Consider the following 121,372-nt stretch of genomic DNA (forward strand, 5'->3'; position numbering starts at 1 on the left):
AATTCCAGAAAATTATGTCATGGCTTTAGAAGCTTCTGATAGGCTAATTGACATCATTTGAGTCAATTGGAGGTGTACCTGTGGATGTATTTCAAGGCCTTCAAACTAAGTGCCTCTTTGCTTGACATCATGGGAAAATGAAAATAAATCAGCCAAGACCTCAGAAAATAGAATTGTAGACATCCACAAGTCTGGTTCATCCTTGGGAGCAATTTCCAAATGCCTGAAGGTACCAAGTTCACCTGTACAAACAATAGTACGCAAGTATAAACACCATGGGTCCACGCAGCTGTCATACCTCTCAGGAAGGAGACGCGTTCTGTCTCCTAGAGATGAACGTACTTTGGTGCGAAAAGTGCAAATCAATCCCAGAACAACAGCTAAGGACCTTGTGAAGATGCTGGAGGAAACAGGTTAAAAAATATCTATATCCACAATAAAACGAGTACTATCTTGACATAACCTGAAAGGCCGCTCAGCAAGGAAGAAGCCACTGCTCCAAAACCGCCATGAAAAAGCCTGACTACGGTTTGCAACTGCACATGGGAACAAAGATTGTACTTTTTGGAGAAATGTCCTCTGGTCTGATGAAATAAAAATAGAACTGTTTGGCCATAATGACCATCGTTATGTTTGGAAGAAAAAAGGGGAGGCTTGCAAGCCAAAGAACACCATCCCAACCATGAAGCACGGGGGTGGCAGCATCATGTTGTAGGGGTGATTTGCTGCAGAAGGGACTGGTGCACTTCACAAAATAGATGGAATCATGAGGCATGGAAATTATGTGGATGTATTGAGCAACATCTCAAGACATCAGTTAAAGCTTGGTCACAAATGGGTCTTCCAAATGGACAATGACCCCAAACATACTTCCAAAGTTGTGGCAAAATGGCTTAAGGACAACAAAGTCTAGGTATCGGAGTGGTAAGCACAAAGCCCTGACCTCAATCCTACAGAAAATTTGTGGGCAAAACTGAAAAAGCATGTGCGAGCAAGGAGGCCTACAAACCTGACTCAGTTACACCAGCTATGTCAGGAGGAATGGGCCAAAATTCACCCACCTCATTCTGGAAAGCTTGTGGAAGGCTACCCGAAACGTTTGACCCAAGTTAAACAATTTAAAGGCAATGCTACCAAATACTAATTGAATGTATATAAACTTCTGACCCACTGGGAATGTGAATAAATAAATAAAAGCTTAACTAAACCATTCTCTCTACTATTATTCTGATATTTCACATTATTAAAATGAAGTGGTGATCCTAACTGACCTAAGACAGGGAATTTTTACTAGGATTAAATGTCAGGAATTGAGTTAAATGTATTTGGCTAAGGTGTATGTAAACTTCCGACTTCACCTGTATATACTATCTACTACTAACTACTATTTTAGTCCATGCCACTCCGACGTTGCTCATCCTAATATTTATATATATTTTTTAAATTCCATTATTTTACTTTTAGATGTGTGTATTGTTGTGAATTGTTAGATATTACTGCACTGTTGGAGCTAGGAACACAAGCATTTCTCTACACCCGGAATAACATCTGATAAATATGTGTAAGTGACCAATACAATTTGATTTGTATGTTAGATTCACTTCCATACTGCAGTGTTTGATCTAATGCATTCTGGGAAATGTATTTTTTCTGATATTTAAAAACATTAAGATAATTATGAATTATTACAGACAACCCACATTTACATTTAAGTCATTTAGCAGACGCTCTTATCCAGAGCGACAACATGATCTTAAGAGTATTTCGAGACCACTATAATTATATCAAATGTAGTTTTTATTTTATTTGTACACATAAAAATGTTTCAGCCTTATGCTACATATGATTGGTAACCATATGATGTCAAAATAAACATTACTATGGGGATGTGTAGAATAAATCATCCATTATAATTGTATTGAATTTCATTGAATTAAAATTCTACTTCCTTTATTTGAAATTAAATTCAACTGGGGTGAGGCCAATTGAAACCCGAACACAGATTGTGACCCTTGTAGGAATTAAACCCAGGGCCCATTTCCACAAAGCATCTCTGAGTAGGAGTGCTGATCTAGCATCTGTCCTTATAATATTTTTCGTTACGATTTAAAAAGATAAACTGATTCTAGATCAGCACTCATCTGAGATGCTTTGTGGATATGGGCTCTGGACTCTGCTCATACCAACTAAGCAACACAGGACCACTCCGTTTAGAACTCACCTGGACACTCCTGATGGGCCATGGCTGATCTTCTTGTGTAAAGAGTAGTTTTTTAAAACTTCCATTTGACATAGTAGTCAAACGATCAGTTAGTGATTTTTCATTTTGGATGGTTTTAATGATTTGGGTGAGAAGAGAGTTGTTCGATCCCAGTAACTCACTCTATCACCTTCTCTGTAGGGATATCTCTAAATGGCTGAGCAGTGGCGAGAGAAATAGAAGATCGGAGAGGAGAGAGAGAACCACACCTTATACTCAAGAACTTCCTTCTTTTGGAAAACATCTATTACTAATAGGATTAAGTCAAATACTTCTTTATTTTACCTTAGAAGGCTGTTGATTTTTATTTTATTTAATTTCACCTTTATTTAACCAGGTAGGCCAGTTGAGAACAAGTTCTCATTTAGAACTGCGACCTGGCCAAGGTAAAGCAAAGCAGTGCGACAAAAACAACAACACAGAATTACACATGGGATAAACAAACGTACAGTCAATAACACAATAGAACAAATCTGTATACAGCAAATCAAGTAAGGAGGTAAGACAATAAATACTGGCCAAGTAGTTACAATTTTGCAATTTACACTGGAGTGATATATGTGCAGACGAGGATGTGCAAGTAGAAATACTGGTGTGCAAAAAAAGAACAGAAAAACCAAAACAAATATGGGGATGAGGTGTGTACATACCCCAGCTGCACAGTACTGTCTTTTATCGATGGCGGTTATGATATCGTTTTGGACCTTGAGCATGGCTGAGGTGTACCCGTGACCAGCTCGGAAACCAGATTGCATAGCAGAGAAGGTACGGGGGGATTCGAAATGGTCGGTGATCTGTTTGTTCACTTGGCTTTCGGAGACTTTAGAAAGGCAGGGCAGGATGGATATAGGTCTGTAACCATTTGGGTCTAGAGTGTCTCCCCTTTGAATCTTCCAATCTTTAGGAATCTCAGACGATACGAAAGAGAGGTTGAACAGAGTAGTAATAGGAGTTGCAACAATGACGGTGAATAATTTTAGGAAGAGAGGGTCCAGATTGTCTAGCCCAGCTGATTTGTAGGGATCCAGATTTTGCAGCGCTTTCAAAACATCAGCCGTCTGGATTTGGGTGAAGGAGAAGTGACGATGAGAGAGGTTGATGCTAAAACATCTGCTGTTCCCCTCGCTGCAGGTGGTGGATTGGCACTTGGTTTCACAACACTGCTGGTGGGAACTGCTCCTACCAAAGAAAATGTATAATTATGCCTCCATATGACTATTTAAAAACAATCATATGACCATGGATAGAACTTCCATTAACAGTTGAAGAGTTGGGCTTGTATTCACAAAGTGTCTCAGAACAGGAGTGCTGATCTAGGATCTGCCCCCACCCTGTCAAAATAATCATATTAATTATGATTATTCTATTCTGAAAGGTAAAACTGATCCTAGAGGAGACTATTTGAAACGCTTTGTGAATATGGGCCCTGGTTTAAATTTAGTCAGTGTGGCAGGGACCTGTTGAACGTGATTTTTTGGGGCAGTGGTTTGGCCCACGAACCATGGAATGCTGACCTTTATCACCTCTGGTTGAGGATCACGATTAGAGGTCCCAAGAGGGTTGAAACCAGTCTGAAACAAGCAGTCACTTTTTAGCTTGCATATACCCCCACCCAGAGGTCAACTTTGGGTAACAACATCAAACTGCAAGTTCTCTGAAGCTAGCAAGCCGGTTGTATTTAAATGTATTTGGACAGACAAGAACACAGTTTAGAATAAAATGGCATTGTATAAATTGCATTATTTTATCAGCTACCTACAAGTTAACTAGCTAGGACTTAGTGGGAAAAAACAAATATTTGTATAACTAAAAATAGACCACAGCCTGTCGCTTCCAATGGGAACAAGCAAAGAGGTGGGCAGAGCAAAGCACAAGCTAGCGAGATCCTATTGGCGCGTTCTAATAAATATTTGCATATTTCAGTTAGGGAACGCCTGAAGTACGTGTGCAATAATTCAATTTGCCTTTGCACTCCTAAAGGGTAGAGTTAAAAAAAAAACGTTGTACAGTCTGTTCAGCACATATTCTAGTTTTGGGAACAGAACACTGTATTGAGATAAAATGTTTCATTAATGGAATATGTGCAGAATTTCGGCCAAAATCCATCTCGTTCCATCTTCTCCCACTGTCCGCCAATGGGCTTCGTCGTGTAAACGCCAAGCGGATGCTTCACATTTACACGTCCAGTGAAATATCTGTCTCATTGTTAAATCTGTGACACAAAAAGCATGGTGGCTAGTTAGCATGTTTAGCTAGCTACAGTTAGCTACTTAACTTACAGCTTGAGTAAAATGTATCACTCGATTCGAACATGGTCTATGAAGGTCTCCAAACATATTTTGGATAAATTAAATATAACTTCCTTGCTTGTTTGTTACTTACCAAATGTATTAGAGAAAAGTTAAAGCTGGCTAGCTAAATAACAGCTCTGTAATGTGTTACTTGAAATAAGTCCCCCTGGAACTAAATTCATGGTTCCTATTTACTTATTTTGCAGTCCTCAACAGTCCAACAATTTTACAGTGTAGTCCCAAAATAATATTATCTATTTAAAGCCATAAATGTTATATCATATATAACAAATAGTCAGAATGTGACATTGTGAGGCTCTCTCGGTTTGGTTCATATGTCCATCAAATATGTCTCTATTCTGTCCACAGAGCTCAGGTATCACTGAGCTCTTTGACTTTGATGGGAGGTTACCAAGAACTGGATGGTCACTCTGACAGAGCTCTAGAGTTTCTCTGTGGAGATTGGAGAACCTTCCAGAAGGACAACCATCTCTGCAGCACTTCACCAATCAGGCCTTTGTCTTAGAGTGGCCAGACGGAAGCTACTCCTCAGTAAAAGGCATATAACAGCCCACTTGGAGTTTGCCAAAAGGCACCTAAAGACTGTGGGGATGTTTTTCAGCGGCAGGGACTGGGAGACTGGTCCAGAATGAGGCATAGATGAATGGAGCAAAGTACAGAGATCCTTGATGCTCCAGAGCGCTCAGGACCTCAGACTGGCGCGAAGGTTCACCTTCCACCAGGACAACTACCCTAAGCACACAGCCAAGACAACGCAAGAGTGGCTTCGGGATGAGCCTCTGAATGTCCTTGAGTGGCATCTCTGGAGAGACCTGAAAATAGCTGTGCAGCAACGCTTCACTTCTCATCCTTCAGCTCATTTCCCTTTATCAATAGTAATGTTTCCCTCTCCTCTCCTGTCTCATTCCCTCGCCTCTTCCCTCTCCTCTCCCCTCTCTCATTACCCTCGCCTCTTCCCTCTCCTCTCCCCTCTCTCATTACCCTCGCCTCTTCCCTCTCCTCTCCTCTCCTGTCTCATTCCCTCTCCTCTCCTCTCCCCTCTCTCATTACCCTCGCCTCTTCCCTCTCCCTCATTCCCCTCTCCTCTCCTCTCCCCTCTCTCATTCCCTCTCCTCGCCTCTCCCCTCTCTCATTCCCTCTCCCCTCTCTCATTCCCTCGCCTCGCCTCTTCCCTCTCTCATTCCCTCGCCTCGCCTCTCCCCTCTGTCATTACCTCGCCTCGCCTCGCCTCTCCCCTCTCTCATTCCCTCGCCTCTCCCCTCTCCCATTCCCTCTCCTCTCCTCTCCCTCTCTCATTCCCTCTCCCCCTCTCTCATTCCCCCCTCTCTCATTTCCTTCTCCTCTTCCCTCTCATTACCTCGCCTCGCCTCTCCCCTCTCTCATTCCCTCTCCATTCCTCTATCATTCCCTCGCCTTGCCTCTCCCCTCTCTCATTCCCTCTCCTCTCCCCTCTCTCATTCCCTCCCCTCTCCCCTCTCTCATTCCTCTCCTCTCCCCTCTCTCATTCCCTTGCCTCGCCTCTCCCCTCTCCCCGCCTCTTCCCTCTCCCCGCCTCTTCCCTCTCCTCGCCTCTTCCCTCTCCTCGCCTCTTCCCTCTCATCTTCCCTCTCCCCGCCTCTTCCCTCTCCCTGCCTCTTCCCTCTCCCTCTTTCTTCCCTCTCCCCCTCTTTCATTCCCTCTCCTCTCCTCTCCCCTCTCTCATTACCCTCGCCTCTTCCCTCTCCCTCATTCCCTCCTCTCCTCTTCCCTCTGTCATTACCTCTCCTCTCCTCTCCTGTCTCATTCCCTCTCCTCTCCTCTCCCCTCTCTCATTACCCTCGCCTCTTCCCTCTCCTCTCTCCTCACTCATTCCCTTGCCTCGCCTCTTCCCTCTCCCTCATTCCCTCGCCTCTCCCCTCTCTCATTCACTCTCCTTGCCTCTCCCCTCTCTCATTTCCTCGCCTCGCCTCTCCCCTCTCTCATTCCCTCGCCTCGCCTCTCCCCTCTCTCATTTCCTCGCCTCTTCCCTCTCTCATTCCCTCGCCTCGCCTCTCCCCTCTGTCATTACCTCGCCTCGCCTCTCCCCTCTCTCATTCCCTCGCCTCTCCCCTCTCCCATTCCCTCTCCTCTCCTCTCCTCTCCCTCTCTCATTCCCTCTCCTCGCCTCTCCCCTCTCTCATTCCCTCTCCTCTCTCTCATTTCCTCGCCTCGCCTCTTCCCTCTGTCATTACCTCGCCTCGCCTCTCCCCTCTCTCATTCCCTCTCCATTCCTCTATCATTCCCTCGCCTTGCCTCTCCCCTCTCTCATTCCCTCTCCTCTCCCCTCTCTCATTCCCTCCCCTCTCCCCTCTCTCATTCCCTCTCCTCTCCCCTCTCTCATTCCCTCTCCTCTCCCCTCTCTCATTCCCTTGCCTCGCCCTCTCCCCTCCCCGCCTCTTCCCTCTCTCCCCCGCCTCCCCCTCTCCTCACCTCTTCCCTCTCCCCGCCTCTTCCCTCTCCCCGCCTCTTCCCTCTCCTCGCCTCTTCACTCTCTCTTCCCTCTCCTCTTCCCTCTCCCTGCCTCTTCCCTCTCCCTGCCTCTTCCCTCTCCCCTCTTTCATTTCCCTCTTCCCTCTTCCTCCTCTCCTCTCTCCCTCGCCTCTCCCCCTCCCCCTCTCTCATTTCCTCGCCTCTCATTCCCTCTTTCCTCTCCCATTCCCTCGCCTCTTCCCTCCCCTTTCGCCACTTCCCTCCCCCTCTCTTCCCCCTCTCTTTCCCCACTCTCTCTCCTCTCTTCCCCCCTCAATTCAATTCAAGGGGCTTTATTGGCATGGGAAACATATGTTAACATTAACAAGCAAGTGAGGTAGATAATATACAAAAGTTAAATAAACAATAAAAATGAACAGTAAACATTACACATACAGAAGTTTCAAAAGAATAAAGACATTACAAATGTTATATTATGTGTATATATACAGTGTTGTAACGATGTACAAATGGTTAAAGTACAAAAGGGAAAATAAATCATCATAAATATGGGTTGTATTTACAATGGTGTTTGTTCTTCACTGGTTGACCTTTTTTTGTGGCAACAGGTCACAAATCTTGCTGCTGTGATGGCATACTGTGGTATTTCACCCAGTAGATATGGGAGTTTTTCAAAATTGGGGTTGTTTTTGAATTCTTTGTGGATCTGTCACGTTCTGAACTTAGTTCTTTTGTTATGTCTTTGTTTTAGTATGGTCAGGGCGTGAGTTGGGTGGGTTGTCTATGGTCCTTTTTCTATGTTGTGTTTTGTGTTTGGCCTGGTATGGTTCTCAATCAGAGGCAGGTATCGTTAGTTGTCTCTGATTGAGAATCATACTTAGGTAGCCTTTTTCCACTTGTGTTTTATGGGTGATTATTTTCCCTTTCAGTGTTTGCACCATTCGGGACTGTTTCGGTTTTCATTTTGATTCTCTTGTTCTTTTGTATTTTGTATTCAGTCTCATTAAATTATACTATGGAAACATACCACGCTGCATTTTTGTTCCTACTACTCTTCCTCTACTCCTCCTCCTTGTCTCTAATATGGTCATACATTGGGCAGGAGGTTAGGAAGTGCAGCTCAGTTTCCACCTCATTTTGTGGGCAGTGAGCACATAGCCTGTCTTCTCTTGAGAGCCAGGTCTGCCTACGGCGACTTTTCTCAATAGCAAGGCTATGCTCACTGAGTCTGTACATAGTTAAAGCTTTCCTTAAGTTTGGGTCAGTCACAGTGGACAGGTATTCTGCTACAGTGGACAGGTATTCTGCCACTGTGTACTCTCTGTTTAGGGCCAAACAGCATTCTAGTTTGCTCTGTTTTTTTGTTAATTCTTTCCAATGTGTCAAGTAATAATCTTTTTGTTTTCTCATCATTAGCGGGTATCGGCCTAATTCTGCTCTGCATGGCATTATTTGGTGTTCTACGTTGTACACGGAGGATATTTTTACAGAATTCTGCAAAATTCTCTCTCTCTTCTCCTTCCCCCCTCTTTCTCCTCTTTCCCCCCTCTCTCCTCTCTTCCACCCCCCTCTCTCTTCTCCTTCCCCTCTCTTTCTCTCCTCTCTTCTCCCCCTCCCTCCTCTCTTGCACCCCTTCCTCTCTCGTGCCCCCTCCTCTCTCTTGCCTCCCCTCCTCTCTCGTGCCCCCCTCCTCTCTCTTGCTCTGATGTCCTTGTGCCAGGTTATGCGCTCTATCTTCCTCTAACCTCATCTTCCTCTCTTTTTTGTCAAGCTGTTCTCTTTGACTTTTATTCTGACATTGATTAGGCTTTCTCTCCTCTGCTCCCTCTCCGTCTCAGCCTTCTCTCATTTTCCTCTATTTTCACTTTCCTTGATCATCTGGTCCTCTGCTTCTCTCTAATGCTCCTTCTCTAATTCATCCTCCTGTTCTCACTTCCCCCTGAGCCTCCAGACTCCTCTCTTTCTTTGACCTGAAGTCCAAAACTGACTTCCTCTCACCTGATGGGTTGAATGATGGAATTGATTAAACCCCATATTTCTGTCCATGGCCTAAACCAGTAACATAATAGCAGTATACTGTAGGCTGTCTACAATTATTAGCTATCAATGTTTTCCTTTGTCTGTATACTGCAATTTTTAGCTGCAAATGTGTACAAGATGAAATAAAAGTAAATAAGTCTGCCTATAGGCCTACAAAAAAATATATAGAAAAAATATATATATATTAAGGTTCCAGTCACCTCTTCTGTTGCTCCTGCAACACAGCAGTCATTTTGAAGCCTGACTGAGTCCAGTAGCTTATAGATCTCTTCTCTCTGAGGTTGCTCCTGCAACACAGCAGCCATTTTGAAGCCTGACTGAGTCCAGTAGCTTATAGATCTCTTCTCTCTGAGGTTGCTCCCTGATAAGGAACTCCTGCCGCAGCTCACTGAAGCGGGCCTCAATGCAGGTCTGAATCAGTTTGTCCTACATCCTATGGAGCTGCTTAAGTATGAAAGCCATAGAGATCCAATTAAATTACTAGAGAAGCTATGTCATAAACCCTCAAAGTGCCATATTGGGGTGAAAATAGCAGCCATCTTGGTCAAGGAGAAATCCAGAAACGGTGTAATTGGAATGAATGACAGTAGAGCTTCTACTGATGCGGGAAAATAAAAGTCAAGTGCCATGTGATGTATCAGAAAGTGTGTAATGTAATTATAGTCAACCTATTGTCATATAATTCTAAATACAGTTTAAACAGCCCTTTTCACCAATTTTCTGTATAAATAGCCTCTAAAATATATGTAAACAGACCATAATTTTTATTTTTTGGGGGGATCTGTGAGGGCTATTATATGATGCAATATCAGTACCTGTGCATTCACAACTTGTCGTATCATCATCTGATTTCAGCCTCTGTATAACTGTCGATTGACTGCATCTTTTCCATCAAATCAATCAAATGTATTTATAAAGCCCTTCTTACATCAGCTGATGTCACAAAGTGCTGTACAGAAACCCAGCCTAAAACCCCAAACAGCAAGTAATACAGGTGTAGAAGCACGGTGGCTAGGAAAAACTCCCTAGAAAGGCCAAAAGTTAGGATGAAACCTAGAGAGGAACCAGGCTCTGAGGGGTGGCCAGTCCTCCTCTGGCTGTGCCGGGTGGAGAGGAACCAGGCTCTGAGGGGTGGCCAGTCCTCCTCTGGCTGTGCCGGGTGGAGAGGAACCAGGCTCTGAGGGGTGGCCAGTCCTCCTCTGGCTGTGCCGGGTGGAGAGGAACCAGGCTCTGAGGGGTGGCCAGTCCTCCTCTGGCTGTGCCGGGTGGAGAGGAACCAGGCTCTGAGGGGTGGCCAGTCCTCCTCTGGCTGTGCCGGGTGGAGAGGAACCAGGCTCTGAAGGGTGGCCAGTCCTCCTCTGGCTGTGCCGGGTGGAGAGGAACCAGGCTCTGAGGGGTGGCCAGTCCTCCTCTGGCTGTGCCGGGTGGAGAGGAACCAGGCTCTGAGGGGTGGCCAGTCCTCCTCTGGCTGTGCCGGGTGGAGAGGAACCAGGCTCTGAGGGGTGGCCAGTCCTCCTCTGGCTGTGCCGGGTGGAGAGGAACCAGGCTCTGAGGGGTGGCCAGTCCTCCTCTGGCTGTGCCGGGTGGAGAGGAACCAGGCTCTGAGGGTGGCCAGTCCTCCTCTGGCTGTGCCGGGCGGAGAGGAACCAGGCTCTGAGGGTGGCCAGTCCTCCTCTGGCTATGCCGGGCGGAGAGGAACCAGGCTCTGAGGGGTGGCCAGTCCTCCTCTGGCTGTGCCGGGTGGAGAGGAACCAGGCTCTGAGGGGTGGCCAGTCCTCCTCTGGCTGTGCCGGGTGGAGAGGAACCAGGCTCTGAGGGGTGGCCAGTCCTCCTCTGGCTGTGCCGGGTGGAGAGGAACCAGGCTCTGAGGGGTGGCCAGTCCTCCTCTGGCTGTGCCATCTTTTCAATGGATTGTTGGCAAATTCACAGTTCATTTGAAAAAGGAATGGAATCGTTCCTCTAAAACTGTCAGGCAAGCTAGCTAACACACACAGTGCAGATACATTCTTCACATTCCTTGTTTTAAAACAGTATCTCATCACAGCACTGGCAAGCCGTGGTTGACCAACTCCCTGACTAACATGGCTGATCTTAGGACCTTCGTAAGAAAGCTTGTGTTCATTCTAGTATTCAAATGACTAATTCTATGAAGAACACCCTGGGGCCTGTTGCACAAAAGTAGAATTAAGACATCCGGGATAAATGACTCAGCTGAGCTCAATGAAGCCAAAACATGTGCGTCCAGGCTTAATTGGTTGCACAAAGACCAAGCCAGGATGAGCAGACACGGATTCATTAAGCCAGGTGAAACCAATCCTGGATAGGTGCGCGCTCACGGCTCACTCAAATAGACCCCGCCACAGATCACAGATGAACTGATTTACCATGGCAACTAGAGCCGCGTACTTTTCCCCGTCGGAAGCACAAATCCTCATGGAGGCATACGAGGAGGTAAAAGATATAATTAAGAAGAAAGGCAACACCGCCACAGTGATAAAGCAAAGAGAAAAAGCGTGGCAAAGTATTGCAGACCGCCTGAATGCGTAAGTAGTGCACAATTACACACTCACCGCTCCGCTGAAACATCACAATTACAATTCAAATATTTAATTCACATCTCCAAAAATGCAGTTGTACTGTAATTATGAAACGGTTAAATTTTTAATTGAAATGCACTGCAGATATGAGTGAAATTGTGTAAAGTAACTCCATCACACTGTATAAAGCTATGATACATTTTTTGATATTTTTACTGAAAACAAGACAAAAATACCAAGTAATTTTTTGCAGTGTGACTCCATTAAATGTGTGTGTGTGTGTGTGTGTGTGTGTGTGTGTGTGTGTGTGTGTGTGTGTAGATTAAACATGAACGGGCCAAAACGGACATGGCAGCAGGTCAAAATCAAATACAAGAACATTCTGCAGAATGGTATGGTCCCTGACTAATATTTAACAAAGCACAAGCATATATTGTACCCAGAAGGTGCCTGCTCACACATTGTCTGTACTGTTTTAGCAGTGAAAAAGAATACCCACAGACAAGGCACGGGTGGTGGGTCACCAAAGGCTGACCTTACCCCAGCAGAGGACATGGCCTTGGAGCTAAATAAAGGCAGGCCCGTCTTAGAGGGGATCCCTGGGGGAAAGAGGCGAGCATAGGTTCCTCCCAAGATGCCACCCGCTTCATTCAAGGTATGTCCTTCCATCTCTACATGGGATACAACCACATTCATATTGAATCAATTTGGACTGTCTGACTTTGGTTTACCTATTGCCTTGCAGTGCCTGGCAGCACTGTGTTCCTGTTAGAGCCACCAGCACAAGCACCAGACGATGCTGATCCAGTGAGTACTCCATCAAAGGCATACTGTAGGCCTGGCATGTCTTGTCTACTAGCTTCAATATGAATCTGATTAAATGTGATAGGGTGAAGGCCCCAGTGCAGCAGCAACAGCACATGATGGAGACGATGATGAGGAGGAGACCATCTCTCTGGATTCAGAAGGCATGAGGTATCATGTTAAGACTGTGAAAGTACTATTTACTCTACAATGGTGAGGAGTCCTCATCAAAATCAAAAAATCTAATTTCTTTTACAGGACCCAGATGCTATACAGTGGGAAAACCAGCCTGGCAACATAGTGCGTATTAATAAAAGGACACCACATCCTGCCAAATTCCAGCTGCGCTAATTGTATTGTGTTCACAGAGCTCACAAGCTATCAGAAAGTTGTATGGCAACCACCTCCGGCGCCAAATAGAACTGGCAGACATAGACATTCAGTACAAGAAGAAAAAGATGGAAAATCTTGCACTGGAGTCTGAAATAAAAAGAGGACAATTAGGAAACTGGACCTTGAAATAAAAAAACTTGAGAGGGAGGTGAGATATGCCTTCAATGTACACTGTATGCTAACTGTAACACAAATGTATTAATCATTATTTTTCTTTCCTCCCCAGCTCCAAGAAGATGACACAGCTCAAAATAAAAATTAGGTATATTCTCGTAAAGTCAAGTGAGCCATGACATATGAGCTCTTATTGTGAGCACACAGGACGGTGGCATCTTTCTAAGGTTTTTTTATTTTCCCAGCAATCAGTACAACCAAGTCATCGTTATAAGGCATCGCCCTCTTTTTGCCCACCCCCAGCACCAGGTGTGGCCACTAGCCTATATGAAGGCCCAAAATTGTGTGTTCCTTTCTGCTCTGACAATGGCATGCCCATTCGTGCGAGATGTGGTGGATGAAGAAGCACTTGTGCTGAGGAGAGCCTTCAGGCGAGAAAGGGTCTTCAGGGACCGGTTGGACCCACTGGCCTTCCCTGATGACCATCTATATGAAAGATACAGGTTTTCTGCAGATGGCATCAGGTATCTATGCAGACTACTGGGTCCCAGGATTAAGCACCGCACTGCACGGAGCCATGCACTGAGTGTGGAGCAAATGGTTTGTGTGGCCTTGCGCTTTTTGCTAGTGGAGCCTTCCTGTACTCAGTGGGGGATGCTGAACAAGGCCACAATTTGCCGCACAATAAGGAGTGTGTGTCTGGCTATCAAAGCATTAGCAGATGTCTTCATCTCCTTCCCTGGCCACAGAAGACTCTGTGACATCAAAGAGGAGTTCTATAGGATTGCAGGTAAGAGGATCTACAAATTACAGGACAACTGTTAACACATAGTAGGATACTCATTACTTTGTGTGACAGGTTTCCCCAATGTCATTGGTGCAGTGGACTGCACACACATAAGGATAAAAGCCCCTCAGGTGCCCATGAGGCCGATTTTGTGAATAGGAAATCCTTTCACAGCATTAATGTTCAGGTGAACATAACTTTTTGATATTGTCCATTGACGAACACTCTGCATTGCCAGTGATGTGCATTGATTGGTGTAATATTCCTCATCTTATGATTTCAGATGGTCTGCAATGCTGACTGTGTGATCAGCAATGTTGTGGCAAAATGGCCTGGCTCAGTCCATGACTCCAGAATCTTTCGGGCCTCTGAAATCTATCAGTGCCTATCACAAGGTAAGCCACACAACCCCTATTTATAACCATCATGGCTGTGTCAAGAATATCACTGTGTTTATGAGGTAGTAATGATGAGATTTTGTGTTGACAGGTGAATTCTCTGGTGTGTTGCTGGGAGACAGGGGTATGGCTGCCAGCCTTTTCTCCTGACACCTTTCACAGACTCCCAGGAAGCACAGCAGGCCTACAACCATGCCCATGCCAGGACCAGGGCCAGAGTTGAAATGACCTTTGGCCTCCTGAAGGCACGCTTTCACTGCCTTCACAAATTAAGGGTCAGCCCTGTTAGGGCATGTGATATTACTGTGGCTTGTGCTGTCCTCCACAATGTGGCCTGCCTGAGGAAGGAGAGGGCCCCCAGAGTGCCACCAGCCATGGACTGGGACAATCCGGCAATCTTCCCTGATGACGACAGTGGTCGGCTGCTGAGGGACCAATATGTGTTGAATTATTTTAGTTAGTATGTGTGCTTTCAATTTTGGTTAAATATGTCCTGCGGTGGCAGAGGAATTTGGGTTTTTTTGGGTTCGTTTTTTGACGAATTTGGCCTCTTATGTTTGTGCGGTATACTGTGTGTAATACAAGGCTGCAGGGAGGCTACTGCATCCATTCATTTGTCTGTTCAGTTGATGTGTATGGATTTGTCCTGCATTTATTTTAGTGTGCAGACATGCAGGGTGTGTTATATACAGACCTTTGAATGTGTATGTATCATTTTGTATAATATGCTTGGATTCTGTGCTTTCCATCTTGTAGAGTCACTGTGACTTCAGTTTCAAAAGGAGCTGATAGTTTACCTGCTTTGTTTTGTCCTTATTCAATAAAGGAACATAATGTTACACATTGTGTTTTTATATTCATATGGAATGTGTATTTGTTTATATGACAGAGTACTAGGGCCACACTGAAGAAAAAGGATAAAGTCATAAATTTATGAGGCTGGTTCTTTCTGCAGAAAAGCTACATATTGTTTTTACAGTTTTGATACTTATGACAATGTGATACTTAATATTCTGGCACATCAGCATGTCTTTGTTTATGAAACCATACTGAAGTACAATTTCACGAAATGCCCCACATCTGTCATTTTAACAACTGTCCTCCTTTAAAACAACTGGTTACAATATTATGACTTGTGTTTTTTTCCCTCTGTGGCCCTAATATTCTATCATTTTATATATAGCCTTATAGTCTATGGGAAACTGTAAATTATCTAATGATAGCAACATCATCTAAAAATCATTTTTATCCAAAATCATTGAAATTAATGATCACAAACGTTTAAATAATAACAGTGGGTCTAGTTATATGTGATAACAATGTATAGTGAGCAGTGAAATAACTATTGGTTTCCATTTGTGGTGACTGCTGACTGACATTAGGGATGAGATTAAATAGATCCTGGAATTTAGCCTGGTCTGGAGCAGGCTAGCTCCACAGAATAAATCTCCATGGTAATTTATACCATAACATATCCTCCTGCCCCCTATCCATCTTTAGTGCAACCGGATTACGGATCAATTGAGCCAGGATCACCAAGATATCCTGGCTTAATCCCTTATCCTAGTTTTGTGCAACAGGCCCCTGTTCTACTCACTCATCCTTGGATGGAGTCAACACAGGAGAACATACAGCAAACATTTATTCTCCACTAGAGAAATGAACAGTAGAATCATACATACAGGATCTGCTTGGTAATCCACACCCTATCTTAGTTAGATTCCAAGTGTCATTGATAAAATCGCAGTTATATGAGCTTAAATGGGACAACTGAACATGTTATTTATCCGGGGTCGTGTTCAGCAGCATGTTATTTACCTGGGGTCGTGTTCAGCAGCATGTTATTTACCCGGGGTCGGGTTCAGCAGCATGTTATTTACCCGGGGTCGGGTTCAGCAGCATGTTATTTACCCGGGGTCGTGTTCAGCAGCATGTTATTTACCCGGGGTCGGGTTCAGCAGCATGTTATTTACCCGGGGTCGGGTTCAGCAGCATGTTATTTACCCGGGGTCGTGTTCAGCAGCATGTTATTTACCTGGGTCATGTTCAGCAGCATGTTATTTACCTGGGGTCGTGTTCAGCAGCATGTTATTTACCCGGGGTCGTGTTCAGCAGCATGTTATTTACCCGGGGTCGTGTTCAGCAGCATGTTATTTACCCGGGGTCGTGTTCAGCAGCATGTTATTTACCTGGGTCGTGTTCAGCAGCATGTTATTTACCTGGGGTCGTGTTCAGCAGCATGTTATTTACCCGGGGTCGTGTTCAGCAGCATGTTATTTACCCTGGGTCGTGTTCAGCAGCATGTTATTTACCCTGGGTCGTGTTCAGCAGCATGTTATTTACCCTGGGTCGTGTTCAGCAGCATGTTATTTACCTGGGGTTGTGTTCAGCAGCATGTTATTTACCTGGGGTCGTGTTCAGCAGCATGTTATTTACCTGGGGTTGTGTTCAGCAGCATGTTATTTACCTGGGGTCGTGTTCAGCAGGATAAAAATAAATGAAAATTAGTCTCTCTTGGACAAGTTCAGGTTGCACCTGTCTGTTGCACATGTTTTTCTTTTTTTATAACTGAGCATGACCCTGAATGGAAAAGGCTCAGACATTCCAGTGGACCATTAGATGTACATGTACGTTTAGGCGAGGGGCTAAAGTCATGGCTACTAGGGTTGGGTTGGGGCTTAACCTAGAACTACATTGTTTTGAATAAATATATAATTTATTTTCTCTATAGAGCTTTGAAATAAGTAAAGAAAAGCACTATAAACATATTATTATTATTGTTGTTCCCTCAGGAAACAGCCTTTATGACATCACATGCTATATGTTCCATTTAGAAAACTCAAATTGCCATGGTAGTCTGTCTCCATGTCATGGCCCCTCTGTGACATCACCCACTGTTAGCAGTAGGCCTATGTTTACAGATATTTTTATCTCCTATTTAACCAATGGCATTATCATTCCAACCTACTATAAAACACAGTGTAGGACAAATGTAGGCTACAATACATAGGCTATATATTATTGATCCTCACCCTGCCACCGAATCCTGCTTCTTCAAACTAAATGAGCTTTTACCAATTTTAGTAGCGTACCTAACATACTTGGAAAACCTACTTTGAAATGTCTTCTACCGCAGCGGCTGCTTTGAACTTGAAAAAAATCTAAATACAACATTTAAAGTGTTGGTCCCATGTTTCATGAGCTGAAATAAAAGATCCCAGAAATATTCTATCTGAACAAAAAGCATCGCTCAGATTTTGTGCACAAATTTGTTTAGATCCCTTTAGTGAGCATTTCTCCTTTGCCAAGATAACCCATCCACCTGACATGTGTGGCATATCCAGAAGCTGATTAAACAGCATGATCGTTACACAGGTGCACCTTGTGCTAGGGACAATAAAAGGTCACTAACATTTTCAGTTGTCACACAACACAATGCCACAGATGTCTTAAGTTGAGGGAGCACTCAATTGGCATGCTGACTGCAAGAATGTCTACCAGAGTGGTTGCCAGAGAATTTAATGTCAATTTCTCTACCATAAGCCACCTTCGTGACAAGATCCTGAGGCCCAACGAGTTTTTTTGGGGGGGAGTATCTGTGACCAACAGATGCATATCTGCATTGCCAGTCGTGTGAAATCCATAGATTAGGACCTAATGCAGTTATCAATTGAAGGATTTCCGCATAAGAAATCTTTGAAATTGTTGCATTAATATTTTTGTTCAGTAAAATAGGTGGAAAGCCATGTGGATGCTTTGAAATGTCTTTGATTAGACCTTCCAAGCTAAATCATTCAACCCAGTAAGATCTAGGTATTCCTCACACAACAAAACATTATCTCATATGTTAGTGGCAGGTGTTTCATTCAATGTGTCCCTTCTTTGACATTAAAAGTTATTTATAGCAAAAAGTTAAAACTCATCAGTTTTATTCAATTATTTTCATTTCCGTGTAAAGGTCTCAAATGAAACACAGTAAGAAGCAATAAAGTAAACTTTAAATATTCAGAGAACTAGCCACTTATCATTCGTCTTGACATAGTCTCTGGTCATTCCACATGCAGACAGCCGTTGACTAGTCTCTGGTCATTCCGCATGCAGACAGCCGTTGCCTAGTCTCTGGTCATTCCGCATGCAGACAGCCGTTGCCTAGTCTCTGGTCATTCCGCATGCAGACAGCCGTTGCCTAGTCTCTGGTCATTCCGCATGCAGACAGCCGTTGCATAGTCTCTGGTCATTCCGCATGCAGGCAGCCGTTGCCTAGTCTCTGGTCATTCCGCATGCAGGCAGCCGTTGCCTAGTCTCTGGTCATTCCGCATGCAGACAGCCGTTGCCTAGTCTCTGGTCATTCCGCATGCAGACAGCCGTTGCCTAGTCTCTGGTCATTCCACATGCAGACAGCTGTTGGGTGTTGTTCTTGGAACTCTATGACAATGGTGGATTACTGGTTGTGACATCATAAAGTGACATAAGAGTTTTGGCCCCAAAATCTTAGTAAAGATGGAGGCTGGGAAACACATTGGTTGTATCCCCACACAGTACACCGTTTCCTATAGTACACTACTTTTGAGTAGTGCACTAAGGGAACAGGGTGCCATTTGGAATTACTCTTAACACAAAGGAACACCGGAGAAAAGCATACGCCATGTTTTATAAACTTTTTTTCTTTTAACACACAAGGACTATAAACTTAGCATTTGAATCCCTTTTAAAACAGCATAGTACATGTTCATTAATAATATCCAGAGATCATACAAAAAGTTGGAGTGAAACTACAGAGCACATTAAAAAAATACTGTGCAAAGTTATAAATCATAGAAAAGTTCTGAATATTATACAGGTGCAAAGTAGCAGGAGTTCATGGCAATTCACTGCTCAACATCCCATATCATGTAAAACTGGGGGAGTTTCACACTGAAAACTCTTCTAAAAAAGGCACCACGGTTAAAGTCTGAACAAGGCATTACAGACCAAACCCCCATACAAACACAGTCAGAAAGAGTTGTGCTCGTTGTACAAAGACGCAATCTTGCACAATATAATACATACAATCTTTGGTATCTGCAATACAGTGTATGAGCTGTACGCCAACAGCATGTACAGTCAGCTTTTCAACTATTATTGTCACTAGTTCAGAGCTCCATACAAGGACTTCAATGTGCCAGAGTCCCTGTTGGACCAAAACCAACATGACCTGGATGAGAAAGAGAAAAGAATGTACTTTTGTTTCCCTCCATCAAATCCATAAAACAACCTTGGACAACTTAAAACTAGGAAACAAAACAAATCCACAAAAACAACCACACACAAAAAAGCCAACAACTCAGCTCAAGTCAAGACAAACGGAGGCTGGAGAGAGTTCCTTACATGGGCTAAGGTCTGAAACGTGTACAAGCCATCAATTGACTATCCGGGTTCTTGATTCCTCCCTCTGGAAGCTCATTGGAAGGGGTTCGAGGGGTGGGACCTTTTGAGCCTGTCCTCCAATGATCTTAGAGAGGTGTTAAGGAAATTAGGAATCAAGTACAGGAGGGATTAAGATTATCACTTGTACACTTTTCAGCCACAGCGTATAAACACAACTTCGTAAAGTGCCTGAAGATCTAGCTTGCTTTTACGTACATAAAAATATATTTGAGGTTCTTATCACCAATTGATTTTTGATACATAGAAAAATAACTATTCCCTGTGCTGAGAACAAAGACCTTTTCCTTTCATTTATTTTGTTCCTGCCACTGTGGCCAGTTACCACTTCATTCAGAGAGACTTGCTAAAGTTATATCAATATGGACTCCGTGACACACAAAAATAGTGAAAATTCAACAACATTATCTAATGCAGCGTTGCCCAACCCTCTAAATCAGGCTTCCCCAGACGTTTCTCATGGTTTTAACCCTAAAATGGCACACCTGACACCATTAGTCAACTAATGGAATCAGGTGTGCCAGTTTATGGCTAAAACTAAACAATGTGAAACGTTGACAGTCCAGGGTAGTTGAATGGAAGTTCTATGGTCAGCTTCTAGTCTCCATTCGTTGCTATGGAGTTGGTTTTACTCGCTCTTCAGCCTGTCACTCTTCCCGTTGCTCTGGTTGGCCAGTTCCCTCAGCTTCCTCCTCTTCAGGTATCCGGTGCGTTGGGCTCGGTTCATCCTGGCCCCGAAGTAGATGACCAAGTTAATAGGCACCAGGACAGTGGTAAGCCAGCCCTGAAGACAACAGAGGACCAGGTTAATAGCCACCAGGACAGTGGTCAGCCAGCCCAGTGGCAAGAGGTTAGTTAGCACTCAGTGTGGACATACTATACAAAACATTAAGAACACCTGCTCTTTCCATGACAGACTGACTAGGTGAATCCGGATGAAAGTTATGATCCCTTATTGATGTCACCTCTTAAATCTTCAAAAATCAGTGTAGATGAAGGGGAGGAGACAGATTGTTAAGTCTTGAGACGGATTGTGTATGTGTGCCATTCAGAGGGTGAATAGGAAAGACAAAAATATTTAAGTGTCTTTTTCCAAGGGGTATGGTAGTAGGTGCCAGGCACACCGGTTTGAGTCCAGAACTGCAACGCTGCTGGGTTTTTCACGCTCAGTTTCCCCGTGTGTATCAAGAATGGTCCACCACCCAAAGAACATCCAGCCAACTTGACAACTGTGAGAAGCAGTGGAGTCAACATGGACCAGCATCCCTGTGGAACGCTTTCGACACCTTGTAGAGTTCATGCCCCAATGAATTGAGACTGTTCGGAGGGCACAAGGTGGAGGTGCAACTCAGGTGTTTAATGTTTAGTACACTCCGTGCATTCGGAAAGTATTCAGACCCCTTGGCTTTTTCCACATTGTTAAGTTACAGCCTTATTCTAAAATGGATTAAATAGTCCCCCCCCGCCGCAATACCCCACAATGTCACAACTAAAAACGGGTTAGACAATTCTGTAAATGTATAATACAAATGATTTAAAAACACATTTACATAAGTATTCAGACCCTTTATTCAGTACTTTGTTGAAGCACCTTTGGCAGCAATTACAGCCTTGAGTCTTCTTGGGTAGGACACGACAAGCTTGGCACACCTGTATTTGGGGAGTTTCTCACATTCTTCTCTGCAGATCCTCTCAAGCTCTGTCAGGTTGGATGGGGAACGACACTGAACAGCTATTTTCACATCTCTCCAGAGATGTTTGATTGGGTTCAAGTCCGGGCTCTGGCTGGGCCACTGATGTTCAGATACTTGTCCCAAAGCCACTCCTGCGTCATCTTGGCTGTGTGCCATTGTCTTGTTGGAAGGTGACCCTTCATCCCAGTCTGAGGTCCTGAGCGGTCTGGAGCATCAAGGATCTCTGTACTTTTCTCCGGTCATCTTTGCCTCAATCCTGACTAGTCTCCCAGTCCCTGCCGCTGAAAAACATCCCCACAGCATAATGCTGCCACCCCCTTGCTTCACCTTAGGGATGGTGCCAGGTTTCCTCCAGATGTGGCACTTGCCATTCAGGCCAAAGAATTCAATCTTGGTTTCATTAGATAATCTTGTTTCTCATGGGCTGAGAGACCTTTGGTGCCTTTTGGCACACTCAAAAGGCCATGACAGCCTGCTTGATTGAAGAGTGGCTTCTGTCTGGCCACTCTACGACAAAGGCCTGATTGGTGAAGTGCTGCAGAGATTGTTGTCCTTCTGAAAGTTTCTCCCATCTCCACAGAGGAACTCTGGAGCACCGTCAGTGACCATTGGGTTCTTGGTCACCTCCCTGACCAAGGCCCTTTTCCCCCAATTGCTCAGTTTGTCTGGGCGGACAGCTCTAGGAAGAGTCTTGGTGGTTCCAAACTTCTTCCATTTAAGAATGGAGGCCACTGTGTTCTTGGGGACCTTCAATGCTGCAGATATATTTTGGTACCCTTCCTCAGATCTGTGCCTCGAAACAATCCTGTCTTGGAGCTCGATGGACAACTCCTTTTAACCTCAGCCTGGTTTTTGCTCTGACATGCACTGTCAACTGTGGGACCTTATATAAATCAAATCCAATTTTATTTGTCACATACACATGGTTAGCAGATGTTAATGCGAGTGTAGCGAAATGCTTGTGCTTCTAGTTCCGACAATGCAGTGATAACCAACAAGTAATCTAACTAACAATTCCAAAACTACTGTCTTATACACAGTGTAAGGGGATAAGGAATATGTACATAAGGATATATGAATGAGTGATGGTACAGAGCAGCATACAGTAGATGGTATCGAGTACAGTATATACATATGAGATGAGTATGTAGACAAAGTAAACAAAGTGGCATAGTTAAAGTGGCTAGTGACATAAGGATGCAGTCGATGATCTAGAGTACAGTATATACGTATGCATATGAGATGAATAATGTAGGGTAAGTAACATTATATAAGGTAGCATTGTTTAAAGTGGCTAGTGATATATTTACATCATTTCCCATCAATTCCCATTTTTAAAGTGGCTGGAGTTGGGTCAGTGTCAAGGTGTGCGCCTTTTCAAATCATGTCCAATCAATTGAATTTACCACAGGTGGACTCCAATCAAGTTGTAGAAACATCTCAAGGATGATCAATGAAAACAGGATGCACCTGAGCTCAATTTAAAGTCTCATAGCAAAGGATCGGAATACTTATGTAAATAAAGTATGGGTTTATTTTTTTAAATGTAAAAACAAAAACTCACTCGTTTTCACTTTGTCATTATGGGGTATTGTGTGTGGATGAGAATAAAACATTTAAATACATTTTAAAATAAGGCTACAACTTAACAAAATGTGGAAAAGTAAAGGGGTCTGAATACTTCACGAATGCACTGTACACAGAGGGTGCATTCATTATTCAGTGACGTACCATTACAGCGTGGGGGAAGTAGCCGTTGGTCTGGCCCTGCAGTCCGATGGTGTTCAGCTCCGCGGCCACATAGCGCTCAGGGGTGGGCTTGTCCAGGGTGGGCTTCTTGATACGGGTCATCTTGGTGGCCACAAAGAAGGGCAGTACACTCTAGAAAATAAAATATGCAAGAGAGAAAGTTTAGCTGAAAATTAAACAATGTTTATACAGCAACAGTATCCACGTTAAAGACACGACTTGAGACCTGTTGAGTTAGTGTTTCCCAATCTGGGACCTGGGAACCCAAAGGGGTACACAGTTAGAATAGTTGAATCAAGTGTATGAGTGCTAAGGCAAAAACAAAACAACCGTTGGGTCCTCAGGACCAGGATTCGATTGAGTTGTGGAACTGTAGAAGGTGCAGCCATAGCTAGCTTTGTAGATCTGTAAGGTGCAGCCATAGCTAGCTTTGTAGATCTGTAAGGTGCAGCCATAGCTAGCTTTGTAGATCTGTAAGGTGCAGCCATAGCTAGCTTTGTAGATCTGTAAGGTGCAGCCATAGCTAGCTTTGTGCAGATCTGTAGATCTGTGCAGCCATAGCTAGCTTTGTAGATCTGTAAGGTGCAGCCATAGCTAGCTTTGTAGATCTGTAAGGTGCAGCCATAGCTAGCTTTGTAAATCTGTAAGGTGCAGCCATAGCTAGCTTTGTAAATCTGTAAGGTGCAGCCATAGCTAGCTTTGTAGATCTGTAAGGTGCAGCCATAGCTAGCTTTGTAGATCTGTAAGGTGCAGCCATAGCTAGCTTTGTAGATCTGTAAGGTGCAGCCATAGCTAGCTTTGTAGATCTGTAAGGTGCAGCCATAGCTAGCTTTGTAGATCTGTAAGGTGCAGCCATAGCTAGCTTTGTAGATCTGTAAGGTGCAGCCATAGCTAGCTTTGTAGATCTGTAAGGTGCAGCCATAGCTAGCCTTGTAGATCTGTAAGGTGCAGCCATAGCTAGCTTTGTAGATCTGTAAGGTGCAGCCATAGCTAGCTTTGTAGATCTGTAAGGTGCAGCCAGAGCTAGCTTTGTAGATATGTAAGGTGCAGCCATAGCTAGTTTTGTAGATCTGTAAGGTGCAGCCATAGCTAGCTTTGTAGATCTGTAGCTAGCTTTGGTGTAAGGTGCAGCCATAGCTAGCTTTGTAGATCTGTAAGGTGCAGCCATAGCTAGCTTTGTAGATCTGTAAGGTGCAGCCATAGCTAGCTTTGTAGATCTGTAAGGTGCAGCCATAGCTAGCTTTGTAGATCTGTAAGGTGCAGCCATAGCTAGCTTTGTAGATCTGTAAGGTGCAGCCATAGCTAGCTTTGTAGAACTGTAAGGTGTAGCCTGTTGTGGAAATGTCCTCTATTTACCCAATCATGAGAGCAAACCACACACACAAGTCAGAGTTAGTTATCACAAAGTCCATCTTTAATTATATGAGCTCTATCACAACCCTGTAACTCTGATCAATTCAGTGTCTATCAATGAATTCTCTGAGAGTCCCTTACACATTGCAACTGAGATCCTTATAGCAAAGACACACATAGCCAGACAGCATAGGCATAATTTATCGTTCAGCTTTGTCTCCTAAACTATGTTATTTTCTCAAACTCAGAACCATAAACAAATCCTCCATATCAACAGCCATATATCAAATCCATCCTATCTTGACAAGACACAGAGACACACTGACTGGCACACAGACATTGTGGAGCCAAGAGATACACGCTTGACCTCTCCCCTCTCTCCGGCCCAAGCAACTTAGTCTTGACATAGAACAGATACTGCAACCCCGCCACAGTATTATACAAACACATTCTGATGAGAAGTAACTTACAAACATATGATGAATATAAAACATCTTACCTATGTTACCAACTAATTCTGATTATTCTCCAACAAGCCATAGCTAGCTTTGTGGAACTGTAAGGTGTAGCCATAGCTAGCTTTGTGGAACTGTAAGGTGTAGCCATAGCTAGCTTTGTGGAACTGTAAGGTGTAGCCATAGCTAGCTTTGTGGAACTGTACGGTGTAGCCATAGCTAGTTTTGTAGAACTGACGGAGAATAAGTCAGACGGAAATAAGTAGCGAACAGGGTCATGTTTTGTATGCAAACGTTGTCGATAGAAATTCCATAAATAGAGCTGAGGTGATCCCTTATCCTATTCTACCTGCTAGAGAGGCATGTTTGTTCTACATAACACTACCTGAACGTTGCCCAACGTGGTGTCCTGCTGAAAGTGGCCCAGGTAAACAGGGAGAGTTCCTACCTGGACAATGATTCCCTTGGCCTTGTACTCCTCCTGAAGTCCACGAGAGAAGAAGTCCACAAAAGCCTAAAGGTACCAAGAGATATCATCATCTACAGACCTTCTACGCCATCAAAAGGAACATGAAACATCCCAATTAGTATGTGACAAAATATATATTTTTTATTAAATACTTAAAATCAGTTAATGAACAGGTCCACTCCCCAACCAAGAATTCACAAAATGGGACAAACACCCAATTGAGACTCTACATGCAGAATTCTGCAAATATATACTTTGTGTACAATGGAAAACCCCAAACGATGCAGAGCAGAATTAGGCCAATACCCGCTAGTTATCTACATCCAGAAAAGAGCTGTTCAATTCTACATCCACCTAAAAGAAGGTGATACACATATTCCACCACAAAATCCTCACCTACAGAGAGATTAACCTAGAGAAGAGTCCCCTCAGCCAGCTGGTTCTGGGGCTCTGTTCACAAACAGACCCCACAGAGTACCAGGACAGAAACGAATTTAGACCAAACCAAATTTTGAGAAAGCAAAAATAACTATTTGACACGGGAAAGTATCAATAATAAAAAAAGAACAAATTGGAATGCTATCTGTCCCTAAACAGAGAGTACAGTGGCAGAATACCTGACCATAGACTGACCCCAAATTAAGAAAATCCTTGACTGTCTACAGACTGACCATAGCCTCGCTGTCTTCGAGAGCCACGTCTGCCTGTGTCCACTGCCCACAAAATGAGGTACAAACTGAGCTACACCTCCTAACCTGCCAAATGTATGACCACAATAGAGACACATATTTCCCCACAGAACACAAACCCATAAAGACCTTGAAAACAAATCAAAACATTGATAAAGTCCCATATCTGTTAGGCAAAATGCCAGTGTGACATCACAGTAGTAAGATGTGGCCCGTTGCCATGACAAAAGGCTAACCAGAGGAGCACAAACATTGTAAATACAACCAATATCTGTATTTATTTTCCCTTTCATACTTTAACACTGTACATGGCCAATAATATAGCATTTGAAATGTCTATATTATTTTAAAACTGAGTGTAAATGTTTACTGATTGTTTATAATTTGCTTTGTAAACATACGTTTCCTCATGCCAATAAATCCCTTTGAATATGAGAGAGAGCCCCCTACTGAACTACAGCTGGAGAACCAAAAGGTTTCACTATATGTAACAAATCCTACTATGGAACATTTTATAAACACGTGTTGTATCTGTCAGTCTGCGGGTGGTGCAGGTCTGTATATAGAGGTCTATGAGTGGCCCTTGCCTTGGAAGAGGAGTATACAGTGAGGAGTGGGACAGGGTACATGCCACTAGCAGAGGAGATGTTGAGGACCACACCTTTGGACCTGAAACACACAAAACAAAAGGGGATGAGAGGACTTCTTGTTCTGCTATGGCGCGCTGGAAGGTGCCGTGGTCTGTTTGTCAGAGTACAAGCAGACTAGTTCCACTGTAAACTGCCACACACAGTAATCAAAGTCACTGTGTGGGTTGCCATGGCAGTCGCTTGCTGACGTAGTTTGTGCCCCTGTTGCTGCAGTGATGTAGTGAAAATGGAGTTGGTTGGCCCCTCACCTTTCCATTGGCCCAGAGATCCCATGTGATTCGTCCGAGCCAATCCGAGGGCGCACTTTGTGTGAATTGAAAAACAGCTGGTCAGAATGGGGAACAAAGAAAGAGGGCTAGAAAGGAGGGGAGGCGCAGCTGGGTGGTGGGGGTGGTGGGGGAGCTGGGAGAAGGGGAAGGCACAGCCGCAGCTGGGAGGAGGAGCTGTGTATTAGTGTATCCTCTGGATAACACCCTTGGTCTCCTGTTCTAAACATATCAAGAGTACATTTAGGCTTTTCTGATGTAGGTTCCAGCATTGGAATAGTGCCACAGCCCGTTTCTGCCCTCTTGCAAACTCTTTATGGAATTAGAGTGACAAGGAGTGGAATGATTGCTCAGACTAGTACCCACACTAGCATTAGAGGGAGGTGGGTGAAAAAAAAAAAATCAACCACTCAGGTTGACAAAGGATTTTATTTAGAATTTATAGTTTTATGGTGAAGCACCGCATTGTCATGACAAGAATTTGACTGAGATGTAAAACTCCATAAAGAACTGCCTCAGACTACCTAGTTTGGCACTAAGGCAAATAAAAACTGAATGTACGTTTCTTTATGAAATGTGGCAACAGCACTTCTAAAAAAGGAAACCAACTCACCTCTGAACCATTCTGGGCAGGACAAGACGGGTCATCTGAAAAGGTAAAGGTCAAGTCCTGAGCAACAGGTCAACGATCTGACAGAACAGGTCAGGAATCAGTGGCTGCAGCATATACAGTACCATATCAATAAAACACGTGGGACACTACAGATCACACTTTATGCAAATATTCCATTTCCAGACAAAATTGATTGGACAAGAAAGTTGTCTCTAAAAAATACTGTCATTTAAAGTTATACAGGACCAGCGATGAACTTTAGATCCCACTACAGATTTACCCCAGCTGCATTATGGGAGATGTATGGCACACTGGTACATTTCAGTCACATGAGAGGCAGGGCAAGAGAGAGAGGAAGGGTAAGAAAGGGTAGTCTATGGGTGAACAATGACAGTTGTGTAGCTCACCGATGCTCTGGGAACCTGCAGGTAGCACAGCAGCAACAGCGAAGGAGGAGAGGAAAGAATGGGTGGGTGAAGAGGACGAGAGAAAGATGGACGCCCGTCTACATGCCGTCCGTGCCAGTGATACCAGCGTGTCGTCAATACGTCGTCTTACCACTGAAAACCCTGAACTTTGCCTCAGAGACAAAGTGCACAGAGTCACTGATAAAAAAAAGATATACTAGATGATAAATCTATGGTATACATATACACTCATAGAAACTGCTCCAGAAACAAGAACTCTTACCTGACAAACAGAGGTCATGTTGACATTGATCATGTTGGTGATGAACTAGAATGTAGAAGAAAAACTAATGTTTAAGGTTAAAAACTCCTCTCAAACTTGAATAATTTCAAACAGTTTTCAAAGTGGTTCTGAAGAGCCAAAACAGGTCCCAGTTGTGTACTACGTCATTAACTATGCGTTACCACTTTTGCAAATAGTGTGATATGTTACGAATTTGTTGTGCTTAAGATCCCAGATTGAATCTTTAAATCATTCCGAATGCAAACAGTCTTAGTTTATTTTCTACAGCTAAAGTAACACTAGGAACCTTCTGGAACTCAACTGGTTTCAAAAGATGTCAGTCCCCCTGAAGTAACTGATGGTGAGCCCATGCTTCTCACAATACTTTTTAAAATTATTATTTTTTATAAATACTCACGTTGTCCAGGTCAGGAATATGCAGGAAGTATTCAGGGTAGGGATAGGAGATTCCAACATTGTTCACTGTTGAATAATTGTTTTTATTTAAAAGCAGACGAGACCATAGTTATTGGCAATAAAGAAATTAAAAACTGCTGCTGTTACACTTGAAAGCCACCAGGGGGCAGCAGGACCTTATGAGAGCAAGGTGTTCATAAAAAGTGCACACAACCACACCTTAAACTGGAAGAGCAAGCCAAGCAGCACATGTACTTATGGGCTCTCACACAAAGAACAATGGTCTTGTCTGAAAGTGACAGTCACACAGCAAGAATGTGGACTGACGGAGAGTGACATCTGAAAACTAATCAACTCTGTAGGTACATCCTAGGGCATACTAGTAGGCGGTTCATTCTGAATGACCACACGGAGTGTAACATTTCTACTGTTTTAGATTTTTAGGGTCACAACTCCAGGACTGACTGAATGTTATTTTCTAAGGAGTCAAAGTACAGTCCATTCACAAGCGGCATGACCGGACAGTCAAATCAAATGTATTTGTCACATACACATGGTTAGCAGATGTTAATGCGAGGGTAGCGAAATGCTTGTGCTTCTAGATCCGACAAAGCAGTAATAACCAACGAGTAATCTAACCTAACAATTCCAAAACTACTACCTTATACACACACACACACACACAAGTGTAAAGGGATAAAGAATATGTACATAAAGATATATGATTGAGTGATGGTACAGAACAGCATAGGCAAGATGCAGTAGATGGTATCGAGTACAGTATATACATATGAGATGAGTAATGTAGGGTATGTAAACAAAGTGGCAGTTTAAAGTGGCTAGTGATATGTATTACAGAAAGATGCAGTAGATGATAGAGTACAGTGTATACATATATGAGATGAGTAATGTAAACATAATATGAAGTAGCCGACAGTCCAGGGACCAGCGGCACGACAGTCCAGGGACCAGCGGCACGACAGTCCAGGGACCAGCGGCACGACAGTCCAGGGACCAGCGGCACGACAGTCCAGGGACCAGCGGCACGTGTTGTTAAACAAGTGTAAACATGCATGCCACCATAGTGTCAGTATGTGCTGCTGGGAAATGTTTTTTATTTTAAACTGACACGTTTACCTCGGTACAACAAACAAAATGCACAATGTCAAAAGTGTGCGTGCGAGTCGTTTATGAGACCGATGTCAGTATGTGGTTTGTGAGGATGTTTTGTGAAACAGATGAGAACGTGGTGTGTTGAAGTTGTGGTACACAGAGCGAGGCTGACCAGGCAAAAGGAACACCTACCCAACACTCCGATCTCCAGGCGTGTTGAAGTTGTGGTACACAGAGCGAGGCTGACCAGGCAAAAGGAACACCTACCCAACACTCCGATCTCCAGGCGTGTTGAAGTTGTGGTACACAGAGCGAGGCTGACCAGGCAAAAGGAACACCTACCCAACACTCCGATCTCCAGGCGTGTTGAAGTTGTGGTACACAGAGCGAGGCTGACCAGGCAAAAGGAACACCTACCCAACACTCCGATCTCCAGGCGTGTTGAAGTTGTGGTACACAGAGCGAGGCTGACCAGACAAAAGGAACACCTACCCAACACTCCGATCTCCAGGCCTGCCAGTCCAGCTTCGATCTTGGGGTAGATGTCCGACAGACCAAAGTCCACAGCGATGGCCTTGGTCTCCACCTTGTATTGCTCCTCTGTAACCAGTAGGTAGACAGTTGATGTTAACGGTGGGACATGAATACAATATTACATTAATGATGAGCAGTACATATAGGAGGAGAGATTTATATGGTTGTCTGGCTGTTTCAATGCTTTCCTAATCAGCTATAGTTTTAGTGCAGACAGGAGGCAGCAAAGCTAACTTCACGTTCTAATGTTATGTAGAGATAACCTGAAAGAAAAAAAAAAAACACGCCCATCAAGTAGTCTCCACTTCCTATGGCCTACATACTCACACATTCATACGTTATCAGTCAGCCCATTCACTGACTGCAATAAACACGTTCCATGTCCCATCCAACAGTAGATCGATCCCTCTTTCAACAACAGAAATTCCATTGAAAAAAAATATTAAATCATCAGTATGAAAATATACAACTTTACCGACTCAAACAGGAGTGGGCGATGTATACAAACCAAAAAAAAACTCCTTTCCCTCTTCTCCTTTAACACTCTTGCCGCAATTAGAATGTAGAATACTCATGTGTCTGATGTGCGCCCCGGTAAGATACGAGAGAAAAATTCAGGGGGATGTGCCAGTCAGAGGGATATTTCTGAACACAGCCAGGAGTCACCACTGCTGGATAAGGGGTGACATTTTAGTACAAGCCTTGGACAGATACCCTACGTGTCCACATACTTTTGGCCATGTGCTCGTCGAACATCTCATTCAAAAATCATGGGCATTAATATGGAGTTGGTCTCTCCTTTGCTGCTGTAACAGCCTCCACTCTTCTGGGAAGGCGTTCCACTAGATGTTGGAATATTGCTGCGGGGACTCGTTTCCACTTCAGTCACAAGAGCATTAGTGAGGTCAGGAACTGATGTTGGGCGATTAGGCCTGGCTTGTAGGCGGCGTTCCAATTCATCCCAAAGGTGTTCGATGGGGTTGAGGTCAGAGCTCTGTGCAGGCCAGTCAAGTTCTTCCACACCAATCAACAAACCATTTCTGTATTATGGACCTCGCTTTGTGCACAGGGGCATTGTCATGATTGTAACAGGAAAGGGCTGTCTAGAATTTCATTGTATGCTGTAGCGTTAAGATTTCCCTTCATTGGAACTAAGGTGCCCGAACCATGGAAAAACAGCCGCAGACCATTGTTCCTCCTCCACCAAACTTTACAGTTGGCACTATGCAGTCGTGAAGGTAGTGTTCTCCTAGCATCCGCTAAACCCAGATTAGTCAGTCGGAATGCAAGATGGTGAAGCGTGATTCATCACTCCAGAGAACGCGTTTCCACTGCTCCAGAGTCCAACGGCGGCGAGCTTCACACCAATTCCGCTTGGCATTGCACATGGTGATCTTAGGCTTTTGTGTGGCTGCTCAGCCATGGAAATCCATTTCATGAATCACCTGACGAACAATTATTGTGCCGATGTTGCTGCGAGGCAGTTTGGACCTTGGTAGTGAGTGTTGTAACCGAGGAGACTATTTTGTTACGCGCTACAGCACTCACCGGTGACGTTTGGTGAGCTTGTTTGGTCTATCACTTAGCAGGCTGAGCTGTTGTATCTCCTAGACATTCTCACTTCACAATAACAGCACTTACAGTTGACCGGGGAAGCTCTAGCAGGGCATCCTGATGGTGCCATGTTGAAAGTCACTGAACTCTTCAGTACGGGCCATTCCACTGCCGATGTTTGTGTATGGTGATTACATGGCTGTGTGCTCGATTCTATACATCTGTCAGCGATGGGTGTGGCTGAAACAGCTGAATCCACTCATTTGAAAGGGTGTCCACATACTTTTGGACACAGTGTACAACGCAGGCATGCCCACACGGACATCTTCATCTTCCCACACACCGTGCCCTCAACCCGAAGGGATTCCAGGCTTCCACCCGAAGGGATTCCAGGCTTCCACCCGAAGGGATTCCAGGCTTCCACCCGAAGGGATTCCAGGCTTCCACCCGAAGGGATTCCAGGCTTCCATCCGAAGGGATTCCAGGCTTCCACCCGAAGGATTCCAGGCTTCCACAGACAGGAGTGTGTATCCCCATGTTATATACAGTTCCTGTAATGATGTACAGGCTAGCCTTTAGTAAAGGCTGGGGAATCTTTTTAAACTGGTCCCCCATCTTACATGTCAGCAGACCTGGTGCGCGCACACACACACACAATACTCCAAATCAAATTTTCTTGGTTACATACACATGGTTAGCAGATGTTAATGCAAGTATAGTGAAATGCTTGTGCTTCTAGTTCAGACAGTGCAGTAATATTTAACAATCACACACACCTAAAGGGATGGAATAAGAATATGTACATATAAATATATGGATGACCGAGCAGCATAGGCAAGATGCAGGAGATGGTAAAATACAGTATATACACATTACATATACACACATGAGATGAGTAATGCAAGATATGTAAACATTATTAAAGTGACGTTATTAAAGTGAATATAGTGATCCACCCATTAGCATTGGGACGACTGCCAGACAGTCAGAAAGAGGTGCACACACACACACACCTCATATCCCACACACACACACACCTCATATCCACAAACACACACACACCTCATATCCACAAACACACACACACCTCATATCCACACACACACACCTCATATCCACACACACACCTCATATCCACACACACACCTCATATCCACACACACACCTCATATCCACACACACACCTCATGATCACACATCACCTCATAACCCACCAGCAAGCTGCCTGGCGACGTCATCCAGCTTGTCCTGGGAGCGACTGATGAGCATCATGGCAAACCCTTTTCCAGCAAGCTGAGGGGCGAGAAGACGAGGTATACCTGAACACCACCACTCCAGTATACCTGACCACCACCACTCCAGTATACCTGAACACCACCACCACACCACTCCAGTATACCTGAACAGTCACTGAACACCACTCCAGTATACCTGACCACCACTCCAGTATACCTGACCACCACTCCAGTATACCTGACCACCACCACTCCAGTATACCTGAACACAGTCACTGACCACCACTCCAGTATACCTGACCACCACTCCAGTATACCTGACCACCACCACCACTCTAGTATACCTGAACACCACCACCACTCTAGTATACCTGAACACAGTCACTGAACACCACTCCAGTATACCTGAACACCACCACCACTCTAGTATACCTGAACACCACCACCACTCTAGTATACCTGAACACCACCACCACTCTAGTATACCTGAACACCACCACCAATCCAGTATACCTGAACACCACCACTCCAGTATACCTGAACACAGTCACTGAACACCACTCCAGTATACCTGACCACCACCACCACTCCAGTATACCTGACCACCACCACCACTCCAGTATACCTGACCACCACCACCACTCCAGTATACCTGACCACCACCACCACTCCAGTATACCTGAACACCACCACCACTCCAGTATACCTGAACACCACCACCACCACTCCAGTATACCTGAACACCACCACCACTCCAGTATACCTGAACACCACCACCAATCTAGTATACCTGAACACCACCACCAATCTAGTATACCTGAACACCACCACTCCAGTATACCTGACCACCACCACTCCAGTATACCTGAACACAGTCACACCAGTTACTGAAGACCATACTGAACTTGAATGGGAGACTCAATAGGAATCAAGCTGTCGCACGGGCCGGCCAACTACCACGGCTTGACTGGGAGAGAAAGAGCGGTTGCACGGGCCGGCCAACTACCACGGCTTGACTGGGAGAGAAAGAGCGGTTGCACGGGCCGGCCAACTACCACGGCTTGACTGGGAGAGAGAGAGCGGTTGCACGGGCCGGCCAACTACCACGGCTTGACTGGGAGAGAGCGGTTGCACGGGCGCCAACTACCACGGCTTGCTGGGAGAGAGAGCGGTTGCACGGGCCGGCCAACTACCACGGCTTGACTGGGAGAGAGAGGCGGTTGACACGGGCGGGCCGGCCAACTACCACGGCTTGACTGGGAGAGAGAGCGGTTGCACGGGCCGGCCAACTACCACGGCTTGACTGGGAGAGAGAGAGCGGTTGCACGGGCCGGCCAACTACCACGGCTTGACTGGGAGAGAGAGAGCGGTTGCACGGGCCGGCCAACTACCACGGCTTGACTGGGAGAGAGAGAGCGGTTGCACGGGCCGGCCAACTACCACGGCTTGACTGGGAGAGAGAGCGGTTGCACGGGCCGGCCAACTACCACGGCTTGACTGGGAGAGAGAGAGCGGTTGACTGGGACTACCACGGCTTGACTGGGAGAGAGAGAGCGGTTGCACGGGGCCAACTACCACGGCTTGACTGGGAGAGAGAGAGCGGTTGCACGGGGCCAACTACTACGTCTTGACTGGAGAGAGCTGTCGCACGGGCCGGCCAACTACTATGTCTGGGCTTTTACTACTACTCGAAAAAACATGGCCCAATGACAAGGGTTCTCCAACTCCACATGGAACTGCGTGTGTGTGTGTGAGGAACTGAGTAGAAGCCTGGGAACCACTGCTCTTATGTGTTTTTCTATGGAGGAAATGAAATAATGGGCCCATGCAGGAAACTCACCTTCTCTGCATAGACTTTCCCGATTCCGTCAGTGGCTCCAGTCACAACTGGAGATAAAAAAAGAGAAAATGGGGAGAAGTCAGTACAGAGAGGCCGGTAGAGGTTCTCATAACATTTCAGCCTGGTGCCAAATCACTATACACCACACTTCAAACTGTATGGACTGCTAACATATAGTGGGGAATATATGACATAACCAATATAACATACTAAACAAAAATCAACACCACATGCAACTATTGCTATGATTTTACTGACTTAAAGGTCATAATGATATCGGTCAAATGAACTGAATTAGTTAGGTCCTAATCTATGGATTTCACAAGAATGGGCAGGGGTGCAGCCATGGGTGGGCCTGGGAGGGCATAGGCCCACCCACTAGGGAGTCAGACCCAACCAGTCAGAGGTTTTCCCCACAAAAGGGCTTTATTACAGACGGAAATACGCCTCAGTTTCATCAGCCGTCCAGGTGGCTGGTCTCAGATGACCCCGTAGGTGAAGAAGCCGGATGTGGAGGTCCTGGGCTGCCATGGTTACATGTGGTCGTGAGGCTGGTTGGACATACTACCAAATTCTCAAATTGTGTTGGAGGCGGCTTATGGCAGAGAAATTAACATTCAATTCTCTGGCATCAGCTCTGGTGGACATTCCTGCAGTCAGCTTGCCACTTGAACGCTCCCTTAAAAAGTTGAGACGTCGGTGGCATTGTGTTGTGTGACAAAACTGCACATTAGTGGCCTTATTGTCTCCAGCACAAGGTGCACCTGGGTAATGATCATGCTGTTTAATCAGCTTCTTGATATGCCACACCTGTTAGGTGGATGGATTATCTTGGCAAAGGAGAAATACTCACTAACAGAGATGTAAGCAAATTTGTGCACAACATTTTAGAGAAATAAGCATATGGAAAATGTCTGAAATCTTTTATTTCAGCTCATGAAACATGTGACCAACATGTTATATTTTTGTTCAGTATACATTAACATGAAGTGTCCTCATGCAATTCGTGTCAAGGCTTTCAAAAGAAACTCATTGCAGAGAAAATTCCTTTATCTTAGCTAAATTGGGACGCCATAATTTCTGGTCGGACTGCTTTTCGGATGATCAAAACAGCAACAGTGGAGCAACAGAGTTTCCACAGCACTGGAGCCTTCACGGCACTGGAGCCTTCACGGCACTGGAGCCTTCACGGCAGGTGACTGGAGCCTTCACAGGTGACTGGATGGCAATCGGTTCAAATAGAACATCTGTGTCAACAGCAAATCAGTCAAGGAGACACACCCAACAAGGTTATTAATCCACATGACAACGCACAAACGTGGAACTGAAAGAAAATAAACTAGTATAAATTCTACAACGTTATCAATAAGCTACGCTGACTCATTTTAAAACAAGGCCTCTTGACAAATGGTCTTTACAGTTGGCTGAAGAGAAAAGGTCTATTAAACAAGTGGTTATAACGAAGACTAAAGACAGCGGAGCCCAAGCAGGATAGATGGATGTACAAGGAGTCCGGACTGATGTTCTAGTGACATTCTCTACTCTCCTTGTCAGGAGGGAGCACTGCTATTTTTAGACAGCTTCTGCCCTTCACCCCCTAGTCCCTGCCTGACTAACACACCTCTCGCTACCCAAAGCCATCAGATGCAGGATGTTCAGGGTGGGAAGTGGGTACCAATGCTTACCATCACCCCACCCCAAAACCATCATTGCACCATGAGTAGCACTGTAGCAGAGGAACCAACCCACAGATGATGAAAGATTCATGCAGGCAGTAGCCATTATTATCTAGCACCGAGCTGGAGAGGGGGGGGGGTGATGACGAACAAGAAGCACAAGAGGGAGGGAGAGCAGGGATCCTAGGGGTGGCTAAAAATAGAAAGAGAGCAGAATAATGAGAAGAGGGAGAGGGAAAGTGAACAAAAAAAGGAGGGAGAGCACAGCACAGAGTGAAAAGAGAAGCAGATTCCCTGGCCATCTTAAGAATTAAAACACTCCTGGGCAAAAAAAGAATCAATGAGCAACTTGACTGCATCACATCAGGTTGACAAACAAAAAAAGATGGAGTCTGAGGGATGTAGAGGAGGGTATTCACAAGATGAGAGAGGAGGGTAGTCACAAGATGGAGAGAAGGAGGGTATTCACAAGATGGAGAGAAGGAGGGTATTCACAAGATGGAGAGAAGGAGGGTATTCACAAGATGGAGAGAAGGAGGGTATTCACAAGTTTGAGTTAGTGTTTCTTTCTCTATGTTAACAGATCAGTCCATCCCTCTACAGGAAAAACAGACAGTGTGAGAGAGAGAGACAGAGAATTCAGGGCTCCCTGAAATGCTGCAACGTATATTGATCCCATGTCTCAACGTATAGGGTGCAAATCAGTGTGTGTGGAATGATGTTACATTTCAGATGACTTTTATCACCTAAAATGGTGGACCGCGTTTGCCCCGGGTCCAATAGAGTAAGGACTGCAACAAAACTGGACAGTTTCATCTCAATCTCTTCCTTCAAAAGACTCAATCATGGAAACTCTGACAGTTGTGGCTGCTTTGCGCGATGTATTGTTGTCTCCATCTTCTTGCCCTTTGTGCTGTTGTCTGTGCCCAATAATGTTTGTACCCTGTGTTGCTACCATGCTGTGTTGTCATCTTAGGTCTCTTTATGTTGTGTTGTCTCGTGGTGTGTTTAGTCCTATATATTTTTTTAAATGTATTTTTAATTTTTTATCCCAGCCCCCATGAGGCCTTTTGGTAGGCCATCATTTTAAATAAGAATTTGTTCTTAACTAGTTAAATAAAAGGTTAAATAAATTTAAAATATACCTAAGTAGCACACTAGAGGGAATAGGAGCCATTTCAGACCCATTCATAAACTGCTATAGGGAATAGGGGCCATTTCAGATCCATTCATAACCTGCTATAGGGAATAGGGGCCATTTCAGACCCATTCATAAACTGCTATAGGGAATAGGGGCCATTTCAGATCCATTCATAACCTGCTATAGGGAATAGGGACCATTTCAGACCCATTCATAAACTGCTATAGGGAATAGGGGCCATTTCAGATCCATTCATAACCTGCTATAGGGAATAGGGGCCATTTCAGATCCATTCATAACCTGCTATAGGGAATAGGGGCCATTTCAGATCCCTTCTTAGACTGCCCCATTGTGTTGTACTCTTGTGAAATGGAATAAAACAATAGATGAAAAAGATGCTGGAAAATCATTCATTCAACAATTCCACTCATCGACCCAGAAAGGAACATTGTGTCCAAACTTCTCATTGTTAAAATTCAGTCACACACACACCAGGGCTACAAGAAGAAGGGTTAATTCCCTTCACGTGAGGCGAGAGTTACAGCGGTGACAATCCTCACAGAAAGGGGCTACGCAAGCAGCCGTGAGTGAGATCACAGCAGCTGACACTTCTCTACTGGGAGGACAGAAACAACCAGTGTGGGGGAGGGGTTACTGTGTGTGGAGCCATAGAGCCCTTTTTAAGTGTTGAATTGAAATGTAGAACGCCTCATTGGCACAAATGTTTCACTCCCATCTTATCTACCTTCAAGATACAGAAAATTATCCTAAATGCCATTTTGGCTCAATGATGCCCCGAGCAGGGAGGGCATCCGTTACACTCAGCGCAGAGTGCTGCACATCACGTAACAGAGGTAGCTGCTGTATATCGACATTCCCCCCCTCGGCCACACAGCGGAGCTGCCCCTGCCGCAACAAGCTGAGCTCTTCCCTCCACAGACCCCTTATGGCTACCCAGTCGCATCAAGCAACCTGGAAAACACATAGGGTCTCAGGAAACTGAAAACACATACTGTAGCCTGGAGCCTCATGCAACAGAGATTCTTTAGACCTTGTCAAGGAATTGACACTGAAAAAGAGGGGGGGGGTAGAAAACAATATCGTGTCCTGTCGTGTCTGCAATGCATTCAGCAATGCATTCTCCCTAACGGAAGACACATAGGAGCAGTGCAAGGATCCTTATTTTAGCCTCCTATTGCAGCACAGTTCATGGCTGTATACAATATAGCTCTGTAGCAAATTAAAAATGGGTACCAAACTACAAGTGGATCCCTGTCTCAAATGGGTACCAAACTACAAGTGGATCCCTGTACAAGTGGATCCCTGAGAAGCGAGCCTCTCTCCTCTCATTACATGAACTGTCCCACCCCTCTTCCTCCTATCAACAATCCACCCCCTCCCGAGAGAGGAGTGTGTGGTGGGGAGGGTGAGGGCTGCAGTAGAAGAGCCAACGTGCCCTCCATCCACCACCACCCTCTCAGACACACACTGCTTTAAATAGCAGGAGAAGAAGAAAGTCACATGGGCAAACAAACAAAACAGAAGAAGAAAATACTGCAGAGCAAAATCATCTGAGAGAAAATACATCTAATTAAAGTCTACTTCAGAGCCACCCAGGACCAAAAATAGCATCTATATTTAGGTCACAAAAATATATAAGAATCAATAGTTTATTTTTTTTCTTCACATCTCAACTTCTCTCTGGGGGGTTGGGGGGGGGGGGTTGGAGAGAGGAAACTTTAGGGCAACTTGTTGATTTCTAATCCCCCCACATTGATGCCTAGTTAGTGCATTGAAAGATAACTTATTAAAGACTGACATCACTAAATAGGATTTCATTTCAAATGATAACATAATGTAACTGAAATAAAAACAACCAGAACAGGCATTCCTTTAACTGTAGATTCTTGAACACAATTCTAAATTAAAGCCACTTAAGGTCATTCAATTTGTGTTAAATATATAAAGCAACACATATTGGGCAGTTTTCTGCAGTGAATCATATTCAGTTCACCCCCATTACAGAACAGTTACACTGCTAAGGTGGGATCTCCAAACAAAAAGACAATAGAAAAGAGTTAAGTTCAAACCATTCAGACTGACTAAACAGAACAAGTGGACAGGAACAGCACCTTGTGGGATTATTTTAGTGTAGGTGACGGGGGGGTGAAGAGAGAGAAAGATGAAAAAGAAAGAAAGAGGATGAGAAAAAAAGATCAAGAGCAGGATGGAGAGATGAGAGATGCTGCTGGACAGAGAAGAGAGGAGGAGAGGGGTGCTGGTGGGGGGAGCTTGAAATGAGGAGCTGCAGCATTCTTTACCCGGAGCATGTTCTTCACATGAACTGCAACGCCACTCACTCTCTAGCACAACTCTTTCAAACACACACACCACTAGGGGGAAGCACATTCACAAGCATAGATGGAGCTGCAGACCATTCCTGAGTAACAGACACACTGGGGATACATTTCATTCCCATATGTGCATGTTCTTTACAATGAATGAAACGCTGCTCTAACCCCCCCACCTCACTACCGGCATCTCCACACCCCCACCACTACCCCATCCCACACCCCCACCACCGCCCCACCACTACCGGCATCTCCACACCCACCACCACCCCCCCACTACCGGCATCTCCACTACCCCCCACCACTACTACCGCGCACCCACTCCAGCATCCCACCACCTGCGTCTCCACCCCCCACCAGTCTACCTATGTCTCCAACCTCCAATCCACCCACCCCCACCACTCTACCTAGGTCTCCACCCCCAATCCCCCCCCCACCGGCAGCTCCAACCCCTACTAGCGTCCCCCACTACCCACCACCACACCCACCACCACCGGCGTCTCCACACCCACCACCACCACCAGCGTCTCCACCCCACCCACTCTACCTAGGTCTCCAACCCCCAATCCACCTGCGTCTCCCCACACCCACCCACCCCCCACCGGTGTCTCCACCCACCCACCACCAGCATCTCCACCCCCACACCTGTCCGTGTCTCCACCCCCACCCTGTCCAGTCTCCACCCACCCTGTCCAACCTCCACCCCACCTGTCCGTGTCTCCACCCCCACCAGTCTGTCCGTGTCTCCAACCCCCAATCCACCCGTGTCTCCACCCCCACCCCCCGTGTCTCCACCCCTACCTAGGTCTCCAACCCCCACTCTGCCCGTGTCTCCACTCCACTCTGCCCGCAGCTCCACCCCCACTCTACTAGTGTCTCCACACCCACCACCACTACCCCCCACCCTGTCCGTGTCTCCACACCCACCACCACTCTGCCAGTGTCTCCACCCCCACCAGTCCACTCTACCTAGTGTCTCCACCCCCAATCCACCGTGTCTCCCCACCCACCACCCCCACCCCCCACCCTGTCCGTGTCTCCACCCCCCCCCCACTCCCTCCGTGTCTCCACCCCCACCCCCACTCTGTCCGTGTGTCACCCCCACCCCCACCCTGTCCGTGTCTCCACCCCCCCCCCTGTCCCTCCACCCCCACCCTGTCCGTGTCTCCACCCCCACCCTGTCCGTGTCTCCCCTGCCCGTGTCTCACACCCCCACCCTGCCCGTGTCTCCACCCCCCCTGCCCGTGTCTCCACCCCCACCCTGCCCGTGTCTCCACCCCTGTCCGTGTCTCCACCCCCACCGTGTCTCCACCCCCACTCTGCCCGTGTCTCCACCCCACTCTGCCCGTGTCTCCACCCCCACCCCCCACCTGTCCGTGTCTCCACCCCCCCTGTCCGTGTCTCCACCCCCACCCCACTCTGCCCGTGTCTCTCGTGTCTCCACCCCCACCTGTCCGTGTCTCCACCCCCCACCCTGTCTCCACCCCCACCCCCACCCTGTCCGTGTCTCCACCCCCCCACCCCCCTCTGTCCGTGTCTCCAACCCCACCCCCTGTCCGTGTCTCCACCCCCACCCTGTCCGTGTCTCCACCCCCACCCCCCCTGTCCGTGTCTCCACTCTGTCCCCCACCCCCACTCTGTCCGTGTCTCCACCCATACCCCCACTCTGTCCGTGTCTCCACCCTACCCCCACTCTGTCCGTGTCTCCACCCTCACCCTGTCCGTGTCTCCACCCATACCCCCACCCTGTCCGTGTCTCCACCCCCACCCTGTCAGTGTCTCCACCCCCACCCCCACCCTGTCCGTGTCTCCACCCCCACCCTGTCCGTGTCTCCACCCCCACCCTGTCCGTGTCTCCACCCCCCACCCTGTCCGTGTCTCCACCCCCACCCTGTCCACTCCACCCCCACTACCGGCGTGTCCACACCCACCACCACTACCCCCCCCACCCCCCACTCTAATTATCAATCATATTAATGTCACCTGTTGTACAGTGAGGTAGGCTAGTGGCCGCCTGCCAAACCTCAATGTGGAGATTGACTACATACCTATTATAAATGGTTACATACGAACGTCCACGCAACATGAGAATGATTTTTTGAATCTATGACAAGGCAATAACCGATTACAGAGCTAGAGCGCAGACAAACCCGAACCCCGAGGCATAGAAACCGAGAGTAGATCAAACTATGTCCTTATGCATTATATCAATGTGACACGTGTCCGATTCCTTAAAACGCACATGGCATTCATTTTGTATCAAATTAAAATATAATTCCAAACCCAGACCTTTTTTTTTTTTTTGACAAACGTGCGTCATGATGCAGAGAAAGATGTGGCCGCTTTGCATATGTGAACGTCTAAGATAAAACCTATCCGGATGCTATGGAGTGCGCGCTGGGCCAATTGCGCAGCAAGACGAAAACGCGCTTCTCCTCCAGACGCAGTAGTATTCTCGAAAGAGGAGACTGGATAACTGGGTCAAGCTAGGCCAAAGCTATTCCAACGAGACTAGTCTCCGCATTATGCAAAGACACGATTCTTAAAATGTCTACACAGCGAAGACAAACTTCTAGATGACCAAAACGGCGAAAGAAAGCCCTAGTTTTAAACACACAAAAAAATTTTGAAACAAGAAAACTGTCTGGATACGAATTAGACCAAATACAGTCAGAGGCAAAGAAACTAATAATCAAAGATCAATACATTTGATAACCCATTGCGTCAACAAAAACACATGGTAACACTGTACGCATGACCAAATATATAAAACTGTTGAATAACCTAACGATGTCAACAGTAGGAATCTATATTTATAGAATTGGGCAGGTTATTCCTACAGCAAGTGGATGGGCAATTGTTGCCCAGTGTGCCGCTGGATGAATGCTCACCCACAACACATGACAGATCTCTGAACGAGTGCACAACCTGCGCAAATTGGTTTGTGATTCATCTGTACTGGACATCTTTGTCGATTCTAAAGGAGGGCGAAAAACAACGCTGGTTTGGGTTCTGGAACATCAGTCAGAGGTGCTGAAGTGCGGGTGTTGCGCACACACATTTAGCCAATAAGCATGATCTTGTTAACCAGTTAGTGCGTTTACTCGATAACCCTGTTACACAACTCAACTTTCTAATGTCGCTGATACGTCAAAAATGATGAGAATACAGTTTTTGGGGAGAATTGCAAAGTTTCCCTGAAATATCCCAATGTTGACATTTTATTCAGGGCTTACTGAACAGCATTCGTGACTTGGGTTTTTTCGTAAGGAATTCGTGACCAACTCACCTGCCCATTTGCCCAATTTCGGAGAGAGCAACTGTCCATTTCCCAAGACCCAAATCCGAAAACCCTGGAGGAGTCGGTGGAGCACCCATAAAGACAGTGAGGCCACGGTGAATGTCCCGACCCAGAAGAGCGGCGTCTCGGTCATATGAAGCATGTGGTCCAACTTCAACGAATGCATGACAGCGGCTTTTCAGTGACTGTGTGGAGACCTCAAATTTAGGCAACGTGCTCTAATTTCAAGACACACGGTGAGTCCCTTTATAAGGTGGTTGTAGCGTCACACTCCCACAACTCCCCCAACACTCGTCTATCCAGATTTAAGCACACGCCCACCACCTACTCTACGGCTGCCTGCCAACCCACCTCCACTCCTGATTGGCTACAACAGCTGTCTACCAATAGAAACGGCCCACACTTTGGTAGATTTTACATGTCAATCACGAAGAGTCTATTTCCATTCATGCAATTGTGTGTATGAAGGAGGGGGGGTCACATGTAGGTCCTAGGTGAGGAGCGATTGGGCGCACATTACGGCAACTTCTTTTCCGAGCCTTTTATTGGCTCTAGTCGAACAGGTTTTTCAGTTTCAGTCAGGGTTATGAAACCCTCCAAATCCACGCGTTCAAAAAAACAACTGTCCACACCACTTTATGAATGGAAGGATGCTCCGATTGGTCGAACAATAATCTATCCACCAGCCTCCCAGAGAGCTTTTGGAAAGACGCCATTCGATAAAGAAATGTCTATCATTGGTATCAGCGCGCACCCTTCTGGACATGACTCATTCGCCTATTTTAAGCACCCTGGTACCATTATATTGATAATTACAACATGTGATAGGGTATGTGTAAGTAAGCATTTTACTATTAGTCTAAACATATTGTTTACGAAGCATGTGACGAATACAATTGTATTTTATTTGACATTTCATAGTTAAAGCTTATAAGCACACGCGTGTTTTTTTTGCCTACATTTTATGAGAGCTAGAGGTGCGCGTGAACAAGAGCCCCCCCCATAAGAACTACAAACCCCATCTGGCCGATTTCATTCTATTCCCATGTTTCGCGAGACTACTGTCTCGCTATAGTAAATCAAAGATGGTGGGTGAATAAAGATGTCCCACTCCCACAACTGTGACAAAAAATATCTAAGTTCCGGTCTGCTTAAGGGGTCTTTCATTAGCACCAATGCATTAGCAGCTGTGTCTGGTCTGCTCAGTTGAATATGAACCAGAGAAAATTAGAGAGTGAGATGTCTCGCTTCCTCTTCTGTCTCTGAGTAAAATTTCCAAACACGGAAAAGGAGGGGGAGATGTGTGATTACATAAACAGAGAGACAGTCAGTGAATTTCTAACATTTTATTCCGTTGCACTGTACATTTGTGAGCCACAATGACATCTCGAACATGATTATTGAGAGAATATGCGTCTCCTTTGCGCGATGTCACGACTGTGGAAAAATGTAGACTTGTTGTTGGGCATTATGATGTACAGTGCGTCAGCCTGCAATCCAGACAGAGCGTCTCACAACAGTGTATCCTGGGATATTCTTGCCTTGAAGACACCCCGCTGTCGCCATAGTCTATTAGCTGTATGCCTGCACCGACATGTAAACTAAACATGAAATATGAACAAACCACAAATGCCTTAGAGCATTTTACCAATGCAATGTGCTCAGCAAAATGTGCTCAGTAGGAAAAAACGATTGACTTTTGACAAGTCATCATTCAACCATTTGCATTCTTTGACAGAAGTGAAGATCATTCGATATATACGTGATAGGTAGCGCCTACGTTATGGCTTGGATGAACTTGCGTTTCAGACGTTTATATCTCACTTTTGTAACGTAGCCTATTTGGCATACTAGCAAATTTACAGAATATTCTTACATTAATATATCTCTTCAGGTGATAGGATATTACTCAAACAGGGGTTATTCATTAAGAGGTAGCCTATTTTATTTATCATCCTGCTTAGATAGCTTATGACTTAACTTTACCAACTATAGTGCCATTTTATAATTGTCCATCAGAATTCATCTCTAAATTAAAGACAGCAACAACAAAAAAAACGGGGCAAAAACATTTATAACCAATGAAAAGATATTTCAGCATTTGAGATCTTATGAGCGTGTGCATCAAAGGGACATGACTTACAGTCTATACCCATCAAATGAATACAACAATTCCACATGTAATTGTAAATGAGGATAGAAATACATTCAGCACTCTTCATTTGTCACGTCCATCTGTTTTTGTGAGTTACGTCAGTAGTAGTTATTCACACTGCTCTGAGCCCCCACCATGAACATCTGAAAAACAGTGATTATGCGTCAGCCCATAACATTTGCAATACACAATGACACCCCAGCCAAAAATAGATCTTTTTTTTTTAAAGGCCCAAAAATAAGAGGTGAAAACAACAATTCATCATCCCGTTCACAGATATTTCAGAATGATTTCAGAACAATCACATCAATGCTGAAAATATCCAACACCTCGTCTCCAATGAAGAAGTAGTTATATAACTACTCACAACAACTTCCTCAATCTGTCATTATGATTTTCTGCCATGGTTTCAAATATGACAATGCACAATAAACAAAAGAATTGTAAGTAAATATTCTACACGACCGTGTCAGCTACTCAAACACCCAGCAGTTTATTGAGCAACAATTCCATACATCATGCCACGCAACAACATTTTCTCTTTTAGAGAATATACACACACATATATATATATATATGTGTGTGTTTGCATATGCATTTTTGTTAATGGAACATCACGTGATGAATTCTAGACAGGTATGTATTCATAAAGACCTATACGGAGACACACACCGATTATACATCAACAGAAATAGTGTCCTCGGTAACACATTAAAAATAAGGCATTTATTGACATTGCTACAGCCCATTTGATGGAAAATATAAAACACATTTCAGCGTTAGGAGTTCAAAGGACGTCTGTATATTCTAGTGGTCTAATCACACACACACACACACACACACACGCTTCCAGACACCCCTCTTACATACTGTATACTGACACACACTCTTGAAACAGACAAACACACTATTTTATCTCTCTCACACACACACAATATTATTTGGGAGTTCAAAGGACGTCTGTATATTCTAGTGGTCTAATCCACACACACACACCCTTCCAGACACCCCTCTTACATACTGTATACTGACACACACACTCTTAAAACAGACAAATACACTATTTTATCTCTCTCTCACACACACACACACGTGCAAACACACACACCCTTCCAGACACCCCTCTTACATACTGTATACTGACACACACACTCTTGAAACAGACAAACACACTATTTTATCTCTCTCACACACACACAATATTATTTGGGAGTTCAAAGGACGTCTGTATATTCTAGTGGTCTAATCCACACACACACACCCTTCCAGACACCCCTCTTACATACTGTATACTGACACACACACTCTTAAAACAGACAAATACACTATTTTATCTCTCTCTCTCACACACACACACGTGCAAACACACACACACACACCCTTCCAGACACCCCTCTTACATACTGTATACTGACACACACACTCTTGAAACAGACAAACACACTATTTTATCTCTCTCTCTCACACACACACACACACACGTGCAAACACACACACACACACCCTTCCAGACACCCCTCTTACATACTGTATACTGACACACACACTCTTGAAACAGACAAACACACTATTTTATCTCTCTCTCTCACACACACACACGTGCAAACACACACACACACACACCCTTCCAGACACCCCTCTTACATACTGTATACTAACACACACACTATTGAAACAGACAAACACACCATTTTATCTCTCTCACACCACACACACAATATTTTTGGGAGTTCAAAGGCCGTCTGTATATTGTAGTGGTCTAATCCTGCATCATCTGTATAACTGGCTGTATGAACCGGCTACGAAACACGACTCTGCTGTCAGACAGTCCCTCTAGCTCTTCAATGTCTTCAATAAATAAATGTCCTGTAATATGTTTTAACTGTCCTTTCTTCTAGTTAGGCCAAGTAGTGTGTATTTTCAGTGCTATTTGTAATGATGTAAAATTCTGCTTTTTCTTCCATTTTTTTCTTTTAAGTCAAATGCATCCTATTTGACTTAAACACATTTCAGCGTCGTGTGCAGTTGGAATGGGACATACAGAATTATAGAAAATATATGGACTCTCATCTTGACAATATTCTGAAATACCTGGGTGTTGCATACATTTCCCCTGAAACACACAGTTACTCCACTAGTATCATGTGGGCTGCTACACTTTCCCCTCTCTTTTGTCCAGTGCATATACATTTCCTCCCATTTCAAACAATCACCATGTGTATGTTTATCTCTGTTTTGTATTTAAAAGTTCACATTTGACATTTGTAATAAAAAATATACCAATCAATAAATTCTTTGATGTGTACGTGTTTAAAATGGCCCCTTGAAGTCATACAAGAGAGCGCAACAGTTCAGCACCACCGTTCAGTGGACAGCGACACTCATCTAACAGCCCCCAGCTCGGCTGCTCATTGCGCTCCAATATTATGTCCTCTCAATATTAAAGCAATTGTTCATGATGTTTAGGGAACTTGTTCTCCACATACAAGGTATGTACAAATATGCATACAGCTGTGCGTACATTTTTCAAGCTCTTCCCTGCTGGCACATGCTGCATGTGCAACAAAATACAACGTGACTTTACAGACCTTGCATTTTTTTAAATCGGATCAATTCTAACCTGGTCACAATTCCACACTGAAACTGCCATATTAAGGCAACCTAATTGCTCTTATCTTTGACAACATTTGTAATACACAATATAATATCTGTGTAAGAGTAAAGAACAAATTACCCGTTTTCTTGACACATGTATGATTCTGTCACAGTACCACAGTTTTCAAATATACCATCAAACCGCCTGCTCCTTCACAAACGAGTAGAGCGTGTTCACACTGAGAAGAACAGCAATTACTTTACAGAGCCCAAGCACAGTCTTACCATGTTTGTATCAAGAATTTCAGTTCTAACTTCATCAAACACTCCCTAACAAAACTAACAAGCGATTTACTAATGTCTTACTTTTAGGACAGAGAACATAAGACATTTTGATAAGTAATTAACGGCTTTCTGATATTTAGAGAAATTACAGTACCATGATAATATCTGATTAAATCAAATCAGTAGGCCACACAAGGTCCTACTTATAGGCTACATGATTTTGCAAGCAAAAGAGTCTAACTATATAATGATAAAATGTATTACATTTCTTAGGGGGACATAAAATATTTTTCAATCAATATATTCATACACATCCTCTACACATATCTCTTTCTCTCTCACATACACACACACACACACACACACACACGTGCAAACACACACACACACACAAGCACTTCTCCTGTAATGCAAAGAATGATACATTTAATGTCATCCCCTCAATGCCATGTGTTTACCCACTGGGGAAAAGACTGGTTGAAACAACATTGTTTCCACATCATTTCAATCAGAACATTTTAATTTGATGACGCTGAATCAACGTGGAAAACTGATTGGATTTGCAAAAAGTCCTCAATGTAAGGGAATGTTGTATTATTTTTTCACCTAGATCAAATGACATGTTGAATTTTTAATAATTTTACATTGAATTCACGTTAGTTGACAACTCAACCAAATGTAAATCCAAACTAGATGTTGAATTGTTCCACTGGATGTCATAAGGTGAATGCACCAATTTGTAAGTCGCTCTGGATAAGAGCGTCTGCTAAATGACTTAAATGTAAATGTAATGTAATGAATTGACGTCTGTGTCCAGTGGGTAGGTACTTAGAATAACATATTCTATTTACTGTCTCTATCCGTCTCTCACCCAACTGTCTCTCTCCATCTCTCACCCAACTGTCTCTCTCCATCTCTCACCCAACTGTCTCTCTCTACCTCTCACCCAACTGTCTCTCTCCATCTCTCACCCAACTGTCTCTCTCCATCTCTCACCCAACTGTCTCTCTCCATCTCTCACCCAACTGTCTCTCTCCATCTCTCACCCAACTTTCTCTCTCCATCTCTCACCCAACTTTCTCTCTCCATCTCTCACCCAACTGTCTCTCTCCATCTCTCACCCAACTGTCTCTCTCCATCTCTCACCCAACTGTCTCTCTCCATCTCTCACCCAACTTTCTCTCTCCATCTCTCACCCAACTGTCTCTCTCCATCTCTCACCCAACTGTCTCTCTCCATCTCTCACCCAACTGTCTCTCTCCATCTCTCACCAAACTGTCTCTCTCCATCTCTCACCCAACTGTCTCTCTCCATCTCTCACCCAACTGTCTCTCTCCATCTCTCACCAAACTGTCTCTCTCCATCTCTCCATCTCTCACCCAACTGTCTCTCTCCATCTCTACTTTTCACACATCCTTCAAATACACTATTCTTACACACACACACACACACACACACACACACACACACACACACACACACACACACACACACACACACACACACACACACACACCCTTACTTATCTTTACATGTTGGAGTTGAAAATGTTCACCTCAACTAAGACAATCATTACCAGTACAACTATTGTCAACTTTAACCTACAATTTCTCAAAGTAAATCTTAGAGCTTCAAGAACACTGACAATTCAAGAGCAAAATAAGGATTAAAGATCAGCTGCTAAAGATATTGAATGTGTGCTAACATGTCTCTTGGAACAAAGAAAAAACTATTTTCTCCTCTCACATTGAATTATCAATGGGATACTTCGCAAATGGAACAGGAAGATACAAAGAGAATACTCTTTGTCCTTTTTCTGTTCTAAGAGTACTCTTTGTCCTTTTTCTGTTCTAAGAATACTCTTTGTCCTTTTTCTGTTCTAAGAGTACTCTTTGTCCTTTTTCTGTTCTAAGAATACTCTGTAATTTGTATATTCTACGAATACTCATTGTCCTTTTTCTGTTATAAGAATACTCTGTCATTTGTATTTTCTAAGAATACTCATTGTAATTTTTCTGTTCTAAGAATACTCTGTAATTTGTATTTTCTAAGAATACTCATTGTCATTTTTCTGTTCTAAGAATATTCTGTAATGTTTATATTCAAAGAATACTTCTGAGAATACTCACGGTCATTTTTCCGTTCTAAAAATACTCTGTCATTGTTCTGTTCTAATCTCTTTATCAAGCTAGATACTAGTTTTAGAGGCCAAGAGCTTTAAATCAATGATCAAAACAATATAATATGTTGAGAACAGAAGTATGTGCAGTTGTAAATGTGTGGCTTTATATGTGGATTTATATACAGTCATTGATATCAAAAAAAGTTTTTGAAATATTGTCTGCTCACAAATACATGCATGATTTCCTTGGCTTGTTCTGAGTATCATCTCATAAATGGTATCTATAGCAGTAGGAAATGACCGAATCTGACACCAGAATGGCACCTACCCACATCTGCCTGGTCTACATGAGACACCTAACTTTAACCATTGTTCATTTGAGTATTTTTCATGACAAAGCATGCTGGGTAAAATGCTCCTTTTTAAAGAAGCACACACTCAACAAGATACAGTGACAATGACTAACAAGACACAGTGACAATGACTAACAAAATACAGTGACAATGACTAACAAGATACAGTGACAATGACTAACAAAATACAGTGACAATGACTAACAAGATACAGTGACAATGACTAACAAGATACAGTGACAATGACTAACAAGAAACAGTGACAATGACTAACAAGACACAGTGACAATGACTAACAAGATACAGAGACAATGACTAACAAGACACAGTGACAATGACTAACAAGATACAGTGACAATGACTAACAAGATACAGTGACAATGACTAACAAGACACAGAGACAATGACTAACAAGATACAGTGACAATGACTAACAAGACACAGTGACAATGACTAACAAGACACAGTGACAATGACTAACAAGACACAGTGACAATGACTAACAAGACACAGAGAGGATGATTAAGAGGACACAGAGAGGATGGAACCCTAAGCCTTGTTTCTATCCCTGACCTCTGGTACCGTAAATGTCAGAATAAGAGTGCTGATCTAGGATCAGCCACCCACCTGTCCATATAATCTTATCCATTGGGATCCAAAAGACAAAAATGAGCCTACAACAGCACTCCTAATATGATATGCATGATCTTGTTCCCCCTGACACTGAATACACTGTATTCATGGTTTTACTTCCAATGAAATGTTAAGTTCTGCTTGAGAGACTCTCCTCAGAAAACAGTGCGGTCGGCAGTATTGTCAGCCTTTGAGATTTGTTTCGGAACAGATTAGGTCAAAATTTGTGCAATTTCGTTATGTATCTAGACACAATCTAGAACTCGCACTTTTTTCCCTCCAAGTTTGTTCTCTCTCTCTCTCTCTCTCCCCATCTCTCGCTCGCTCTCTCTCTTGCTCTCTCATAGTGCATGTGCCCCGCCCAAAATGGCCGTCATTCAGCGTACCTCCTCTCTGGTTGATACCTCCTGATAACTCCTGATACCTCCTCTCTGGTTGATACCTCTTGATACCTCCTCTCTGGTTGATACCTCCTGATACCTCCTGATACCTCCTCTCTGGTTGATACCTCCTGATACCTTCTGATACCTCCTGATACCTCCTCTCTGGTTGATACCTCCTGATATCTCCTGATAACTCCTCTCTGGTTGATACCTCCTGATAACTCCTGATACCTCCTCTCTGGTTGATACCTCCTGATAACTTCTGATAACCCCTGATACCTCCTGATACCTCCTCTCTGGTTGATACCTCCTGATACCTCCTGATACCTCCTCTCTGGTTGATACCTCCTGATACCTCCTCTCTGGTTGATACCTCCTGATACCTCCTGATACCTCCTCTCTGGTTGATACCTCCTGATACCTCCTGATACCTCCTCTCTGGTTAATACCTCCTGATAACTCCTGATACCTCCTCTCTGGTTGATACCTCCTGATACCTCCTGATACCTCCTGATACCTCCTGAAATCTCCTGATAACTCCTCTCTGGTTGATACCTCCTGATACCTCCTGATACCTCCTCTCTGGTGAATACCTCCTGATAACTCCTGATACCTCCTCTCTGGTTGATACCTCCTGATACCTCCTGATACCTCCTGATACCTCCTCTCTGGTTGATACCTCCTGATATCTCCTGATAACTCCTCTCTGGTTGATACCTCCTGATAACTCCTGATACCTCCTCTCTGGTTGATACCTCCTGATAACTTCTGATAACCCCTGATACCTCCTGATACCTCCTCTCTGGTTGATACCTCCTGATACCTCCTGATACCTCCTCTCTGGTTGATACCTCCTGATACCTCCTCTCTGGTTGATACCTCCTGATACCTCCTGATACCTCCTCTCTGGTTGATACCTCCTGATACCTCCTGATACCTCCTCTCTGGTTAATACCTCCTGATAACTCCTGATACCTCCTCTCTGGTTGATACCTCCTGATACCTCCTGAAATCTCCTGATAACTCCTCTCTGGTTGATACCTCCTGATACCTCCTGATACCTCCTCTCTGGTGAATACCTCCTGATAACTCCTGATACCTCCTCTCTGGTTGATACCTCCTGATACCTCCTGAAATCTCCTGATAACTCCTCTCTGGTTGATACCTCCTGATACCTCCTGATAACTCCTTTCTGGTTGATACCTTCTGATACCTCCTGATAACTCCTGATAACTCCTCTCTGGTTGATACCTCCTGAAATTTCCTCTCTGGTTGATACCTCCTGATACCTCCTGAATTCTCCTCTCTGGTTGATACCTCCTGATACCTCCTGATACCTCCTCTCTGGTTAATACCTCCTGATACCTCCTCTCTGGTTGATACCTCCTGATACCTCCTGAAATCTCCTGATAACTCCTCTCTGGTTGATACCTCCTGATAACTCCTGATACCTCCTCTCTGGTTGATACCTCCTGATACCTCCTGATACCTCCTCTCTGGTTAATAGCTCCTGATAACTCCTGATACCTCCTGATACCTCCTGATACCTCCTCTCTGGTTAATACCTCCTGATAACTCCTGATACCTCCTCTCTGGTTGATACCTCCTGATACCTCCTGAAATATCCTGATAACTCCTCTCTGGTTGATACCTCCTGATACCTCCTGATACCTCCTCTCTGGTGAATACCTCCTGATAACTCCTGATACCTCCTCTCTGGTTGATACCTCCTGATACCTCCTGAAATCTCCTGATAACTCCTCTCTGGTTGATACCTCCTGATACCTCCTGATAACTCCTTTCTGGTTGATACCTTCTGATACCTCCTGATAACTCCTGATAACTCCTCTCTGGTTGATACCTCCTGAAATCTCCTCTCTGGTTGATACCTCCTGATACCTCCTCTCTGGTGAATACCTCCTGATAACTCCTGATACCTCCTCTCTGGTTGATACCTCCTGAAATCTCCTGATAACTCCTCTCTGGTTGATACCTCCTGATACCTCCTGATAACTCCTTTCTGGTTGATACCTTCTGATACCTCCTGATAACTCCTGATAACTCCACTCTGGTTGATACCTCCTGAAATATCCTCTCTGGTTGATACCTCCTGATACCTCCTGAATTCTCCTCTCTGGTTGATACCTCCTGATACCTCCTCTCTGGTTAATACCTCCTGATAACTCCTGATACCTCCTCTCTGGTTGATACCTCCTGATACCTCCTGAAATCTCCTGATAACTCCTCTCTGGTTGATACCTCCTGATACCTCCTGATACCTCCTCTCTGGTTAATACCTCCTGATACCTCCTGAAATCTCCTGATAACTCCTCTCTGGTTGATACCTCCTGATAACTCCTGAAATCTCCTCTCTGGTTGATACCTCCTGATACCTCCTGATACCTCCTCTCTGGTTGATACCTCCTGATACCTCCTGATACCTCCTCTCTGGTTAATACCTCCTGATAACTCCTGATACATTCTCTCTGGTTGATACCTCCTGATACCTCCTGAAATCTCCTGATAACTCCTCTCTGGTTGATACCTCCTGATACCTCCTGATACCTCCTCTCTGGTGAATACCTCCTGATAACTCCTGATACCTCCTCTCTGGTTGATACCTCCTGATACCTCCTGAAATCTCCTGATAACTCCTCTCTGGTTGATACCTTCTGATACCTCCTGATAACTCCTGATAACTCCTCTCTGGTTGATACCTCCTGAAATCTCCTGATAACTCCTTTCTGGTTGATACCTTCTGATACCTCCTGATAACTCCTGATAACTCCTCTCTGGTTGATACCTCCTGAAATCTCCTCTCTGGTTGATACCTCCTGATACCTCCTGAATTCTCCTCTCTGGTTGATACCTCCTGATACCTCCTGATACCTCCTCTCTGGTTAATACCTCCTGATAACTCCTGATACCTCCTCTCTGGTTGATACCTCCTGATACCTCCTGAAATCTCCTGATAACTCCTCTCTGGTTGATACCTCCTGATACCTCCTGATACCTCCTCTCTGGTTAATACCTCCTGATACCTCCTGAAATCTCCTGATAACTCCTCTCTGGTTGATACCTCCTGATACCTCCTGATAACTCCTTTCTGGTTGATACCTTCTGATACCTCCTGATAACTCCTGATAACTCCTCTCTGGTTGATACCTCCTGAAATCTCCTCTCTGGTTGATACCTCCTGATACCTCTCTGGTGATACCTCCTGATAACTCCTGATACCTCCTCTCTGGTTGATACCTCCTGAAATCTCCTGATAACTCCTCCTGGTTGATACCTCTGGTTGATAACTCCTTTCTGGTTGATACTGATACCTCCTGATAACTCCTGATAACTCCACTCTGGTTGATACCTCCTGAAATCTCCTCTCTGGTTGATACCTCCTGATACCTCCTGAATTCTCCTCTCTGGTTGATACCTCCTGATACCTCCTCTCTGGTTAATACCTCCTGATAACTCCTGATACCTCCTCTCTGGTTGATACCTCCTGATACCTCCTGATAACTCTCTCTGGATAACTCCTGATACCTCCTGATACCTCCTCTCTGGTTGATAACCTCCTCCTCTCTGGATACCTCCTGATAACTCCTGATACTCTACCTCCTGAAATCTCCTGATAACTCCTCTCTGGTTGATACCTCCTGATACTCCTGATAACTCCTCTCTGGTTAATACCTCCTGAAACTCCTGATAACTCCTTCTGGTTGATACCTCCTGATAACTCCTCCTGATAACTCCTCTCTGGTTGATACCTCCTGATAATACTCCTCTCTGGTTGATAACTCCTGATAACTCCTCTCTGGTTGATACCTCCTGATACCTCCTGAAATCTCCTGATAACTCCTCTCTGGTTGATACCTCCTGATACCTCCTGGTTAATATAACTCCTGATAACTCCTCTCTGGTTGATACCTCCTGAAATCTCCTCTCTGGTTGATACCTCCTGATACCTCCTCTCTGGTGAATACCTCCTGATAACTCCTGATACCTCCTCTCTGGTTGATACCTCCTGAAATCTCCTGATAACTCCTCTCTGGTTGATACCTCCTGATACCTCCTGATAACTCCTTTCTGGTTGATACCTTCTGATACCTCCTGATAACTCCTGATAACTCCACCTCCTGATACCTCCTGAAATCTCCTCTCTGGTTGATACCTCCTGATACCTCCTCTCTGGTTGATACCTCCTGATACCTCCTCTCTGGTTAATACCTCCTGATAACTCCTGATACCTCCTCTCTGGTTGATACCTCCTGATACCTCCTGAAATCTCCTGATAACTCCTCTCTGGTTGATACCTCCTGATACCTGATACCTCCCTCTGGTTGATACCTCCTGAAATCTCCTGATACCTCCTCTCTGGTTGATACCTCCTGATACCTCCTGATAACTCCTCTCTGGTTGATACCTCCTGATACCTCCTCTCTGGTTAATAGCTCCTGATAACTCCTGATACCTCCTGATACCTCCTCTCTGGTTAATACCTCCTGATAACTCCTGATACCTCCTCTCTGGTTGATACCTCCTGAAATATCCTGATAACTCCTCTCTGGTTGATACCTCCTGATACCTCCTGATACCTCCTCTCTGGTGAATACCTCCTGATAACTCCTGATACCTCCTCTCTGGTTGATACCTCCTGAAATCTCCTGATAACTCCTCTCTGGTTGATACCTTCTGATACCTCCTGATAACTCCTGATAACTCCTCTCTACCTCCTGAAATCTCCTGATAACTCCTTTCTGGTTGATTGATACCTCCTGATAACTCCTGATAACTCCTCTCTGGTTGATACCTCCTGAAATCTCCTCTCTGGTTGATACCTCCTGATACCTCCTGAATTCTCCTCTCTGTTGATACCTCCTGATACCTCCTGATACCTCCTCTCTGGTTAATACCTCCTGATAACTCCTGATACCTCCTGAAATCTCCTGATAACTCCTCTCTGGTTGATACCTCCTGATACCTCCTGATACCTCCTCTCTGAAATCTCCTGATAACTCCTCTCTGGTTGATACCTCCTGATACCTCCTGATAACTCCTCTCTGGTTGATACCTCCTGATACCTCCTGATAACTCCTGATAACTCCTCTCTGGTTGATACCTCCTGAAATCTCCTCTCTCTCCTGGTTGATACCTCCTGACTCCTGATACCTCCTCTCTGGTTGATACTGATAACTCCTCTCTGGTTGATACCTCCTGATACCTCCTGATAACTCCTTCTGGTTGATAATACCTCCTGATAACTCCTGATAACTCCTCTGGTTGATACCTCCTGAAATCTCCTCCTGGTTGATACCTCCTGATACCTCCTGAATTCTCCTCTCTACCTCCTGATACCTCCTCTCTGGTTAATACCTCCTGATAACTCCTGATACCTCCTCTCTGGTTGATACCTCCTGATACCTCCTGATAACTCCTCTCTGGTTGATACCTCCTGATACCTCCTGATACCTCCTCTCTGGTTAATACCTCCTGATACCTCCTGAAATCTCCTGATAACTCCTCTCTGGTTGATACCTCCTGATACCTCTCTCTGTTGTTGATAACTCCCTTCTGGTTGATACCTCCTGATACCTCCTGATAACTCCTGATACCTCTCTCTGGTTGATACCTCCTGAAATCTCCTCTCTGGTTGATACCTCCTGATACCTCCTGATACCTCCTCTCTCTGATAACTCCTGATACCTCCTCTCTGGTTGATACCTCCTGATACCTCCTGAAATCTCCTGATAACTCCTCTCTGGATACCTCCTCTCCTGATAACTCCTGTCTGGTTGATACCTCCTGAAATCTCCTGATAACTCCTCCTGGTTGATACCTCCTGATACCTCCTGATAACTCCTTTCTGGTTGATACCTTCTGATACCTCCTGATAACTCCTGATAACTCCTCTCTGGTTGATACCTCCTGAAATCTCCTCTCTGGTTGATACCTCCTGATACCTCCTGAATTCTCCTCTCTGGTTGATACCTCCTGATACCTCCTGATACCTCCTCTCTGGTTAATACCTCCTGATAACTCCTGATACCTCCTCTCTGGTTGATACCTCCTGATACCTCCTGAAATCTCCTGATAACTCCTCTCTGGTTGATACCTCCTGATACCTCCTGATACCTCCTCTCTGGTTAATACCTCCTGATACCTCCTGAAATCTCCTGATAACTCCTCTCTGATACCTCCCTCCTGATAACTCCCTCCTCTCTGGTTGATACCTCCTGATACCTCCTGATACCTCCTCTCTGGTTAATAGCTCCTGATAACTCCTGATACCTCCTGATACCTCCTCTCTGGTTAATACCTCCTGATAACTCCTGATACCTCCTCTCTGGTTGATACCTCCTGAAATATCCTGATACCTTCTGATACCTCCTGATAACTCCTCTCTGGTTGATACCTCCTGATACCTCCTGATACCTCCTCTCTGGTGAATACCTCCTGATAACTCCTGATACCTCCTCTCTGGTTGATACCTCCTGATACCTCCTGAAATCTCCTGATAACTCCTCTCTGGTTGATACCTCCTGATAACTCCTGATAACTCCTCTCTGGTTGATACCTCCTGAAATCTCCTGATAACTCCTTTCTGGTTGATACCTTCTGATACCTCCTGATAACTCCTGATAACTCCTCTCTGGTTGATACCTCCTGAAATCTCCTCTCTGGTTGATACCTCCTGATACCTCCTGAATTCTCCTCTCTGGTTGATACCTCCTGATACCTCCTGATACCTCCTGATACCTCCTCTCTGGTTAATACCTCCTGATAACTCCTGATGATACCTCCTGATACCTCCTCTCTGGTTAATACCTCCCTCCTCTCTGGTTGATACCTCCTGATACCTCCTGAAAACTCCTGATAACTCCTCTCTGGTTGATACCTCCTGATACCTCCTGATACCTCCTCTCTGGTTAATACCTCCTGATATCTCCTGAAATCTCCTGATAACTCCTCTCTGGTTGATACCTCCTGATACCTCCTTTCTGGTTGATACCTTCTGATACCTCCTGATAACTCCTGATAACTCCTCTCTGGTTGATACCTCCTGAAATCTCCTCTCTGGTTGATACCTCCTGATACCTCCTCTCTGGTGAATACCTCCTGATAACTCCTGATACCTCCTCTCTGGTTGATACCTCCTGAAATCTCCTGATAACTCCTCTCTGGTTGATACCTCCTGATACCTCCTGATAACTCCTTTCTGGTTGATACCTTCTGATACCTCCTGATAACTCCTGATAACTCCACTCTGGTTGATACCTCCTGAAATCTCCTCTCTGGTTGATACCTCCTGATACCTCCTGAATTCTCCTCTCTGGTTGATACCTCCTGATACCTCCTCTCTGGTTAATACCTCCTGATAACTCCTGATACCTCCTCTCTGGTTGATACCTCCTGATACCTCCTGAAATCTCCTGATAACTCCTCTCTGGTTGATACCTCCTGATACCTCCTGATACCTCCTCTCTGGTTAATACCTCCTGATACCTCCTGAAATCTCCTGATAACTCCTCTCTGGTTGATACCTCCTGATAACTCCTGATAACTCCTCTCTGGTTGATACCTCCTGATACCTCCTGATACCTCCCTCTGGTTAATAGCTCCTGATAACTCCTGATACCTCCTGATACCTCCTCTCTGGTTAATACCTCCTGATACCTCCTCTCTGGTTGATACCTCCTGATACCTCCTGAAATATCCTGATAACTCCTCTCTGGTTGATACCTCCTGATACCTCCTGATACCTCCTCTCTGGTGAATACCTCCTGATAACTCCTGATACCTCCTCTCTGGTTGATACCTCCTGATACCTCCTGAAATCTCCTGATAACTCCTCTCTGGTTGATACCTTCTGATACCTCCTGATAACTCCTGATAACTCCTCTCTGGTTGATACCTCCTGAAATCTCCTGATAACTCCTTTCTGGTTGATACCTTCTGATACCCTGATAACTCCTGATAACTCCTCTCTGGTTGATACCTCCTGAAATCTCCTCTCTGGTTGATACCTCCTGATACCTCCTGAATTCTCCTCTCTGGTTGATACCTCCTGATACCTCCTGATACCTCCTGATACCTCCTCTCTGGTTAATACCTCCTGATAACTCCTGATACCTCCTCTCTGGTTGATACCTCCTGATACCTCCTGAAATCTCCTGATAACTCCTCTCTGGTTGATACCTCCTGATACCTCCTGATACCTCCTCTCTGGTTAATACCTCCTGAAATCTCCTGATAACTCCTCTCTGGTTGATACCTCCTGATACCTCCTGATAACTCCTTTCTGGTTGATACCTTCTGATACCTCCTGAGAACTCCTGATAACTCCTCTCTGGTTGATACCTCCTGAAATCTCCTCTCTGGTTGATACCTCCTGATACCTCCTCTCTGGTGAATACCTCCTGATAACTCCTGATACCTCCTCTCTGGTTGATACCTCCTGAAATCTCCTGATAACTCCTCTCTGGTTGATACCTCCTGATACCTCCTGATAACTCCTTTCTGGTTGATACCTTCTGATACCTCCTGATAACTCCTGATAACTCCACTCTGGTTGATACCTCCTGAAATCTCCTCTCTGGTTGATACCTCCTGATACCTCCTGAATTCTCCTCTCTGGTTGATACCTCCTGATACCTCCTCTCTGGTTAATACCTCCTGATAACTCCTGATACCTCCTCTCTGGTTGATACCTCCTGATACCTCCTGAAATCTCCTGATAACTCCTCTCTGGTTGATACCTCCTGATACCTCCTGATACCTCCTCTCTGGTTAATACCTCCTGATACCTCCTGAAATCTCCTGATAACTCCTCTCTGGTTGATACCTCCTGATAACTCCTGAAATCTCCTCTCTGGTTGATACCTCCTGATACCTCCTCTCTGGTTAATAGCTCCTGATAACTCCTGATACCTCCTGATACCTCCTCTCTGGTTAATACCTCCTGATAACTCCTGATACCTCCTCTCTGGTTGATACCTCCTGATACCTCCTGAAATATCCTGATAACTCCTCTCTGGTTGATACCTCCTGATACCTCCTGATACCTCCTCTCTGGTGAATACCTCCTGATAACTCCTGATACCTCCTCTCTGGTTGATACCTCCTGATACCTCCTGAAATCTCCTGATAACTCCTCTCTGGTTTCTGATACCTCCCTGATAACTCCTGATAACTCCTCTCTGGTTGATACCTCCTGAAATCTCCTGATAACTCCTTTCTGGTTGATACCTTCTGATACCTCCTGATAACTCCTGATAACTCCTCTCTGGTTGATACCTCCTGAAATCTCCTCTCTGGTTGATACCTCCTGATACCTCCTGAATTCTCCTCTCTGGTTGATACCTCCTGATACCTCCTGATACCTCCTGATACCTCCTCTCTGGTTCAATACCTCCTGATAACTCCTGATACCTCCTGAAATCTCCTGATAACTCCTCTCTGGTTGATACCTCCTGATACCTCCTGATACCTCCTCTCTGGTTAATACCTCCTGATATCTCCTGGAGATAACTCCTCTCTACACAGACTGATACCTCCTTTCTGGTTGATACCTCTGATACCTAATAACAATGGTTGACCTCCTGAAATCTCCTCTCTGGTTGATACCTCCTGATACCTCCTACCTCTCTGGTGAATACCTCCTGATAACTCCTGATACCTCCTCTCTGGTTGATACCTCCTGAAATCTCCTGATAACTCCTCTCTGGTTGATACCTCCTGATACCTCCTGATAACTCCTTTCTGGTTGATCCTTCTGGTTGATACCTCCTGATAACTCCTGATAACTCCTCTCTGGTTGATACCTCCTGAAATCTCCTCTCTGGTTGAGACTCTGCTCTGGTTAACAATGGGAGTAATGAAGACACAGACCTCCTGAAATCTCCTGATAACTCCTCTCTGGTTGATACCTCCTGAGACCTCCTCTCTGGTTAATACCTCCTGATACCTCCTGAAACAACTCCTCTCTGGTTGATACCTCCTGATACCTCCTGATAACTCCTCTCTGGTTGTTGATACCTCCTGATAACTCCTGATAACTCCTCTCTGGTTGATACCTCCTGATACCTCCTGACTCTGGTTGATACCTCCTGATACCTCCTCTCTGGTTGATACCTCCTGATACCTCCTCTCTGGTTGATACCTCCTGATACCTCCTGAAATCTCTCTGGTTGATACCTCCTGATAGACTCTGGTTATACCTCCTGATACCTCCCTCTGGTTGATACCTCCTGATACCTCCTGATACCTCCTCTCTGGTTGATACCTCCTGATACCTCCTGAACCTCCTCTCTGGTTGATACCTCCTGATACCTCCTGAAACTGATAACTCCTCTCTGGTTGATACCTCCTGATACTCCTGCTTTCTGGTTGATACCTTCAATGGGAGTAACTCCTCTCTGGTTGATACCTCCTGATACCTCCAGATCTCCTCTCTGGTTGATACCTCCACTCTCCTCTCTGGTTGAGACTCTGGTTGATACCTCCTGATAACAATGGGACCTCCTGATAATGACCTCCTGATAACTCCTGATACCTCCACCTCTCTCTGGTTGATACCTCCTGATACCTCCTGATAACTCCTGATACCTCCTGATAACTCCTGATACCTCCTGATACCTCCTCTCTGGTTGATACCTCCTGATAACTCCTGATACCTCCTCTCTGGTTGATACCTCCTGATAACTCCTGATACCTCCTCTCTGGTTGATACCTCCTGATACCTCCTCTCTGGTTGATACCTCCTGATAACTGGTTGAATGATACCTCCTGATAGTTGATACCTCCTGATAACTCCTGACACCTCCTCTCTGGTTGATAGATATATCATGAGACCTCCTCTCTGTTGATACCTCCTGACACCTCCTCTCTGGTTGATAGATATATCCTGATACCTCCTGATACCGCCTCTCTGGACACTCCTCCTATTGAACTTCTGATTCTTCTCCTTCTATTGAGACCCCCTCCCCAGTTGTTTCGTACTCTTAGTCCATTTCTTTCCTCCATCTTCCTCTTCCTCTCCTCCTCTTCTCTTCTTCTTCTCCCAGGATGTACAAATCTCTCCGTTTCACCAATGGGAGTAATGAAGACACAGACGTCTGAGACTCTGCCTGCTCAACCCATGAAAACACAACATCCTGCCTAACAATTAATAAATCTCCTATGAAAACAATGGGAGTAATGAAGACACAGACGTCATGAGACTCTGCTCATAACAATGGGAGTAATGAAGACACAGACGTCATGAGACTCTGCTCATAACAATGGGAGTAATGAAGACACAGACGTCATGAGACTCTGCTCATAACAATGGGAGTAATGAAGAAACAGACGTCATGAGACTCTGCTCATAACAATGGGAGTAATGAAGACACAGACATGAGACTCTGCTCATAACAATGGGAGTAATGAGACTCTGCTCATAACAATGGGAGTAATGAAGAAACAGACGTCATGAGACTCTGCTCATAACAATGGGAGTAATGAAGAAACAGACGTCATGAGACTCTGCTCATAACAATGGGAGTAATGAAGAAACAGACGTCATGAGACTCTGCTCATAACAATGGGAGTAATGAAGATACAGACGTCATGAGACTCTGCTCATAACAATGGGAGTAATGAAGACACAGACGCCATGAGACTCTGCTCATAACAATGGGAGTAATGAAGACACAGACGTCATGAGACTCTGCTCATAACAATGGGAGTAATGAAGACACAGACGTCATGAGACTCTGCTCATAACAATGGGAGTAATGAAGACACAGACGCCATGAGACTCTGCTCATAACAATGGGAGTAATGAAGACACAGACGTCATGAGACTCTGCTCATAACAATGGGAGTAATGAAGAAACAGACGTCATGAGACTCTGCTCATAACAATGGGAGCAACACACTACTATTGCTATGAGGACAAAGTGACACACACTGTAAAACTCAAATGATATTGTGTGCGCACACACAGACACAAACACACACACACAGACACACACACACACACACACACACACACACACACACACACACACACACACACACACACACACACACACACACACACACATATAAAACACACACATACACACACACACATATAAAACACACACACACACACACACACACACACACACACATACACACACACACACACACACACACACACACATATAAAACACACACACACACACACACACACACACACACACACACATACACACACACACACACATGTGCGCATCTCGTCATTCAAGTATTTGGGGTCTTTAAAATATACACAAACAGAGCATCCGATTTGTTAAACAATTTCTCCAAAACCATTTGGGTGTTGCTGGTTGTCTTAAAGCACTCTTACCATTAACAATTATATGAAAAATATTTTGGGAATCGGAGATACTTTAGTATAATTGGGATTGATGCCTGAAATGAAATGAAGTAAAATAGTACAGATAAGGAAAGAAACAACAGCATTTCGGTAGGCCTAAGGTTCCCCAGGTTTCTCAGGTTCCCCAGAAACACCAGTTGGAAGATTCTCTGAATCAGGAGGGAATAAGCAGGAAATCTAGAAAGTTACCGGAATCTTCCAACCCTAGGTAGGGCCCACACATGGTGTTGTCACACTCTGTTCACATTGCTTTAGGAACTCTGCCATTGCCCTGAGCTGAGCACATGCTACATGGGTGGACAGTAAATCACAGAGCACATGCTACATGGGTAGACAGTAATTAACAGAGCACATGCTACATGGGTAGACAGTCAATAACAGAGCACATGCTACATGGGTGGACAGTAATAACAGAGCACATGCTACATGGGTAGACAGTAAATAACAGAGCACATGCTACATGGGTGGACAGTAATTAACAGAGCACATGCTACATGGGTGGACAGTAATTAACAGAGCACATGCTACATGGGTAGACAGTAAATAACAGAGCACATGCTACATGGGTAGACAGTAAATAACAGAGCACATGTTCCATGGATGGACAGTAATTAACAGAGCACATGTTCCATGGATGGACAGTAATTAACAGAGCACATGTTCCATGGATGGACAGTAAATAACAGAGCACATGCTACATGGGTAGACAGTAAAGAACAGAGCACATGTTACATGGGTAGACAGTAAATAACAGAGCACATGTTCCATGGGTAGACAGTAATTAACAGAGCACCGTTGTTTTTCTGGTAGGAGGAGTAGTACTCCCTTTTGGGCTGGGACTCTTGATGTTGGGTGTTACAGTCTGACCAGCCCATAGGCATCTCTGAACAGACTGTTCACAGTTCCTGAATGTGTTTGTAAGATTACACACTCAAAAACACAAATACATAAACGCACACACAAATGGCTAGATAATTTTCCTCCCAACAAAGGGACACCCCCTAACTCCACTGAAATGTCAAACATGCTAATTGCTAACCCGTTAGCTAACATTATTACGACACCAATAATCACAAGACATTGATGTCTTGATCACAAGATAATACTGTTGAAGGTAATATATTTCTTAAATAACACGAGGTGATACGCTAGCATGTTTCAACAAGAAGGGCACTGTTGAAGTGGGTAACCCACAGCACAATATCAGGTGCAGTGAGATTGGATTAAAACGTCCTATATTAGTGACATACGTGGTATTTTATCACTTTTTTTTTTAACATACTATAATATCCTATGTCATTTTTCAAACCAAAGCAACAAGGCTTCAAGTTTCTCCAAAGTATTATTGAATGTTGCAGACACACTCACACTCACACACACACACACACACACACACACACACACACACACACACACACACACACACACACACACACACACAACCCAGAGCCTGCACAGACATTCTCTGTCATCTGTTTACGAGCGACCACATCCGTCTGGTGGAAACACACACACACACACACACACACACACACACACACACACACACACACACACGCAGGCACCACCGTTCATTAAAACTGTTTACAGCTCCAATTTACCTAAAAAAATAGACGTCTCCTTTTGTTTTTCTACAAGCTGGTGTCCAGACACAGCATCCTGTCAGAATATTTCACGTCTCCGCTAAAAAGTACAACAACAACAACAACAACAAACAGGACTTTTCTGAGGGTCCATTGACATTCATGGGATCTTGCTCTGTCTTTGACTAAAATCAAACTTAAAACCTGTAGCAATCTGTTATAGGCCTACAAAGTAACGATTTAGAATGTTTTAAATGCCTGAAAGTCTTTGGGAAAGTAACGTAACAGTTCAAATCGGTGAAAAGCTGTGCACAAATTGGTAGATAAAGAAATTATTTGGAATGGGTCAACTCCAGCCACTTTAATAATGGGAATTGAAGGGAAATGATGTAAATATATCACTAGCCACTTTAAACAATGCTACCTTATATAATGTTACTTACCCTACATTATTCATCTCATATGCATACGTATATACTGTACCCTATATCATCGACTGCATCCTTATGTAATACATGTATCACTAGCCACTTTAACTATGCCACTTTGTTTACATACTCATACATACTCATCTCATATGTATATACTGTACTCGATACCATCTACTGTATCTTGCCTATGCTGCTCTGTACCATCACTCATTCATATATCCTTATGTACATATTCCTTATCCCCTTACACTGTGTATAAGACAGTAGTTTTGGAATTGTTAGTTAGATTACTTGTTGGTTATTACTGCATTGTCGGAACTAGAAGCACAAGCATTTCGCTACACTCGCATTAACATCTGCTAACCATGTGTATGTGACAAATACAATTTGATTTGATTTGATTTGATTTATAAAAAAAAAAGTTGAAATAGTTGAGTACACCATGTATCCCGAGGAACAGGTTCAACATCCTTTACATCTACTGTCTTTATTTGATTTCTTTACCTCTCTAAATCTAAATCTAAATTTGCATTCGTCTCTATCTGTATTAGTCTGTATCCGTCTCTATCTGTATTAGTCTGTATTAGTCTCTAGCTGTATTAGTCTGTATCCGTCTCCATCTATAATAGTCTGTATTAGTCTCTAGCTGTATTAGTCTCTATCTGTAATAGTCTGTATTCGTCTCTATCTGTATTCATATTGATCTGTATTAGTCTCTATCTGTATTAGTCTGTATTAATCTCTATCTGTATTCATATTGATCTGTATTAGTCTCTATCTGTATTAGTCTGTATTAGTCTCTATCTGTATTAGTCTGTATTCATCTCTATCTCTACTCATCTTTATCTGTATTAGTCTCTATCTGTAATAGTCTGTATTAATCTTTATCTGTATTAGTCTCTATCTGTAATAGTCTGTATTCATCTTTATCTGTATTAGTCTCTATCTGTAATAGTCTGTATTCATATTTATCTGTATTAGTCTCTATCTGTAATAGTCTGTATCTGACTCCATCTGTAATAGTCTGTATTAGTCTCTAGCTGTATTAGTCTCTATCTGTAATAGTCTGTATTCGTCTCTATCTGTATTCATATTGATCTGTATTAGTCTCTATCTGTATTAGTCTGTATTAATCTCTATCTGTATTCATATTGATCTGTATTAGTCTCTATCTGTATTAGTCTGTATTAATCTCTATCTGTATTCATATTGATCTGTATTAGTCTCTATCTGTAATAGTCTGTATTCATCTTTATCTGTATTAGTTTCTATCTGTAATAGTCTGTATTCATCTTTATCTGTATTCGTCTCTATCTGTAATAGTCTGTATTCATATTTATCTGTATTAGTCTGTATTCGTCTCTATCTGTATTCATATTGATCTGTATTAGTCTCTATCTGTATTAGTCTGTATTCATCTCTATCTGTATTAGTCTGTATTCATCTCTATCTCTACTCATCTCTATCTGTATTAGTCTGTATTAGTCTCTATCTGCATTAGTCTGTATTCATCTCTATCTCTACTCATCTTTATCTGTATTAGTCTCTATCTGTAATAGTCTGTATTCATCTTTATCTGTATTAGTCTCTATCTGTATTAGTCTGTATCCGTCTCCATCTGTAATAGTCTGTATTAGTCTCTAGCTGTATTAGTCTCTATCTGTATTAGTCTTTGTTACTCTCTATATGTATTAGTCTCTATCTGTATTTGTCTATATCTGTATTAGTCTGTGTTACTCTCTATCTGTATCAGTCTGTATTTTTCTCTATCTGTATTAGTATGTGTCTCTATCTGTATTAGTCTCTATCTGTATTAGTCTGTATTAGTCCATATCTGTATTAGTATGTATGTCTCTATCTGTATTAGTCCATATCTGTATTAGTCTGTATTAGTCCATATCTGTATTAGTCTGTATTAGTCCATATCTGTATTAGTCTGTATTAGTCCATATCTGTATTAGTCTGTATTAGTCCATATCTGTATTAGTATGTATGTCTCTATCTGTATTAGTCCATATCTGTATTAGTCTGTATTAGTCCATATCTGTGTTAGTATGTGTCTCTATCTGTATTAGTCTGTATTAATCTCTGTCTGTTTATTTCCATCTAATTTCTCTATTTTCATCTGGTTGCATCTTTGTATATGTTGGTTTGTAAAAACATAAATTTACTTGAAATTATGTTGATTCCTTAGTGGTGGAATAATAAACTAACAATATACTGCTTTTACACACCTTCACACCTTCACACCTTCACACCACACACACACACACACACACACACACACACACACACACACACACACACACACACACACACACACACAATCCAGGAGGAAGTAAGACTATGTGTATCCTGTATCACTCTTACTCCACCCATCATATTCTAGCTCTATATTACCTCACCTGCCCGGTTCATTCATTCTTCCTGTTGCTTCAACAGAACCTGTCAAAAACAATGAAACATAAAAATGGAGGTGTTTTTTTTGGTGGCGATAGAATAAGTAACAGTAAACTAACCACAGTTTGTTATCTTCAACTATTGACTAATGTCATGTTATGTAATGCTGTATCTACAGTCTATTGGAATTTATTTCCATTGTAACAATGTCGAGCAGCTAGCAGCAGAGAACGCTTGACCTTGATTTAATACAAAGATACAATGGAATGACGAATATTCTGACATTTCATTCTACATACATTTACACAGAATTCTGCAATTTTTTATTTTCTGTCAGAACAATTGTCTCAATAGAAATTTGATATATTGCTAATTTCAGCCTCAATGGTAAGTCATGAATTTGATCCCTTCTACTATTTAACAATTACAAACGGATTTAATCTGCGCAAGTTTCTATTTATTGTATCCAATGAAATTATGTAGTAAGATAAAAATGTCTCAGTCCTTTAAACAAATAACTGTTTATTTTCATCTAACTTTTTCTATGACATATTTCCGAATAAGAGGAAACAGCTTATTGTTCATTTTCCATATCATACAATCTTGTTGTCTGAATTTACTGTAATGTAAAGACATATTCCCTCTCAAATGAGGCCACAAAACGTTATTGTAATACAACAAAACTCATTTCTTCGTGTGATAAAAGTAAGTCAATTGCATGAGTCCATTTTTTAAAATCTATTTTGGAAAATGAAAATATTATAATATTCAAAACTCAAACAAATTACACATCTACAGTCTAAACAAACTTATAAAAGTATCTTCTGTTCATCACTAATAATGTTAAAAGTTGAAAAAACAAAAAGGTGATAAAACAATGTTATTCTTTCATTTAAGAACTCTTTTAAATGCTGTTTTTCAGTACAGTCATCTTTTCAGAAAGATTAGTCTATAAGTTAGATATCATTTAGTGATTTTGTTTTGATAAACATTTATTTCCGCAGCAATGAGTACTTAACTATAATAAAATCATAATGAATAAATACATTAATCATACATTCTATTTTATTCTATTTGACAAATTCTGTGTGTTTGTGTGTGTGTTTGTGTGTGTGTTTGTGTGTGTGTGTGTTTGTGTGTGTCCAAGAGAGAGAAAGTGTGTTCTATAGAGTGTGTGTGTTCTATAGAGTGAAAGTGTGTTCTATAGAGTGTGTGTGTTCTATAGAGTGATAGTGTGTTCTATAGAGTGAACGTGTGTTCTATAGAGTGAAAGTGTGTTCTATAGAGTGAAAGTGTGTTCTATAGAGTGTGTGTGTTCTATAGAGTGAAAGTGTGTTCTATAGAGTGAAAGTGTGTTCTATAGAGTGAAAGTGCGTTCTATAGAGTGAAAGTGTGTTCTATAGAGAGAAAGTGTGTTCTATAGAGTGTGTGTGTGTTCTATAGAGTGAAAGTGTGTTATATAGAGTGAAAGTGTTTTCTATAGAGTGTGTGTGTTCTATAGAGTGAAAGTGTGTTCTATAGAGAGAAGGTGTGTTCTATAGAGAGAAAGTGTGTTCTATAGAGTGAAAGTGTGTTCTATAGAGTGTGTGTGTTTTATAGAGAGAAAGTGTGTCCTATAGAGTGAAAGTGTGTTCTATAGAGTGGGGTCAACGTGTGAACCTGAGAGTCGTCGTCATAGGTATGAAGTTTCAAATCAATTTACACTACATGACCAAAAGTATGTGGACACCTGCTCGTTGTCCAAAATCATGGGCATTAATATGGAGTTGCCCCCCCCCCCTTTGCTGCTATGACAGCCTCCACTCTTCTGGGAAGACTTTCCACTAGATGTTGGAACATTGCCGCGGGGACTTTAGCCACAAGAGCATTAGTGAGGTTGGGTACTGATGTTGGCCGATTAGGCCTGGCTCTCATTCCACGTCCCAATTCATCCCAAACTTGTTCGATGGGGATCTTGACAGACTATTTCTGTATGGACCTCACTTTGTGCACGGGGGCATTGTCATTCTGAAACAGGAAAGTAACTTCCCCAAACTGTTGCCACAAAGTTGGAAGCACTAAAATGTAATTTTATGCTGTAGCGTTAAGTATTCCGTTCACTGGAACTAAGGCACCTAGCCCGAACCATGAAAAACAGCCCCAGACCATTATGCCTCCTCCACCAAGCTTTACAGTTGGTACTATGCATTCGGGCAGGTAGCATTCTCCTGGCATCCGCAAAACCCTGATTAGTTTGTCGGACAGTCAGATGGTGAAGCGTGATTTGTCATTCCAGAGAACACGTTTCCACTGCTCCAGAGTCCAATGGCGGCGAGCTTTACACCTCTCCAGCAGCCTGGCATTGCGCATGGTGATCTTAGGCTTGTGTGCGGCTGCTCGGCCATGGAAACTCATTTCATGAAGCTCCCAACTAACAGTTCTTGTGCCGATGTTGCTTCCAGAGGAAGTTTGGAACTCGGTAGTGAGTGTTGCAACCGAGGACAGAGGATTTTCTCCACACTTCAGCACTGTGAGCTTGTGTGACCTATCACTTCGCGTCTGATCCGTTGTTGCTCCTAGACGTTTCCATTTCACAATAACAGCACTGACAGTTGACCGAGGAAGCTCTAGCAGAGCATAAATTTGATGAACTGACTTGTTGGAAAGGTGGTATTCTATGACGGTGCCACGTTGAAAGTCGCTGAGCTCTTCAGTAAGGCCATTCTACTGCCAATGTTTGTCTATGCAAATTGCATGGCTGTGTGCTCGATGTTATACACCTGTCAGCAATGGTTGTGGCTGAAATAGACAAATTCATGGCATACTGGTGAATAATGAGGGCGCCGGAAAGGATAGCTGCCATTTTACGGGCTTCTAACCAACTGTGCTATTTTTATATTTTTTTCACAATGTTTGCAACTTATGACCGAAAAAGAGCTTCTGGGCATCAGAACAGCAATTACTCACCTCAAACTTAACTTCCTGACTGATGTCTTGAGATGTTGCTTCAATATATCCACATAATTTTCCTGACTCATGATGCTATCTATTTTGTGAAGTGCACCAGTCCCTCCTGCAGCAAAGCACCCCCACAACATGATGCTGACACCCCCCTGCTTCATGGTTGGGATGGTGTTCTTCGGCTTGCAAGCCTCCCCATTTTTTCTCCAAACATAACGATGGTCATTATGGCCAAACAGTTCTATTTTTGTTTCATCAGACCAGAGGACGTTTCTCCAAAAAGTACGATCTGTCACGCCCTGGTCGAAGTATTTTGTGTTTCTTCATTTATTTGGTCAGGCCAGGGTGTGACATGGGTTTATTGTGGTGTGTTTTGTCTTGGGGTTTTGTGGGGTGTTGGGTGTGTGGCTTAGTGGGGTTATCTAGCAAAGTCTATGGCTGTCTGGAATGGTTCTCAATCAGAGGCAGGTGTGTATCGTTGTCTCTGATTGGGAACCATATTTAGGCAGCCATATTCTTTGAGTGTTTTGTGGGTGATTGTCCTTAGTGTCCTTGTTCCTGTCTCTGTGTTAGTTTACACAAGTATAGGCTGTTTTGGTTTTCGTTAAGTTCATTTACGTTCTTTGTTTTGTAGTGTTTGTATTGATTCGTGTTTTACGTTTGTTTATTAAACATGGATCGCAATCTACACGCCACATTTTGGTCCGACTCTCCTTCTCCACAAGAAAGCCGTTACAGAATCACCCACCACACCAGGACCAAGCAGCGTGGTGACAGGCAGCGACAGCAGAAGCAACAAAGAGAGGAATGGACATGGGAGGATGAATTGTTCGGAGAAGGACCCTGGGATCAGCCTGGAGAATATCGCCGCCCCAAAGAAGAACTGGAGGCGGCGAGAGCTGAGAGGCGCTGGTATGAGGAGAAGCAACAGCGGCAACAGGAGCAACAATATCTGGACTACACAACTTGGGAGGAGATAGACAGGTGGGCGGTCGACCCAGGGAGAGTGCCCGGAGCCCGCTGGGATTCGATGGAGCAGTGTGCAGAAGGTTACGAGAGAATGAGGTTGGCGAAGCAAGCACGGCGGCGCGGAAGGAAGCCCCAAAAATGTATTGGGGGGAAGGCTCAGGGAGAGTGTGGCAGAGTCAGGAGTCAGACCTGAGCCAACTCTCCCTGTTTGTCGTGAGGAACCAAGGAGGAGACCAGAACCAGAGCCGGTGTTGGAGGTGAGCGAAGCAGAGACTGTGAAGGAGTTAATGGGGAAATTGGAGGTGAGAGTAATGAGGGAGTTGCTGTGTTGGTGTTTTAAACATGGAATTCGCCCGACGGAGCGTGTCTGGGATTTGATGGCACCTGGGTCAGCGCTCCATACTCGTCCTGAGGTGCGTGTTAGTCGGCTGGTGAAGTTGGTGCCAGCCTCACGCACCAGGCCTCCTGTGCACATCCCTAGCCTTGCACGTCCTGTGCCAGCACTGCTCTCAAGATCTCCAGTACGCCTTCACGGTCTAGCCCATCCTATGCCACCTCCACACACCAGCCCTCCGGTGGCAGCTCCCCGCACCAGGCTTCCTGTGCGTGTCCTCGGTCCAGTACCACCTGTGCCAGCACCACGCACCAGGCCTTCAGTGCGCCTCGCCTGTCTAGCGCTATCAGAGCCTTCCTCCTCTCCTGTGCTGCTGGAGTCTCCCGCCTGTTTAGCGCAGCCAGAGCCTTCCTCCTCTCCTGTGCTGCCGGAGTCTCCCGCCTGTTCAGCGCTGCCAGAGCCTTCCTCACCTACAGCGCTGCTGGAGTCTCCTGCCTGTTCAGCGCAGCCAGAGCTGCCTCTCCTGTGCATGGAGCAGCCTGTTCAGCTGCCAGTCTGCATAGAGCTGCTGGAGTCTGCCTGTAGAGCAGCCAGAGCTGCCAGTCTGCATGGGCAGCCTGAGCTGCCAGTCTGCTGCATAGAGCAGCCAGAGCTGCCAGTCTGCATGGAGCAGCCAGAGATGCCAGTCTGCATGGAGCTGCCAGTCTGCATGAAGCAGCCAGAGCTGTCAGTCTGCATGGAGCAGCCAGAGCTGCCAGTCTGCAAGGAGCTGCCAGTCTGCATGGAGCTGCAAGTCTGCATAGAGCAGCCAGAGCTGCCAGTCTGCATGGAGCAGCCAGAGATGCCAGTCTGCATGGAGCTGCCAGTCTGCATGAAGCAGCCAGAGCTGTCAGTCTGCATGGAGCAGCCAGAGCTGCCAGTCTGCAAGGAGCTGCCAGTCTGCAAGGAGCTGCCAGTCTGCACGGAGCTGCCAGTCTGCACGGAGCCGCCAGAGCTGTCAGCCTACATGGAGCAGCCAGAGCCGCCAGTCAGCGTGGAGCAGCCAGAGCCGCCAGTCAGCATGGAGCAGCCAGATCCGTCAGTCTGCCAGGATCCGCCAGTCAGCCAGACTCTTCCAGATCTGCCAGTCAGCCAGACTCTTCCAGATCTGCCAGTCAACCAGAATCTTCCAGATCCGCCAGTCAACCAGACTCTTCCAGATCTGCCAGTCAACCAGACTCTTCCAGATCCGCCAGTTAGCCAGGATCTGCCAGAACCGCCAGCCAGCCAGGATCTGCCGGATTCAGCTACCTGCCTGAGCTTCCTCTCGGTGCTGAGCTTCCTCTCGGTGCTGAGCTTCCTTTCGGTGCTGAGCTTCCTCTCTGTGCTGAGCTTCCCCTCGGTCCCGAGCTTCCCCTCAGTCCCGAGCTTCCCCTCAGTCCCGAGCTGCCTCAGTCCCAAGCTGCCCCTCAGTCCCGATCTGCTCCTCAGTCCAGTGGGGTTCTGGGTGAGGACAACTAGGCCATGGTCGGCGGCGAGGGTGGAATATCCAAGGACGCGAGGAGGAGGGACTAAGACAGTGATTGAGTGGGGTCCACGTCCCGTGCCGGAGCCGCCACCATGGACAGACGCCCACCCGGACCCTCCCTATTGTTTTGAGGTGCGTTCGGGAGTCCGCACATTACATTTACATTTACATTTAAGTCATTTAGCAGACGCTCTTATCCAGAGCGACTTACAAATTGGTGCGTTCACCTTAAGACATCCAGTGGAACAGCCACTTTACAATAGTACCTTAGGGGGGGGGGGGGTTCTGTCACGCCCTGGTCGAAGTATTTTGTGTTTCTTCATTTATTTGGTCAGGCCAGGGTGTGACATGGGTTTATTGTGGTGTGTTTTGTCTTGGGGTTTTGTGGGGTGTTGGGTGTGTGGCTTAGTGGGGTTATCTAGCAAAGTCTATGGCTGTCTGGAGTGGTTCTCAATCAGAGGCAGGTGTGTATCAGGTTGTCTCTGATTGGGAACCATATTTAGGCAGCCATATTCTTTGAGTGTTTCGTGGGTGATTGTCCTTAGTGTCTTTGTTCCTGTCTCTGTGTTAGTTTACACAAGTATAGGCTGTTTCGGTTTTCGTTACGTTCATTTACGTTCTTTGTTTTGTAGTGTTTGTATTGATTCGTGTTTTACGTTTGTTTATTAAACATGGATCGCAATCTACACGCCGCATTTTGGTCCGACTCTCCTTCTCCACAAGAAAGCCGTTACACGATCTTTGTCCCCATGTGCAGTTGCAAACCGTAGTCTGGCTTTTTTATGGCGGTTTTGGAGCATTGGCTTCTTCCCTGCTGAGCGGCCTTTCAGGTTATGTCGATGTAGGACTAGTTTTACTGTAGATATAGATACTTTTGTACCTGTTTCCTCCAGCATCTTCACATGGTTCTTTGCTGTTGTTCTGGGATTGATTTTCACTTATCCCCCAAAAGTACGTTCATCTCTAGGAGACAGAACGCGTCTCCTTCCTGAGCAGTATGACGGCTGCGTGGTCCCATGGTGTTTATATTTGTGTACTATTGTTTGTACAGATGAACGTGATACTTTCAGGCATTTGGAAATTGCTCCCAAGGATGAACCAGACTTGTGGAGGTCTACAATTTCCTTTCTGAGGTCTTGGCTGATTTCTTTTGATTTTCCAATGATGTCAAGCAAAGAGGCACGGAGTTTGAAGGTAGGCCTTGAAATACATCCACAGGTACACCTCCAATTGACTCAAATGATGTCAATTAGCCTATCAGAAGCTTCTAAAACCATGACATCATTTTCTGGAATTTTCCAAGCTGTTTAAAGGCACAGTCAACTTAGTGTATGTACACTTCTGACCCACTGAAATTGTGATACAGTGAATTATAAGTGAAATAATCTGTCTGTAAACAATTGGTGGAAAAATGACTTGTGTCATGCACAAAGTAGATGTCCTAACCCGGGATGAGTGTTTCAAGTTCCTTGGTGTCAACATCACCAATGATCTATCATGGTCCAAACACACCAAGACAGTCGTGAAGAGGTCACAACAACACCTTTTCCCCCCAGGAGACGGAAAATATTTGGCATGGGTCCCACGATCCTCAAAAGGTTCTACAGCTGCAAGGCAAGCGGTACCGGAGCACCAAGTCTAGATCCAAAGGGCTCCTTAATGGCTTCTAACCCAAAGCCATAATACTGCTGAACAATTAATCAAATGGCCACCATGACTATTTACATCGACCCCCCCACCCCCTCCTTTACACTGCTGCTATTATCTGTTTAATACCTACGCGTTTCCTGAACTGCGTTGTTGGTTAAGGGTTTGTAATTAAGCATTTCACGGAAAGTTCTACACCTGTTTTATTCAGTGCATGTGAATAATACAATTTGATTAGATTTGATTTGTGTGTGCGAGCATGCATGTGTGTGTGAAAGTCAAGTGTGTGTGTGTGTGTGTGTGTGTGTGTGTGTGTGTGTGTGTGTGTGTGAGAGAGAGACTTGGTGATGTCAGAGCAACCACAGAGACAGCACGGACAATGTGTAAAGTGTGTGTGTGTCAGACACCAGGCTCATAACACAGTACTGTAACCAGCTCTAATAAGATAGAACACCAGGCTCATAACACAGTACTGTAACCAGCTCTAATTAGATAGAACACCAGGCTCATAACACAGTGCTGTAACCAGCTCTAATAAGATAGAACACCAGGCTCATAACACAGTGCTGTAACCAGCTCTAATAAGATAGAACACCAGGCTCATAACACAGTGCTGTAACCAGCTCTAATAAGATAGAACACCAGGCTCATAACACAGTACTGTAACCAGCTCTAATTAGATAGAACACCAGGCTCATAACACAGTGCTGTAACCAGCTCTAATAAGATAGAACACCAGGCTCATAACACAGTGCTGTAACCAGCTCTAATAAGATAGAACACCAGGCTCATAACACAGTGCTGTAACCAGTTCTAATAAGATAGAACAACAGGCTCATAACACAGTACTGTAACCAGCTCTAATTAGATAGAACACCAGGCTCATAACACAGTGCTGTAACCAGCTCTAATAAGATAGAACACCAGGCTCATAACACAGTGCTGTAACCAGCTCTAATAAGATATAACACCAGGCTCATAACACAGTACTGTAACCAGCTCTAATTAGATAGAACACCAGGTTCATAACACAGTGCTGTAACCAGCTCTAATAAGATAGAACACCAGGTTCATAACACAGTACTGTAACCAGCTCTAATTAGATAGAACACCAGGTTCATAACACAGTGCTGTAGGTTCATTAATGTATCAATATATACACCTGTAGTACAGTGAAAATAATCATACCGTTATCATGAGACGACTGTTATCATGAGACTGGCTGTTATGAGATTGGCTATAATCATGAGACTGGCTGTTATCATGAGACTGGCTATTATCACGGGACTGACTGTTATTATGAGACTGGCTATTATCACGAGACTGACTGTTATCATAAGACTGGCTTTTATCATGAGCCTGGCTATAATCATGAGACTGGCTGTTATCATGAGACTGGCTATCAGCTCAGCATAAGACAGACATGAATTAGGCCCTGAGCTTCTGATTAGATGCCCATTGTGACTCTCCAGAGAACAAACTCCGTGCAGTGCCATCGGAAAGTACTCAGACCCCTCGACTTTTCCCACATTTTGTTACGTTACAGCCTTATTCTAAAATGTGTTAAATTATTAAAAAACATCCTCAGTAATCTACACACAATACCCCATAGGAGTCATTTTAGAAGGCGACAGTCCGGTTCATGCCAGGGCGACAGGTGAGGTGAGTAGAATGGGCCCACTGAAGAACTTCAGAGCGAACTGAATCTGGAACAAACAGTGCCTTTCTAGGACCGTTACCTGGGTTAGGCTTGTTCTGCTGAGCCTGGCGAATACAGGACTCGATCTCCCAGGAGACAGCGGGCAACGATGCAGGTGGATGGCATAATGGTCTCTGTGTCGGAACCTGTGTTGTCGGCGGTGAACTGAAGGGAGAGGGCGTCAGACTTGTTATTCTTAGATCCGAGGCGATAAGTGAGTGTGAAGTTGAATACTCCAAAGAACATGGCCCAACTGGTCTGCCAGGAGTTCAGACGTCTGGATGTAGGATGGTCCGTCCACACGATGAAGGGGAGAACCGAGCCCTCCGACCAGTGACGCCACGCTTCAAGAGCCAGCTTCACAGCCAGAAGTTCCCGGTTACCTATGACAACATTTATTTCTGCAGGTGAGAGCTTGTTGGACAAGAAAGCACATGGGTGGAGCTTCACATCAGAGGGGGAACGTTGAGACAGAACAGCGCCTACCCCGGTGTCAAAGGCGTCCACATCGACGACGAACTGGAGTTCTGGGTCTGGCTGGGTGAGGATCAGAGCGGAAGTGAAGCGACTCTTCAGTCCCCGGAATGCTGCCACTGCCTCAGGGGACCAGTGGAACGGAGGTGGAGGTGAGAGGGGCTGCCAAATGGCTGTAGTCGCGGATGAAACGTCTGTAAAAATAGGCGAAACGCTGTACCTGCTTCAGATTCGAGGGCACAGGCGACTGCCCTGGCGTCTGCCCTGGCGACTGCCCTGGCCTTGGCAGGGTCCATCCGTAACTGTCCTTGTGAAATGATGTAACACATAGACAAAAAATTGTCCAATCACATCCCTCAGAACGTCATTAACCAGGCTCTGCAAAACAGCAGGAGCATTAGTGAGACCAAACGGCATGGCCAAATACTCAGTGTCCAAGTGGTGTGTTGAATGCCATTTTCTACTCATCCCCCTCTCTGATGCAGACAAGGTGGTAGGCATTCCGGAGGTCCAGTTTAGTGAACACCGTGGCACCATGGAGGGGGGCAAAAGCAGAACTGATGAGTGGCAAGGGGTACTTGTAACTAACAGTGATACTATTCAGCCAACGGAAGTCTATGGATGGCTCAGTGACCCATCTTTTTTTTGACAAAGAAAAACCGCCCCTCCCGGAGAGAAAGTAGGCCAGAAATGTTCTGCAGCCAGGGAATCATGGATGCACTCCTCCATAGTCTCCTGCTCGGGTCGAGAGAGGTTAAACAACCGGCTACAGGGGAGAGGAGCTTCAGGCTAGAGGTCAATAGCGCAGTCATACGGCCGATGAGGCGGCAGAGAGCCAGGGTGTGGTGCTAGATCCTGATACTCTGGAGGAACTGATGACAGGTCCGGGGGTTCTGGAATGGACTGGGGCACAGACAAGGCATGGGGAAGGGCAGAATGTAGACAATTAGAGTGACAAAATGTACTCCAAGTGGTGACCTTTCCAGGGGGCTAGTCAATCTGTGGGTTATGCAGATTGAACCAAGGATGGCCAAGAACCAGGGGAGATCTAGGGCAGTCGATTATGTGGAGACTGATCCTTTCCTGGTGATTCCCAGAGAGACGCAGGATGACCGGCACGGTTCTCTCACTGACATGGGCGAGGAGCTGTCCATTGAGAGCGTTGGCATCGATGGGTGAATCGAGTGGAACAGTGACCAGACCCAACTGGGTAACAACACCTCGGTCCAGGAAACTCTTGTCGGCACCCAAGTCGATGAGGGCAGGTAGAGAAAAAGCCTGGCTTTGCCATACAAGAGTGCCGTCTAGCAAGGGTCTGGAGGAAGATGGACCGGCACTTGACTCAACAGTATATCCCCCACAGCCATGGCCCAAGAAAGCGCTGCTCCACAGAGGCTGCCAATCAGGAAGGAATCTTGGCTCGTTTGCCAGTTATAAGCGTAGGGATGTTGCTCGTATACCAGCGAACATTGTAACAAAAAGGCTCTGCAAGCTCAGAGGTTGCCGTCGCAACGCTCGGGGGCCGGAAGGAATGGCTCACAGAGCAGAGGAGGTGAACTAGGGGCTGGTTGTGAGCTCTGGGCAAAGGGTCTGCCCTGTAGGTCAGACAGGCTCCGTGAAAACTCCTTGATATGCTCCAGAAGGGTTTTCAGGGCTTGGTCATGTTGCTCGAGCAGGGAGTCTTGACCGGCGAGGGTTTGGTGGAGAGGATCTGAGTCTGCTGGGTTCATGTCTTTAGCCAGATCGTACTGTCGCGCGGAGCAGAACAGGTGAACCCAAGAGCAGACTCAGACGAGGAGACTGGGTTGAGGTAACCAAGGTATTTATTGAAACACGGGGGGAAGATTGAGTGCAGGCCAGGGGAAGCTCGGGCGGGTTGCTGGAAACCAGGTGCGGAGGCTGAGGCGGTAGCGAGAGGTGTGGGGACAGGGTAAGCAGATCCGGAGGGGAATCTAAGGTAGTGTAGAGTGGGGAATCCAGGACAGAGTAGCAGGACTGACGAGAAGTCAGACTGGAGACAGGGACCAGAGTCAGAGCGGGCATAACTGTAGCGGAGCGGAAAACAGCGTCGAGCAAGGGAAAACAGGTACAACAGGAACAAACGGCTAGAACCATGGACTGACTGGACAGAGATTATGATCTGGCAGTATGGAAGTGGCAGGACTGAGTATTCGAAGAGGTCTTCATTATGGAACAGGTTGCAGCTGGTGGGAATCTGCTCTGACTCCAGCACACCTGTCTCCGCCCACACACACACACACACACACACAGAGAGAGGGAGAGGGAGTGAGCACTAGGGGAGTGGTGGCAGATCAAGGAGACACCGGATGAGCACTAGAGGGTGTGGCAGGAGCAGATGTGACAGTACTACAATATTTAATGATTGTACTAACAACTACACAGTGAAACTACTTGTATCTTGTGTGTGGGGGACCTAAATGAATGTTCCTATGGTATTTCATGATAAATTAGTTATTTGAACCAATGATTCTGCAAGTGCAAGGTTTCTTTGAAGATATGAATGTACAATGCAATGTTTTAAACATTGGACAGCTGTGTTACAAGTGAGGACTGTTTTGAGTTTTGCGCCTAGAGTTTTGAAAAACGACCACAAGGTTCTGAAATTAGTGCCAAAGTGACTGTAAAAAACTGTAAGTAGCTGGTCCTTTTCAGTTCGTTGAGAAATCATTGAAAATAAAATACTAAATTATTTAATTGGAATTTAAGTTTACTTTCTGAATTGACTGATTTCAATTGTGTGTGTGTGTGTGTGTGTGTGTGTGTGTGTGTGTGTGTGTGTGTGTGTGTGTGTGTGTGTGTGTGTGTGTGTGTCCACCAGCCTTATGTTCGTATATGAGCAGAACACTTTTCCCTTAAAATTAAACAAAGATATTTAAAATGAGAGAAAAAAGCTTTGTGATGATATGAGTCACGACAGAAGTGAATGATGACGTTCTTCCATTCAAGAAAATAGTCCCCGTTCTTATCTCTGTTTAGACGGCCAGACAGTCCCCTTACCCCTTTAGGCATACAAATCAGGCATCTTGAGGACATAAACAGGAATTTCTAGATGTTGAGTCCTATACAGTTGTATATAGAAAGTGGTCCTTTATGTCCTAGATAGAAAATGCTACAGTACATGAACTGATTCAAGAACATTTTTAGAAATGTGTTTTTTTCTACATGTTCTGGTTTATTGTGGTAAAGGTAAAAAAAAACTACGGAGGCATATTTTTGTGAGTGAAGTTTTGTAAAGGTTTGTATATTGTGCTCATTACATATTTCACCTTTGGTTGGCCATGATAATCTCACTTTCACAATGAATGCACTGAATCAGTGACAGAGGTTGAACGTTCTAAATATCCTTGAAATAATTCATACTTTTTCGTAATGATGTAGAGTAGGTAGTAAAACAGAAGGCACAGTTCAGCCTGACTGTTTTCTAAAACCATACAGTGCATTCAGAACGTAATCACACATTTTTATTTATTTATATATTTAACTAGGCAAGTCAGTTACGAACAAATTGTTATTTACAATGACGGCCTACCGGGGAACAGTGGGTTAACTGCCTTGTTCAGGGGCAGAACAACAGATTTTTACCTTGTCAGCTCAGGGATTCAATCCAACAACCTTTCGGTTACTGATCCAAAACTCTAACCACGAGGCTACCTGGCTTACCTGCTGCCCCAGTTTAAAACAGATCAAATGTCAATGTTGTGTCACTGGCCTTTGACCCCATAATGTCAAAGTGGAATTATGTTTTTAGAAATGTTTACAAATGAATTAAAAATTATAAACTGAAATGTCTTGAGTCAATAATTATTCAACCCATTTGTTATAGCAAGCCTAAATAAATTCAGGAGTAGACAATTGCTTAACAAATTTCATAAGTTGCATGTACTCACTCTGTGTGCAATAATAGTGTTTAAGATGATTTTTGAATGACCTCATCTCTGTACCTCACACATACAATTATCTGTAAGGTCCCTCAGTCGAGCAGTAAATTTCAAACACAGATTCAACCACAAAGACCAGGGAGGTTTTCCAATGCCCCGCAAAGAAGGGCACCTATTGGTAGATGGGTAAAAAAAATATCCCTCACATGTTGGATTGTATATCAACACACCCAGTCACTACAAAGACACTACAAAGATACAGGCATCCTTCCTGACTCAATTGCCAGAGAGGAAGGAAACCACTCATGGATTTCGCCAAGAGGTCAATGGGGACTTTAAAACAGTTCGTTTAATGGCTGTGATAGGAGAAAACTGAGGATGGATCAACAATATTGTAGTTACTCCATAATACTAACCTAATTGACAGAGTGAAAATAAGGAAGCCTGTACAGAATACAAATATTCCAAAACATGCATCCTGTTTGCAATAAAGTAATACTGCAAAAAATGTGGCAAAGAAAATAACTTTATGTCCTGAATACAAAGTGTTATGTTTGAGGCAAATCCAACACAAACACATCACTGAGTATCACTCTTCATATTGTCAAGCACTGTGGTGGCTGCATCTAATGGAATAGAGTACAATCAAAATCCTAAAATAAATTCTGGTTCAGTCAGCTTTCCAACAAACACTGGGAGACAAATTCACCTTTCAGCAGGACAATAACCTAAAACGCAAGAGCAAATAAACACTGGAGTTGCATACCAAGACGGCATTGAATGTTCCTAAGTGTCTTAGTTACAGTTTTGACTTAAATCATCTTGAAAATCTATGGCAAGACATGAAAATGGCTGTCTAGCAATGATCAACAACCAACTTGACAAGAATAATGGGCAAATATTGTACAATCCAGGTGTGCAAAACTCTTAGAGTCTTACCCAGAACTACTCACAGATGTAATCACTGCCAAAGGTGCTTCTAACATGTACAGACTCAGGGGTGTGAATACTTATGTAAATGAGATATTTCCAGATTTTCCTTTTCAATACATTTGCTACAATTTCTAAAAACATGTTTTCACTTTGTCATTATGGGGTATTGTGTGTAGATGGGTGAGATATATATATTTTTAATCCCTTTTGAATTTACGCGCTACATGTTTACATGCTAGTCATTTACCAGACGCTCTTATCCAGAGCAGCCTTACAGGCTGTAACACAACAAAATGTGGCATAAGTCAAGGGGTATGAACACTTTCTGAAGGCACAGTACATATTGTTTCCTGTTTCCTAAAACCATACATACTGTTTCCTAAAACCATACATACTGTTTCCTGTTTCCTAAAACCATACATACTATATCCTGTTTCCTAAAGCCATACATACTGTTTCCTTAAACTACACATATCTCACAGAGGCAATAGAAAATGCACCCAGAATGAGAAATACTGTACACTAACAAATTGCTGTAAAAAAAGGAGCAATATATTATGCAGGCTCAATGGTGTTCCACCACACTTCTGTAAAAAAAGGAGCAATATATTATGCAGGCTCAATGGTGTTCCACCACACTTCTGTAAAAAAAAGGAGCAATATATTATGCAGGCTCAATGGTGTTCCACCACACTTCTGTAAAAAAAGGAGCAATATATTATGCAGGCTCAATGGTGTTCCACCACACTTCTGTAAAAAAAGGAGCAATATATTATGCAGGCTCAATGGTGTTCCACCACACTTCTGTAAAAAAGGGAGCAATATATTATGCAGGCTCAATGGTGTTCCACCACACTTCTGTAAAAAAAGGAGCAATATATTATGCAAGCTCAATGGTGTTCCACCACACTTCTGTAAAAAAAGGAGCAATATATTATGCAGGCTCAATGGTGTTCCACCACACTTCTGTAAAATTGCCGTATATTTACAGCAGCATTCTGTGAATTATGGTGCATTGTAGGAAAATGCTGTGGGCGGCATTGTAAAAGGCTATATTTGTTGCACCCGTTAGTGAGAATGCTGTGCCCCACAGAATACATTACCATACTTTTTTTGTTTATATATATTTGTCCTGTAAATGTACAGTATTTGGCTACTGCTCTGGCAGTAATTTACTGCAATTCATTACCACCCCACAGAATACCATACTGTATTTTTGGAATCTGAAAAAACTTTTCCTGTAAATCTACAGTAATTTGCTGGCTACTGTGCTGCCTGTCATTTACTGTAATTCAGTACTACCCCCATAGAATACAGTAAACTCCTGTCATTTTGGAGCGCCAAAACCCTTTTGTGGGTGCATGGTATTGTCGTGGCTCATTAACACATTGTGAGGCATGCCTTGTAAAAGGCTATACTTGTTATATTAGGTGATATGTGGTAGTGGTTCCCTAACAATTAAATGTATATACAGAACAGATCAGAGTGGCAGCAAGTCTTTGAGTTTTTAGCCATGTCCTTTTGATCTTTTCAGATGCTTTTGTTTAGGCCTCTAGACGTGTAGGTGATACAAATGCCAAATCTTCTGAAATATACTGTAATATACAAATACCTGGCAGCCAACCTGCTTGCACTAGTCCTATGTAATTACAGTAAAATACCAACATGACTTCAGTAGCATTTACTTTAAATGAGTGTAGTAAGCTAATTTTACCATATTGTACTATGTCATTGCCCAGCATTTTACAGTACCTTACAGGAAGCTGGTGGCAAGTTGCTGTAAATTTTACAGTAATGTAATTTACACTAGCCAGAGACAGGAAAAGAAACATACAAAAGGTATTTAGTTACAAATACAAGTCATTTTGAAGACCATTGTATGTTCAACTACAACAACATTCCCAGTAGCGGTCACAGAAACGTTTTACTTGCTGTGACTGTGAAATGTGTGTTTTTTATCAACCTGAATGCACTGACTGTAAGTCGCTCTGTACAAGAGCATCTGCTAAATGACCAAAACATTTAAATGTGAAAAATTCAACTGTTACAAAATAGGCTACATGAATTGTAGTTCAGGCCAGTTAAATATAAATTACAAACTAGTTATTGAAAGTATCCTGCAAACAGTTTACTAACCACGGTGCTTAAGACCTACATCAAATACATGTGACAGAAATACTGCCGTTGTTGGCACTAGTTACCGGCACTGTACACCTGCAACAGTGTACTAACCACTGTGCTTCCAGTAAATGCACTGTAAATTCTAGAAATACAGCATGTTACTGTAATCAGGTGTTCTAGTAATATGCTGTAGATTTGTGTTACATTTAAGGTCCTGTAAATCTACAGTAATTGACTGTAAAAATGACAGGAAATGTTTTACAGTGTAGTCATAAAAATCTCACTATTACCCTGTATATTATGAAGGACACCTTGAAAAGCCATGTCCAGAGAGACACAGGTTATACCACTAATTCACAGCATTCCAGACCTAAACTTGACTAGTTTTAGTAAACAATCCCAGCGGGAATAATTTGTCATGTGACGTCACGGCTCTGCTCATGGATCCCTCATTAGCCCTCCTTCCACTGCTTATTTCCGGGTTATTCACTAATTGCAGAAAATATGACATAATAGGGTCTATGAACGTTGTTTGGTACTAGCTCAGAGATATAGATTTTGTTTCCATGATTTATAACACATTAGTAACATTGTTTTTGTCGTACTGCTTAACTTTATCTTGGCCAGGTCGCAGTTGTAAATGAGAACTTGTTCTCAACTGGCCTACCTGGTTAAATAAAGGTTAAATAAATACAAAATGACAGACAGGCCCGTTTGTTACACCAGACGTTCTCACACGCTATCACAGATCAGTAAAATAAGACATAGCCTAGACACCCTTCACACACATGCACTGATGACACCACGGGCTTAAATATACACATGGAAGGTGTCAAACCTCGACAAAGAACATTTGTATTTGTTGTATTTAGGTATCTTAAATCTAAAAAGTTATTCATGTTTAATGTCATTACGTATCCATAGTCTATATTTATAACAAAGGACTGCGATGATTTACAATTGTTTAACATTCATTGACGGTCAACATCTGTTCACGTGATAATGCCCCGACAAAATGCTATTTCAAAGGGAAGTGGTTTTCTGATGTCATCGTTCTAGTGGCCTCTGTCATAGCCTCTGTTAACACTCTCGGGTTAGCTGTTACCTTGCGCTGAACACGAGAACAGACAAAGAGGTGGTGATTTTAGTGGTCCAGGGGTGATAGGCCTATAGGCTGGCTACCTTTCTCAATGGAGACGATGAAATCCCAAGAGAGTCGACGTTTCTGGCCAGGATGTAACATGGCGTAGGGAACGAACGCCAGAGCCCTTCTTCGTCAAGTCAGGCTCTCACCTACAGAAAACGGAAAAACAGTCGTATCATTAGTTCTGTTAGATTGATAGAGCATTGTCATTGAAATATAAAACAACTGAGTGGAAGAGGGTAGTCCCGTTCTCACAAATACAGAGGCTTTGAAAGAATGTGGAGATTGCATGAAGGCCATACGTCAACAATGCACATGCAGTGAAACGTCTTAAATTCACACTAATTTAGTGACTGCTTCGAGAGATTCTAAAACAGATAAAGCCTTGGCTGTTTCCTACATATAGCTCAAATCTTTTCCGAGACAGTTTAACAATTATTAGAGTACAGATATGCCTAGTTAGGGATTGGCTACTCAATGCATCGTTGTCTATCCATATTGCTCCACGCACACAAACTACAAAACATGACGTTTATATTTAGCCAATGATATTGGCATTTAATGCATGCAGTGGCGTTCAAATACCAAAATAGTCATTAGGAAGTATGTAGGCTACCTATCCTAAATACACATTACAACACCGTGCAGTATGTAGGCTACCTATCCTAAATACACATTACAACACCGTGCAGTATGTAGGCTACCTATCCTAAATACACATTACAACACTGTGCAGTATGTAGGTTACCTATCCTAAATGCACATTACAACACCGTGCAGTATGTAGGTTACCTATCCTAAATGCACATTACAACACCGTGCAGTATGTAGGTTACCTATCCTAAATACACATTACAACACTGTGCAGTATGTAGGTTACCTATCCTAAATGCACATTACAACACCGTGCAGTATGTAGGTTACCTATCCTAAATACACATTACAACACTGTGCAGTATGTAGGTTACCTATCCTAAATGCACATTACAACACCGTGCAGTATGTAGGTTACCTATCCTAAATACACATTACAACTATACAACACCTATACAACACCTATACAACACCGTGCAGTATGTAGGCTACCTATCCTAAAAACACATTACAACACTGTGCAGTATGTAGGTTACCTATCCTAAATACACATTACAACACCTATACAACACCGTGCAGTATGTAGGTTACCTATCCTAAATGCACATTACAACACCGTGCAGTATGTAGGCTACCTATCCTAAATACACATTACAACACTGTGCAGTATGTAGGTTACCTATCCTAAATACACATTACAACACTGTGCAGTATGTAGGTTACCTATCCTAAATACACATTACAACACTGTGCAGTATGTAGGCTACCTATCCTAAATGCACATTACAACACCGTGCAGTATGTAGGTTACCTATCCTAAATACACATTACAACAACTATACAACACCGTGCAGTATGTAGGTTACCTATCCTAAATGCACCTATACAACAACTATACAACACCGTGCAGTATGTAGGTTACCTATCCTAAATACACATTACAACACCGTGCAGTATGTAGGTTACCTATCCTAAATACACATTACAACACCGTGCAGTATGTAGGTTACCTATCCTAAATGCACATTACAACACCGTGCAGTATGTAGGCTACCTATCCTAAATACACATTACAACACCTATACAACATTGTGCAGTATGTAGGTTACCTATCCTAAATGCACATTACAACACCTATACAACACCGTGCAGTATGTAGGTTACCTATCCTAAATGCACATTACAACACCGTGCAGTATGTAGGTTACCTATCCTAAATGCACATTACAACACCTATACAACACCGTGCAGTATGTAGGTTACCTATCCTAAATGCACATTACAACACCGTGCAGTATGTAGGTTACCTATCCTAAATACACATTACAACACCGTGCAGTATGTAGGTTACCTATGCTAAATGCACATTACAACACCTATACAACACCGTGCAGTATGTAGGTTACCTATCCTAAATGCACATTACAACACCTATACAACACCATGCAGTATGTAGGTTACCTATCCTAAATGCACATTACAACACCTATACAACACCGTGCAGTATGTAGGTTACCTATCCTAAATACACATTACAACACCGTGCAGTATGTAGGCTACCTATCCTAAATGCACATTACAACACCTATACAACACCATGCAGTATGTAGGTTACCTATCCAAAATGCACATTACAACACCTATACAACACCGTGCAGTATGTAGGCTACCTATCCTAAATACACATTACAACACCGTGCAGTATGTAGGTTACCTATCCTAAATGCACATTACAACACTGTGCAGTATGTAGGCTACCTATCCTAAATGCACATTACAACAACTATACAACACTGTGCAGTATGTAGGTTACCTATCCTAAATGCACATTACAACAACTATACAACACTGTGCAGTATGTAGGCTACCTATCCTAAATGCACATTACAACACTGTGCAGTATGTAGGCTACCTATCCTAAATGCACATTACAACACTGTGCAGTATGTAGGCTACCTATCCTAAATACACATTACAACTATACAACACCTATACAACACTGTGCAGTATGTAGGCTACCTATCCTAAATGCACATTACAACACTGTGCAGTATGTAGGCTACCTATCCTAAATGCACATTACAACACTGTGCAGTATGTAGGTTACCTATCCTAAATGCACATTACAACACCTATACAACACCGTGCAGTATGTAGGTTACCTATCCTAAATACACATTACAACACCGTGCAGTATGTAGGTTACCTATCCTAAATACACATTACAACACCGTGCAGTATGTAGGTTACCTATCCTAAATGCACATTACAACAACTATACAACACCGTGCAGTATGTAGGTTACCTATCCTAAATACACATTACAACACTGTGCAGTATGTAGGCTACCTATCCTAAATACACATTACAACACTGTGAAGTATGTAGGTTACCTATCCTAAATGCACATTACAACACCGTGCAGTATGTAGGTTACCTATCCTAAATGCACATTACAACACCGTGCAGTATGTAGGTTACCTATCCTAAATGCACATAACAACACCGTGCAGTATGTAGGTTACCTATCCTAAATGCACATTACAACACCTATACAACACCGTGCAGTATGTAGGTTACCTATCCTAAATGCACATTACAACACCGTGCAGTATGTAGGTTACCTATCCTAAATGCACATTACAACACTGTGCAGTATGTAGGCTACCTATCCTAAATGCACATTACAACACCGTGCAGTATGTAGGTTACCTATCCTAAATGCACATTACAACACCGTGAAGTATGTAGGTTACCTATCCTAAATGCACATTACAACACCGTGAAGTATGTAGGTTACCTATCCTAAATGCACATTACAACACCGTGAAGTATGTAGGTTACCTATCCTAAATGCACCTATACAACACCGTGCAGTATGTAGGCTACCTATCCTAAATGCACATTACAACACCGTGCAGTATGTAGGCTACCTATCCTAAATGCACATTACAACAACTATACAACACTGTGCAGTATGTAGGTTACCTATCCTAAATGCACATTACAACACCGTGCAGTATGTAGGTTACCTATCCTAAATGCACCTATACAACACCTATACAACACCTATACAACACCGTGCAGTATGTAGGTTACCTATCCTAAATGCACATTACAACACTGTGCAGTATGTAGGTTACCTATCCTAAATGCACATTACAACAACTATACAACACTGTGCAGTATGTAGGTTACCTATCCTAAATGCACATTACAACAACTATACAACACCGTGCAGTATGTAGGTTACCTATCCTAAATGCACATTACAACAACTATACAACACTGTGCAGTATGTAGGTTACCTATCCTAAATGCACCTATACAACACCTATACAACACCTATACAACACCGTGCAGTATGTAGGTTACCTATCCTAAATGCACATTACAACACTGTGCAGTATGTAGGTTACCTATCCTAAATGCACATTACAACAACTATACAACACTGTGCAGTATGTAGGTTACCTATCCTAAATGCACATTACAACAACTATACAACACCGTGCAGTATGTAGGTTACCTATCCTAAATGCACATTACAACAACTATACAACACTGTGCAGTATGTAGGTTACCTATCCTAAATGCACATTACAACTATACAACACCATGCAGTATGTAGGTTACCTATCCTAAATGCACATTACAACACTGTGCAGTATGTAGGCTACCTATCCTAAATACACATTACAACAACTATACAACACCGTGCAAAACAGTGGTTGTGTGTCCAATAAGAGACAACCAACTCTGGTTTGATCAAGGTTGGTTCAAAGCAAGAAGTTGACTTTTATCTCAGTAGCAAAATCTCCACTGTCAAGTGTAAACTATTGTATGCTCTTTATATGCGTACACTACTGTCTCAAATACTTTTCACCATAAGAAAACAAACCTATGCCAAGCGCTAGCCAAATAAAGGCTCGAGCATGGGTGGCATGAAGCCCCATTTATGTTTATTTAGTGACTAACTTGAGCTGCAGATTGACAGAGTGTGACGGCACTGAAATAGGGCCGAGGAAGAACAGAGTGTCGTCAGATTGGTGAGCATGAGACACTGTCCATGGTCCTGAACGGGAGTGCCACTGGTGCGTTCGTTGTTTCTTTCTCATAATAAATAGGAAAACAACCTTTGACCTCTCGGGATAATTCCCACATCTTATACATTATAAAGTTACACTCGAAGCTTCAGTTGAGTTTGTATGCATGTTGTTACAAGTTTTGTCATTTGACGAGGCCAATGATATGTGGTGTCATTCACCGCAGACTAGAAGTAGGCCTATTGATATGAGTTCTGGATGTCTTGCAATGCCATTACATCATTCTTATAAATAGCCGACACTTGACTGTACGGATTAGTAGCAAACTATTTTGAATGAAACAAGTAAATACTATTCCCACATTCATATAATTGCCCCTGAAACGGTTGAGCTGAGGCATAATGGTCGGGGAAACCCTAGACTCAGGGAGAATAGAGTGTAATAAATCTTCCGGTGTATGCTTTTTAACTTTGTTTTTCGGGTGTAAATTTAGTTGTGTCATTATAGCAGTATTTTACTCTATCGAACTGGACAAGGAGTAAAAAACTGCGAGTTTTGTTTTCATGGTTTTGCGCATGTGCACAAGTGTGATGCACGGGAAAGACGCTCCATGCCGTTGGAAGTAAATTTGAGGAATGTGTCGGAGTTTGTCAACTGATCAATCAATTCAAATTGGGATTCCACGTTAACTTATATGGCCCACAGATGTAAGGATGTGCTCCATGCTTTAGGCTTGATGAAAGGGGCAGCGGGGGGCGATGCTCGAGGGGGAATAGGCTACATATCAAAACATTGGGGGGAAACACGTGTGTGTGTGTGTGTGTGTGTGTGTGTGTGTGTGTGTGTGTGTGTGTGAAAGAGAGAAAGAATCGGCAGGGTGAAATAAAATAAACATCTCAGTCTATCCACTCCTGTTAAAGTACGGCTGCACACAACACGGTTCTTTCTCTCTCTCTCACACACACACACACACACACTCTCTCTCTCTCTCTCTCTCCCTGTCTCTCTCTCGCTGCACGGTCACTATTGTGAGGCAGCAATAGCATAGTTAATAGTGCACTATAATGAATAGGGTATCATTCGGGATGCCGCAGCCTTATTTCTCAGCAGGGCGTTCTGCGTACCGCTGAGGGGACTATAGTATGTACTGATGGTGTGGATCTGGGGGGTGTGGTGCTATGAACTGATTGACATCACATTACTCCAAGTTGAGTCAAAAACATTTTCAGAAACTCTGGAGCTGAGAAATATTTTAAGTATCCCCGGGTTGGGAGGCACACCGAAGTTTGGAAATGGGACCTTAGGCTAACGATAAAAACAAATAACAAACCAAGTACAATTAACACGTAACAATTATATAAAGTAGGCCCAATAACAATGATAACAATAATCCGAATAAAAATAAGTATGAACATAATATGAACAATAATTATAGCAACAAAAAAAATGATCATGTGAAAAAGCAAGAGGGGGGAAAAAGAGACTAAAAATAGATTTTGTTGAAAAAAAATTCACGAAGCGTGCTTGCAAGACGTCTTGCGATGTGACTCGGCGAATGCGCCCTCCGCCAATGCTTTTTGGGGTAAGGGCTTCCCAGCTTGATAGTTATGTACAGCAAGCCCAGACCGCAAAAAGATTCGCGAAGGACAGATCAGATCGGCTTCTGTCTCTACATCCTGTCGAGAGTCCGTGAGTCTTAAGCAAGCGACATCAAAAAAGGTCGCTTCCTCGCTTATCTCCCGTCCCGGATTGGGTGCATCCAGCCATCAGCAACCCTAGGCAACTGTGTGACTCCAACTGAATCACACACTATGAGGCGAGGCGGGAAGGGGGGGGGGTGTTCCAAGCGAAGCTACATCAAAATGCCAACGCTACTGCATTCTACCGCTGTCCATGGTCCTGAATCTCATTCCTTCTCCGTAGTTTCATTTCTCCCACTTCTCCCGTATTCTCCCTTCTCACCCCCAGTCCCTCTCTCGAATATAATTTGGTCCAAATGCACAAATGTTGAAGTCAGTTTGGTCGTTTAGGCGCTGAGTATCAGAAGGAGCACTGTTTTTTGTTTTTATTTTCTCTCTCTCTCTCTCTCTCTCTCTCTCTCTCTATATATATATATATATATATATATATTCCCCTCGTTTGTGATGTCGCCTAGTGGAGAACTAGCTCGCTGTAGCCGCTCGAGCGGTCTGTGTAAGGAGGGAGCAAGAAGTAATCTGCTCGCAATAAATAGAGAGCAGTGAGGGATCTTATTGGAGCAAACGAAAACTCGTCATCGACCAATCGGTGTCTCGCTCATATAGGGACCCCCCTATAAAAAAGAAAAGAAAGGGGAAACCAAATTGTGTCCTAGCTGGTGAAAGTGACTTGATAAATGCGACCGAATAAGGTTTTTTATACAAAGAACATCTGGGTGGATTTTATATATCGATTGATCGATTGATTCTCGATTCGTGCATGGATTGCATCTTACCTACGGCTAATGCGAGTTGGCATACACAAATCACATCACAATTAATTCTATCCGGTTTAAAATCATGAAAAAATAAATCACAACAGGTTAGCTATTAAAATCCTTACTGCAATCCAAGTGACAACCCTTCATATGTTAATACAATTGCATGCATATAGACTAGACACGAACCATTTTGAAACGCTCATATGAATGTGGCGCCACAGAACGCATGTGAACCAGGCGCGGGAAAGCGCTGCAGCGCCCTCCACGCGATGACAACAACACGACAAGCATCTGAAGTGATTCTATTGTATGACCAGCGAGGGTTCACTGGATGGTACCACTGATAGTGAGGACACGGGGGTCTCTCAAAACACACTTGCTGTCAGTACCACATGTTAAAAATTCAGAATTATAGCAAGTGCTATCCAGAATGACAATGAAGGCTCCAACACAGAAGGAGATGAAGAAGAAGAAGAAGAAGAGTCGGAACAAAACACCAGAATGATAATAATAATACGTCAATAATAACAATAGTCACCTAGCCCAATTCTTAAACTCTGCACACACTAATGGTTAAACAATATTTAATGGACTTAATAAATTTAGATAAATCGGGAAAGTTACAGAATAGCAAAACTCTACTTACCCTTGAAGTTATTTTCTCACAGTCCCATGTCTCTATGTTTTTAGACCCCATCAATTTGTTTTTGTTTTTTAATCACAAGAGCCCCTGTGTACTTGTTCCTCTTGGAACAGGGAAAGTTACTGTACCGAGTAGGAGGCTGGGTCACGCTCTATGTATGGATCTTCCCTCCCCAATGTGTGTCTCGTTTTATCCCAAACCAAGACCCACCCGCCCCCCCTCCTTCCCTCCTTCTCCTCTTCCTCCCCACCGCCCACTATCCCTGAAACTCTCTTCTCCTGCATCAAGTTGGTGCCACGATTAGTAAAGCATGCAGGGTACAGGAAGGAGGTAGTATTCAGGGGGACATCAATGAAAATGTATCAAAAACGTTGCCCAGTCCCTGCTGGGTATTTTTAATGGGTGCTATTTTCATTTGCGACCGTCTGTCCAGTCAGTCACGATTCTCTCCCTCCGTCTGCACTGCACAGTGACTGCCTCTCCTGACGCAGCCAACGCGCACATTACTCAGTTTAGCTGTCACGACTCGAGAATCCGTGGTTTCCACTGAAATTACACGGCCCGAAATGTAATTATTGAAGGAAGGAGATGTGTCTCTATATCTGGTGCTGACTTTGGATAAAGGATGAGTAAATGCGAAGGTTTTTTAAAAGGTGGAAGTAATATAGCAGGTGAATGGTTACACACTCTATCACAACACGAGCCAGTCATTGACGATGTATTTTTCCATGATATGACACTGTAGATGTCGTGTACTGCAAACTATTCTCCCGCGGCGAAAATAATGCTATATATAGGCTATCGGACAAAAGTCGTGCGAGGACTGTAGCTATGAGTGAGTGAGCATGATTATTGTGTGACGTGAACGAAACTGCAGGCAGATACGAGCGTTGGTTGAACTCGATTCAATATTTTGACATGCGACACATTGCTTAGGCTACTTTAATCTATGGGCCCTACATCGTTGCTAAATTGGCTGTGATTGCTTCGACACTTTCATAATTGTATGGGTGATTCCTTGCCCATTTGGCAGCCCAATTGGCAGCCCAATATCTTGTTGTCAAGCCATGAATATCGACCCCCCTCTTTACCACATCTACAGTATAACGCTAAGTTACTGTGGAGAGAAGTCTGACCAAAACAGGAATTTGGCGGTACGGTCTATGGCCCTCAAATCACGACCTCTAAGAATCGCTCCCTAATTCAAATAAAAAACGAGGTTCGTCTTCACTTTGTCATAAAGTCATGCATATGGGATTGAAAAGCAGCATTGCAAACGGTAGACAATTTTTTCAATGAAACGTGGATGGTGACGATCACATTGTTTAAGAATGAAGAAACAAATGTTTTGGGGATGCTTCAGAAGATGGGTATACGGTCATATCATACGGTATAGCCTATAGGTAGCTTGATACACTGAAGATGGCAATGCATGACGTGTGCAGAAGGGTAATCCAAGTCTACCCGCCTCTCGCCTCCCTGTTTTAGCCCTACACCTTATCTGTTTAAACTGTTCAAACGACGCTGGCGGGAAGAAGACTCCCCTATGTTACTCTATGATATGTAGCAGTAGTTAGGCAACATGTAAGCTAATTACAACAAGAACAAAAAAACTGTAACTGTAATCAGTTACGTTACCAACAAAAACATATTGCAATCAGATTACAGATACTTTGAAAAACATGGATTATTTTTAAATTCAGAAAGGATGTTTGCGGAAAAATACATGACACCTTTCTGTTTTTCTCAAAGACATTCAATTCAGCATTTCAAAAAAGACGCAAGTTTGTTCCACCTGAGCTAGTCTGACCACAAGTCAGAGAACACACACCAAATACGTTTGATGGATTCTTGTTGTTTTCTTCTAATGCCTGTTAAAGGGAAAGTAATAAAAGTAAAAGTAATCAGATTACGTTCCCGAGTTTGGGGAATCCCAAAGTTACATTACTGATTACAATGTTGGATAGGTGACTAGTAACTGTAACGGATTATACTTAGAAAGTAACCTACCCTACCCTGTATATAGCCTATGTTACGCTCTGCTGCTACAGTCTACCTGCTACTGGCGAACTCATTCAAAGCTAACGACAATCGGGAGTTTCATGTAGGCTATTGATCCGGAGGGAAAGGACTCCGATCAGGCTCCGCGAAAGAGCAAACGTTTTCATTCATTGAAATACCATTGGTTTCGTTTCCGAACACGCGCGCCTAAGGTTTGGTGATGTACGGAACCCCCCTGGTGCCATTCGATGTTATTTTCAGCACCATTACTGTTGGACAGCTCTGGGTTTCCCCAAGTCGGTACAACGTTTCAGGCTGCAGCTCCCACTTTTCATCGTTGCTCGTCTCCTTTCTTCCTCTCCTCCGCCTTCTCCTCATCCTCCTCCATTCCTGTCTTTATGCATCCTCTTAAAAAAAGGGGGAAATTAGCGCAGATTAGGCTCATCAGAGAAGGATTTTCCCTCGCAAGCTTATGTTTTTTTGGCGGGAGGAAAGAGATGTGAAAAGAGACGCAACAGCGCCAACAACAGACAAAGGAGATTGAACTTGCTATTTTACCAGTGGGGTGATTCCCTTTCCTGCAGAGAAAGGCTGCATGGTTTCATTTGAATGTTGTCAAAACCGATAAAAATAAGACCAAGAATTATAGTCTTTTTCGGTTACTACGTTGTGAGCTAAATGGGATGGGAAGCACGACTCAACAGACAAGCAACAGAGCAAAAATGACAAACTGAGAAAGTACATTGAATGAAAAACATCGCACATTCAAAGTCTCACTTACCATATAGCAGGGGCCAGGGACCACTTGCAGAACCGAGGGAATGAGAAGGAAAAAACACATTTACAATGCATTCATAAACATGCTCTACTGACACATGGAATAACACATTGGGTCTAAACAAATATTCAGCCCATGCTTCATAAATAGCCTTAATATGGCACGTCCAAGTTTTCTCAGGATCGGCTTCCTTTTTATACAAGTGAGACCCTCTGTCTATTTCTGGCGCGCGATCAAACCATGGTGCTATTTTTAGGTCGCAGTAAGTCGGGAAAAAAACACTCACAAAGGCATCGCTCAGGAACGTTACGTGGAGCGCATGTAATGAAGGCTACATACATTTTCATCTACCAACTCTGCACAAGAGCTGCCTCTCCGTATTGCTCTCATTCATACTTGTCGTATATTATTGTTATTATGTATATTTGATTTCGCGTGCTCTCGCTCAGCTCTTCTGGCGCCTTCTCGCGCCTGTCTCCATGCAACTTTCGCTGAAGAATTCACTACACAGCAGTTGGTTGATTTGCAATTCAGAAAATAGGCCTATACATAAGAAATATATCAGGTCCCTTCACATAACATGGATAACCCCACGTTATCCCGGTGGTTTAGGCTTTTTATCGGAAAAAAATAAGCTTGCTGACGAAAAAAGAAAAAAGCCCTATTTTTTTGTGGAGGGGCTGCGTCAGTTACTAGGCATTGACGTCACGTTTAGATTCTCCCCACTTTACAGCCTATAGCGCCTGATTAAAGACGCCGCCTCGACATTTGCTGTCTGTCCATCTTTTAATTTGCTTTGGAAATAAAATGGTTGGGTAATATTAAGGGTGGAGAGGCTAGAAACGGCCATGTAGCCTATGCGTCTCATATAGCGCTATAGTACGAATTAACCATTTTCTCCATCTCCCCCGCCCCTGTGTCTCAAGCGCTTTTCTCGTCCACTGGATTGGTATGAACTGTAGTCTTGAGGCTTGGTTCCCATCCGTGTATTTGCTAGGCAAACATTCTATCTGAGCTGGTGACAATAACAATGCAATCTCTATACGCTCGAATCGACTCACAGTGAGAGCAGAACTGTCAGAGCAAGCACAAGCGCACCAACACGCCAGATACAACCTGTGCACACACCCTAGCTCTAAATAGTCTCTCTCGTATCCTTAACCCCCTCCCCAATCTCCATCCCCCTACTCTCCTTTCCCGGGTTCACCCTGACCTGAAAAGTCACGAGATACCGGTGTGTGTGTGTGTGTGTGTGTGTGTGTGTGTGTGCAAAAGTCATCTCAGAGGGAAAAAAAGGTTGCGTCCGTCGCAGTGGTTGATGCTATTTATAATGCGTATTGACTTGTATTATGATGAATAGTACACTGTATTTCCGCTGTCTGCTGCAGCTTCCACTCTGCAGCGGAGAGCAAGTTGGGGCAGCTCCTGACACTAAGGGCGGGTGGAAGTGAGCTGTGGCTTTTAGAAAGCTATAGAAGTTTCATTCATAACTAGATATTGACAGAAACCGTAGGATCATAAACGTTGGGGCACCTCCTGTTTTGCTCCCTATAAACTGTTGAAAAGCATTGGATACGACTTTTTTTCTCCTTCTTTTTTCTTCTACATTTTAGTCATTTAGCTGACGCTCTTGTCCAGAGCTTACAGGACCAGTTCATGTAGTCAATTCTGGGATTCTAACCAACGACCTTTAGGTTACTGGTCCAACGCTTTTAACCGCTAGGCTACCTACTACAACACTACTCTAGAACCATTTGTATTGTCGCTTGAGGTTACCCCTTGCCTTCTTCCCTCATCTCTTCCATCCCTCCTCTCCCTCTCTCCACCCACCCGCCCACACCCTTCTCTCTCTCTCTCTCTCTCTCTCTACTCTCTCTACTCTCTCTCTCTCTACTCTCTCTTCTCTCTCTCTCTCTACTCTCTCTCTCTACCCCTCTCTCTCTCTCTCTCTCTCTCTCTCTCTCATCCACCTCTGCTGCAGCTGCAATCTTTCAATCAGTGAACCAGCAACAAATATCAATGAGCGGGACAATCAGTGAAGAGCACCAAGATCGCCGCACGGTGTCGCCACATTCAGCCCGAGTTCTCTCCCTCCAATCCCCCCTGGAGCATCGTCTTCCACTGCTTTCAATGGAGCTTTCTCTCGGATGAATGAAAATATCAGCTGGAGCATTTGTTTTAACGAGCTAGTGTCTCCCCGACTCGAACATAACTACATAAGGCGTGCCCTGAAAACGACCTACGTTTCCAATGGTAGGCTAAAAATAACCTGGAGGGTAAAAGTAGATGCAGGCTAGCGCCTCCGTTTAGATACTGTACTCTTTGAATAATGTACAGTGCATCGGAAATGACTCTAAAAATATTAGATCAATGCGCCAGCCCAGATGTAAAGCCAAACTGGTTGCCATAGCATAAACTATTTTATTCCTTTGCCTAGCCTATATAATGTCCCTGTTTTTATGTTGAGAAGTATATTTTACTTCAAATGTTGAAAACGCCCTCCCAGATATTTCAATATCACGTTTTATATCCGCCATCTTCCTGAAGTTATCAGAACTCAATGGTGATGTAAAGTTCAGAAGGGGGCAAATAAAAAGCACTGCGTAAAAAAAACGTGGTGAGATTGGCAGCACAGTGGCGCTGTCCATGGTGCTGAAAAGTTACGAGGGGCGCAGTAGAATATTGCCCGACCGTGGTTAGATTAGCCGCAAGGTGACGCTGTCCATGGTGCTGAGACGTTAATAGACGCAAAATGTATGCTTACTTATCTCATGCGAGTCCATAAAAACGAGTAGACCTATAGCCTATAGTGACCAATTGCAACGTCGTTGTTTATTTTGTCGTCATAACAACACCCATACAGTGCATTTAGGACACGCATACAGCCTAGCGAAATAATTGCTCTTGAAGACCTAATGTCACACGCTATGACAAGGGAAAAAGGGTCACCAAAACTACGAAACTACGAAGGTAGGCTAAACGTTCAAATAACTCAGTCGATGTCATTCGGATGACGTACATCAGCGGAATATACAAGAAGTTCTCGCTGACGCAAGTCTCACATGAACACATTATCAAAGTGTAACAGTGTAGCCTACAAAAAAAGTGCTTACCTCTTAGCTCGTGAATCAATGTTACAGCTTTGTCTATTACGCGCCATGTGCGGAGCTGCCATGGACAGCTATAGGCTATGTGCCATCTATGCTCTCTCTCTCTCTCTCTCTCTCTCATATATATATATATATATATATATATCTCCTACCCCCTCCCTCTGCCTCTCTCTCTATATATATATATCTCCCTACCCCCCTCCCTCTCTCTCTCTCTATATATATATTTATATATATATCCCTATCCCCCTCCCTCTCCTTCTCTCTCTCTCTCTCTCTCTCTCTCTCTGTCAGAGAGCTGTTACTAGGCATCCCAGCAGAGTACCGGGCTAAGCGACGGAACCCCAGCACGTGAATACGCCTACGCATTAGCGAAGCCCGCACTGTCTACAACTCCCTGTGTTTATTGTTGGATCTCTCCCAAATTGCAGGACTAACAGTAACTCTAACCAAATAATATGCACCGTTCATATAGCCACAGTGTTAGTTGTCATTGTCTAAATTATAACAATAACAATTGTACATATGCATGTGTTCAGATGCCTCGGACATTAGGGCAATGGGCTAAAATATCTGTCATGTTTCGGTCCTAAGGATACATAAAATAGCATGCTTCAAGATTATGCTGAACTAAAGTTTTATCATGTCTGCCTACCCTGATTGCCAGGGTTGAAAGAGACAACTTGTGGCACCTCTGGAGAAGTCATGATTCCCGCTGGCACAAAAGAAAGCACTTACCTGTCTAAGAAGTCTTGTCTGGCTGTGCTCGAGTAGCCTACAAAAGGGATTCGTCTTAAATAAGATGCTTTTTGAGACCAAGAAAGGGAAATAACTCTAGGAGCCAAAGTGGAACAGTATGCACCTCTTGCGTCAGGACGGACGGAGGGGGTCACGCCGTGCTCGTTGTTTCAGTTCTCTCTGGGCGGAACATTATTGGTGTGGTTCCTACGATGCGCACCGCGACATATGTGAATGACTTGGAGATGGGGGAAGTAGGAAAGTGTGAATGAACCGTGTACCGTGAAGCAGAGCGAGACAGGGACTTGTCCCGCTCCATTCACAGAGTGTCAGACGACCAGCTCTTCACACAGCGAGGATGCAACGGGATCTCCAACAATAACAATTCATTAAAAGCACGAGCGTTTTGTGTGTAGTGAATATTATCAATAGGCAGTCCTTCTTACAATGAGTAGGCTATACCGTGTGCAAACGAACAGTCTTAACGCGGAGACTCGTTCCCGGGCATTGGGAGACAACTAGAGGAGTTCGCGCGCAGCCACAGGCACACGGCTATTCTCAGCCCGCCAGTCCATTTCACCCGTGTGCTATTGACCTGCATTGACGTCATTGCGTCATTAGGTATCCCTTAGAAACACAGACTTTCTAAAATAGTATCAAATTAATTCAATGGGAGAGGGTGGGGCGAAATGGGTGGGTATGGGTGATAGAGAGAGAAAGGGGGTAAATGTTGGGAGGGCAACATTGGAACGATAGAACATCCCCCTAAACCAGACCATTCTAATACTACCAGAAGCCCTGCTTTGAAAATAGAGGTCCGGAGCTTCCTGGTTTTCTGTTCAACCTGATAATTAATTAGAGGGGAACAATGAAAAAACGCAGTGTAACTGGCTTCGAGGTCCAGAGTTGATTTTGAGGGGTTTCTGTGTGTGGAGCTGTGGAAGAGCGAAAATATGAAAAATAAATGACTTCGATCAGACTAAAAGGCAGCTCTCTCTCTCCCCTCTCTCTCTATCTCCTCTCTCTCTCTCCTCTCCCCTCTCTCTCTCTCCTGGTCTAAAAATAGCGCACATCTCCAGCTGACTGGAGAGAGTATGTTGAAAAACCTCCGCATTTAACCCTTCTTTCTGCAAGGCTACACAGACCCAGAACAGTGCAATTGCCACATACAGAACAAGAACAAGAAGCCTCAGACTGACATGCTACAGGCTGCTGCCTTTACGAGAGCTAATTTGGGTGTTACATTACCTTAACGTTCAGTAGGACAGCCTTTGTTGATGGGCTGTAAAATCTAAAACAAACTACCGAATTAATTCACATAAAGCTTTTCATTGAGATTATATACATTATAGATATAACTGCTGCCAATTATTCGCCAACAGGTGTCATTGTGTTGTTCACTCTCAGATAATGTGGGTGAGGCAGAGTCTTGTACTTGGTCACGAATCATAATCTCAGCCAGACTGCTGTTTATACCTGGAAAGCCCCCTGTGTAGAAATCGGACAAAGATTCTGTCTTAGTTTGCCCTAAGGTTGCACAATTTCGACAACTTCCCCAAAATCCCATGCAAAACCTGGGAATTTTGCGAAAGTTAATGGAATTTTGCAACCCCTTATGGAAAAACAATATGATTTCACATGTGCAAAATCACATGATTTCACGTGTAGCATTTGCACGTGTGAAACCATGTGTTTTTGGAACACTCCGGGTGATGTGGATTTTCACATGTGAAATCAGGCGTTTTTGAAACACTTCACATCCCCTTAAAACAAAAATGAGTCTCTATGACACACACAGCACTTCTAGCATAGCGTTTTCAATGTACATATTTAATCCACTTTGACATATACGACTATATTATGAGTTTATTTATACAGTCATTATTATTCAAACGTTTCCTTACCTGGGATTTTAACCGACAACCTTTTGTGTCACCGCATTCCACCACGTCTGTGTTAATAGCTGATTTCGCCAAAAATACTATATTTATAATAATGATTCCGGGGTAATATTAAATAAGATAATATAACATACCAGCATTAGACAACTATACAGAAAAGCCTAAAATTGCTGAAATAATTCAATTAAATCAATGATGAAGGAATAGTCAGAATAACTCAATAAAGATGTCACTCTTCTGCTAAGTGAACAAATGTCAGCCCAGCCTCACATACAAATGTATATGAGAATGTTACAGACTTTATGGTTCAGCAAAAAATGTCAGTGTTCCGCAAATCCAGAGGTTGGGAGTTCGAATCCCAGGATGGGCCATACTCCAGGTGAACAGCGTAAACCCATTCTATGTGAAGTTTCAAGAACACCATTTTTTACATGTGAAGTGTTCCAAAAACACGTTTTCACATGAATTTACATGTGTAATGTCACATGTGTAGTGGTCCAAAAAGACAGAAATGTCACAAGAAGTCTTCCAAAAACACGTTTTCACATGAATTTACATGTGTAATGTCACATGTGTAGTGGTCCAAAAAGACAGAAATGTCACAAGAAGTCTTCCAAAAACACGTTTTCACATGAATTTACATGTGTAATGTCACAGGTGTAGTGGTCCAAAAAGACAGAAATGTCACAAGAAGTCTTCCAAAAACACGTTTTCACATGAATTTACATGTGTAATGTCACATGTGTAGTGGTCCAAAAATACAGAAATGTCACAAGAAGTCTTCCAAAAACACATTTTCACATGAATTTACATGTGTAATGTCACATGTGTAGTGGTCCAAAAAGACAGAAATGTCACAAGAAGTCTTCCAAAAACACGTTTTCACATGAATTTACATGTGTAATGTCACATGTGTAGTGGTCCAAAAATACAGAAATGTCACAAGAAGTCTTCCAAAAACACGTTTTCACATGAATTTACATTTATTTGAAGTGTTCAAAAACACCTTTATTTTCACATAGTATGAAATCGTGATTTTCCACATGTAAAATCATGTGGTTCAAAACGTGACAATATAAAACTACACTGTTAGCCATTGCTTTTCATTTGGCAGAGTTAAAAACAACATGTACAGTATGTTTCTACAGTAATAGTGTTTCGCTATATATTTACTGTGAATAGCAATGCACTTGGGAACTTTTTTGCCCATCCTGCAAATTAACTTTGCACGCCTCACTTGCAATTGCATTTAAACTTACAGGATACTTGTTTAGATGCACTTATGGCAAAAACAGATTTTTTAAATCCTGTAATTTTAAAGTAAGTTATTGGCTACTGAGTTGCAGTGAAAAGAGTGGAAACAACTATTCATGTATTTCTACAACTGAACTGTATGTTTACGGTAAATATACTGTACAACAACAAACTGTATTCAGGAAGTACACAGAAATTCAAATTATTTTCAATACTGGAAAATGTGGAATTGGCTACATCTACTGCCTCTATTATGTTATGGCAGACCAGCTAGATCTAATGTCTCTACTATTGTATGACATACCAGCTAGATCTATTCTCTATTATCTTATGACATACCAGCTAGAGCTACTGTCTCTATTATGTTATGGCAGACCAGCTAGATCTACTGTCTCTATTATGTTATGGCAGACCAGCTAGATCTACTGCCTCTATTATGTTATGGCAGACCAGCTACATCTACTGCCTCTATTATGTTATGACAGACCAGCTAGATCTACTGCCTCTATTATGTTATGGCAGACCAGCTACATCTACTGCCCCTATTATGTTGTGGCAGACCAGCTAGATCTACTGCCTCTATTATGTTATGGCAGACCAGCTACATCTACTGCCTCTATTATGTTATGGCAGACCAGCTAGATCTACTGCCTCTATTATGTTATGGCAGACCAGCTACATCTACTGCCTCTATTATGTTATGGCAGACCAGCTAGATCTACTGCCTCTATTATGTTATGGCAGACCAGCTAGATCTACTGCCTCTATTATGTTATGGCAGACCAGCTACATCTACTGCCTCTATTATGTTATTGCAGACCAGCTACTGCCTCTATTATGTTATGGCAGACCAGCTACATCTACTGCCTCTATTATGTTATGGCAGACCAGCTACATCTACTGCCTCTATTATGTTATGGCAGACCAGCTAGATCTACTGCCTCTATTATGTTATGGCAGACCAGCTACATCTACTGCCTCTATTATGTTATGGCAGACCAGCTAGATCTACTGCCTCTATTATGTTATGGCAGACCAGCTAGATCTACTTCCTCTATTATGTTATGGCAGACCAGCTACATCTACTGCCTCTATTATGTTATGGCAGACCAGCGACTGCCTCTATTATGTTATGGCAGACCAGCTACATCTACTGCCTCTATTATGTTATGGCAGACCAGCTACTGCCTCTATTATGTTATGACAGACCAGCTAGATCTACTGCCTCTATTATGTTATGGCAGACCAGCTACATCTACTGCCTCTATTATGTTATGGCAGACCAGCTAGATCTCCTGCCTCTATTATGTTATGGCAGACCAGCTACTTCTACTGCCTCTATTATGTTATTGCAGACCAGCTAGATCTACTGTCTCTATTATGTTATGGCAGACCAGCTACATCTACTGTCTCTATTATGTTATGGCAGACCAGCTACATCTACTGTCTCTATTATGTTATGGCAGACCAGCTAGATCTACTGCCTCTATGATGTTATGGCAGACCAGCTAGATCTACTGCCTCTATTATGTTATGGCAGACCAGCTAGGTCTACTGCCTCTATTATGTTATGGCAGACCAGCTACATCTACTGCCTCTATTATGTTATGGCAGACCAGCTACTGCCTCTATTATGTTATGGCAGACCAGCTACATCTACTGCCTCTATTATGTTATGGCATACCAGCTAGATCTACTGCCTCTATTATGTTATGGCAGACCAGCTAGATCTACTGCCTCTATTATGTTATGGCAGACCAGCTAGATCTACTGTCTCTATTATGTTATGGCAGACCAGCTACTGCCTCTATTATGTTATGGCAGACCAGCTACATCTACTGCCTCTATTATGTTATGGCATACCAGCTAGATCTACTGCCTCTATTATGTTATGGCAGACCAGCTAGATCTACTGCCTCTATTATGTTATGGCAGACCAGCTAGATCTACTGTCTCTATTATGTTATGGCAGACCAGCTACATCTACTGTCTCTATTATGTTATGGCAGACCAGCTACATCTACTGTCTCTATTATGTTATGGCAGACCAGCTAGATCTACTGCCTCTATGATGTTATGGCAGACCAGCTAGATCTACTGCCTCTATTATGTTATGGCAGACCAGCTACATCTATTGCCTCTATTATGTTATGGCAGACCAGCTAGGTCTACTGCCTCTATTATGTTATGGCAGACCAGCTACATCTACTGCCTCTATTATGTTATGGCAGACCAGCTACTGCCTCTATTATGTTCTGGCAGACCAGCTACATCTACTGCCTCTATTATGTTATGGCAGACCAGCTAGATCTACTCTCTATTATGTTATGACCTCTAGATCTATTGCCTCTATTATGTTATGGCAGACCAGCTACATCTACTGCCTCTATTATGTTATGGCAGACCAGCTACATCTACTGCCTCTATTATGTTATGGCAGACCAGCTAGATCTAATGTCTCTACTATTGTATGACATACCAGCTAGATCTATTCTCTATTATATTACGACATACCAGCTAGAGCTACTGTCTCTATTATGTTAAGACAGACCAGCTAGATCTACTGTCTCAATCATTTTCCAGTATTGAAAATAATTTGAATTTCTATGTACTTCCTGAAAACAGTTTGTTGTTGTACAGTATATTTACCATAAACATACAGTTCAGTTGTAGAAAAACATGAATAGTTGTTTCCACAGTATGTATAGTATGTACAACAACAAACTGTTTTCAGGAAGTACACAGAAATTCAAATTATTTTCAATACTGGAAAATGTGGAATTGGATGCACTTTCTGAATTGACTGGAAGTTCAATGGAATTGACCTTCAACATCAATTAGCACACTTGGGAGGCAACCACACGTAGGATTTGAACTCACAACCTCTTGGATTCCAGAACCCTGGATTTCATGCTATATTATTTCCTGCTTAATGTTTATGGACAGAATACAACAGAGTAGGTTAACTTGGATGACATTCCCTCTCATGGGACACCAAAAAAGCCACACCTCAAATAAGCCACTCCTGCAATCTTCTGATAGGCTGATGCTGCTACAGTATGCTGCCAATCAGCAAGTGATGTGCATGTTGTCAACAAAACGTCAGTGAAGGCACAGTAGGTTACTGTCACGGATTGCTAGTGTCAGGCAACATTTTGCCAGTAAGTTGTTTTGACCTTTAATAAGTAGTTTCCAGTAAAAAATGACAAATTCTGGAAAATGGACAATAACATCTTTACATTGCAGCTCATTACCGACCCATTATCTTGAAGAATAGTGTCAAAGGAGTTGCTCAGCTTGCATTGGCATAAACTTTAAGAAACTGACTGTTAGAACTGTTAAGGCTCCATGGATTGATGAGGAATTAAAAAACTGTATGGTTGAAAGAGATGGGGCAAAAGGAGTGGCTAATAAGTCTGGCTACACATCTGACTGGCTGACTTACTACAAATTGAGAAATTATGTGACTCAACTCAACAAAAAGAAGAAGAGACTGTATTATGAAACCAAATTCAATGATATAAAGAATGATGGAAGAAAACTTTGGAGTAATTTAAATGATGGGCAGAAAGACAAATTCAACTCCATCTTTCGACGAATCAGATGGCTTATTCATCACAAAACCATTTGATGTTGCCAATTATTTTAATGATTATTTCATTGGCAAAGTGGGCAAACTTAGGCAGGAAATGCCAACAATGAACAGTGAGCGATTATATTCATGCATAAAAAAACTAATGAAAGAAAAGCATTGCAAGTTTGAATTTTGTCAAGTTAGTGTGGGAGACATGGAAAATTATTGTTATTGATCAATAATGACAAACCTCCTGGCATTGACAACTTAGATGGAAAGTTACTGAGGATGGTAGCTGACTCTATAGCCACTCCTATCTGTCATATCTTTAATCTGAGCCTAGAGGAAAGTCTTTGTCCTCAGGCCTGGATGGAAGCCAAAGTCATTCCACTACCCAAAAGTGGTAAAGCGGCCTTTACTGGTTCTAACAGCAGACCTATAAGCTTGCTGCCAGCTCTTAGCAAACTGTTGGAAAAAATTGTGTTGGAACTAATAGAATGTTATTTCTCTGTAAACAAATGAACAACAGACTTCCAGCATTCTTATAGAGAAGGACACTCAACATATACTTCACTGACACAAATGTCTGAAGATTGGTTGATATAAATGTATAATAGGAAGATTGTGGGAGCTATACTGTTAGATTTCAGTGCAGCCTTTGACATTATTGATCCTAACCTGTTGTTGAGAAAACGTATGTGTTATGGCTTTTCAAACTCTGCCATTATCGTGGATTCAGAGCTATCTATCTAATATAACTCAAAGGGTTTTCTTTAATGGAAGCTTCTTTAATGTAAAACATGTAAAGTGTGGTATACCACAGGGCAGCTCTCTAAGCCCCCTACTCTTTTCTATTTTTACCAATGACCGGCCACTGGCATTAACAGGTGAATGTTTATCAATAATTGGAAGAAGCAATTTCATAAATTCATCAAGTGCATCAAGATGCTCCTTATTAATCACATCAGACCAACAAATATTTTGAACATCATCCACATAAGAGTCACAGCTAAATCTATTGTATGATCTCTTATACACTATTTTAGACCTGCTGTTGGAACTTTGGCTTTCCTGGGTATAGCCACTATATTGTGATCACTGCATCCAATGGGAATGGATACAGCTTTAGGACAAAGTTCTACATTGTTAGTAAAAATGTGATCGATACATGTGGATGATCTTGTTCCTGGAGTGTTTTTAAACACCCTGGTAGGTTCATTAATAACCTGCACCAGATTACAGGGACTGGTTACAGTGAAAGCTCCCTCTTTAGTGGACAGCTTGATGAAAATCAGTCAATATTCAGGTCTAAGGCTAAAAAGAAAGTAGACCTCTGTTTCCATCACATACACTATCAAGCATTTCACACATTATTTAGATACAGACAGTTAGCACTTGGTAGCCTATAGCAACACCCCAAAAGAAAAGGCTTTAGATGTGCCAAGTGAACCTCCAACCACAACACTTCAATAACACTTGATATAAGATCTTCTCTAAGCATTACAGGGATATAGCTCTGAATATACAGTGGGGAGAACAAGTATTTGATACACTGCCGATTTTTACAGGTTTTCCTACTTACAAAGCATGTAGAGGTCTGTAATTTTTTATCATAGGTACACTTCAACTGTGAGAGACGGAGTCTAAAACAAAAATCCAGAAAATCACATTGTATGATTTTTAAGTAATTAATTTGCATTTTATTGCATGACATAAGTATTTGATCACCTACCAACCAGTAAGAATTCCGGCTCTCACAGACCTGTTAGTTTTTCTTTAAGAAGACCTCCTGTTCTCCACTCATTACCTGTATTAACTGCACCTGTTTGAACTCGTTACCTGTATAACAGACACCTGTCCACACCCTCAATAAAACAGACTCCAAACTATCCACAATGGCCAAGACCAGAAAGATGTGCAAGGACATCAGGGATACAATTTTAGACCTGCACAAGGCTGGGATGGGCTACAGGACAATAGGCAAGCAGCTTGGTGAGAAGGCAACAACTGTTGGCGCAATTATTAGAAAATGGAAGAAGTTTAAGATGACGGTCAATCACCCTAGGTCTGGGGCTTCATGCAAGATCTCACCTCGTGGGGCATCAATGATCATGAGGAAGGTGAGGGATCAGCCCAGAACCACATGGCAGGACCTGGTCAATGACCTGAAGAGAGCAGGGACCACAGTCTCAAAGAAAACCATTAGTAACACACTACGCCGTCATGGATTAAAATCCTGCAGCGCACGCAAGGTCCCCCTGCTCAAGCCAGCGCATGTCCAGGCCCGTCTGAAGTTTGCCAATGACCATCTGGATGATCCAGAGGAGGAATGGGAGAAGGTAATGTGGTCTGATGAGACAAAAATAGAGCTTTTTGGTCTAAACTCCACTCGCCGTGTTTGGAGGAAGAAGAAGGATGAGTACAACCCCAAGAACACCATCCCATCCGTGAAGCATGGAGGTGGAAACATCATTCTTTGGGGATGCTTTTTTTGGGGACTTTATTGTTACTGCAACTTAAGGCAAAGTGAAAAAATATATTCTTGGCAAGAAATATATAGCCAATCTCTGTTATGTCCATAGACCTGGAGGCTCGGCAGGAACTTCAGGTAGCTAGTAACCAAGATGTAGTGAGTTCAAATCCCGAAGTGAGGTTCAGTCCCAAGTAATCAGCATACTGTCATTTAACATAAAAAAATACAGTAACTCGTTGTAAATGTCCCAAATTTTCACTGCAACTAGACAAAAACCTCTAGGGGACCATGACACAACATTCTGAGAACTTCCCTGGAACAAACCAGGAACTAGAATGAAACCTGAAGGGGACCAATGACACAACATTCTGAGAACTTCCCTGGAACAAACCAGGAACTAGAATGAAACCTGAAGGGGACCAATGACACAACATTCTGAGAACTTCCCTGGAACAAACCAGGAACTAGAATGAAACCTGAAGGGGACCAATGACACAACATTCTGAGAACTTCCCTGGAACAAACCAGGAACTAGAATGAAACCTGAAGGGGACCATGACACAACGTTCTGAGAATGTCCCTGGAACAAACCTTGGAATTAGAATGAAACCTGGGGACCATGAATGTTTAAAAGGAATTCATGTAATTTAAAGTAAAGTATTCTAAATGACGTTTAACCTCTCGGCTTTTGCATGTGCTCAAATGATGTCACATGAAATTTCATGGTATCACATATTGAAATGTTGCATCCCTATGTTGTAAAACAAAATTCACATGAGATCAGGTGTCTATTGGACTGGGGGTTTACCGTGTGCCTCAACACGCATAGGAGCCTAGCATTGGCAGCCATTTCCAGCATCATGGACAGCGCCACCTCACGTTTCTATGGCGCCACCTCAAGTTTCTATGGCACCACCTCACGTTTCTATGGCGCCACCTCACGTTTCTATGGCGCCACCTCACGTTTCTATGGCGCTTCCTCACATTTCAATGGCGCCACCTCAATATCTACGTTTGCCCTCGTGATCATAGTCAGACTCATTATAGATATGTCTTAATTGATCATAGTCCAGACTCATTATAGATATGTCTTCATTGATCATAGTCCAGACTCGTTATAGATATGTCTTAATTGATCATAGTCCAGACTCGTTATAGATATGTCTTAATTGATCATAGTCAGACTCATTATAGATATGTCTTAATTGATCATAGTCCAGACTCTTATAGATATGTCTTAATTGATCATAGTCCAGACTCGTTATAGATATGCCTTAATTGATCGTAGTCCAGACTCGTTATAGATATGCCTTAATTGATCGTAGTCCAGACTCGTTATAGATATGCCTTAATTGATCGTAGTCCAGACTCGTTATAGATATGTCTTAATTTATTATAGTACAGACTCGTTATAGATATGTCTTAATTGATCGTAGTCCAGACTCGTTATAGATATGTCTTAATTGATCATAGTACAGACTCGTTATAGATATGTCTTAATTGATCGTAGTCCAGACTCGTTATAGATGTCTTAATTGATCGTAGTCCAGACTCGTTATAGATATGTCTTAATTGATCATAGTCCAGACTCGTTATAGATATGTCTTAATTGATCGTAGTCCAGACTCGTTATAGATGTCTTAATTGATCGTAGTCCAGACTCGTTATAGATATGTCTTAATTGATCATAGTCCAGACTCGTTATAGATATGTCTTAATTGATCATAGTCCAGACTCGTTATAGATATGTCTTAATTTATCGTAGTCCAGACTCGTTATAGATATGTCTTAATTGATCATAGTCCAGACTCGTTATAGATATGTCTTAATTGATTGTAGTCCAGACTCGTTATAGATATGTCTTAATTGATCATAGTCCAGACTCGATATAGATATGTCTTAATTGATCATAGTCCAGACTCGTTATAGATATGTCTTAATTGATCATAGTCCAGACTCGTTATAGATATGTCTTAATTGATCATAGTCCAGACTCGTTATAGATATGTCTTAATTGATCATAGTCCAGACTCGTTATAGATATGTCTTAATTGATCATAGTCCAGACTCGTTATAGATATGTCTTAATTGATCATAGTCCAGACTCGTTATAGATATGTCTTAATTTATCGTAGTCCAGACTCGTTATAGATATGTCTTAATTGATCATAGTCCAGACTCGTTATAGATATGTCTTAATTGATTGTAGTCCAGACTCGTTATAGATATGTCTTAATTGATCGTAGTCCAGACTCGTTATAGTGGTAAATACCATGCAGTTGCACAAGGGGGATTTAAACCAAACAGATTTTTTTTTGCAGGTCTTCTGTTTCCCTACATTTATTGATGAATTCATTTCCCATCATGAAATGTATCCCCATTCCCCAATCAAATAACTTAATCAAAACCACAACAACAAAAAACAGACGAATACAGCTTCTCACACCAATCTGGCAACCCTCATAAAAATCTGACACCAGTATCTCAAAGAATTAAGCGAAAACAAGCATAGAAAACCACATTGGCATTAATAAAAATCTAACAAAACGCTACTATTATCAGTATTTCGGTGACAACCTGGTTGATTAATAATATTAGGTTGTTAATTAACACGTTTTTTTTATATACAGTATATATAAAAATGTCAGACACAAAAAAAGGCAGTGTAGAACACCATTGCCCAAAATGCATTGCCCCAATAACTTTCAAAAGATTGTTCTGAAGTTTTACCTTCCAAAATGTATTTTCATATTAATTAAATCACATAAAATGTGTGTATTTTCAGAAGAATTAAACCTCATAAAAACGCACAAAATCTACTGAAATTGTTTTTGTACATATTTGCACTAATTGAGTGTGAGATTGTGTTGAACACAATGTAAATTTGACATTTTCATGTTGCACACTTTTTTTTGTCTCTCATTAAATTATTTCAAATATTTGTATATAAATTTCTACAATTTATAGTTGGTTTGAGGTTTTTAAGTTATTTACATTTGGCAATCTTAACATATTGTCCCATGTACATTGTGTAATTTACAGATGGTCTCTAACTATCCCTGTCGACATCCAAAGTCAATCCGAATTTTACCACCGGGATAATGATCTCTGTCGCGAATGAATGATTATGCGAACGTGTGTGATGTCAGCTGTGGGCATATGGGCAGGGTTGAATTAAACCCAACCTTAATTTACGTTGTGATGTAGTCACGACCAAATGTCTCACAAAACTCAGTTGTAGACGAGACTGACTTTACGGCCAAAATTATCCTATTTACACTTTGTAGTCACTTTTGATGGTAGAATGGATGTTTCTGACTCTTATCGATGCCATATAGTCAATTTTCTACTAGATAAGTAGTTTTTGAGGGGCAGTTGCTCAATTTGTTGAGATGAAATCATGGGAGGTGAATGAGATTTTCCTTAGCCTGTTTTATGGTAGTCTTTCTTTCGCAATGATATTGTCAAGTAAACGATGAACTAATAGGCTAGGCGGCTTATTGGCGACCTATAGTCGAATCAAAAAGGGAGAATCATATGATGTAATAACACAAATGTCAGACATGATAAGCAAGGTTTATATTTACTTGCATAAATCATGAAATCTACAATAAAATTGTCAAGGGTGACAGGCCTATATGGGTGTTCTCGGCATAAAGCAAATGGGTCGTCGTCCGCGTCCTTGCCTTTCCAGAGATGGATCATAAGACGTCATCGGGAACAATCAGGAGTCACGCAGCAGCACTCAGGGGTCAGAGCCAAGGCTGCCGGGAGAGAACGATTCCGGAGGTGACTAAGAACCACCGACCATGGAAACAGAGTGCTGTCCTCCTTTATGAAAACATAAACACACAAGTCACCTCAACTCCACCCGCCTTCTCTCCATCTCCGCCTCTCTCCGCCTGTTTAAACTCTCCCTCCATCATAACGGAAGCATATATTACTTGATAAAGAAATTAGAATACGGCCGCTATCTAAAACCGGCAGGATTTTAAACATGTCAATAATACATGGTTTCATTTTCCATTTCTATTATGAAGCTCTCCAAAACATTTGCCTTGTGGTTGGCCCCCTCGTCTCCCACATGTGCCTGTGTGTGTATACAGGGATCCTTTTCATTTGTTTTCTGTCCCCCCCATCTGCCTTCGGGTTTCCATTCCATCTCGTATCGGGCGACGCATAGTCGTTCTAGGAAATCGACAGGATTTTGGTTGTTTACTATCGAGAGCTGGATGGGGCGGGGGTGGAAGGCATGGATGGGATGTGGGGAGTGGAAGAGATTAATGGTGGGGGTTTGTTTGAATTTCAACCTCAGATTAAGGATCCCTTCCCTCCCCCCTGTTTATTTTCCATCTCTCCTGCCTAAATGATGTCAATGGAAGCAGAGCTATAGGAGCTATTTATAGCATCCCCCACCCACCCCTCGGCATCACGTGGTTCAGAGCTGCTGCACAATAACCACCTCAAGACAAGAGTGTGCATGAATAGAGGCGGTGAATATTTATCAAAGGACGGGTGTCCTGCCATTGTCACATTTACCCACTGTGCAACACCCGTTTGAAAAAAGTTTGTGCGTGGGTGTGTTTGGAGTGGGTGGATGTTTTATTTTTTCTTATTATTATTTTAACCGAAACCTTTATGTGCAATATCGCCCCCGCAAAGGTGCAGCTGTAGCTGACTGCAACTCGCACCCATTGACAAGGATTGCGCGCGCACACACACACGCGCGCGCTCATATTGGGTTCATTCATTCATCCCTTCACCCAGTCATTTACAGAATTCCTCCCGAGTTCCCCGAATGACTAGACGAATGAATTTGGGAATACACTTGTTCTTCTGACTTTGAGTACATTTTGTACTTTACCAAACACCCAAATCTTCGGGGACACAAAAGTACACCGTGTTCCCTTGTTATTCGTTTTTGGTGCGCTTTATGCATAGACCACATATCATGGTGGTCTACTCTTCTAAACCCCCTCCAACTGGTTGTCTCTCGCCGCGTTCACATGCTACATTACATAACGAAGCTGTACGTCTTCCTCCCATCACAAATAAAGACACGTTCGCTGCACAAGCGTCTTCGGTTGAGAACTGAAGTCTATATTTATTGGCTATTTCTGCATGTTGCAGGTGATAAAAATACACTACAACCCCCATATCGCTTTCAAACCCAAATTCTTAATATACACACTGAGTATACAAAACATTAAGAACACCTGCTCTTTCCATGACATAGACTGACCAGGTGAAAACTATGATCCCTTATTGATGTAATTTGTTAAATGAACTTCAATCACTGTAGATGAAGGGGTGGAGACAGGTTGAAGAATGATTTTTAAGCATTGAGAGAATTGAGACATGGATTGTGCTATTCAGTGGGTGAATGGGCAAGAAAAAAATATTTAAGTGCCTTTGAACGGGGTATGGTAGTAGGTGCCAGATGCACGGTTTGTGTCAAGAACTGCAACACTACTGGATTGTTCACGCTCATCAGTTTCCCATGTGTATCAAGAATGGTCCACCACCCAAAGGACATCCAGCCAACTTGACACAACTTTGGGAAGCATTGGAGTCAACATGGGCCAGCATCCCTGTGGAACGCCTTCAATACCTTGTAGAGTCCAAGCCGAAGATTTAAAGCTCTTCTGAGGGCAGGTGTTCCTAATATTTGGTGTACTCAGTGTATATTCCATACAGTATAGGCTATATCAATCGTCGATCAGCTATAACATCAAAACAACAACTAACACGATATAACCGAGCCTTTTTGTCAGAAATAACCAAATAAATCCCTTTTATATAGATTGGCGTAGGGCTGCAACATTTACGCCATGTTGTGTGTTTGTCTTTTGAGCTCAATCTCACGTGCGATTGAATTTGTATGGAGTTGTAACAACAGCAAATATTTTTCGATGTATAATTTATGGCGAGGTTGCTGTTTATAGCGAGCTGCGTTTATTCAGTACTGTCACACACGTGTAGCAGCTACTTCCTCGCACTCCTGCTGAAGTTGACATTCTGGCGCTTACTGGCTGCTATATATAGCACTCATCGCCGTGCTGTTACTATTCCCAGCGTTGTACATGAGGGGGCGGGCGTTGCTTTTCTTTAGTAACGTTTTTGTTCACAATGGATGCATTTCTCTGTGTAGGTACGTTCTTGCCCTGGTGTCTGTTTCGTTTGCATAGCAAACTGTTGCATCGATAAGTTAATCACTTATGTATCAATCACTGGGAATCAAGTACTTATCTGTATGCCGCTATCCCATGGTGCTGAATGGTATAAAATCCCCTCTCAGTCCTTGTAAAACCATGGCGAGGTCTTATTAAAAAATACATGTATCTGGAGCCTTAAAACATAAGGATATTCAAGTTTCCCTCTAATCAGGGACCCGCTAACCACTCCATGTATTTGATGTAATTCCAGGGCTAGCACACCTGATTCAACTTGACAAGCAAGCCCTCGACTAGGTAGCTGGTTCAGGTGAGTTTGTTCAGGACTACAACAACATTTCCCGAGAAGAGATTTGGGGACCACTGCTGTAAGGATAAAGACTTGGATTCGAAATGAGGTAGCGTTTTTTTGGGGGGGGTTGAATGCCTATAAGATCAGAACACAAGGCTTTAGAGACGGGGTACACGACCAGGACTGTATCCATAAAGCGTTTCAGAGTATGAGTGCTGATCTGGGATCAGGTCCACGTTGTCCATGCAATCTTATTCATTGTGATGTAAAAGCCCAAAACTGATCCTAGATCTACTTTGATATGCTAGATACATACAACCCCAGGTAGCCAGAGTGGGGAGCAATAGGCTCTATAAGGGTTCTAGTATACACTAACACCAAGTCACATATGTAAACCATTTATTGAATGCTCATTGAGTTTCATGTTTTTTGTTGTTGTTGTTGAATCACCTAGTTCTCCTGCTCAAGTCGACTACTCACTGAGGAACCGTTTCAACGCTCAGTCTTTCTGATATTTATTCTTCTAATCTATTCCTGGTGCTGCTGCTACACGCTCCACCTCCACTTCCTGGTTATTTTCGGCAGTGTGTGTTTTGGTGTCAGGCTCCGCGGATGGTGGGTTTGGGAAATACCTGGTCACGATAAATCAGGGGGGAGGTTTAGCTAAGAACATGTCACCCCCTACTGCATGGGAAGGAGAAATGCATGCATATACGGATGTTAGTAGACACATAAAGTGCTGTGAAAAAGTATTTGCCCCTTTCTATTTTAGCATTTTTTCTTCTAAATACTAAATGTTATGAGATTTTCAACACCCAATGGCCCTATGGGGAAAAGGTAATTGACCCCATACACTCGACATTGGGTAAAGTGTCATGAAATGTCATATTTTAAATTGTATATAACTGTCTTAATGTTACTGGACTCCAGGAATAGTAGCTGCTGCCATGGCAACAACTAATGGGGATCTTTAATAAATACAAAAATACAAACAACTGGTTGTGCCACCTTTAGCTGCAATGACTCCAACCAAACGCTTCCAGTAATTGTTGATCAGTCTCTCATATCGCTGTGGAGGAATATAGGCCCACTCTTGCATCCAGAACTCACGGTTCCTTCTATTCTTTACTGCCTCAGGACCTGGATGACTGGCCTTAATAGGAGATAAACATCATTACCATTATCACACCAGCCTCCCTCTGGACCCCCCCATAATCACACCAGCCTCCCTCTGGACCCCCCCGTAATCACACCAACCTCCCTCTGGACCCCCCCCGTAATCACACCAACCTCCCTCTGGACCCCCTGTAATCACACCAACCTCCCTCTGGACCCCCCGTAATCACACCAACCTCCCTCTGGACCCCCTGTAATCACACCAACCTCCCTCTGGACCCCCTGTAATCACACCAACCTCCCTCTGGACCCCACCATAATCACACCAGCCTCCCTCTGGACCCCCATAATTACACCAACCTCTCTCTGGAGACACCATTATCACACCAACCTCCCTCTGGACCCCCATAATCATACCAACTTCCCTCCGGAGACACCATTATCACACCAACCTCCCTCTGGACCCCCCATAATCACACCAACCTCCCTCTGGACCCCCCATAATCACACCAACCTCCCTCTGGACCCCCTGTAATCACACCAACCTCCCTCTGGACCCCCGTAATCACACCAACCTCCCTCTGGACCCCACCATAATCTCACCAGCCTCCCTCTGGACCCCCCCCTGTAATCACACCAACCTCCCTCTGGACCCCCATAATCACACCAACCTCCCTCTGGACCCCCCATAATCACACCAGCCTCCCTCTGGGACCCCCCCCATAATTACACCAACCTCTCTCTGGAGACACCATTATCACACCAACCTCCCTCTGGACCCCCATAATCATACCAACTTCCCTCCGGAGACACCATTATCACACCAACCTCCCTCTGGACCCCCCATAATCACACCAACCTCCCTCTGGACTCCCCCATAATCACACCAACCTCCCTCTGGACCAGCCTCCCTCTGGACCCCCCCATAATAATCACACCAACCTCCCTCTGGACCCCCCTGTAAGCCTCCCTCTGACCCCCCCCATAATTACACCAACCTCTGGAGACACCATTCTGGACTCCCCCATAATCACACCAACCTCCCTCCCCCCCATAATCACACCATTATCACACCAACCTCCCTCCGGAGACACCATAATCACACCACCTCCCTCCGGAGACACCATAATCACACCACCTCCCTCTGGAGCCCGGCCTGAGACAAATGCATAGTCATCCAATCAGCTACACACCCCTCTTTGTATTGTTTCCATCCATGTCATGGTAGTCATGTTGACCTCAATAGGTCGCCATAGTCCCAAGCCCTAATAATTTAATAAGATGTATTCACTTATCTCAGATCTACAGTTCATTAGAACCATGTAATGGGAATGTCAGCCAAGGTGGTTATGATGTTCTGACTCCAAGAACAATTCTTGCATTCTGGGTTGCAGAGAAAGGGATTCTCTCGACCTGACTAGCAGGGCCATGTTCAATGGGCCGCAACGTTTAATAGAAGAGAAACTGTTAAGTGTCATTATGGTGGCTCCAGAGAGTGGTTGTGTAGTGGACATGTGTTATTATGGTTCAGAGGGATGTTGTGGACATGTGGTGTGATTTCAAATGGTCACCCTCATATAGATCACATACCTTATAGAATGCTGAAGAATGGTAAGCATAGTTTGGGGAAAATGTGATGTTCTATTTACACCGTTGTAAAAAGGAGCAAAACATTTCACGAACTGAATGCGTCCCAAGTCTCAAAGCTTCTCATACCCGGATAGAATGCATTCTGCAATGCAATGAGAGAATCAAAAAACTTAAATTATTATTGCAGGAGTTCAGGGGCAGGGGGGGACAAAATGCTGGTCTGTGTTGCCCTCTAGTGGAGGATTTTAGGGTCCATTTGAATACATTTAGAGTGCCGATCTAGGAGCAGCATAGCATTTTAAATCATAATGAATAAGATTAGGTTGACAGAGGGGAGACCTGATCCTGGATCAGCACAGCTACTCTGAGATACTTTATAAAAATGGGCCCAATTGTTCAATGTCAAAAGGCCAACAGCAGCCTGGATGTTCATGGCCGCAGCCCGGATGTTCATGGCCGCAGCCCGGATGTTGAAGGCCCGCAGCCCGGATGTTCATGGCCGCAGCCTGGATGTTGAAGGCCTGCAGCCCGGATGTTCATGGCCGCAGCCCGGATGTTGAATGCCCGCAGCCCGGATGTTCATGGCCGCAGCCCGGATGTTGATGGCCGCAGCCCGGGTGTTGATGGCCGCAGCCCGGATGTTGAAGGCCCGCGGCACGGATGTTGATGGCCGCAGCCCGGATGTTGATGGCCGCAGCCCGGATGTTGATGGCCGCATCCTGGATGGAACCCTATACCTTCCTACTTAATGGGGAAGAGAGGGCCATTTGGGATGCACCCTTGCTACTACAATTAACGTTACCCAATAAGAAATAACCGCAGACTAGAAATCTATGAACGCTTAAAGAGTATGCTGTGTGTGTGTGTGTGTATTGTGAGAACAAATTCATAATTTACTTTCAGATTGATATCATTATTGTAAATTATGAGTTTGACCTTAAGCTCCTCCTCAGGCTAATTGATCTAAACCTCGTCCTCAGGCTAATTGATCGAAACCTCATCCTCAGGCTAATTGATCGAAACCTCATCCTCAGGCTAATTGATCTGGTCCTCAGGCTAATTGATACAGCATGTAAAAGAGAGAGCTAGCTGGCGGCCAACACCAGTTTGATTTCAATCACAAGAAAGTTCTTCATTCAGGAGGCTATGATTGATAATATAATACATTTGATATGTCATTAGCTCAATTGAGAAATCTAAACCATAGAAACCATACCTTGACAATATGAACACAAACCACCTTGGTATTGATGTTCATCAGTTCATTGTTGGGCATTTCCTACAAGTCGTCTTCTGCTTCACTGAAAAACGAACTATTCAGATAAAGAGGTGAGGAATTGACACTACCACCCGATTCGGAAATATGAGAGGGAGAGAAAGAACCGCCCCCTCCTCCTCCAACACACGTGTCCCCACATGCAGACCTCTAGCTCCCACTGTGAGCGCCTGTCGAACCGAGCCAGCATGTGTGCGATGCGTGAGCAAGAGAGTCGGCACTCCATCCGGGTGTGTAAAATAAAAGAGCTTTCTTAACAAGGCAGCCGCTATTTTTAGCTCCTTCAATTATTGGGCGCCAGATTCTACTCTCCCTACTTCAAAGCAGTTCTCCCCACTCAGTCCCGACGCTGGGGGAGCTGGAGGGAAAGAAAGAAGGGGTGATGCAGGAATGGAGACAGGATATATCCCAAATGGCACCCTATTCCCTGTACAGAACACTACTTCTGACCACTATGTAGGGAACTGGGTGTCATTTGGGAGACAAAAGAGGGGGGAAAAAAGAGCACCAAGCAAACCTGACAGGAGAAGAGGGGAGGGGGGGAGAGAGAGAAGGAAAATATAAAATGTGGATCCCAGATAGCAGGGCCTTAGCTAAAATTAGCTCTCCCTTCCTCCCCTCTCCAGTTGATGAAAGGGTCTGAGCCAGGACTAAACAGAGGGGGAGAGGGAAGGTGAAAAGTGGAGGGGAGGAGTCCAGGACAGACCAAGAGGGAGGGAGTGATGAGGAGAGAAGCATACAGGTGTCTATGCTGCCCTTTTCCACTTGTCCTATCACTTTGGGTTTAAAAAGACCCACATCGCTCTCTGACTACACACAGAAATGCAAACGATTACTTACAATCTATATAGAGGTCATGTTTTCCTGACATAACACACAATGACTGGACTACCATATATTCTGCTAGTCTTTCTGTTGCTGTAAGATTCTGTTCACTCTTCTCAACAAGCCCTTGGAGAGGCCCTGCTATATATTGTTCGGTCTAGGCCTCTCCAACAGCTGCCATGTGTTCGTTGGAGACCTCTCCAACAGCTGCCA

At 43.6% G+C, this 121,372-nt stretch overlaps 1 protein-coding gene, 3 long non-coding RNA genes and 1 pseudogene across 5 annotated transcripts; 2 read left to right on the forward strand and 3 right to left on the reverse strand.

Annotated features, from left to right (window-relative positions):
• Positions 1 to 4,700, reverse strand: part of LOC115121940 (alpha-ketoglutarate-dependent dioxygenase alkB homolog 3-like) — a 28,672-nt pseudogene extending 23,972 nt beyond the window's left edge.
• A 6,530-nt stretch (positions 4,701 to 11,230) lies between these two features.
• LOC135561407 (uncharacterized) lies at positions 11,231 to 12,555 on the forward strand. The gene is made up of 3 exons (XR_010459403.1): positions 11,231 to 11,989; positions 12,077 to 12,252; positions 12,343 to 12,555. It is a non-coding gene; the product is annotated as an uncharacterized LOC135561407 (long non-coding RNA).
• A 635-nt stretch (positions 12,556 to 13,190) lies between these two features.
• LOC135561408 (uncharacterized) lies at positions 13,191 to 14,913 on the forward strand. The gene is made up of 3 exons (XR_010459404.1): positions 13,191 to 13,698; positions 13,979 to 14,090; positions 14,185 to 14,913. It is a non-coding gene; the product is annotated as an uncharacterized LOC135561408 (long non-coding RNA).
• A 3,812-nt stretch (positions 14,914 to 18,725) lies between these two features.
• LOC115121941 (very-long-chain 3-oxoacyl-CoA reductase-A-like) lies at positions 18,726 to 43,584 on the reverse strand. The gene is made up of 11 exons (XM_029651086.2): positions 43,296 to 43,584; positions 34,839 to 34,885; positions 32,981 to 33,056; positions 30,168 to 30,275; positions 28,564 to 28,628; positions 28,146 to 28,190; positions 27,456 to 27,490; positions 26,514 to 26,595; positions 25,217 to 25,282; positions 22,943 to 23,092; positions 18,726 to 20,301 (listed from the first exon to the last, which is right to left on the reverse strand). Exons 1-11 carry the CDS (start codon positions 43,471 to 43,473, stop codon positions 20,146 to 20,148), a joined length of 1,008 nt encoding a protein of 335 aa, XP_029506946.1. The 5' UTR covers positions 43,474 to 43,584; the 3' UTR covers positions 18,726 to 20,145.
• A 1,067-nt stretch (positions 43,585 to 44,651) lies between these two features.
• On the reverse strand, positions 44,652 to 100,040 carry LOC115145430 (uncharacterized). Of its 2 annotated transcripts, XR_010459367.1 has the most exons (5): positions 99,951 to 100,040; positions 96,841 to 96,863; positions 86,356 to 86,466; positions 68,656 to 68,695; positions 44,652 to 45,605 (listed from the first exon to the last, which is right to left on the reverse strand). It is a non-coding gene; the product is annotated as an uncharacterized LOC115145430 (long non-coding RNA). The 2 variants fall into 2 exon arrangements; XR_010459368.1 differs by lacking the exon at positions 68,656 to 68,695.
• Positions 100,041 to 121,372: the final 21,332 nt, after the last annotated feature.

The sequence above is a fragment of the Oncorhynchus nerka genome, linkage group LG17 (genome assembly GCF_034236695.1).
Source record: "Oncorhynchus nerka isolate Pitt River linkage group LG17, Oner_Uvic_2.0, whole genome shotgun sequence".
Taxonomy (NCBI): Eukaryota; Metazoa; Chordata; class Actinopteri; order Salmoniformes; family Salmonidae; genus Oncorhynchus; species Oncorhynchus nerka.

Coding starts and splice junctions, on each gene's coding strand:
- LOC115121941 (XM_029651086.2), bottom strand. CDS start 43,473: ATGCATTCGTTGAAGTTGGACCACATGCTTCATATGACCGAGACGCCG. Junction 33,057..34,838: donor GGAAAGTCTATGCAGAGAAG/GTGAGTTTCCTG, acceptor CTCGCCCCTCAG/CTTGCTGGAAAAGGGTTTGC. Junction 30,276..32,980: donor TGACGTCGCCAGGCAGCTTG/CTGGTGGGTTAT, acceptor TACTGGTTACAG/AGGAGCAATACAAGGTGGAG.